The sequence below is a fragment of the Electrophorus electricus genome, chromosome 7 (assembly GCF_041902795.1).
Source record: "Electrophorus electricus isolate QZ-2024a chromosome 7, ASM4190279v1, whole genome shotgun sequence".
Classification (NCBI taxonomy): Eukaryota; Metazoa; Chordata; class Actinopteri; order Gymnotiformes; family Gymnotidae; genus Electrophorus; species Electrophorus electricus.
The window spans coordinates 19,524,597-19,668,775 of record NC_137503.1 but is presented as its reverse complement, the minus strand read 5'-3'; positions in this window follow the sequence as shown (position 1 = coordinate 19,668,775).

The window sequence follows — 144,179 nt, the reverse complement described above, 5'->3', positions numbered from 1 at the left end:
TTACCTTTTTCACACTATGAAACAGCTTCGTATTCACCTTAAACACTGTTTCAGGGCAAGAGATTGTGTTTTAGACTAAAAGGGAATGCATAATAAGAAGAATCTTTACTTTGAAACTCTGTTCTTTACCTTTTTCACACTATGAAACAGCTTCGTATTCACCTTAAACACTGTTTCAGGGCAAGAGATTGTGTTTTAGACTAAAAGGGAATGCATTATAAGAAGAATCTTTACTTTGAAACTATGTTCTTTTCCTTTTTCTCAATATGAAACAGCTTTGTATTCACCTTAAACACTGTTTCTGGGCAAGAGATTGTGTTTTAGACTAAAAGGGAATGCATAATAAGAATAATCTTTACTTTGAAACTATGTTCTTTACCTTTTTCACACTATGAAACAGCTTTGTATTCACCTTAAACACTATTGCAGGGCAAGAGATTGTGTTTTAGACTAAAAGGGAATGCATTATAAGAAGAATCTTTACTTTGAAACTCTGTTCTTTACCTTTTTCACACTATGAATCAGCTTTGTATTCATCTTAAACACTGTTTCAGGGCAAGAGCTTGTGTTTTAGACTAAAAGGGACTGCATTATAAGAAGAATCTTTACTTTGAAACTCTGTTCTTTACCTTTTTAACACTATGAAGCAGCTTTGTATTCACCTTAAACACTGTTTCAGGGCAAGAGATTGTGTTTTAGACTAAAAGGGAATGCATTATAAGAAGAATCTTTACTTTGAAACTCTGTTCTTTACCTTTTTCACACTATGAAACAGCTTTGTATTCACCTTAAACACTATTGCAGGGCAAGAGATTGTGTTTTAGACTAAAAGGGAATGCATAATAAGAAGAATCTTTACTTTGAAACTATGTTCTTTACCTTTTTCACACTTTGAAACAGCTTCGTATTCACCTTAAACACTATTGCAGGGCAAGAGACTGTGTTTTAGACTAAAAGGGAATGCATTATAAGAAGAATCTTTACTTTGAAACTCTGTTCTTTACCTTTTTCACACTATGAAACAGCTTTGTATTCACCTTAAACACTGTTTCAGGGCAAGAGATTGTGTTTTAGACTAAAAGGGAATGCATTATGAGAAGAATCTTTACTTTGAAACTCTGTTCTTTACCTTTTTCACACTATGAAACAGCTTCGTATTCACCTTAAACACTGTTTCAGGGCAAGAGATTGTGTTTTAGACTAAAAGGGAATGCATTATAAGAAGAATCTTTACTTTGAAACTATGTTCTTTTCCTTTTTCTCAATATGAAACAGCTTTGTATTCACCTTAAACACTGTTTCTGGGCAAGAGATTGTGTTTTACACTAAAAGGGAATGCATAATAAGAATAATCTTTACTTTGAAACTATGTTCTTTACCTTTTTCACACTATGAAACAGCTTCGTATTCACTTTAAACACTATTGCAGGGCAAGAGATTGTGTTTTAGACTAAAAGGGAATGCATTATAAGAAGAATCTTTACTTTGAAACTCTGTTCTTTACCTTTTTCACACTATGAATCAGCTTTGTATTCACCTTAAACACTGTTTCAGGGCAAGAGCTTGTGTTTTAGACTAAAAGGGAATGCATTATAAGAAGAATCTTTACTTTGAAACTCTGTTCTTTACCTTTTTAACACTATGAAGCAGCTTTGTATTCACCTTAAACACTGTTTCAGGGCAAGAGATTGTGTTTTAGACTAAAAGGGAATGCATTATAAAAAGAATCTTTACTTTGAAACTCTGTTCTTTACCTTTTTCACACTATGAAACAGCTTTGTATTCACCTTAAACACTATTGCAGGGCAAGAGATTGTGTTTTAGACTAAAAGGGAATGCATAATAAGAAGAATCTTTACTTTGAAACTATGTTCTTTACCTTTTTCACACTATGAAACAGCTTCGTATTCACCTTAAACACTATTGCAGGGCAAGAGATTGTGTTTTAGACTAAAAGGGAATGCATTATAAGAAGAATCTTTACTTTGAAACTATGTTCTTTACCTTTTTCACACTATGAAACAGCTTCGTATTCACCTTAAACACTGTTTCAGGGCAAGAGATTGTGTTTTAGACTAAAAGGGAATGCATAATAAGAAGAATCTTTACTTTGAAACTATGTTCTTTACCTTTTTCACACTATGAAACAGCTTCGTATTCACCTTAAACACTATTGCAGGGCAAGAGATTGTGTTTTAGACTAAAAGGGAATGCATTATAAGAAGAATCTTTACTTTGAAACTCTGTTCTTTACCTTTTTCACACTATGAAACAGCTTTGTATTCACCTTAAACACTATTGCAGGGCAAGAGATTGTGTTTTAGACTAAAAGGGAATGCATAATAAGAAGAATCTTTACTTTGAAACTATTTTCTTTACCTTTTTCACACTATGAAACAGCTTCGTATTCACCTTAAACACTATTGCAGGGCAAGAGATTGTGTTTTAGACTAAAAGGGAATGCATTATAAGAAGAATCTTTACTTTGAAACTCTGTTCTTTACCTTTTTCACACTATGAAACAGCTTTGTATTCAACTTAAACACTGTTTCAGGGCAAGAGATTGTGTTTTAGACTAAAAGAGACTGCATTATAAGAAGAATCTTTACTTTGAAACTCTGTTCTTTACCTTTTTCACACTATGAAACAGCTTTGTATTCACCTTAAACACTATTGCAGGGCAAGAGATTGTGTTTTAGACTAAAAGGGAATGCATTATAAGAAGAATCTTTACTTTGAAACTCTGTTCTTTACCTTTTTCACACTATGAAACAGCTTTGTATTCAACTTAAACACTGTTTCAGGGCAAGAGATTGTGTTTTAGACTAAAAGAGACTGCATTATAAGAAGAATCTTTACTTTGAAACTATGTTCTTTACCTTTTTCACACTATGAATCAGCTTTGTATTCACCTTAAACACTGTTTCAGGGCAAGAGCTTGTGTTTTAGACTAAAAGGGAATGCATTATAAGAAGAATTTTTACTTTGAAACTCTGTTCTTTACCTTTTTAACACTATGAATCAGCTTTGTATTCACCTTAAACACTGTTTCAGGGCAAGAGCTTGTGTTTTAGACTAAAAGGGACTGCATTATAAGAAGAATCTTTACTTTGAAACTCTGTTCTTTACCTTTTTAACACTATGAAGCAGCTTTGTATTCACCTTAAACACTGTTTCAGGGCAAGAGATTGTGTATTAGACTAAAAGGGAATGCATTATAAGAAGAATCTTTACTTTGAAACTCTGTTCTTTACCTTTTTCACACTATGAAAGCTTTGTATTCACCTTAAACACTATTGCAGGGCAAGAGATTGTGTTTTAGACTAAAAGGGAATGCATAATAAGAAGAATCTTTACTTTGAAACTATGTTCTTTACCTTTTTCACACTATGAATCAGCTTTGTATTCACCTTAAACACTGTTTCAGGGCAAGAGCTTGTGTTTTAGACTAAAAGGGACTGCATTATAAGAAGAATCTTTACTTTGAAACTCTGTTCTTTACCTTTTTAACACTATGAAGCAGCTTTGTATTCACCTTAAACACTGTTTCAGGGCAAGAGATTGTGTTTTAGACTAAAAGGGAATGCATTATAAGAAGAATCTTTACTTTGAAACTCTGTTCTTTACCTTTTTCACACTATGAAACAGCTTTGTATTCACCTTAAACACTATTGCAGGGCAAGAGATTGTGTTTTAGACTAAAGGGGAATGCATAATAAGAAGAATCTTTACTTTGAAACTATGTTCTTTACCTTTTTCACACTATGAAACAGCTTCGTATTCACCTTAAACACTATTGCAGGGCAAGAGATTGTGTTTTAGACTAAAAGGGAATGCATTATAAGAAGAATCTTTACTTTGAAACTCTGTTCTTTACCTTTTTCACACTATGAAACAGCTTCGTATTCACCTTAAACACTGTTTCAGGGCAAGAGATTGTGTTTTAGACTAAAAGGGAATGCATAATAAGAAGAATCTTTACTTTGAAACTCTGTTCTTTACCTTTTTCACACTATGAAACAGCTTCGTATTCACCTTAAACACTGTTTCAGGGCAAGAGATTGTGTTTTAGACTAAAAGGGAATGCATTATAAGAAGAATCTTTACTTTGAAACTATGTTCTTTTCCTTTTTCTCAATATGAAACAGCTTTGTATTCACCTTAAACACTGTTTCTGGGCAAGAGATTGTGTTTTAGACTAAAAGGGAATGCATAATAAGAATAATCTTTACTTTGAAACTATGTTCTTTACCTTTTTCACACTATGAAACAGCTTTGTATTCACCTTAAACACTATTGCAGGGCAAGAGATTGTGTTTTAGACTAAAAGGGAATGCATTATAAGAAGAATCTTTACTTTGAAACTCTGTTCTTTACCTTTTTCACACTATGAATCAGCTTTGTATTCATCTTAAACACTGTTTCAGGGCAAGAGCTTGTGTTTTAGACTAAAAGGGACTGCATTATAAGAAGAATCTTTACTTTGAAACTCTGTTCTTTACCTTTTTAACACTATGAAGCAGCTTTGTATTCACCTTAAACACTGTTTCAGGGCAAGAGATTGTGTTTTAGACTAAAAGGGAATGCATTATAAGAAGAATCTTTACTTTGAAACTCTGTTCTTTACCTTTTTCACACTATGAAACAGCTTTGTATTCACCTTAAACACTATTGCAGGGCAAGAGATTGTGTTTTAGACTAAAAGGGAATGCATAATAAGAAGAATCTTTACTTTGAAACTATGTTCTTTACCTTTTTCACACTTTGAAACAGCTTCGTATTCACCTTAAACACTATTGCAGGGCAAGAGACTGTGTTTTAGACTAAAAGGGAATGCATTATAAGAAGAATCTTTACTTTGAAACTCTGTTCTTTACCTTTTTCACACTATGAAACAGCTTTGTATTCACCTTAAACACTGTTTCAGGGCAAGAGATTGTGTTTTAGACTAAAAGGGAATGCATTATGAGAAGAATCTTTACTTTGAAACTCTGTTCTTTACCTTTTTCACACTATGAAACAGCTTCGTATTCACCTTAAACACTGTTTCAGGGCAAGAGATTGTGTTTTAGACTAAAAGGGAATGCATTATAAGAAGAATCTTTACTTTGAAACTATGTTCTTTTCCTTTTTCTCAATATGAAACAGCTTTGTATTCACCTTAAACACTGTTTCTGGGCAAGAGATTGTGTTTTACACTAAAAGGGAATGCATAATAAGAATAATCTTTACTTTGAAACTATGTTCTTTACCTTTTTCACACTATGAAACAGCTTCGTATTCACCTTAAACACTATTGCAGGGCAAGAGATTGTGTTTTAGACTAAAAGGGAATGCATTATAAGAAGAATCTTTACTTTGAAACTCTGTTCTTTACCTTTTTCACACTATGAATCAGCTTTGTATTCACCTTAAACACTGTTTCAGGGCAAGAGCTTGTGTTTTAGACTAAAAGGGAATGCATTATAAGAAGAATCTTTACTTTGAAACTCTGTTCTTTACCTTTTTAACACTATGAAGCAGCTTTGTATTCACCTTAAACACTGTTTCAGGGCAAGAGATTGTGTTTTAGACTAAAAGGGAATGCATTATAAAAAGAATCTTTACTTTGAAACTCTGTTCTTTACCTTTTTCACACTATGAAACAGCTTTGTATTCACCTTAAACACTATTGCAGGGCAAGAGATTGTGTTTTAGACTAAAAGGGAATGCATAATAAGAAGAATCTTTACTTTGAAACTATGTTCTTTACCTTTTTCACACTATGAAACAGCTTCGTATTCACCTTAAACACTATTGCAGGGCAAGAGATTGTGTTTTAGACTAAAAGGGAATGCATTATAAGAAGAATCTTTACTTTGAAACTATGTTCTTTACCTTTTTCACACTATGAAACAGCTTCGTATTCACCTTAAACACTGTTTCAGGGCAAGAGATTGTGTTTTAGACTAAAAGGGAATGCATAATAAGAAGAATCTTTACTTTGATACTATGTTCTTTACCTTTTTCACACTATGAAACAGCTTCGTATTCACCTTAAACACTATTGCAGGGCAAGAGATTGTGTTTTAGACTAAAAGGGAATGCATTATAAGAAGAATCTTTACTTTGAAACTCTGTTCTTTACCTTTTTCACACTATGAAACAGCTTTGTATTCACCTTAAACACTATTGCAGGGCAAGAGATTGTGTTTTAGACTAAAAGGGAATGCATAATAAGAAGAATCTTTACTTTGAAACTATTTTCTTTACCTTTTTCACACTATGAAACAGCTTCGTATTCACCTTAAACACTATTGCAGGGCAAGAGATTGTGTTTTAGACTAAAAGGGAATGCATTATAAGAAGAATCTTTACTTTGAAACTCTGTTCTTTACCTTTTTCACACTATGAAACAGCTTTGTATTCAACTTAAACACTGTTTCAGGGCAAGAGATTGTGTTTTAGACTAAAAGAGACTGCATTATAAGAAGAATCTTTACTTTGAAACTATGTTCTTTACCTTTTTCACACTATGAATCAGCTTTGTATTCACCTTAAACACTGTTTCAGGGCAAGAGCTTGTGTTTTAGACTAAAAGGGACTGCATTATAAGAAGAATCTTTACTTTGAAACTCTGTTCTTTACCTTTTTAACACTATGAAGCAGCTTTGTATTCACCTTAAACACTGTTTCAGGGCAAGAGATTGTGTTTTAGACTAAAAGGGAATGCATTATAAGAAGAATCTTTACTTTGAAACTCTGTTCTTTACCTTTTTCACACTATGAAACAGCTTTGTATTCACCTTAAACACTATTGCAGGGCAAGAGATTGTGTTTTAGACTAAAAGGGAATGCATAATAAGAAGAATCTTTACTTTGAAACTATGTTCTTTACCTTTTTCACACTATGAATCAGCTTTGTATTCACCTTAAACACTGTTTCAGGGCAAGAGCTTGTGTTTTAGACTAAAAGGGAATGCATTATAAGAAGAATCTTTACTTTGAAACTCTGTTCTTTACCTTTTTCACACTATGAAACAGCTTCGTATTCACCTTAAACACTGTTTCAGGGCAAGAGATTGTGTTTTAGACTAAAAGGGAATGCATAATAAGAAGAATCTTTACTTTGAAACTCTGTTCTTTACCTTTTTCACACTATGAAACAGCTTTGTATTCACCTTAAACACTGTTTCTGGGCAAGAGATTGTGTTTTAGACTAAAAGGGAATGCATAATAAGAATAATCTTTACTTTGAAACTATGTTCTTTACCTTTTTCACACTATGAAACAGCTTCGTATTCACCTTAAACACTATTGCAGGGCAAGAGATTGTGTTTTAGACTAAAAGGGAATGCATTATAAGAAGAATCTTTACTTTGAAACTCTGTTCTTTACCTTTTTCACACTATGAATCAGCTTTGTATTCACCTTAAACACTGTTTCAGGGCAAGAGCTTGTGTTTTAGACTAAAAGGGACTGCATTATAAGAAGAATCTTTACTTTGAAACTCTGTTCTTTACCTTTTTAACACTATGAAGCAGCTTTGTATTCACCTTAAACACTGTTTCAGGGCAAGAGATTGTGTTTTAGACTAAAAGGGAATGCATTATAAGAAGAATCTTTACTTTGAAACTCTGTTCTTTACCTTTTTCACACTATGAAACAGCTTCGTATTAACCTTAAACACTATTGCAGGGCAAGAGATTGTGTTTTAGACTAAAAGGGAATGCATTATAAGAAGAATCTTTACTTTGAAACTCTGTTCTTTACCTTTTTCACACTATGAAACAGCTTTGTATTCACCTTAAACACTATTGCAGGGCAAGAGATTGTGTTTTAGACTAAAAGGGAATGCATTATAAGAAGAATCTTTACTTTGAAACTCTGTTCTTTACCTTTTTCACACTATGAATCAGCTTTGTATTCATCTTAAACACTGTTTCAGGGCAAGAGCTTGTGTTTTAGACTAAAAGGGACTGCATTATAAGAAGAATCTTTACTTTGAAACTCTGTTCTTTACCTTTTTAACACTATGAAGCAGCTTTGTATTCACCTTAAACACTGTTTCAGGGCAAGAGATTGTGTTTTAGACTAAAAGGGAATGCATTATAAGAAGAATCTTTACTTTGAAACTCTGTTCTTTACCTTTTTCACACTATGAAACAGCTTTGTATTCACCTTAAACACTATTGCAGGGCAAGAGATTGTGTTTTAGACTAAAAGGGAATGCATAATAAGAAGAATCTTTACTTTGAAACTATGTTCTTTACCTTTTTCACACTTTGAAACAGCTTCGTATTCACCTTAAACACTATTGCAGGGCAAGAGACTGTGTTTTAGACTAAAAGGGAATGCATTATAAGAAGAATCTTTACTTTGAAACTCTGTTCTTTACCTTTTTCACACTATGAAACAGCTTTGTATTCACCTTAAACACTGTTTCAGGGCAAGAGATTGTGTTTTAGACTAAAAGGGAATGCATTATGAGAAGAATCTTTACTTTGAAACTCTGTTCTTTACCTTTTTCACACTATGAAACAGCTTCGTATTCACCTTAAACACTGTTTCAGGGCAAGAGATTGTGTTTTAGACTAAAAGGGAATGCATTATAAGAAGAATCTTTACTTTGAAACTATGTTCTTTTCCTTTTTCTCAATATGAAACAGCTTTGTATTCACCTTAAACACTGTTTCTGGGCAAGAGATTGTGTTTTACACTAAAAGGGAATGCATAATAAGAATAATCTTTACTTTGAAACTATGTTCTTTACCTTTTTCACACTATGAAACAGCTTCGTATTCACTTTAAACACTATTGCAGGGCAAGAGATTGTGTTTTAGACTAAAAGGGAATGCATTATAAGAAGAATCTTTACTTTGAAACTCTGTTCTTTACCTTTTTCACACTATGAATCAGCTTTGTATTCACCTTAAACACTGTTTCAGGGCAAGAGCTTGTGTTTTAGACTAAAAGGGAATGCATTATAAGAAGAATCTTTACTTTGAAACTCTGTTCTTTACCTTTTTAACACTATGAAGCAGCTTTGTATTCACCTTAAACACTGTTTCAGGGCAAGAGATTGTGTTTTAGACTAAAAGGGAATGCATTATAAAAAGAATCTTTACTTTGAAACTCTGTTCTTTACCTTTTTCACACTATGAAACAGCTTTGTATTCACCTTAAACACTATTGCAGGGCAAGAGATTGTGTTTTAGACTAAAAGGGAATGCATAATAAGAAGAATCTTTACTTTGAAACTATGTTCTTTACCTTTTTCACACTATGAAACAGCTTCGTATTCACCTTAAACACTATTGCAGGGCAAGAGATTGTGTTTTAGACTAAAAGGGAATGCATTATAAGAAGAATCTTTACTTTGAAACTATGTTCTTTACCTTTTTCACACTATGAAACAGCTTCGTATTCACCTTAAACACTGTTTCAGGGCAAGAGATTGTGTTTTAGACTAAAAGGGAATGCATAATAAGAAGAATCTTTACTTTGAAACTATGTTCTTTACCTTTTTCACACTATGAAACAGCTTCGTATTCACCTTAAACACTATTGCAGGGCAAGAGATTGTGTTTTAGACTAAAAGGGAATGCATTATAAGAAGAATCTTTACTTTGAAACTCTGTTCTTTACCTTTTTCACACTATGAAACAGCTTTGTATTCACCTTAAACACTATTGCAGGGCAAGAGATTGTGTTTTAGACTAAAAGGGAATGCATAATAAGAAGAATCTTTACTTTGAAACTATTTTCTTTACCTTTTTCACACTATGAAACAGCTTCGTATTCACCTTAAACACTATTGCAGGGCAAGAGATTGTGTTTTAGACTAAAAGGGAATGCATTATAAGAAGAATCTTTACTTTGAAACTCTGTTCTTTACCTTTTTCACACTATGAAACAGCTTTGTATTCAACTTAAACACTGTTTCAGGGCAAGAGATTGTGTTTTAGACTAAAAGAGACTGCATTATAAGAAGAATCTTTACTTTGAAACTCTGTTCTTTACCTTTTTCACACTATGAAACAGCTTTGTATTCACCTTAAACACTATTGCAGGGCAAGAGATTGTGTTTTAGACTAAAAGGGAATGCATTATAAGAAGAATCTTTACTTTGAAACTCTGTTCTTTACCTTTTTCACACTATGAAACAGCTTTGTATTCAACTTAAACACTGTTTCAGGGCAAGAGATTGTGTTTTAGACTAAAAGAGACTGCATTATAAGAAGAATCTTTACTTTGAAACTATGTTCTTTACCTTTTTCACACTATGAATCAGCTTTGTATTCACCTTAAACACTGTTTCAGGGCAAGAGCTTGTGTTTTAGACTAAAAGGGAATGCATTATAAGAAGAATTTTTACTTTGAAACTCTGTTCTTTACCTTTTTAACACTATGAATCAGCTTTGTATTCACCTTAAACACTGTTTCAGGGCAAGAGCTTGTGTTTTAGACTAAAAGGGACTGCATTATAAGAAGAATCTTTACTTTGAAACTCTGTTCTTTACCTTTTTAACACTATGAAGCAGCTTTGTATTCACCTTAAACACTGTTTCAGGGCAAGAGATTGTGTATTAGACTAAAAGGGAATGCATTATAAGAAGAATCTTTACTTTGAAACTCTGTTCTTTACCTTTTTCACACTATGAAAGCTTTGTATTCACCTTAAACACTATTGCAGGGCAAGAGATTGTGTTTTAGACTAAAAGGGAATGCATAATAAGAAGAATCTTTACTTTGAAACTATGTTCTTTACCTTTTTCACACTATGAATCAGCTTTGTATTCACCTTAAACACTGTTTCAGGGCAAGAGCTTGTGTTTTAGACTAAAAGGGACTGCATTATAAGAAGAATCTTTACTTTGAAACTCTGTTCTTTACCTTTTTAACACTATGAAGCAGCTTTGTATTCACCTTAAACACTGTTTCAGGGCAAGAGATTGTGTTTTAGACTAAAAGGGAATGCATTATAAGAAGAATCTTTACTTTGAAACTCTGTTCTTTACCTTTTTCACACTATGAAACAGCTTTGTATTCACCTTAAACACTATTGCAGGGCAAGAGATTGTGTTTTAGACTAAAGGGGAATGCATAATAAGAAGAATCTTTACTTTGAAACTATGTTCTTTACCTTTTTCACACTATGAAACAGCTTCGTATTCACCTTAAACACTATTGCAGGGCAAGAGATTGTGTTTTAGACTAAAAGGGAATGCATTATAAGAAGAATCTTTACTTTGAAACTCTGTTCTTTACCTTTTTCACACTATGAAACAGCTTCGTATTCACCTTAAACACTGTTTCAGGGCAAGAGATTGTGTTTTAGACTAAAAGGGAATGCATAATAAGAAGAATCTTTACTTTGAAACTCTGTTCTTTACCTTTTTCACACTATGAAACAGCTTCGTATTCACCTTAAACACTGTTTCAGGGCAAGAGATTGTGTTTTAGACTAAAAGGGAATGCATTATAAGAAGAATCTTTACTTTGAAACTATGTTCTTTTCCTTTTTCTCAATATGAAACAGCTTTGTATTCACCTTAAACACTGTTTCTGGGCAAGAGATTGTGTTTTAGACTAAAAGGGAATGCATAATAAGAATAATCTTTACTTTGAAACTATGTTCTTTACCTTTTTCACACTATGAAACAGCTTTGTATTCACCTTAAACACTATTGCAGGGCAAGAGATTGTGTTTTAGACTAAAAGGGAATGCATTATAAGAAGAATCTTTACTTTGAAACTCTGTTCTTTACCTTTTTCACACTATGAATCAGCTTTGTATTCATCTTAAACACTGTTTCAGGGCAAGAGCTTGTGTTTTAGACTAAAAGGGACTGCATTATAAGAAGAATCTTTACTTTGAAACTCTGTTCTTTACCTTTTTAACACTATGAAGCAGCTTTGTATTCACCTTAAACACTGTTTCAGGGCAAGAGATTGTGTTTTAGACTAAAAGGGAATGCATTATAAGAAGAATCTTTACTTTGAAACTCTGTTCTTTACCTTTTTCACACTATGAAACAGCTTTGTATTCACCTTAAACACTATTGCAGGGCAAGAGATTGTGTTTTAGACTAAAAGGGAATGCATAATAAGAAGAATCTTTACTTTGAAACTATGTTCTTTACCTTTTTCACACTTTGAAACAGCTTCGTATTCACCTTAAACACTATTGCAGGGCAAGAGACTGTGTTTTAGACTAAAAGGGAATGCATTATAAGAAGAATCTTTACTTTGAAACTCTGTTCTTTACCTTTTTCACACTATGAAACAGCTTTGTATTCACCTTAAACACTGTTTCAGGGCAAGAGATTGTGTTTTAGACTAAAAGGGAATGCATTATGAGAAGAATCTTTACTTTGAAACTCTGTTCTTTACCTTTTTCACACTATGAAACAGCTTCGTATTCACCTTAAACACTGTTTCAGGGCAAGAGATTGTGTTTTAGACTAAAAGGGAATGCATTATAAGAAGAATCTTTACTTTGAAACTATGTTCTTTTCCTTTTTCTCAATATGAAACAGCTTTGTATTCACCTTAAACACTGTTTCTGGGCAAGAGATTGTGTTTTACACTAAAAGGGAATGCATAATAAGAATAATCTTTACTTTGAAACTATGTTCTTTACCTTTTTCACACTATGAAACAGCTTCGTATTCACCTTAAACACTATTGCAGGGCAAGAGATTGTGTTTTAGACTAAAAGGGAATGCATTATAAGAAGAATCTTTACTTTGAAACTCTGTTCTTTACCTTTTTCACACTATGAATCAGCTTTGTATTCACCTTAAACACTGTTTCAGGGCAAGAGCTTGTGTTTTAGACTAAAAGGGAATGCATTATAAGAAGAATCTTTACTTTGAAACTCTGTTCTTTACCTTTTTAACACTATGAAGCAGCTTTGTATTCACCTTAAACACTGTTTCAGGGCAAGAGATTGTGTTTTAGACTAAAAGGGAATGCATTATAAAAAGAATCTTTACTTTGAAACTCTGTTCTTTACCTTTTTCACACTATGAAACAGCTTTGTATTCACCTTAAACACTATTGCAGGGCAAGAGATTGTGTTTTAGACTAAAAGGGAATGCATAATAAGAAGAATCTTTACTTTGAAACTATGTTCTTTACCTTTTTCACACTATGAAACAGCTTCGTATTCACCTTAAACACTATTGCAGGGCAAGAGATTGTGTTTTAGACTAAAAGGGAATGCATTATAAGAAGAATCTTTACTTTGAAACTATGTTCTTTACCTTTTTCACACTATGAAACAGCTTCGTATTCACCTTAAACACTGTTTCAGGGCAAGAGATTGTGTTTTAGACTAAAAGGGAATGCATAATAAGAAGAATCTTTACTTTGATACTATGTTCTTTACCTTTTTCACACTATGAAACAGCTTCGTATTCACCTTAAACACTATTGCAGGGCAAGAGATTGTGTTTTAGACTAAAAGGGAATGCATTATAAGAAGAATCTTTACTTTGAAACTCTGTTCTTTACCTTTTTCACACTATGAAACAGCTTTGTATTCACCTTAAACACTATTGCAGGGCAAGAGATTGTGTTTTAGACTAAAAGGGAATGCATAATAAGAAGAATCTTTACTTTGAAACTATTTTCTTTACCTTTTTCACACTATGAAACAGCTTCGTATTCACCTTAAACACTATTGCAGGGCAAGAGATTGTGTTTTAGACTAAAAGGGAATGCATTATAAGAAGAATCTTTACTTTGAAACTCTGTTCTTTACCTTTTTCACACTATGAAACAGCTTTGTATTCAACTTAAACACTGTTTCAGGGCAAGAGATTGTGTTTTAGACTAAAAGAGACTGCATTATAAGAAGAATCTTTACTTTGAAACTATGTTCTTTACCTTTTTCACACTATGAATCAGCTTTGTATTCACCTTAAACACTGTTTCAGGGCAAGAGCTTGTGTTTTAGACTAAAAGGGACTGCATTATAAGAAGAATCTTTACTTTGAAACTCTGTTCTTTACCTTTTTAACACTATGAAGCAGCTTTGTATTCACCTTAAACACTGTTTCAGGGCAAGAGATTGTGTTTTAGACTAAAAGGGAATGCATTATAAGAAGAATCTTTACTTTGAAACTCTGTTCTTTACCTTTTTCACACTATGAAACAGCTTTGTATTCACCTTAAACACTATTGCAGGGCAAGAGATTGTGTTTTAGACTAAAAGGGAATGCATAATAAGAAGAATCTTTACTTTGAAACTATGTTCTTTACCTTTTTCACACTATGAATCAGCTTTGTATTCACCTTAAACACTGTTTCAGGGCAAGAGCTTGTGTTTTAGACTAAAAGGGAATGCATTATAAGAAGAATCTTTACTTTGAAACTCTGTTCTTTACCTTTTTCACACTATGAAACAGCTTCGTATTCACCTTAAACACTGTTTCAGGGCAAGAGATTGTGTTTTAGACTAAAAGGGAATGCATAATAAGAAGAATCTTTACTTTGAAACTCTGTTCTTTACCTTTTTCACACTATGAAACAGCTTTGTATTCACCTTAAACACTGTTTCTGGGCAAGAGATTGTGTTTTAGACTAAAAGGGAATGCATAATAAGAATAATCTTTACTTTGAAACTATGTTCTTTACCTTTTTCACACTATGAAACAGCTTCGTATTCACCTTAAACACTATTGCAGGGCAAGAGATTGTGTTTTAGACTAAAAGGGAATGCATTATAAGAAGAATCTTTACTTTGAAACTCTGTTCTTTACCTTTTTCACACTATGAATCAGCTTTGTATTCACCTTAAACACTGTTTCAGGGCAAGAGCTTGTGTTTTAGACTAAAAGGGACTGCATTATAAGAAGAATCTTTACTTTGAAACTCTGTTCTTTACCTTTTTAACACTATGAAGCAGCTTTGTATTCACCTTAAACACTGTTTCAGGGCAAGAGATTGTGTTTTAGACTAAAAGGGAATGCATTATAAGAAGAATCTTTACTTTGAAACTCTGTTCTTTACCTTTTTCACACTATGAAACAGCTTCGTATTAACCTTAAACACTATTGCAGGGCAAGAGATTGTGTTTTAGACTAAAAGGGAATGCATTATAAGAAGAATCTTTACTTTGAAACTCTGTTCTTTACCTTTTTCACACTATGAAACAGCTTTGTATTCACCTTAAACACTATTGCAGGGCAAGAGATTGTGTTTTAGACTAAAAGGGAATGCATAATAAGAAGAATCTTTACTTTGAAACTATGTTCTTTACCTTTTTCACACTATGAAACAGCTTCGTATTCACCTTAAACACTATTGCAGGGCAAGAGATTGTGTTTTAGACTAAAAGGGAATGCATTATAAGAAGAATATTTACTTTGAAACTCTGTTCTTTACCTTTTTCACACTATGAAACAGCTTTGTATTCACCTTAAACACTATTGCAGGGCAAGAGATTGTGTTTTAGACTAAAAGGGAATGCATAATAAGAAGAATCTTTACTTTGAAACTATGTTCTTTACCTTTTTCACACTATGAAACAGCTTCGTATTCACCTTAAACACTATTGCAGGGCAAGAGATTGTGTTTTAGACTAAAAGGGAATGCATTATAAGAAGAATCTTTACTTTGAAACTCTGTTCTTTACCTTTTTAACACTATGAATCAGCTTTGTATTCACCTTAAACACTGTTTCAGGGCAAGAGCTTGTGTTTTAGACTAAAAGGGACTGCATTATAAGAAGAATCTTTACTTTGAAACTCTGTTCTTTACCTTTTTAACACTATGAATCAGCTTTGTATTCACCTTAAACACTGTTTCAGGGCAAGAGATTGTGTTTTAGACTAAAAGGGAATGCATTATAAGAAGAATCTTTACTTTGAAACTCTGTTCTTTACCTTTTTCACACTATGAAACAGCTTTGTATTCACCTTAAACACTATTGCAGGGCAAGAGATTGTGTTTTAGACTAAAAGGGAATGCATAATAAGAAGAATCTTTACTTTGAAACTATGTTCTTTACCTTTTTCACACTATGAAACAGCTTCGTATTCACCTTAAACACTATTGCAGGGCAAGAGATTGTGTTTTAGACTAAAAGGGAATGCATTATAAGAAGAATCTTTACTTTGAAACTCTGTTCTTTACCTTTTTCACACTATGAATCAGCTTCGTATTCACCTTAAACACTGTTTCAGGGCAAGAGCTTGTGTTTTAGACTAAAAGGGACTGCATTATAAGAAGAATCTTTACTTTGAAACTCTGTTCTTTACCTTTTTAACACTATGAAGCAGCTTTGTATTCACCTTAAACACTGTTTCAGGGCAAGAGATTGTGTTTTAGACTAAAAGGGAATGCATTATAAGAAGAATCTTTACTTTGAAACTCTGTTCTTTACCTTTTTCACACTATGAAACAGCTTTGTATTCACCTTAAACACTATTGCAGGCAAGAGATTGTGTTTTAGACTAAAAGGGAATGCATAATAAGAAGAATCTTTACTTTGAAACTCTGTTCTTTACCTTTTTCACACTATGAAACAGCTTCGTATTCACCTTAAACACTGTTTCAGGGCAAGAGATTGTGTTTTAGACTAAAAGGGAATGCATAATAAGAAGAATCTTTACTTTGAAACTCTGTTCTTTACCTTTTTCACACTATGAAACAGCTTCGTATTAACCTTAAACACTATTGCAGGGCAAGAGATTGTGTTTTAGACTAAAAGGGAATGCATTATAAGAAGAATCTTTACTTTGAAACTCTGTTCTTTACCTTTTTCACACTATGAAACAGCTTTGTATTCACCTTAAACACTATTGCAGGGCAAGAGATTGTGTTTTAGACTAAAAGGGAATGCATAATAAGAAGAATCTTTACTTTGAAACTATGTTCTTTACCTTTTTCACACTATGAAACAGCTTCGTATTCACCTTAAACACTATTGCAGGGCAAGAGATTGTGTTTTAGACTAAAAGGGAATGCATTATAAGAAGAATATTTACTTTGAAACTCTGTTCTTTACCTTTTTCACACTATGAAACAGCTTTGTATTCACCTTAAACACTATTGCAGGGCAAGAGATTGTGTTTTAGACTAAAAGGGAATGCATAATAAGAAGAATCTTTACTTTGAAACTATGTTCTTTACCTTTTTCACACTATGAAACAGCTTCGTATTCACCTTAAACACTATTGCAGGGCAAGAGATTGTGTTTTAGACTAAAAGGGAATGCATTATAAGAAGAATCTTTACTTTGAAACTCTGTTCTTTACCTTTTTAACACTATGAATCAGCTTTGTATTCACCTTAAACACTGTTTCAGGGCAAGAGCTTGTGTTTTAGACTAAAAGGGACTGCATTATAAGAAGAATCTTTACTTTGAAACTCTGTTCTTTACCTTTTTAACACTATGAATCAGCTTTGTATTCACCTTAAACACTGTTTCAGGGCAAGAGATTGTGTTTTAGACTAAAAGGGAATGCATTATAAGAAGAATCTTTACTTTGAAACTCTGTTCTTTACCTTTTTCACACTATGAAACAGCTTTGTATTCACCTTAAACACTATTGCAGGGCAAGAGATTGTGTTTTAGACTAAAAGGGAATGCATAATAAGAAGAATCTTTACTTTGAAACTATGTTCTTTACCTTTTTCACACTATGAAACAGCTTCGTATTCACCTTAAACACTATTGCAGGGCAAGAGATTGTGTTTTAGACTAAAAGGGAATGCATTATAAGAAGAATCTTTACTTTGAAACTCTGTTCTTTACCTTTTTCACACTATGAATCAGCTTCATATTCACCTTAAACACTGTTTCAGGGCAAGAGCTTGTGTTTTAGACTAAAAGGGACTGCATTATAAGAAGAATCTTTACTTTGAAACTCTGTTCTTTACCTTTTTAACACTATGAAGCAGCTTTGTATTCACCTTAAACACTGTTTCAGGGCAAGAGATTGTGTTTTAGACTAAAAGGGAATGCATTATAAGAAGAATCTTTACTTTGAAACTCTGTTCTTTACCTTTTTCACACTATGAAACAGCTTTGTATTCACCTTAAACACTATTGCAGGCAAGAGATTGTGTTTTAGACTAAAAGGGAATGCATAATAAGAAGAATCTTTACTTTGAAACTCTGTTCTTTACCTTTTTCACACTATGAAACAGCTTCGTATTCACCTTAAACACTGTTTCAGGGCAAGAGATTGTGTTTTAGACTAAAAGGGAATGCATAATAAGAAGAATCTTTACTTTGAAACTCTGTTCTTTACCTTTTTCACACTATGAAACAGCTTCGTATTCACCTTAAACACTGTTTCAGGGCAAGAGATTGTGTTTTAGACTAAAAGGGAATGCATTATAAGAAGAATCTTTACTTTGAAACTATGTTCTTTTCCTTTTTCTCAATATGAAACAGCTTTGTATTCACCTTAAACACTGTTTCTGGGCAAGAGATTGTGTTTTAGACTAAAAGGGAATGCATAATAAGAATAATCTTTACTTTGAAACTATGTTCTTTACCTTTTTCACACTATGAAACAGCTTCGTATTCACCTTAAACACTATTGCAGGGCAAGAGATTGTGTTTTAGACTAAAAGGGAATGCATTATAAGAAGAATCTTTACTTTGAAACTCTGTTCTTTACCTTTTTCACACTATGAAACAGCTTTGTATTCACCTTAAACACTGTTTCAGGGCAAGAGCTTGTGTTTTAGACTAAAAGGGACTGCATTATAAGAAGAATCTTTACTTTGAAACTCTGTTCTTTACCTTTTTAACACTATGAAGCAGCTTTGTATTCACCTTAAACACTGTTTCAGGGCAAGAGATTGTGTTTTAGACTAAAAGGGAATGCATTATAAGAAAAACCTTTACTTTGAAACTCTGTTCTTTACCTTTTTCACACTATGAAACAGCTTTGTATTCACCTTAAACACTATTGCAGGGCAAGAGATTGTGTTTTAGACTAAAAGGGAATGCATAATAAGAAGAATCTTTACTTTGAAACTATGTTCTTTACCTTTTTCACACTATGAAACAGCTTCGTATTCACCTTAAACACTATTGCAGGGCAAGAGATTGTGTTTTAGACTAAAAGGGAATGCATTATAAGAAGAATCTTTACTTTGAAACTCTGTTCTTTACCTTTTTCACACTATGAAACAGCTTTGTATTCACCTTAAACACTATTGCAGGGCAAGAGATTGTGTTTTAGACTAAAAGGGAATGCATAATAAGAAGAATCTTTACTTTGAAACTATGTTCTTTACCTTTTTCACACTATGAAACAGCTTCGTATTCACCTTAAACACTATTGCAGGGCAAGAGATTGTGTTTTAGACTAAAAGGGAATGCATTATAAGAAGAATCTTTACTTTGAAACTCTGTTCTTTACCTTTTTCACACTATGAAACAGCTTTGTATTCACCTTAAACACTATTGCAGGGCAAGAGATTGTGTTTTAGACTAAAAGGGAATGCATAATAAGAAGAATCTTTACTTTGAAACTATGTTCTTTACCTTTTTCACACTATGAAACAGCTTCGTATTCACCTTAAACACTATTGCAGGGCAAGAGATTGTGTTTTAGACTAAAAGGGAATGCATTATAAGAAGAATCTTTACTTTGAAACTCTTTTCTTTACCTTTTTAACACTATGAATCAGCTTTGTATTCACCTTAAACACTGTTTCAGGGCAAGAGATTGTGTTTTAGACTAAAAGGGAATGCATTATAAGAAGAATCTTTACTTTGAAACTCTGTTCTTTACCTTTTTCACACTATGAAACAGCTTTGTATTCACCTTAAACACTATTGCAGGGCAAGAGATTGTGTTTTAGACTAAAAGGGAATGCATAATAAGAAGAATCTTTACTTTGAAACTATGTTCTTTACCTTTTTCACACTATGAAACAGCTTCGTATTCACCTTAAACACTATTGCAGGGCAAGAGATTGTGTTTTAGACTAAAAGGGAATGCATTATAAGAAGAATCTTTACTTTGAAACTCTGTTCTTTACCTTTTTCACACTATGAAACAGCTTCGTATTCACCTTAAACACTGTTTCAGGGCAAGAGATTGTGTTTTAGACTAAAAGGGAATGCATAATAAGAAGGATCTTTACTTTGAAACTCTGTTCTTTACCTTTTTCACACTATGAAACAGCTTCGTATTCACCTTACACACTGTTTCAGGGCAAGAGATTGTGTTTTAGACTAAAAGGGAATGCATTATAAGAAGAATTTTTACTTTGAAATTATGTTCTTTTCCTTTTTCTCAATATGAAACAGCTTTGTATTCACCTTAAACACTGTTTCTGGGCAAGAGATTGTGTTTTAGACTAAAAGGGAATGCATAATAAGAATAATCTTTACTTTGAAACTATGTTCTTTACCTTTTTCACACTATGAAACAGCTTCGTATTCACCTTAAACACTATTGCAGGGCAAGAGATTGTGTTTTAGACTAAAAGGGAATGCATTATAAGAAGAATCTTTACTTTGAAACTATGTTCTTTACCTTTTTCACACTATGAAACAGCTTCGTATTCACCTTAAACACTATTGCAGGGCAAGAGATTGTGTTTTAGACTAAAAGGGAATGCATTATAAGAAGAATCTTTACTTTGAAACTCTGTTCTTTACCTTTTTCACACTATGAATCAGCTTCGTATTCACCTTAAACACTGTTTCAGGGCAAGAGCTTGTGTTTTAGACTAAAAGGGACTGCATTATAAGAAGAATCTTTACTTTGAAACTTTGTTCTTTACCTTTTTCACACTATGAAACAGCTTTGTATTCACCTTAAACACTATTGCAGGGCAAGAGATTGTGTTTTAGACTAAAAGGGAATGCATAATAAGAAGAATCTTTACTTTGAAACTATGTTCTTTACCTTTTTCACACTATGAAACAGCTTCGTATTCACCTTAAACACTATTGCAGGGCAAGAGATTGTGTTTTAGACTAAAAGGGAATGCATTATAAGAAGAATCTTTACTTTGAAACTCTGTTCTTTACCTTTTTCACACTATGAAACAGCTTTGTATTCACCTTAAACACTATTGCAGGGCAAGAGATTGTGTTTTAGACTAAAAGGGAATGCATAATAAGAAGAATCTTTACTTTGAAACTATGTTCTTTACCTTTTTCACACTATGAAACAGCTTCGTATTCACCTTAAACACTATTGCAGGGCATGAGATTGTGTTTTAGACTAAAAGGGAATGCATTATAAGAAGAATCTTTACTTTGAAACTCTGTTCTTTACCTTTTTAACACTATGAATCAGCTTTGTATTCACCTTAAACACTGTTTCAGGGCAAGAGCTTGTGTTTTAGACTAAAAGGGACTGCATTATAAGAAGAATCTTTACTTTGAAACTCTGTTCTTTACCTTTTTAACACTATGAATCAGCTTTGTATTCACCTTAAACACTGTTTCAGGGCAAGAGATTGTGTTTTAGACTAAAAGGGAATGCATTATAAGAAGAATCTTTACTTTGAAACTCTGTTCTTTACCTTTTTCACACTATGAAACAGCTTTGTATTCACCTTAAACACTATTGCAGGGCAAGAGATTGTGTTTTAGACTAAAAGGGAATGCATAATAAGAAGAATCTTTACTTTGAAACTATGTTCTTTACCTTTTTCACACTATGAAACAGCTACGTATTCACCTTAAAAACTGTTTCAGGGCAAGAGCTTGTGTTTTAGACTAAAAGGGACTGCATTATAAGAAGAATCTTTACTTTGAAACTCTGTTCTTTACCTTTTTCACACTATGAAACAGCTTTGTATTCACCTTAAACACTATTGCAGGGCAAGAGATTGTGTTTTAGACTAAAAGGGAATGCATAATAAGAAGAATCTTTACTTTGAAACTATGTTCTTTACCTTTTTCACACTATGAAACAGCTTCGTATTCACCTTAAACACTATTGCAGGGCAAGAGATTGTGTTTTAGACTAAAAGGGAATGCATTATAAGAAGAATCTTTACTTTGAAACTCTGTTCTTTACCTTTTTCACAATATGAAACAGCTTCGTATTCACCTTAAACACTGTTTCAGGGCAAGAGATTGTGTTTTAGACTAAAAGGGAATGCATAATAAGTAGAATCTTTACTTTGAAACTCTGTTCTTTACCTTTTTCACACTATGAAACAGCTTCGTATTCACCTTAAACACTGTTTCAGGGATAAGAGATTGTGTTTTAGACTAAAAGGGAATGCATTATAAGAAGAATCTTTACTTTGAAACTATGTTCTTTTCCTTTTTCTCAATATGAAACAGCTTTGTATTCACCTTAAACACTGTTTCTGGGCAAGAGATTGTGTTTTAGACTAAAAGGGAATGCATAATAAGAATAATCTTTACTTTGAAACTATGTTCTTTACCTTTTTCACACTATGAAACAGCTTCGTATTCACCTTAAACACTATTGCAGGGCAAGAGATTGTGTTTTAGACTAAAAGGGAATGCATTATAAGAAGAATCTTTACTTTGAAACTATGTTCTTTACCTTTTTCACACTATGAAACAGCTTCGTATTCACCTTAAACACTATTGCAGGGCAAGAGATTGTGTTTTAGACTAAAAGGGAATGCATTATAAGAAGAATCTTTACTTTGAAACTCTGTTCTTTACCTTTTTAACACTATGAATCAGCTTTGTATTCACCTTAAACACTGTTTCAGGGCAAGAGCTTGTGTTTTAGATTAAAAGGGACTGCATTATAAGAAGAATCTTTACTTTGAAACTCTGTTCTTTACCTTTTTCACACTATGAATCAGCTTCGTATTCACCTTAAACACTGTTTCAGGGCAACAGCTTGTGTTTTAGACTAAAAGGGACTGCATTATAAGAAGAATCTTTACTTTGAAACTCTGTTCTTTACCTTTTTCACACTATGAAACAGCTTTGTATTCACCTTAAACACTATTGCAGGGCAAGAGATTGTGTTTTAGACTAAAAGGGAATGCATAATAAGAAGAATCTTTACTTTGAAACTATGTTCTTTACCTTTTTCACACTATGAAACAGCTTCGTATTCACCTTAAACACTATTGCAGGGCAAGAGATTGTGTTTTAGACTAAAAGGGAATGCATTATAAGAAGAATCTTTACTTTGAAACTCTGTTCTTTACCTTTTTCACACTATGAAACAGCTTCGTATTCACCTTAAACACTGTTTCAGGGCAAGAGATTGTGTTTTAGACTAAAAGGGAATGCATAATAAGAAGAATCTTTACTTTGAAACTCTGTTCTTTACCTTTTTCACACTATGAAACAGCTTCGTATTCACCTTAAACACTGTTTCAGGGCAAGAGATTGTGTTTTAGACTAAAAGGGAATGCATTATAAGAAGAATCTTTACTTTGAAACTATGTTCTTTTCCTTTTTCTCAATATGAAACAGCTTTGTATTCACCTTAAACACTGTTTCTGGGCAAGAGATTGTGTTTTAGACTAAAAAGGAATGCATAATAAGAATAATCTTTACTTTGAAACTATGTTCTTTACCTTTTTCACACTATGAAACAGCTTCGTATTCACCTTAAACACTATTGCAGGGCAAGAGATTGTGTTTTAGACTAAAAGGGAATGCATTATAAGAAGAATCTTTACTTTGAAACTCTGTTCTTTACCTTTTTCACACTATGAATCAGCTTTGTATTCACCTTAAACACTGTTTCAGGGCAAGAGCTTGTGTTTTAGACTAAAAGGGACTGCATTATAAGAAGAATCTTTACTTTGAAACTCTGTTCTTTACCTTTTTAACACTATGAAGCAGCTTTGTATTCACCTTAAACACTGTTTCAGGGCAAGAGATTGTGTTTTAGACTAAAAGGGAATGCATTATAAGAAGAATCTTTACTTTGAAACTCTGTTCTTTACCTTTTTCACACTATGAAACAGCTTTGTATTCACCTTAAACACTATTGCAGGGCAAGAGATTGTGTTTTAGACTAAAAGGGAATGCATAATAAGAAGAATCTTTACTTTGAAACTATGTTCTTTACCTTTTTCACACTATGAAACAGCTTCGTATTCACCTTAAACACTATTGCAGGGCAAGAGATTGTGTTTTAGACTAAAAGGGAATGCATTATAAGAAGAATCTTTACTTTGAAACTCTGTTCTTTACCTTTTTCACACTATGAAACAGCTTTGTATTCACCTTAAACACTATTGCAGGGCAAGAGATTGTGTTTTAGACTAAAAGGGAATGCATAATAAGAAGAATCTTTACTTTGAAACTATGTTCTTTACCTTTTTCACACTATGAAACAGCTTCGTATTCACCTTAAACACTATTGCAGGGCAAGAGATTGTGTTTTAGACTAAAAGGGAATGCATTATAAGAAGAATCTTTACTTTGAAACTCTGTTCTTTACCTTTTTCACACTATGAAACAGCTTTGTATTCAGCTTAAACACTATTGCAGGGCAAGAGATTGTGTTTTAGACTAAAAGGGAATGCATAATAAGAAGAATCTTTACTTTGAAACTATGTTCTTTACCTTTTTCACACTATGAAACAGCTTCGTATTCACCTTAAACACTATTGCAGGGCAAGAGATTGTGTTTTAGACTAAAAGGGAATGCATTATAAGAAGAATCTTTACTTTGAAACTCTGTTCTTTACCTTTTTAACACTATGAATCAGCTTTGTATTCACCTTAAACACTGTTTCAGGGCAAGAGCTTGTGTTTTAGACTAAAAGGGACTGCATTATAAGAAGAATCTTTACTTTGAAACTATGTTCTTTACCTTTTTCACACTATGAAACAGCTTCGTATTCACCTTAAACACTGTTTCAGGGCAAGAGATTGTGTTTTAGACTAAAAGGGAATGCATTATAAGAAGAATCTTTACTTTGAAACTCTTTTCTTTACCTTTTTAACACTATGAATCAGCTTTGTATTCACCTTAAACACTGTTTCAGGGCAAGAGATTGTGTTTTAGACTAAAAGGGAATGCATTATAAGAAGAATCTTTACTTTGAAACTCTGTTCTTTACCTTTTTCACACTATGAAACAGCTTTGTATTCACCTTAAACACTATTGCAGGGCAAGAGATTGTGTTTTAGACTAAAAGGGAATGCATAATAAGAAGAATCTTTACTTTGAAACTATGTTCTTTACCTTTTTCACACTATGAAACAGCTTCGTATTCACCTTAAACACTGTTTCAGGGCAAGAGCTTGTGTTTTAGACTAAAAGGGACTGCATTATAAGAAGAATCTTTACTTTGAAACTCTGTTCTTTACCTTTTTCACACTATGAAACAGCTTTGTATTCACCTTAAACACTATTGCAGGGCAAGAGATTGTGTTTTAGACTAAAAGGGAATGCATAATAAGAAGAATCTTTACTTTGAAACTATGTTCTTTACCTTTTTCACACTATGAAACAGCTTCGTATTCACCTTAAACACTATTGCAGGGCAAGAGATTGTGTTTTAGACTAAAAGGGAATGCATTATAAGAAGAATCTTTACTTTGAAACTCTGTTCTTTACCTTTTTCACACTATGAATCAGCTTCGTATTCACCTTAAACACTGTTTCAGGGCAAGAGCTTGTGTTTTAGACTAAAAGGGACTGCATTATAAGAAGAATCTTTACTTTGAAACTTTGTTCTTTACCTTTTTCACACTATGAAACAGCTTTGTATTCACCTTAAACACTATTGCAGGGCAAGAGATTGTGTTTTAGACTAAAAGGGAATGCATAATAAGAAGAATCTTTACTTTGAAACTATGTTCTTTACCTTTTTCACACTATGAAACAGCTTCGTATTCACCTTAAACACTATTGCAGGGCATGAGATTGTGTTTTAGACTAAAAGGGAATGCATTATAAGAAGAATCTTTACTTTGAAACTCTGTTCTTTACCTTTTTAACACTATGAATCAGCTTTGTATTCACCTTAAACACTGTTTCAGGGCAAGAGCTTGTGTTTTAGACTAAAAGGGACTGCATTATAAGAAGAATCTTTACTTTGAAACTCTGTTCTTTACCTTTTTAACACTATGAATCAGCTTTGTATTCACCTTAAACACTGTTTCAGGGCAAGAGATTGTGTTTTAGACTAAAAGGGAATGCATTATAAGAAGAATCTTTACTTTGAAACTCTGTTCTTTACCTTTTTCACACTATGAAACAGCTTTGTATTCACCTTAAACACTATTGCAGGGCAAGAGATTGTGTTTTAGACTAAAAGGGAATGCATAATAAGAAGAATCTTTACTTTGAAACTATGTTCTTTACCTTTTTCACACTATGAAACAGCTACGTATTCACCTTAAACACTATTGCAGGGCAAGAGATTGTGTTTTAGACTAAAAGAGAATGCATTATAAGAAGAATCTTTACTTTGAAACTCTGTTCTTTACCTTTTTCACACTATGAAACAGCTTTGTATTCACCTTAAACACTATTGCAGGGCAAGAGATTGTGTTTTAGACTAAAAGGGAATGCATAATAAGAAGAATCTTTACTTTGAAACTATGTTCTTTACCTTTTTCACACTATGAAACAGCTTCGTATTCACCTTAAACACTATTGCAGGGCAAGAGATTGTGTTTTAGACTAAAAGGGAATGCATTATAAGAAGAATCTTTACTTTGAAACTCTGTTCTTTACCTTTTTCACACTATGAAACAGCTTCGTATTCACCTTAAACACTGTTTCAGGGCAAGAGATTGTGTTTTAGACTAAAAGGGAATGCATAATAAGAAGAATCTTTACTTTGAAACTCTGTTCTTTACCTTTTTCACACTATGAAACAGCTTCGTATTCACCTTAAACACTGTTTCAGGGCAAGAGATTGTGTTTTAGACTAAAAGGGAATGCATTATAAGAAGAATCTTTACTTTGAAACTATGTTCTTTTCCTTTTTCTCAATATGAAACAGCTTTGTATTCACCTTAAACACTGTTTCTGGGCAAGAGATTGTGTTTTAGACTAAAAGGGAATGCATAATAAGAATAATCTTTACTTTGAAACTATGTTCTTTACCTTTTTCACACTATGAAACAGCTTCGTATTCACCTTAAACACTATTGCAGGGCAAGAGATTGTGTTTTAGACTAAAAGGGAATGCATTATAAGAAGAATCTTTACTTTGAAACTCTGTTCTTTACCTTTTTCACACTATGAATCAGCTTTGTATTCACCTTAAACACTGTTTCAGGGCAAGAGCTTGTGTTTTAGACTAAAAGGGACTGCATTATAAGAAGAATCTTTACTTTGAAACTCTGTTCTTTACCTTTTTAACACTATGAAGCAGCTTTGTATTCACCTTAAACACTGTTTCAGGGCAAGAGATTGTGTTTTAGACTAAAAGGGAATGCATTATAAGAAGAATCTTTACTTTGAAACTCTGTTCTTTACCTTTTTCACACTATGAAACAGCTTTGTATTCACCTTAAACACTATTGCAGGGCAAGAGATTGTGTTTTAGACTAAAAGGGAATGCATAATAAGAAGAATCTTTACTTTGAAACTATGTTCTTTACCTTTTTCACACTATGAAACAGCTTCGTATTCACCTTAAACACTATTGCAGGGCAAGAGATTGTGTTTTAGACTAAAAGGGAATGCATTATAAGAAGAATCTTTACTTTGAAACTCTGTTCTTTACCTTTTTCACACTATGAAACAGCTTTGTATTCACCTTAAACACTATTGCAGGGCAAGAGATTGTGTTTTAGACTAAAAGGGAATGCATAATAAGAAGAATCTTTACTTTGAAACTATGTTCTTTACCTTTTTCACACTATGAAACAGCTTCGTATTCACCTTAAACACTATTGCAGGGCAAGAGATTGTGTTTTAGACTAAAAGGGAATGCATTATAAGAAGAATCTTTACTTTGAAACTCTGTTCTTTACCTTTTTCACACTATGAAACAGCTTTGTATTCAGCTTAAACACTATTGCAGGGCAAGAGATTGTGTTTTAGACTAAAAGGGAATGCATAATAAGAAGAATCTTTACTTTGAAACTATGTTCTTTACCTTTTTCACACTATGAAACAGCTTCGTATTCACCTTAAACACTATTGCAGGGCAAGAGATTGTGTTTTAGACTAAAAGGGAATGCATTATAAGAAGAATCTTTACTTTGAAACTCTGTTCTTTACCTTTTTAACACTATGAATCAGCTTTGTATTCACCTTAAACACTGTTTCAGGGCAAGAGCTTGTGTTTTAGACTAAAAGGGACTGCATTATAAGAAGAATCTTTACTTTGAAACTATGTTCTTTACCTTTTTCACACTATGAAACAGCTTCGTATTCACCTTAAACACTGTTTCAGGGCAAGAGATTGTGTTTTAGACTAAAAGGGAATGCATTATAAGAAGAATCTTTACTTTGAAACTCTTTTCTTTACCTTTTTAACACTATGAATCAGCTTTGTATTCACCTTAAACACTGTTTCAGGGCAAGAGATTGTGTTTTAGACTAAAAGGGAATGCATTATAAGAAGAATCTTTACTTTGAAACTCTGTTCTTTACCTTTTTCACACTATGAAACAGCTTTGTATTCACCTTAAACACTATTGCAGGGCAAGAGATTGTGTTTTAGACTAAAAGGGAATGCATAATAAGAAGAATCTTTACTTTGAAACTATGTTCTTTACCTTTTTCACACTATGAAACAGCTTCGTATTCACCTTAAACACTATTGCAGGGCAAGAGATTGTGTTTTAGACTAAAAGGGAATGCATTATAAGAAGAATCTTTACTTTGAAACTCTGTTCTTTACCTTTTTCACACTATGAAACAGCTTTGTATTCACCTTAAACACTATTGCAGGGCAAGAGATTGTGTTTTAGACTAAAAGGGAATGCATAATAAGAAGAATCTTTACTTTGAAACTATGTTCTTTACCTTTTTCACACTATGAAACAGCTTCGTATTCACCTTAAACACTATTGCAGGGCAAGAGATTGTGTTTTAGACTAAAAGGGAATGCATTATAAGAAGAATCTTTACTTTGAAACTCTGTTCTTTACCTTTTTCACACTATGAAACAGCTTTGTATTCAGCTTAAACACTATTGCAGGGCAAGAGATTGTGTTTTAGACTAAAAGGGAATGCATAATAAGAAGAATCTTTACTTTGAAACTATGTTCTTTACCTTTTTCACACTATGAAACAGCTTCGTATTCACCTTAAACACTATTGCAGGGCAAGAGATTGTGTTTTAGACTAAAAGGGAATGCATTATAAGAAGAATCTTTACTTTGAAACTCTGTTCTTTACCTTTTTAACACTATGAATCAGCTTTGTATTCACCTTAAACACTGTTTCAGGGCAAGAGCTTGTGTTTTAGACTAAAAGGGACTGCATTATAAGAAGAATCTTTACTTTGAAACTATGTTCTTTACCTTTTTCACACTATGAAACAGCTTCGTATTCACCTTAAACACTGTTTCAGGGCAAGAGATTGTGTTTTAGACTAAAAGGGAATGCATTATAAGAAGAATCTTTACTTTGAAACTCTTTTCTTTACCTTTTTAACACTATGAATCAGCTTTGTATTCACCTTAAACACTGTTTCAGGGCAAGAGATTGTGTTTTAGACTAAAAGGGAATGCATTATAAGAAGAATCTTTACTTTGAAACTCTGTTCTTTACCTTTTTCACACTATGAAACAGCTTTGTATTCACCTTAAACACTATTGCAGGGCAAGAGATTGTGTTTTAGACTAAAAGGGAATGCATAATAAGAAGAATCTTTACTTTGAAACTATGTTCTTTACCTTTTTCACACTATGAAACAGCTTCGTATTCACCTTAAACACTGTTTCAGGGCAAGAGCTTGTGTTTTAGACTAAAAGGGACTGCATTATAAGAAGAATCTTTACTTTGAAACTCTGTTCTTTACCTTTTTCACACTATGAAACAGCTTTGTATTCACCTTAAACACTATTGCAGGGCAAGAGATTGTGTTTTAGACTAAAAGGGAATGCATAATAAGAAGAATCTTTACTTTGAAACTATGTTCTTTACCTTTTTCACACTATGAAACAGCTTCGTATTCACCTTAAACACTATTGCAGGGCAAGAGATTGTGTTTTAGACTAAAAGGGAATGCATTATAAGAAGAATCTTTACTTTGAAACTCTGTTCTTTACCTTTTTCACACTATGAAACAGCTTCATATTCACCTTAAACACTGTTTCAGGGCAAGAGATTGTGTTTTAGACTAAAAGGGAATGCATAATAAGAAGGATCTTTACTTTGAAACTCTGTTCTTTACCTTTTTCACACTATGAAACAGCTTCGTATTCACCTTAAACACTGTTTCAGGGCAAGAGATTGTGTTTTAGACTAAAAGGGAATGCATTATAAGAAGAATCTTTACTTTGAAAGTATGTTCTTTTCCTTTTTCTCAATATGAAACAGCTTTGTATTCACCTTAAACACTGTTTCTGGGCAAGAGATTGTGTTTTAGACTAAAAGGGAATGCATAATAAGAATAATCTTTACTTTGAAACTATGTTCTTTACCTTTTTCACACTATGAAACAGCTTCGTATTCACCTTAAACACTATTGCAGGGCAAGAGATTGTGTTTTAGACTAAAAGGGAATGCATTATAAGAAGAATCTTTACTTTGAAACTATGTTCTTTACCTTTTTCACACTATGAAACAGCTTCGTATTCACCTTAAACACTATTGCAGGGCAAGAGATTGTGTTTTAGACTAAAAGGGAATGCATTATAAGAAGAATCTTTACTTTGAAACTCTGTTCTTTACCTTTTTCACACTATGAATCAGCTTCGTATTCACCTTAAACACTGTTTCAGGGCAAGAGCTTGTGTTTTAGACTAAAAGGGACTGCATTATAAGAAGAATCTTTACTTTGAAACTTTGTTCTTTACCTTTTTCACACTATGAAACAGCTTTGTATTCACCTTAAACACTATTGCAGGGCAAGAGATTGTGTTTTAGACTAAAAGGGAATGCATAATAAGAAGAATCTTTACTTTGAAACTATGTTCTTTACCTTTTTCACACTATGAAACAGCTTCGTATTCACCTTAAACACTATTGCAGGGCAAGAGATTGTGTTTTAGACTAAAAGGGAATGCATAATAAGAAGAATCTTTACTTTGAAACTATGTTCTTTACCTTTTTCACACTATGAAACAGCTTCGTATTCACCTTAAACACTATTGCAGGGCATGAGATTGTGTTTTAGACTAAAAGGGAATGCATTATAAGAAGAATCTTTACTTTGAAACTCTGTTCTTTACCTTTTTAACACTATGAATCAGCTTTGTATTCACCTTAAACACTGTTTCAGGGCAAGAGCTTGTGTTTTAGACTAAAAGGGACTGCATTATAAGAAGAATCTTTACTTTGAAACTCTGTTCTTTACCTTTTTAACACTATGAATCAGCTTTGTATTCACCTTAAACACTGTTTCAGGGCAAGAGATTGTGTTTTAGACTAAAAGGGAATGCATTATAAGAAGAATCTTTACTTTGAAACTCTGTTCTTTACCTTTTTCACACTATGAAACAGCTTTGTATTCACCTTAAACACTATTGCAGGGCAAGAGATTGTGTTTTAGACTAAAAGGGAATGCATAATAAGAAGAATCTTTACTTTGAAACTATGTTCTTTACCTTTTTCACACTATGAAACAGCTACGTATTCACCTTAAACACTATTGCAGGGCAAGAGATTGTGTTTTAGACTAAAAGAGAATGCATTATAAGAAGAATCTTTACTTTGAAACTCTGTTCTTTACCTTTTTCACACTATGAAACAGCTTTGTATTCACCTTAAACACTATTGCAGGGCAAGAGATTGTGTTTTAGACTAAAAGGGAATGCATAATAAGAAGAATCTTTACTTTGAAACTATGTTCTTTACCTTTTTCACACTATGAAACAGCTTCGTATTCACCTTAAACACTATTGCAGGGCAAGAGATTGTGTTTTAGACTAAAAGGGAATGCATTATAAGAAGAATCTTTACTTTGAAACTCTGTTCTTTACCTTTTTCACACTATGAAACAGCTTCGTATTCACCTTAAACACTGTTTCAGGGCAAGAGATTGTGTTTTAGACTAAAAGGGAATGCATAATAAGAAGAATCTTTACTTTGAAACTCTGTTCTTTACCTTTTTCACACTATGAAACAGCTTCGTATTCACCTTAAACACTGTTTCAGGGCAAGAGATTGTGTTTTAGACTAAAAGGGAATGCATTATAAGAAGAATCTTTACTTTGAAACTATGTTCTTTTCCTTTTTCTCAATATGAAACAGCTTTGTATTCACCTTAAACACTGTTTCTGGGCAAGAGATTGTGTTTTAGACTAAAAGGGAATGCATAATAAGAATAATCTTTACTTTGAAACTATGTTCTTTACCTTTTTCACACTATGAAACAGCTTCGTATTCACCTTAAACACTATTGCAGGGCAAGAGATTGTGTTTTAGACTAAAAGGGAATGCATTATAAGAAGAATCTTTACTTTGAAACTCTGTTCTTTACCTTTTTCACACTATGAATCAGCTTTGTATTCACCTTAAACACTGTTTCAGGGCAAGAGCTTGTGTTTTAGACTAAAAGGGACTGCATTATAAGAAGAATCTTTACTTTGAAACTCTGTTCTTTACCTTTTTAACACTATGAAGCAGCTTTGTATTCACCTTAAACACTGTTTCAGGGCAAGAGATTGTGTTTTAGACTAAAAGGGAATGCATTATAAGAAGAATCTTTACTTTGAAACTCTGTTCTTTACCTTTTTCACACTATGAAACAGCTTTGTATTCACCTTAAACACTATTGCAGGGCAAGAGATTGTGTTTTAGACTAAAAGGGAATGCATAATAAGAAGAATCTTTACTTTGAAACTATGTTCTTTACCTTTTTCACACTATGAAACAGCTTCGTATTCACCTTAAACACTATTGCAGGGCAAGAGATTGTGTTTTAGACTAAAAGGGAATGCATTATAAGAAGAATCTTTACTTTGAAACTCTGTTCTTTACCTTTTTCACACTATGAAACAGCTTTGTATTCACCTTAAACACTATTGCAGGGCAAGAGATTGTGTTTTAGACTAAAAGGGAATGCATAATAAGAAGAATCTTTACTTTGAAACTATGTTCTTTACCTTTTTCACACTATGAAACAGCTTCGTATTCACCTTAAACACTATTGCAGGGCAAGAGATTGTGTTTTAGACTAAAAGGGAATGCATTATAAGAAGAATCTTTACTTTGAAACTCTGTTCTTTACCTTTTTCACACTATGAAACAGCTTTGTATTCAGCTTAAACACTATTGCAGGGCAAGAGATTGTGTTTTAGACTAAAAGGGAATGCATAATAAGAAGAATCTTTACTTTGAAACTATGTTCTTTACCTTTTTCACACTATGAAACAGCTTCGTATTCACCTTAAACACTATTGCAGGGCAAGAGATTGTGTTTTAGACTAAAAGGGAATGCATTATAAGAAGAATCTTTACTTTGAAACTCTGTTCTTTACCTTTTTAACACTATGAATCAGCTTTGTATTCACCTTAAACACTGTTTCAGGGCAAGAGCTTGTGTTTTAGACTAAAAGGGACTGCATTATAAGAAGAATCTTTACTTTGAAACTATGTTCTTTACCTTTTTCACACTATGAAACAGCTTCGTATTCACCTTAAACACTGTTTCAGGGCAAGAGATTGTGTTTTAGACTAAAAGGGAATGCATTATAAGAAGAATCTTTACTTTGAAACTCTTTTCTTTACCTTTTTAACACTATGAATCAGCTTTGTATTCACCTTAAACACTGTTTCAGGGCAAGAGATTGTGTTTTAGACTAAAAGGGAATGCATTATAAGAAGAATCTTTACTTTGAAACTCTGTTCTTTACCTTTTTCACACTATGAAACAGCTTTGTATTCACCTTAAACACTATTGCAGGGCAAGAGATTGTGTTTTAGACTAAAAGGGAATGCATAATAAGAAGAATCTTTACTTTGAAACTATGTTCTTTACCTTTTTCACACTATGAAACAGCTTCGTATTCACCTTAAACACTGTTTCAGGGCAAGAGCTTGTGTTTTAGACTAAAAGGGACTGCATTATAAGAAGAATCTTTACTTTGAAACTCTGTTCTTTACCTTTTTCACACTATGAAACAGCTTTGTATTCACCTTAAACACTATTGCAGGGCAAGAGATTGTGTTTTAGACTAAAAGGGAATGCATAATAAGAAGAATCTTTACTTTGAAACTATGTTCTTTACCTTTTTCACACTATGAAACAGCTTCGTATTCACCTTAAACACTATTGCAGGGCAAGAGATTGTGTTTTAGACTAAAAGGGAATGCATTATAAGAAGAATCTTTACTTTGAAACTCTGTTCTTTACCTTTTTCACACTATGAAACAGCTTCGTATTCACCTTAAACACTGTTTCAGGGCAAGAGATTGTGTTTTAGACTAAAAGGGAATGCATAATAAGAAGGATCTTTACTTTGAAACTCTGTTCTTTACCTTTTTCACACTATGAAACAGCTTCGTATTCACCTTAAACACTGTTTCAGGGCAAGAGATTGTGTTTTAGACTAAAAGGGAATGCATTATAAGAAGAATCTTTACTTTGAAAGTATGTTCTTTTCCTTTTTCTCAATATGAAACAGCTTTGTATTCACCTTAAACACTGTTTCTGGGCAAGAGATTGTGTTTTAGACTAAAAGGGAATGCATAATAAGAATAATCTTTACTTTGAAACTATGTTCTTTACCTTTTTCACACTATGAAACAGCTTCGTATTCACCTTAAACACTATTGCAGGGCAAGAGATTGTGTTTTAGACTAAAAGGGAATGCATTATAAGAAGAATCTTTACTTTGAAACTATGTTCTTTACCTTTTTCACACTATGAAACAGCTTCGTATTCACCTTAAACACTATTGCAGGGCAAGAGATTGTGTTTTAGACTAAAAGGGAAAGCATTATAAGAAGAATCTTTACTTTGAAACTCTGTTCTTTACCTTTTTCACACTATGAATCAGCTTCGTATTCACCTTAAACACTGTTTCAGGGCAAGAGCTTGTGTTTTAGACTAAAAGGGACTGCATTATAAGAAGAATCTTTACTTTGAAACTTTGTTCTTTACCTTTTTCACACTATGAAACAGCTTTGTATTCACCTTAAACACTATTGCAGGGCAAGAGATTGTGTTTTAGACTAAAAGGGAATGCATAATAAGAAGAATCTTTACTTTGAAACTATGTTCTTTACCTTTTTCACACTATGAAACAGCTTCGTATTCACCTTAAACACTATTGCAGGGCAAGAGATTGTGTTTTAGACTAAAAGGGAATGCATAATAAGAAGAATCTTTACTTTGAAACTATGTTCTTTACCTTTTTCACACTATGAAACAGCTTCGTATTCACCTTAAACACTATTGCAGGGCATGAGATTGTGTTTTAGACTAAAAGGGAATGCATTATAAGAAGAATCTTTACTTTGAAACTCTGTTCTTTACCTTTTTAACACTATGAATCAGCTTTGTATTCACCTTAAACACTGTTTCAGGGCAAGAGCTTGTGTTTTAGACTAAAAGGGACTGCATTATAAGAAGAATCTTTACTTTGAAACTCTGTTCTTTACCTTTTTAACACTATGAATCAGCTTTGTATTCACCTTAAACACTGTTTCAGGGCAAGAGATTGTGTTTTAGACTAAAAGGGAATGCATTATAAGAAGAATCTTTACTTTGAAACTCTGTTCTTTACCTTTTTCACACTATGAAACAGCTTTGTATTCACCTTAAACACTATTGCAGGGCAAGAGATTGTGTTTTAGACTAAAAGGGAATGCATAATAAGAAGAATCTTTACTTTGAAACTATGTTCTTTACCTTTTTCACACTATGAAACAGCTACGTATTCACCTTAAACACTATTGCAGGGCAAGAGATTGTGTTTTAGACTAAAAGAGAATGCATTATAAGAAGAATCTTTACTTTGAAACTCTGTTCTTTACCTTTTTCACACTATGAATCAGCTTCGTATTCACCTTAAAAACTGTTTCAGGGCAAGAGCTTGTGTTTTAGACTAAAAGGGACTGCATTATAAGAAGAATCTTTACTTTGAAACTCTGTTCTTTACCTTTTTCACACTATGAAACAGCTTTGTATTCACCTTAAACACTATTGCAGGGCAAGAGATTGTGTTTTAGACTAAAAGGGAATGCATAATAAGAAGAATCTTTACTTTGAAACTATGTTCTTTACCTTTTTCACACTATGAAACAGCTTCGTATTCACCTTAAACACTATTGCAGGGCAAGAGATTGTGTTTTAGACTAAAAGGGAATGCATTATAAGAAGAATCTTTACTTTGAAACTCTGTTCTTTACCTTTTTCACACTATGAAACAGCTTTGTATTCACCTTAAACACTGTTTCAGGGCAAGAGATTGTGTTTTAGACTAAAAGGGAATGCATAATAAGTAGAATCTTTACTTTGAAACTCTGTTCTTTACCTTTTTCACACTATGAAACAGCTTCGTATTCACCTTAAACACTGTTTCAGGGCAAGAGATTGTGTTTTAGACTAAAAGGGAATGCATTATAAGAAGAATCTTTACTTTGAAACTATGTTCTTTTCCTTTTTCTCAATATGAAACAGCTTTGTATTCACCTTAAACACTGTTTCTGGGCAAGAGATTGTGTTTTAGACTAAAAGGGAATGCATAATAAGAATAATCTTTACTTTGAAACTATGTTCTTTACCTTTTTCATACTATGAAACAGCTTCGTATTCACCTTAAACACTATTGCAGGGCAAGAGATTGTGTTTTAGACTAAAAGGGAATGCATTATAAGAAGAATCTTTACTTTGAAACTATGTTCTTTACCTTTTTCACACTATGAAACAGCTTCGTATTCACCTTAAACACTATTGCAGGGCAAGAGATTGTGTTTTAGACTAAAAGGGAATGCATTATAAGAAGAATCTTTACTTTGAAACTCTGTTCTTTACCTTTTTAACACTATGAATCAGCTTTGTATTCACCTTAAACACTGTTTCAGGGCAAGAGCTTGTGTTTTAGATTAAAAGGGACTGCATTATAAGAAGAATCTTTACTTTGAAACTCTGTTCTTTACCTTTTTCACACTATGAATCAGCTTCGTATTCACCTTAAACACTGTTTCAGGGCAACAGCTTGTGTTTTAGACTAAAAGGGACTGCATTATAAGAAGAATCTTTACTTTGAAACTCTGTTCTTTACCTTTTTCACACTATGAAACAGCTTTGTATTCACCTTAAACACTATTGCAGGGCAAGAGATTGTGTTTTAGACTAAAAGGGAATGCATAATAAGAAGAATCTTTACTTTGAAACTATGTTCTTTACCTTTTTCACACTATGAAACAGCTTCGTATTCACCTTAAACACTATTGCAGGGCAAGAGATTGTGTTTTAGACTAAAAGGGAATGCATTATAAGAAGAATCTTTACTTTGAAACTCTGTTCTTTACCTTTTTCACACTATGAAACAGCTTCGTATTCACCTTAAACACTGTTTCAGGGCAAGAGATTGTGTTTTAGACTAAAAGGGAATGCATAATAAGAAGAATCTTTACTTTGAAACTCTGTTCTTTACCTTTTTCACACTATGAAACAGCTTCGTATTCACCTTAAACACTGTTTCAGGGCAAGAGATTGTGTTTTAGACTAAAAGGGAATGCATTATAAGAAGAATCTTTACTTTGAAACTATGTTCTTTTCCTTTTTCTCAATATGAAACAGCTTTGTATTCACCTTAAACACTGTTTCTGGGCAAGAGATTGTGTTTTAGACTAAAAGGGAATGCATAATAAGAATAATCTTTACTTTGAAACTATGTTCTTTACCTTTTTCACACTATGAAACAGCTTCGTATTCACCTTAAACACTATTGCAGGGCAAGAGATTGTGTTTTAGACTAAAAGGGAATGCATTATAAGAAGAATCTTTACTTTGAAACTCTGTTCTTTACCTTTTTCACACTATGAATCAGCTTTGTATTCACCTTAAACACTGTTTCAGGGCAAGAGCTTGTGTTTTAGACTAAAAGGGACTGCATTATAAGAAGAATCTTTACTTTGAAACTCTGTTCTTTACCTTTTTAACACTATGAAGCAGCTTTGTAGTCACCTTAAACACTGTTTCAGGGCAAGAGATTGTGTTTTAGACTAAAAGGGAATGCATTATAAGAAGAATCTTTACTTTGAAACTCTGTTCTTTACCTTTTTCACACTATGAAACAGCTTTGTATTCACCTTAAACACTATTGCAGGGCAAGAGATTGTGTTTTAGACTAAAAGGGAATGCATAATAAGAAGAATCTTTACTTTGAAACTATGTTCTTTACCTTTTTCACACTATGAAACAGCTTCGTATTCACCTTAAACACTATTGCAGGGCAAGAGATTGTGTTTTAGACTAAAAGGGAATGCATTATAAGAAGAATCTTTACTTTGAAACTCTGTTCTTTACCTTTTTCACACTATGAAACAGCTTTGTATTCACCTTAAACACTATTGCAGGGCAAGAGATTGTGTTTTAGACTAAAAGGGAATGCATAATAAGAAGAATCTTTACTTTGAAACTATGTTCTTTACCTTTTTCACACTATGAAACAGCTTCGTATTCACCTTAAACACTATTGCAGGGCAAGAGATTGTGTTTTAGACTAAAAGGGAATGCATTATAAGAAGAATCTTTACTTTGAAACTCTGTTCTTTACCTTTTTCACACTATGAAACAGCTTTGTATTCAGCTTAAACACTATTGCAGGGCAAGAGATTGTGTTTTAGACTAAAAGGGAATGCATAATAAGAAGAATCTTTACTTTGAAACTATGTTCTTTACCTTTTTCACACTATGAAACAGCTTCGTATTCACCTTAAACACTATTGCAGGGCAAGAGATTGTGTTTTAGACTAAAAGGGAATGCATTATAAGAAGAATCTTTACTTTGAAACTCTGTTCTTTACCTTTTTAACACTATGAATCAGCTTTGTATTCACCTTAAACACTGTTTCAGGGCAAGAGATTGTGTTTTAGACTAAAAGGGAATGCATTATAAGAAGAATCTTTACTTTGAAACTATGTTCTTTTCCTTTTTCTCAATATGAAACAGCTTTGTATTCACCTTAAACACTGTTTCTGGGCAAGAGATTGTGTTTTAGACTAAAAGGGAATGCATAATAAGAATAATCTTTACTTTGAAACTATGTTCTTTACCTTTTTCACACTATGAAACAGCTTCGTATTCACCTTAAACACTATTGCAGGGCAAGAGATTGTGTTTTAGACTAAAAGGGAATGCATTATAAGAAGAATCTTTACTTTGAAACTCTGTTCTTTACCTTTTTCACACTATGAATCAGCTTTGTATTCACCTTAAACACTGTTTCAGGGCAAGAGCTTGTGTTTTAGACTAAAAGGGACTGCATTATAAGAAGAATCTTTACTTTGAAACTCTGTTCTTTACCTTTTTAACACTATGAAGCAGCTTTGTAGTCACCTTAAACACTGTTTCAGGGCAAGAGATTGTGTTTTAGACTAAAAGGGAATGCATTATAAGAAGAATCTTTACTTTGAAACTCTGTTCTTTACCTTTTTCACACTATGAAACAGCTTTGTATTCACCTTAAACACTATTGCAGGGCAAGAGATTGTGTTTTAGACTAAAAGGGAATGCATAATAAGAAGAATCTTTACTTTGAAACTATGTTCTTTACCTTTTTCACACTATGAAACAGCTTCGTATTCACCTTAAACACTATTGCAGGGCAAGAGATTGTGTTTTAGACTAAAAGGGAATGCATTATAAGAAGAATCTTTACTTTGAAACTCTGTTCTTTACCTTTTTCACACTATGAAACAGCTTTGTATTCACCTTAAACACTATTGCAGGGCAAGAGATTGTGTTTTAGACTAAAAGGGAATGCATAATAAGAAGAATCTTTACTTTGAAACTATGTTCTTTACCTTTTTCACACTATGAAACAGCTTCGTATTCACCTTAAACACTATTGCAGGGCAAGAGATTGTGTTTTAGACTAAAAGGGAATGCATTATAAGAAGAATCTTTACTTTGAAACTCTGTTCTTTACCTTTTTCACACTATGAAACAGCTTTGTATTCAGCTTAAACACTATTGCAGGGCAAGAGATTGTGTTTTAGACTAAAAGGGAATGCATAATAAGAAGAATCTTTACTTTGAAACTATGTTCTTTACCTTTTTCACACTATGAAACAGCTTCGTATTCACCTTAAACACTATTGCAGGGCAAGAGATTGTGTTTTAGACTAAAAGGGAATGCATTATAAGAAGAATCTTTACTTTGAAACTCTGTTCTTTACCTTTTTAACACTATGAATCAGCTTTGTATTCACCTTAAACACTGTTTCAGGGCAAGAGCTTGTGTTTTAGACTAAAAGGGACTGCATTATAAGAAGAATCTTTACTTTGAAACTCTGTTCTTTACCTTTTTAACACTATGAATCAGCTTTGTATTCACCTTAAACACTGTTTCAGTGCAAGAGCTTGTGTTTTAGACTAAAAGGGACTGCATTATAAGAAGAATCTTTACTTTGAAACTCTGTTCTTTACCTTTTTAACACTATGAAGCAGCTTTGTATTCACCTTAAACACTGTTTCAGGGCAAGAGATTGTGTTTTAGACTAAAAGGGAATGCATTATAAGAAGAATCTTTACTTTGAAACTCTGTTCTTTACCTTTTTCACACTATGAAACAGCTTTGTATTCACCTTACACACTATTGCAGGGCAAGAGATTGTGTTTTAGACTAAAAGGGAATGCATAATAAGAAGAATCTTTACTTTGAAACTATGTTCTTTACCTTTTTCACACTATGAATCAGCTTTGTATTCACCTTAAACACTGTTTCAGGGCAAGAGCTTGTGTTTTAGACTAAAAGGGACTGCATTATAAGAAGAATCTTTACTTTGAAACTCTGTTCTTTACCTTTTTAACACTATGAAACAGCTTTGTATTCACCTTAAACACTATTGCAGGGCAAGAGATTGTGTTTTAGACTAAAAGGGAATGCATAATAAGAAGAATCTTTACTTTGAAACTATGTTCTTTACCTTTTTCACACTATGAAACAGCTTCGTATTCACCTTAAACACTATTGCAGGGCATGAGATTGTGTTTTAGACTAAAAGGGAATGCATTATAAGAAGAATCTTTACTTTGAAACTCTGTTCTTTACCTTTTTAACACTATGAATCAGCTTTGTATTCACCTTAAACACTGTTTCAGGGCAAGAGCTTGTGTTTTAGACTAAAAGGGACTGCATTATAAGAAGAATCTTTACTTTGAAACTCTGTTCTTTACCTTTTTAACACTATGAATCAGCTTTGTATTCACCTTAAACACTGTTTCAGGGCAAGAGATTGTGTTTTAGACTAAAAGGGAATGCATTATAAGAAGAATCTTTACTTTGAAACTCTGTTCTTTACCTTTTTCACACTATGAAACAGCTTTGTATTCACCTTAAACACTATTGCAGGGCAAGAGATTGTGTTTTAGACTAAAAGGGAATGCATAATAAGAAGAATCTTTACTTTGAAACTATGTTCTTTACCTTTTTCACACTATGAAACAGCTACGTATTCACCTTAAACACTATTGCAGGGCAAGAGATTGTGTTTTAGACTAAAAGAGAATGCATTATAAGAAGAATCTTTACTTTGAAACTCTGTTCTTTACCTTTTTCACACTATGAATCAGCTTCGTATTCACCTTAAAAACTGTTTCAGGGCAAGAGCTTGTGTTTTAGACTAAAAGGGACTGCATTATAAGAAGAATCTTTACTTTGAAACTCTGTTCTTTACCTTTTTCACACTATGAAACAGCTTTGTATTCACCTTAAACACTATTGCAGGGCAAGAGATTGTGTTTTAGACTAAAAGGGAATGCATAATAAGAAGAATCTTTACTTTGAAACTATGTTCTTTACCTTTTTCACACTATGAAACAGCTTCGTATTCACCTTAAACACTATTGCAGGGCAAGAGATTGTGTTTTAGACTAAAAGGGAATGCATTATAAGAAGAATCTTTACTTTGAAACTCTGTTCTTTACCTTTTTCACACTATGAAACAGCTTCGTATTCACCTTAAACACTGTTTCAGGGCAAGAGATTGTGTTTTAGACTAAAAGGGAATGCATAATAAGTAGAATCTTTACTTTGAAACTCTGTTCTTTACCTTTTTCACACTATGAAACAGGTTCGTATTCACCTTAAACACTGTTTCAGGGCAAGAGATTGTGTTTTAGACTAAAAGGGAATGCATAATAAGAAGAATCTTTACTTTGAAACTCTGTTCTTTACCTTTTTCACACTATGAAACAGCTTCGTATTCACCTTAAACACTATTGCAGGGCAAGAGATTGTGTTTTAGACTAAAAGGGAATGCATTATAAGAAGAATCTTTACTTTGAAACTCTGTTCTTTACCTTTTTCACACTATGAAACAGCTTTGTATTCACCTTAAACACTGTTTCAGGGCAAGAGATTGTGTTTTAGACTAAAAGGGAATGCATAATAAGAAGAATCTTTACTTTGAAACTCTGTTCTTTACCTTTTTCACACTATGAAACAGCTTCGTATTCACCTTAAACACTGTTTCAGGGCAAGAGATTGTGTTTTAGACTAAAAGGGAATGCATTATAAGAAGAATCTTTACTTTGAAACTATGTTCTTTTCCTTTTTCTCAATATGAAACAGCTTTGTATTCACCTTAAACACTGTTTCTGGGCAAGAGATTGTGTTTTACACTAAAAGGGAATGCATAATAAGAATAATCTTTACTTTGAAACTATGTTCTTTACCTTTTTCACACTATGAAACAGCTTCGTATTCACCTTAAACACTATTGCAGGGCAAGAGATTGTGTTTTAGACTAAAAGGGAATGCATTATAAGAAGAATCTTTACTTTGAAACTCTGTTCTTTACCTTTTTCACACTATGAAACAGCTTTGTATTCAACTTAAACACTGTTTCAGGGCAAGAGATTGTGTTTTAGACTAAAAGAGACTGCATTATAAGAAGAATCTTTACTTTGAAACTATGTTCTTTACCTTTTTCACACTATGAATCAGCTTTGTATTCACCTTAAACACTGTTTCAGGGCAAGAGCTTGTGTTTTAGACTAAAAGGGAATGCATTATAAGAAGAATCTTTACTTTGAAACTCTGTTCTTTACCTTTTTAACACTATGAATCAGCTTTGTATTCACCTTAAACATTGTTTCAGGGCAAGAGCTTGTGTTTTAGACTAAAAGGGACTGCATTATAAGAAGAATCTTTACTTTGAAACTCTGTTCTTTACCTTTTTAACACTATGAAGCAGCTTTGTATTCACCTTAAACACTGTTTCAGGGCAAGAGATTGTGTTTTAGACTAAAAGGGAATGCATTATAAGAAGAATCTTTACTTTGAAACTCTGTTCTTTACCTTTTTCACACTATGAAACAGCTTTGTATTCACCTTAAACACTATTGCAGGGCAAGAGATTGTGTTTTAGACTAAAAGGGAATGCATAATAAGAAGAATCTTTACTTTGAAACTATGTTCTTTACCTTTTTCACACTATGAATCAGCTTTGTATTCACCTTAAACACTGTTTCAGGGCAAGAGCTTGTGTTTTAGACTAAAAGGGAATGCATTATAAGAAGAATCTTTACTTTGAAACTCTGTTCTTTACCTTTTTAACACTATGAAGCAGCTTTGTATTCACCTTAAACACTGTTTCAGGGCAAGAGATTGTGTTTTAGACTAAAAGGGAATGCATTATAAGAAGAATCTTTACTTTGAAACTCTGTTCTTTACCTTTTTCACACTATGAAACAGCTTTGTATTCACCTTAAACACTATTGCAGGGCAAGAGATTGTGTTTTAGACTAAAAGGGAATGCATAATAAGAAGAATCTTTACTTTGAAACTATGTTCTTTACCTTTTTCACACTTTGAAACAGCTTCGTATTCACCTTAAACACTATTGCAGGGCAAGAGATTGTGTTTTAGACTAAAAGGGAATGCATTATAAGAAGAATCTTTACTTTGAAACTCTGTTCTTTACCTTTTTCACACTATGAAACAGGTTCGTATTCACCTTAAACACTGTTTCAGGGCAAGAGATTGTGTTTTAGACTAAAAGGGAATGCATAATAAGAAGAATCTTTACTTTGAAACTCTGTTCTTTACCTTTTTCACACTATGAAACAGCTTCGTATTCACCTTAAACACTATTGCAGGGCAAGAGACTGTGTTTTAGACTAAAAGGGAATGCATTATAAGAAGAATCTTTACTTTGAAACTCTGTTCTTTACCTTTTTCACACTATGAAACAGCTTTGTATTCACCTTAAACACTGTTTCAGGGCAAGAGATTGTGTTTTAGACTAAAAGGGAATGCATTATAAGAAGAATCTTTACTTTGAAACTCTGTTCTTTACCTTTTTCACACTATGAAACAGCTTCGTATTCACCTTAAACACTTTTTCAGGGCAAGAGATTGTGTTTTAGACTAAAAGGGAATGCATTATAAGAAGAATCTTTACTTTGAAACTATGTTCTTTTCCTTTTTCTCAATATGAAACAGCTTTGTATTCACCTTAAACACTGTTTCTGGGCAAGAGATTGTGTTTTACACTAAAAGGGAATGCATAATAAGAATAATCTTTACTTTGAAACTATGTTCTTTACCTTTTTCACACTATGAAACAGCTTCGTATTCACCTTAAACACTATTGCAGGGCAAGAGATTGTGTTTTAGACTAAAAGGGAATGCATTATAAGAAGAATCTTTACTTTGAAACTATGTTCTTTACCTTTTTCACACTATGAATCAGCTTTGTATTCACCTTAAACACTGTTTCAGGGCAAGAGCTTGTGTTTTAGACTAAAAGGGACTGCATTATAAGAAGAATCTTTACTTTGAAACTCTGTTCTTTACCTTTTTAACACTATGAAGCAGCTTTGTATTCACCTTAAACACTGTTTCAGGGCAAGAGATTGTGTTTTAGACTAAAAGGGAATGCATTATAAGAAGAATCTTTACTTTGAAACTCTGTTCTTTACCTTTTTCACACTATGAAACAGCTTTGTATTCACCTTAAACACTATTGCAGGGCAAGAGATTGTGTTTTAGACTAAAAGGGAATGCATAATAAGAAGAATCTTTACTTTGAAACTATGTTCTTTACCTTTTTCACACTATGAAACAGCTTCGTATTCACCTTAAACACTATTGCAGGGCAAGAGATTGTGTTTTAGACTAAAAGGGAATGCATTATAAGAAGAATCTTTACTTTGAAACTCTGTTCTTTACCTTTTTCACACTATGAAACAGCTTCGTATTCACCTTAAACACTGTTTCAGGGCAAGAGATTGTGTTTTAGACTAAAAGGGAATGCATAATAAGAAGAATCTTTACTTTGAAACTATGTTCTTTACCTTTTTCACACTATGAAACAGCTTCGTATTCACCTTAAACACTGTTTCAGGGCAAGAGATTGTGTTTTAGACTAAAAGGGAATGCATAATAAGAAGAATCTTTACTTTGAAACTATGTTCTTTACCTTTTTCACACTATGAAACAGCTTCGTATTCACCTTAAACACTATTGCAGGGCAAGAGATTGTGTTTTAGACTAAAAGGGAATGCATTATAAGAAGAATCTTTACTTTGAAACTCTGTTCTTTACCTTTTTCACACTATGAAACAGCTTTGTATTCACCTTAAACACTATTGCAGGGCAAGAGATTGTGTTTTAGACTAAAAGGGAATGCATAATAAGAAGAATCTTTACTTTGAAACTATTTTCTTTACCTTTTTCACACTATGAAACAGCTTCGTATTCACCTTAAACACTATTGCAGGGCAAGAGATTGTGTTTTAGACTAAAAGGGAATGCATTATAAGAAGAATCTTTACTTTGAAACTCTGTTCTTTACCTTTTTCACACTATGAAACAGCTTTGTATTCAACTTAAACACTGTTTCAGGGCAAGAGATTGTGTTTTAGACTAAAAGAGACTGCATTATAAGAAGAATCTTTACTTTGAAACTATGTTCTTTACCTTTTTCACACTATGAATCAGCTTTGTATTCACCTTAAACACTGTTTCAGGGCAAGAGCTTGTGTTTTAGACTAAAAGGGAATGCATTATAAGAAGAATCTTTACTTTGAAACTCTGTTCTTTACCTTTTTAACACTATGAATCAGCTTTGTATTCACCTTAAACACTGTTTCAGGGCAAGAGCTTGTGTTTTAGACTAAAAGGGACTGCATTATAAGAAGAATCTTTACTTTGAAACTCTGTTCTTTACCTTTTTAACACTATGAAGCAGCTTTGTATTCACCTTAAACACTGTTTCAGGGCAAGAGATTGTGTATTAGACTAAAAGGGAATGCATTATAAGAAGAATCTTTACTTTGAAACTCTGTTCTTTACCTTTTTCACACTATGAAAGCTTTGTATTCACCTTAAACACTATTGCAGGGCAAGAGATTGTGTTTTAGACTAAAAGGGAATGCATAATAAGAAGAATCTTTACTTTGAAACTATGTTCTTTACCTTTTTCACACTATGAATCAGCTTTGTATTCACCTTAAACACTGTTTCAGGGCAAGAGCTTGTGTTTTAGACTAAAAGGGACTGCATTATAAGAAGAATCTTTACTTTGAAACTCTGTTCTTTACCTTTTTAACACTATGAAGCAGCTTTGTATTCACCTTAAACACTGTTTCAGGGCAAGAGATTGTGTTTTAGACTAAAAGGGAATGCATTATAAGAAGAATCTTTACTTTGAAACTCTGTTCTTTACCTTTTTCACACTATGAAACAGCTTTGTATTCACCTTAAACACTATTGCAGGGCAAGAGATTGTGTTTTAGACTAAAGGGGAATGCATAATAAGAAGAATCTTTACTTTGAAACTATGTTCTTTACCTTTTTCACACTATGAAACAGCTTCGTATTCACCTTAAACACTGTTTCAGGGCAAGAGATTGTGTTTTAGACTAAAAGGGAATGCATTATAAGAAGAATCTTTACTTTGAAACTATGTTCTTTTCCTTTTTCTCAATATGAAACAGCTTTGTATTCACCTTAAACACTGTTTCTGGGCAAGAGATTGTGTTTTAGACTAAAAGGGAATGCATAATAAGAATAATCTTTACTTTGAAACTATGTTCTTTACCTTTTTCACACTATGAAACAGCTTCGTATTCACCTTAAACACTATTGCAGGGCAAGAGATTGTGTTTTAGACTAAAAGGGAATGCATTATAAGAAGAATCTTTACTTTGAAACTCTGTTCTTTACCTTTTTCACACTATGAATCAGCTTTGTATTCATCTTAAACACTGTTTCAGGGCAAGAGCTTGTGTTTTAGACTAAAAGGGACTGCATTATAAGAAGAATCTTTACTTTGAAACTCTGTTCTTTACCTTTTTAACACTATGAAGCAGCTTTGTATTCACCTTAAACACTGTTTCAGGGCAAGAGATTGTGTTTTAGACTAAAAGGGAATGCATTATAAGAAGAATCTTTACTTTGAAACTCTGTTCTTTACCTTTTTCACACTATGAAACAGCTTTGTATTCACCTTAAACACTATTGCAGGGCAAGAGACTGTGTTTTAGACTAAAAGGGAATGCATTATAAGAAGAATCTTTACTTTGAAACTCTGTTCTTTACCTTTTTCACACTATGAAACAGCTTTGTATTCACCTTAAACACTGTTTCAGGGCAAGAGATTGTGTTTTAGACTAAAAGGGAATGCATTATAAGAAGAATCTTTACTTTGAAACTCTGTTCTTTACCTTTTTCACACTATGAAACAGCTTCGTATTCACCTTAAACACTGTTTCAGGGCAAGAGATTGTGTTTTAGACTAAAAGGGAATGCATTATAAGAAGAATCTTTACTTTGAAACTATGTTCTTTTCCTTTTTCTCAATATGAAACAGCTTTGTATTCACCTTAAACACTGTTTCTGGGCAAGAGATTGTGTTTTACACTAAAAGGGAATGCATAATAAGAATAATCTTTACTTTGAAACTATGTTCTTTACCTTTTTCACACTATGAAACAGCTTCGTATTCACCTTAAACACTATTGCAGGGCAAGAGATTGTGTTTTAGACTAAAAGGGAATGCATTATAAGAAGAATCTTTACTTTGAAACTCTGTTCTTTACCTTTTTCACACTATGAATCAGCTTTGTATTCACCTTAAACACTGTTTCAGGGCAAGAGCTTGTGTTTTAGACTAAAAGGGAATGCATTATAAGAAGAATCTTTACTTTGAAACTCTGTTCTTTACCTTTTTAACACTATGAAGCAGCTTTGTATTCACCTTAAACACTGTTTCAGGGCAAGAGATTGTGTTTTAGACTAAAAGGGAATGCATTATAAAAAGAATCTTTACTTTGAAACTCTGTTCTTTACCTTTTTCACACTATGAAACAGCTTTGTATTCACCTTAAACACTATTGCAGGGCAAGAGATTGTGTTTTAGACTAAAAGGGAATGCATAATAAGAAGAATCTTTACTTTGAAACTATGTTCTTTACCTTTTTCACACTATGAAACAGCTTCGTATTCACCTTAAACACTATTGCAGGGCAAGAGATTGTGTTTTAGACTAAAAGGGAATGCATTATAAGAAGAATCTTTACTTTGAAACTCTGTTCTTTACCTTTTTCACACTATGAAACAGCTTCGTATTCACTTTAAACACTGTTTCAGGGCAAGAGATTGTGTTTTAGACTAAAAGGGAATGCATAATAAGAAGAATCTTTACTTTGAAACTATGTTCTTTACCTTTTTCACACTATGAAACAGCTTCGTATTCACCTTAAACACTGTTTCAGGGCAAGAGATTGTGTTTTAGACTAAAAGGGAATGCATAATAAGAAGAATCTTTACTTTGAAACTATGTTCTTTACCTTTTTCACACTATGAAACAGCTTCGTATTCACCTTAAACACTATTGCAGGGCAAGAGATTGTGTTTTAGACTAAAAGGGAATGCATTATAAGAAGAATCTTTACTTTGAAACTCTGTTCTTTACCTTTTTCACACTATGAAACAGCTTTGTATTCACCTTAAACACTATTGCAGGGCAAGAGATTGTGTTTTAGACTAAAAGGGAATGCATAATAAGAAGAATCTTTACTTTGAAACTATTTTCTTTACCTTTTTCACACTATGAAACAGCTTCGTATTCACCTTAAACACTATTGCAGGGCAAGAGATTGTGTTTTAGACTAAAAGGGAATGCATTATAAGAAGAATCTTTACTTTGAAACTCTGTTCTTTACCTTTTTCACACTATGAAACAGCTTTGTATTCAACTTAAACACTGTTTCAGGGCAAGAGATTGTGTTTTAGACTAAAAGAGACTGCATTATAAGAAGAATCTTTACTTTGAAACTATGTTCTTTACCTTTTTCACACTATGAATCAGCTTTGTATTCACCTTAAACACTGTTTCAGGGCAAGAGCTTGTGTTTTAGACTAAAAGGGAATGCATTATAAGAAGAATCTTTACTTTGAAACTCTGTTCTTTACCTTTTTAACACTATGAAGCAGCTTTGTATTCACCTTAAACACTGTTTCAGGGCAAGAGATTGTGTTTTAGACTAAAAGGGAATGCATTATAAGAAGAATCTTTACTTTGAAACTCTGTTCTTTACCTTTTTCACACTATGAAACAGCTTTGTATTCACCTTAAACACTATTGCAGGGCATGAGACTGTGTTTTAGACTAAAAGGGAATGCATTATAAGAAGAATCTTTACTTTGAAACTCTGTTCTTTACCTTTTTCACACTATGAAACAGCTTTGTATTCACCTTAAACACTGTTTCAGGGCAAGAGATTGTGTTTTAGACTAAAAGGGAATGCATTATAAGAAGAATCTTTACTTTGAAACTCTGTTCTTTACCTTTTTCACACTATGAAACAGCTTCGTATTCACCTTAAACACTGTTTCAGGGCAAGAGATTGTGTTTTAGACTAAAAGGGAATGCATTATAAGAAGAATCTTTACTTTGAAACTATGTTCTTTTCCTTTTTCTCAATATGAAACAGCTTTGTATTCACCTTAAACACTGTTTCTGGGCAAGAGATTGTGTTTTACACTAAAAGGGAATGCATAATAAGAAGAATCTTTACTTTGAAACTATGTTCTTTACCTTTTTCACACTATGAAACAGCTTCGTATTCACCTTAAACACTATTGCAGGGCAAGAGATTGTGTTTTAGACTAAAAGGGAATGCATTATAAGAAGAATCTTTACTTTGAAACTCTGTTCTTTACCTTTTTCACACTATGAAACAGCTTTGTATTCACCTTAAACACTATTGCAGGGCAAGAGATTGTGTTTTAGACTAAAAGGGAATGCATAATAAGAAGAATCTTTACTTTGAAACTATTTTCTTTACCTTTTTCACACTATGAAACAGCTTCGTATTCACCTTAAACACTATTGCAGGGCAAGAGATTGTGTTTTAGACTAAAAGGGAATGCATTATAAGAAGAATCTTTACTTTGAAACTCTGTTCTTTACCTTTTTCACACTATGAAACAGCTTTGTATTCAACTTAAACACTGTTTCAGGGCAAGAGATTGTGTTTTAGACTAAAAGAGACTGCATTATAAGAAGAATCTTTACTTTGAAACTATGTTCTTTACCTTTTTCACACTATGAATCAGCTTTGTATTCACCTTAAACACTGTTTCAGGGCAAGAGCTTGTGTTTTAGACTAAAAGGGAATGCATTATAAGAAGAATCTTTACTTTGAAACTCTGTTCTTTACCTTTTTAACACTATGAAGCAGCTTTGTATTCACCTTAAACACTGTTTCAGGGCAAGAGATTGTGTTTTAGACTAAAAGGGAATGCATTATAAGAAGAATCTTTACTTTGAAACTCTGTTCTTTACCTTTTTCACACTATGAAACAGCTTTGTATTCACCTTAAACACTATTGCAGGGCATGAGACTGTGTTTTAGACTAAAAGGGAATGCATTATAAGAAGAATCTTTACTTTGAAACTCTGTTCTTTACCTTTTTCACACTATGAAACAGCTTTGTATTCACCTTAAACACTGTTTCAGGGCAAGAGATTGTGTTTTAGACTAAAAGGGAATGCATTATAAGAAGAATCTTTACTTTGAAACTCTGTTCTTTACCTTTTTCACACTATGAAACAGCTTCGTATTCACCTTAAACACTGTTTCAGGGCAAGAGATTGTGTTTTAGACTAAAAGGGAATGCATTATAAGAAGAATCTTTACTTTGAAACTATGTTCTTTTCCTTTTTCTCAATATGAAACAGCTTTGTATTCACCTTAAACACTGTTTCTGGGCAAGAGATTGTGTTTTACACTAAAAGGGAATGCATAATAAGAATAATCTTTACTTTGAAACTATGTTCTTTACCTTTTTCACACTATGAAACAGCTTCGTATTCACCTTAAACACTATTGCAGGGCAAGAGATTGTGTTTTAGACTAAAAGGGAATGCATTATAAGAAGAATCTTTACTTTGAAACTCTGTTCTTTACCTTTTTCACACTATGAATCAGCTTTGTATTCACCTTAAACACTGTTTCAGGGCAAGAGCTTGTGTTTTAGACTAAAAGGGAATGCATTATAAGAAGAATCTTTACTTTGAAACTCTGTTCTTTACCTTTTTAACACTATGAAGCAGCTTTGTATTCACCTTAAACACTGTTTCAGGGCAAGAGATTGTGTTTTAGACTAAAAGGGAATGCATTATAAAAAGAATCTTTACTTTGAAACTCTGTTCTTTACCTTTTTCACACTATGAAACAGCTTTGTATTCACCTTAAACACTATTGCAGGGCAAGAGATTGTGTTTTAGACTAAAAGGGAATGCATAATAAGAAGAATCTTTACTTTGAAACTATGTTCTTTACCTTTTTCACACTATGAAACAGCTTCGTATTCACCTTAAACACTATTGCAGGGCAAGAGATTGTGTTTTAGACTAAAAGGGAATGCATTATAAGAAGAATCTTTACTTTGAAACTCTGTTCTTTACCTTTTTCACACTATGAAACAGCTTCGTATTCACTTTAAACACTGTTTCAGGGCAAGAGATTGTGTTTTAGACTAAAAGGGAATGCATAATAAGAAGAATCTTTACTTTGAAACTATGTTCTTTACCTTTTTCACACTATGAAACAGCTTCGTATTCACCTTAAACACTGTTTCAGGGCAAGAGATTGTGTTTTAGACTAAAAGGGAATGCATAATAAGAAGAATCTTTACTTTGAAACTATGTTCTTTACCTTTTTCACACTATGAAACAGCTTCGTATTCACCTTAAACACTATTGCAGGGCAAGAGATTGTGTTTTAGACTAAAAGGGAATGCATTATAAGAAGAATCTTTACTTTGAAACTCTGTTCTTTACCTTTTTCACACTATGAAACAGCTTTGTATTCACCTTAAACACTATTGCAGGGCAAGAGATTGTGTTTTAGACTAAAAGGGAATGCATAATAAGAAGAATCTTTACTTTGAAACTATTTTCTTTACCTTTTTCACACTATGAAACAGCTTCGTATTCACCTTAAACACTATTGCAGGGCAAGAGATTGTGTTTTAGACTAAAAGGGAATGCATTATAAGAAGAATCTTTACTTTGAAACTCTGTTCTTTACCTTTTTCACACTATGAAACAGCTTTGTATTCAACTTAAACACTGTTTCAGGGCAAGAGATTGTGTTTTAGACTAAAAGAGACTGCATTATAAGAAGAATCTTTACTTTGAAACTATGTTCTTTACCTTTTTCACACTATGAATCAGCTTTGTATTCACCTTAAACACTGTTTCAGGGCAAGAGCTTGTGTTTTAGACTAAAAGGGAATGCATTATAAGAAGAATCTTTACTTTGAAACTCTGTTCTTTACCTTTTTAACACTATGAATCAGCTTTGTATTCACCTTAAACACTGTTTCAGGGCAAGAGCTTGTGTTTTAGACTAAAAGGGACTGCATTATAAGAAGAATCTTTACTTTGAAACTCTGTTCTTTACCTTTTTAACACTATGAAGCAGCTTTGTATTCACCTTAAACACTGTTTCAGGGCAAGAGATTGTGTTTTAGACTAAAAGGGAATGCATTATAAGAAGAATCTTTACTTTGAAACTCTGTTCTTTACCTTTTTCACACTATGAAACAGCTTTGTATTCACCTTAAACACTATTGCAGGGCAAGAGATTGTGTTTTAGACTAAAAGGGAATGCATAATAAGAAGAATCTTTACTTTGAAACTATGTTCTTTACCTTTTTCACACTATGAATCAGCTTTGTATTCACCTTAAACACTGTTTCAGGGCAAGAGCTTGTGTTTTAGACTAAAAGGGAATGCATTATAAGAAGAATCTTTACTTTGAAACTCTGTTCTTTACCTTTTTCACACTATGAAACAGCTTCGTATTCACCTTAAACACTGTTTCAGGGCAAGAGATTGTGTTTTAGACTAAAAGGGAATGCATAATAAGAAGAATCTTTACTTTGAAACTCTGTTCTTTACCTTTTTCACACTATGAAACAGCTTTGTATTCACCTTAAACACTGTTTCTGGGCAAGAGATTGTGTTTTAGACTAAAAGGGAATGCATAATAAGAATAATCTTTACTTTGAAACTATGTTCTTTACCTTTTTCACACTATGAAACAGCTTCGTATTCACCTTAAACACTATTGCAGGGCAAGAGATTGTGTTTTAGACTAAAAGGGAATGCATTATAAGAAGAATCTTTACTTTGAAACTCTGTTCTTTACCTTTTTCACACTATGAATCAGCTTTGTATTCACCTTAAACACTGTTTCAGGGCAAGAGCTTGTGTTTTAGACTAAAAGGGACTGCATTATAAGAAGAATCTTTACTTTGAAACTCTGTTCTTTACCTTTTTAACACTATGAAGCAGCTTTGTATTCACCTTAAACACTGTTTCAGGGCAAGAGATTGTGTTTTAGACTAAAAGGGAATGCATTATAAGAAGAATCTTTACTTTGAAACTCTGTTCTTTACCTTTTTCACACTATGAAACAGCTTTGTATTCACCTTAAACACTATTGCAGGGCAAGAGATTGTGTTTTAGACTAAAAGGGAATGCATAATAAGAAGAATCTTTACTTTGAAACTATGTTCTTTACCTTTTTCACACTATGAAACAGCTTCGTATTCACCTTAAACACTATTGCAGGGCAAGAGATTGTGTTTTAGACTAAAAGGGAATGCATTATAAGAAGAATCTTTACTTTGAAACTCTGTTCTTTACCTTTTTCACACTATGAAACAGCTTCGTATTCACCTTAAACACTATTGCAGGGCAAGAGACTGTGTTTTAGACTAAAAGGGAATGCATTATAAGAAGAATCTTTACTTTGAAACTCTGTTCTTTACCTTTTTCACACTATGAAACAGCTTTGTATTCACCTTAAACACTGTTTCAGGGCAAGAGATTGTGTTTTAGACTAAAAGGGAATGCATTATAAGAAGAATCTTTACTTTGAAACTCTGTTCTTTACCTTTTTCACACTATGAAACAGCTTCGTATTCACCTTAAACACTTTTTCAGGGCAAGAGATTGTGTTTTAGACTAAAAGGGAATGCATTATAAGAAGAATCTTTACTTTGAAACTATGTTCTTTTCCTTTTTCTCAATATGAAACAGCTTTGTATTCACCTTAAACACTGTTTCTGGGCAAGAGATTGTGTTTTACACTAAAAGGGAATGCATAATAAGAATAATCTTTACTTTGAAACTATGTTCTTTACCTTTTTCACACTATGAAACAGCTTCGTATTCACCTTAAACACTATTGCAGGGCAAGAGATTGTGTTTTAGACTAAAAGGGAATGCATTATAAGAAGAATCTTTACTTTGAAACTATGTTCTTTACCTTTTTCACACTATGAATCAGCTTTGTATTCACCTTAAACACTGTTTCAGGGCAAGAGCTTGTGTTTTAGACTAAAAGGGACTGCATTATAAGAAGAATCTTTACTTTGAAACTCTGTTCTTTACCTTTTTAACACTATGAAGCAGCTTTGTATTCACCTTAAACACTGTTTCAGGGCAAGAGATTGTGTTTTAGACTAAAAGGGAATGCATTATAAGAAGAATCTTTACTTTGAAACTCTGTTCTTTACCTTTTTCACACTATGAAACAGCTTTGTATTCACCTTAAACACTATTGCAGGGCAAGAGATTGTGTTTTAGACTAAAAGGGAATGCATAATAAGAAGAATCTTTACTTTGAAACTATGTTCTTTACCTTTTTCACACTATGAAACAGCTTCGTATTCACCTTAAACACTATTGCAGGGCAAGAGATTGTGTTTTAGACTAAAAGGGAATGCATTATAAGAAGAATCTTTACTTTGAAACTCTGTTCTTTACCTTTTTCACACTATGAAACAGCTTCGTATTCACCTTAAACACTGTTTCAGGGCAAGAGATTGTGTTTTAGACTAAAAGGGAATGCATAATAAGAAGAATCTTTACTTTGAAACTATGTTCTTTACCTTTTTCACACTATGAAACAGCTTCGTATTCACCTTAAACACTGTTTCAGGGCAAGAGATTGTGTTTTAGACTAAAAGGGAATGCATAATAAGAAGAATCTTTACTTTGAAACTATGTTCTTTACCTTTTTCACACTATGAAACAGCTTCGTATTCACCTTAAACACTATTGCAGGGCAAGAGATTGTGTTTTAGACTAAAAGGGAATGCATAATAAGAAGAATCTTTACTTTGAAACTCTGTTCTTTACCTTTTTCACACTATGAAACAGCTTTGTATTCACCTTAAACACTATTGCAGGGCAAGAGATTGTGTTTTAGACTAAAAGGGAATGCATAATAAGAAGAATCTTTACTTTGAAACTATTTTCTTTACCTTTTTCACACTATGAAACAGCTTCGTATTCACCTTAAACACTATTGCAGGGCAAGAGATTGTGTTTTAGACTAAAAGGGAATGCATTATAAGAAGAATCTTTACTTTGAAACTCTGTTCTTTACCTTTTTCACACTATGAAACAGCTTTGTATTCAACTTAAACACTGTTTCAGGGCAAGAGATTGTGTTTTAGACTAAAAGAGACTGCATTATAAGAAGAATCTTTACTTTGAAACTATGTTCTTTACCTTTTTCACACTATGAATCAGCTTTGTATTCACCTTAAACACTGTTTCAGGGCAAGAGCTTGTGTTTTAGACTAAAAGGGAATGCATTATAAGAAGAATCTTTACTTTGAAACTCTGTTCTTTACCTTTTTCACACTATGAAACAGCTTCGTATTCACCTTAAACACTATTGCAGGGCAAGAGACTGTGTTTTAGACTAAAAGGGAATGCATTATAAGAAGAATCTTTACTTTGAAACTCTGTTCTTTACCTTTTTCACACTATGAAACAGCTTTGTATTCACCTTAAACACTGTTTCAGGGCAAGAGATTGTGTTTTAGACTAAAAGGGAATGCATTATAAGAAGAATCTTTACTTTGAAACTCTGTTCTTTACCTTTTTCACACTATGAAACAGCTTCGTATTCACCTTAAACACTTTTTCAGGGCAAGAGATTGTGTTTTAGACTAAAAGGGAATGCATTATAAGAAGAATCTTTACTTTGAAACTATGTTCTTTTCCTTTTTCTCAATATGAAACAGCTTTGTATTCACCTTAAACACTGTTTCTGGGCAAGAGATTGTGTTTTACACTAAAAGGGAATGCATAATAAGAATAATCTTTACTTTGAAACTATGTTCTTTACCTTTTTCACACTATGAAACAGCTTCGTATTCACCTTAAACACTATTGCAGGGCAAGAGATTGTGTTTTAGACTAAAAGGGAATGCATTATAAGAAGAATCTTTACTTTGAAACTATGTTCTTTACCTTTTTCACACTATGAATCAGCTTTGTATTCACCTTAAACACTGTTTCAGGGCAAGAGCTTGTGTTTTAGACTAAAAGGGACTGCATTATAAGAAGAATCTTTACTTTGAAACTCTGTTCTTTACCTTTTTAACACTATGAAGCAGCTTTGTATTCACCTTAAACACTGTTTCAGGGCAAGAGATTGTGTTTTAGACTAAAAGGGAATGCATTATAAGAAGAATCTTTACTTTGAAACTCTGTTCTTTACCTTTTTCACACTATGAAACAGCTTTGTATTCACCTTAAACACTATTGCAGGGCAAGAGATTGTGTTTTAGACTAAAAGGGAATGCATAATAAGAAGAATCTTTACTTTGAAACTATGTTCTTTACCTTTTTCACACTATGAAACAGCTTCGTATTCACCTTAAACACTATTGCAGGGCAAGAGATTGTGTTTTAGACTAAAAGGGAATGCATTATAAGAAGAATCTTTACTTTGAAACTCTGTTCTTTACCTTTTTCACACTATGAAACAGCTTCGTATTCACCTTAAACACTGTTTCAGGGCAAGAGATTGTGTTTTAGACTAAAAGGGAATGCATAATAAGAAGAATCTTTACTTTGAAACTATGTTCTTTACCTTTTTCACACTATGAAACAGCTTCGTATTCACCTTAAACACTGTTTCAGGGCAAGAGATTGTGTTTTAGACTAAAAGGGAATGCATAATAAGAAGAATCTTTACTTTGAAACTATGTTCTTTACCTTTTTCACACTATGAAACAGCTTCGTATTCACCTTAAACACTATTGCAGGGCAAGAGATTGTGTTTTAGACTAAAAGGGAATGCATAATAAGAAGAATCTTTACTTTGAAACTCTGTTCTTTACCTTTTTCACACTATGAAACAGCTTTGTATTCACCTTAAACACTATTGCAGGGCAAGAGATTGTGTTTTAGACTAAAAGGGAATGCATAATAAGAAGAATCTTTACTTTGAAACTATTTTCTTTACCTTTTTCACACTATGAAACAGCTTCGTATTCACCTTAAACACTATTGCAGGGCAAGAGATTGTGTTTTAGACTAAAAGGGAATGCATTATAAGAAGAATCTTTACTTTGAAACTCTGTTCTTTACCTTTTTCACACTATGAAACAGCTTTGTATTCAACTTAAACACTGTTTCAGGGCAAGAGATTGTGTTTTAGACTAAAAGAGACTGCATTATAAGAAGAATCTTTACTTTGAAACTATGTTCTTTACCTTTTTCACACTATGAATCAGCTTTGTATTCACCTTAAACACTGTTTCAGGGCAAGAGCTTGTGTTTTAGACTAAAAGGGAATGCATTATAAGAAGAATCTTTACTTTGAAACTCTGTTCTTTACCTTTTTAACACTATGAATCAGCTTTGTATTCACCTTAAACACTGTTTCAGGGCAAGAGCTTGTGTTTTAGACTAAAAGGGACTGCATTATAAGAAGAATCTTTACTTTGAAACTCTGTTCTTTACCTTTTTAACACTATGAAGCAGCTTTGTAGTCACCTTAAACACTGTTTCAGGGCAAGAGATTGTGTATTAGACTAAAAGGGAATGCATTATAAGAAGAATCTTTACTTTGAAACTCTGTTCTTTACCTTTTTCACACTATGAAAGCTTTGTATTCACCTTAAACACTATTGCAGGGCAAGAGATTGTGTTTTAGACTAAAAGGGAATGCATAATAAGAAGAATCTTTACTTTGAAACTATGTTCTTTACCTTTTTCACACTATGAATCAGCTTTGTATTCACCTTAAACACTGTTTCAGGGCAAGAGATTGTGTTTTAGACTAAAAGGGACTGCATTATAAGAAGAATCTTTACTTTGAAACTCTGTTCTTTACCTTTTTAACACTATGAAGCAGCTTTGTATTCACCTTAAACACTGTTTCAGGGCAAGAGATTGTGTTTTAGACTAAAAGGGAATGCATTATAAGAAGAATCTTTACTTTGAAACTCTGTTCTTTACCTTTTTCACACTATGAAACAGCTTTGTATTCACCTTAAACACTATTGCAGGGCAAGAGATTGTGTTTTAGACTAAAGGGGAATGCATAATAAGAAGAATCTTTACTTTGAAACTATGTTCTTTACCTTTTTCACACTATGAAACAGCTTCGTATTCACCTTAAACACTATTGCAGGGCAAGAGATTGTGTTTTAGACTAAAAGGGAATGCATTATAAGAAGAATCTTTACTTTGAAACTCTGTTCTTTACCTTTTTCACACTATGAAACAGCTTCGTATTCACCTTAAACACTGTTTCAGGGCAAGAGATTGTGTTTTAGACTAAAAGGGAATGCATAATAAGAAGAATCTTTACTTTGAAACTCTGTTCTTTACCTTTTTCACACTATGAAACAGCTTCGTATTCACCTTAAACACTGTTTCAGGGCAAGAGATTGTGTTTTAGACTAAAAGGGAATGCATTATAAGAAGAATCTTTACTTTGAAACTATGTTCTTTTCCTTTTTCTCAATATGAAACAGCTTTGTATTCACCTTAAACACTGTTTCTGGGCAAGAGATTGTGTTTTAGACTAAAAGGGAATGCATAATAAGAATAATCTTTACTTTGAAACTATGTTCTTTACCTTTTTCACACTATGAAACAGCTTCGTATTCACCTTAAACACTATTGCAGGGCAAGAGATTGTGTTTTAGACTAAAAGGGAATGCATTATAAGAAGAATCTTTACTTTGAAACTCTGTTCTTTACCTTTTTCACACTATGAATCAGCTTTGTATTCATCTTAAACACTGTTTCAGGGCAAGAGCTTGTGTTTTAGACTAAAAGGGACTGCATTATAAGAAGAATCTTTACTTTGAAACTCTGTTCTTTACCTTTTTAACACTATGAAGCAGCTTTGTATTCACCTTAAACACTGTTTCAGGGCAAGAGATTGTGTTTTAGACTAAAAGGGAATGCATTATAAGAAGAATCTTTACTTTGAAACTCTGTTCTTTACCTTTTTCACACTATGAAACAGCTTTGTATTCACCTTAAACACTATTGCAGGGCAAGAGATTGTGTTTTAGACTAAAAGGGAATGCATAATAAGAAGAATCTTTACTTTGAAACTATGTTCTTTACCTTTTTCACACTTTGAAACAGCTTCGTATTCACCTTAAACACTATTGCAGGGCAAGAGACTGTGTTTTAGACTAAAAGGGAATGCATTATAAGAAGAATCTTTACTTTGAAACTCTGTTCTTTACCTTTTTCACACTATGAAACAGCTTTGTATTCACCTTAAACACTGTTTCAGGGCAAGAGATTGTGTTTTAGACTAAAAGGGAATGCATTATAAGAAGAATCTTTACTTTGAAACTCTGTTCTTTACCTTTTTCACACTATAAAACTGCTTCGTATTCACCTTAAACACTGTTTCAGGGCAAGAGATTGTGTTTTAGACTAAAAGGGAATGCATTATAAGAAGAATCTTTACTTTGAAACTATGTTCTTTTCCTTTTTCTCAATATGAAACAGCTTTGTATTCACCTTAAACACTGTTTCTGGGCAAGAGATTGTGTTTTACACTAAAAGGGAATGCATAATAAGAATAATCTTTACTTTGAAACTATGTTCTTTACCTTTTTCACACTATGAAACAGCTTCGTATTCACCTTAAACACTATTGCAGGGCAAGAGATTGTGTTTTAGACTAAAAGGGAATGCATTATAAGAAGAATCTTTACTTTGAAACTCTGTTCTTTACCTTTTTCACACTATGAATCAGCTTTGTATTCACCTTAAACACTGTTTCAGGGCAAGAGCTTGTGTTTTAGACTAAAAGGGAATGCATTATAAGAAGAATCTTTACTTTGAAACTCTGTTCTTTACCTTTTTAACACTATGAAGCAGCTTTGTATTCACCTTAAACACTGTTTCAGGGCAAGAGATTGTGTTTTAGACTAAAAGGGAATGCATTATAAAAAGAATCTTTACTTTGAAACTCTGTTCTTTACCTTTTTCACACTATGAAACAGCTTTGTATTCACCTTAAACACTATTGCAGGGCAAGAGATTGTGTTTTAGACTAAAAGGGAATGCATAATAAGAAGAATCTTTACTTTGAAACTATGTTCTTTACCTTTTTCACACTATGAAACAGCTTCGTATTCACCTTAAACACTATTGCAGGGCAAGAGATTGTGTTTTAGACTAAAAGGGAATGCATTATAAGAAGAATCTTTACTTTGAAACTCTGTTCTTTACCTTTTTCACACTATGAAACAGCTTCGTATTCACTTTAAACACTGTTTCAGGGCAAGAGATTGTGTTTTAGACTAAAAGGGAATGCATAATAAGAAGAATCTTTACTTTGAAACTATGTTCTTTACCTTTTTCACACTATGAAACAGCTTCGTATTCACCTTAAACACTGTTTCAGGGCAAGAGATTGTGTTTTAGACTAAAAGGGAATGCATAATAAGAAGAATCTTTACTTTGAAACTATGTTCTTTACCTTTTTCACACTATGAAACAGCTTCGTATTCACCTTAAACACTATTGCAGGGCAAGAGATTGTGTTTTAGACTAAAAGGGAATGCATTATAAGAAGAATCTTTACTTTGAAACTCTGTTCTTTACCTTTTTCACACTATGAAACAGCTTTGTATTCACCTTAAACACTATTGCAGGGCAAGAGATTGTGTTTTAGACTAAAAGGGAATGCATAATAAGAAGAATCTTTACTTTGAAACTATTTTCTTTACCTTTTTCACACTATGAAACAGCTTCGTATTCACCTTAAACACTATTGCAGGGCAAGAGATTGTGTTTTAGACTAAAAGGGAATGCATTATAAGAAGAATCTTTACTTTGAAACTCTGTTCTTTACCTTTTTCACACTATGAAACAGCTTTGTATTCAACTTAAACACTGTTTCAGGGCAAGAGATTGTGTTTTAGACTAAAAGAGACTGCATTATAAGAAGAATCTTTACTTTGAAACTATGTTCTTTACCTTTTTCACACTATGAATCAGCTTTGTATTCACCTTAAACACTGTTTCAGGGCAAGAGCTTGTGTTTTAGACTAAAAGGGAATGCATTATAAGAAGAATCTTTACTTTGAAACTCTGTTCTTTACCTTTTTAACACTATGAATCAGCTTTGTATTCACCTTAAACACTGTTTCAGGGCAAGAGCTTTTGTTTTAGACTAAAAGGGACTGCATTATAAGAAGAATCTTTACTTTGAAACTCTGTTCTTTACCTTTTTAACACTATGAAGCAGCTTTGTATTCACCTTAAACACTGTTTCAGGGCAAGAGATTGTGTTTTAGACTAAAAGGGAATGCATTATAAGAAGAATCTTTACTTTGAAACTCTGTTCTTTACCTTTTTCACACTATGAAACAGCTTTGTATTCACCTTAAACACTATTGCAGGGCAAGAGATTGTGTTTTAGACTAAAAGGGAATGCATAATAAGAAGAATCTTTACTTTGAAACTATGTTCTTTACCTTTTTCACACTATGAATCAGCTTTGTATTCACCTTAAACACTGTTTCAGGGCAAGAGCTTGTGTTTTAGACTAAAAGGGAATGCATTATAAGAAGAATCTTTACTTTGAAACTCTGTTCTTTACCTTTTTCACACTATGAAACAGCTTCGTATTCACCTTAAACACTGTTTCAGGGCAAGAGATTGTGTTTTAGACTAAAAGGGAATGCATAATAAGAAGAATCTTTACTTTGAAACTCTGTTCTTTACCTTTTTCACACTATGAAACAGCTTTGTATTCACCTTAAACACTGTTTCTGGGCAAGAGATTGTGTTTTAGACTAAAAGGGAATGCATAATAAGAATAATCTTTACTTTGAAACTATGTTCTTTACCTTTTTCACACTATGAAACAGCTTCGTATTCACCTTAAACACTATTGCAGGGCAAGAGATTGTGTTTTAGACTAAAAGGGAATGCATTATAAGAAGAATCTTTACTTTGAAACTCTGTTCTTTACCTTTTTCACACTATGAATCAGCTTTGTATTCACCTTAAACACTGTTTCAGGGCAAGAGCTTGTGTTTTAGACTAAAAGGGACTGCATTATAAGAAGAATCTTTACTTTGAAACTCTGTTCTTTACCTTTTTAACACTATGAAGCAGCTTTGTATTCACCTTAAACACTGTTTCAGGGCAAGAGATTGTGTTTTAGACTAAAAGGGAATGCATTATAAGAAGAATCTTTACTTTGAAACTCTGTTCTTTACCTTTTTCACACTATGAAACAGCTTCGTATTAACCTTAAACACTATTGCAGGGCAAGAGATTGTGTTTTAGACTAAAAGGGAATGCATTATAAGAAGAATCTTTACTTTGAAACTCTGTTCTTTACCTTTTTCACACTATGAAACAGCTTTGTATTCACCTTAAACACTATTGCAGGGCAAGAGATTGTGTTTTAGACTAAAAGGGAATGCATAATAAGAAGAATCTTTACTTTGAAACTATGTTCTTTACCTTTTTCACACTATGAAACAGCTTCGTATTCACCTTAAACACTATTGCAGGGCAAGAGATTGTGTTTTAGACTAAAAGGGAATGCATTATAAGAAGAATATTTACTTTGAAACTCTGTTCTTTACCTTTTTCACACTATGAAACAGCTTTGTATTCACCTTAAACACTATTGCAGGGCAAGAGATTGTGTTTTAGACTAAAAGGGAATGCATAATAAGAAGAATCTTTACTTTGAAACTATGTTCTTTACCTTTTTCACACTATGAAACAGCTTCGTATTCACCTTAAACACTATTGCAGGGCAAGAGATTGTGTTTTAGACTAAAAGGGAATGCATTATAAGAAGAATCTTTACTTTGAAACTCTGTTCTTTACCTTTTTAACACTATGAATCAGCTTTGTATTCACCTTAAACACTGTTTCAGGGCAAGAGCTTGTGTTTTAGACTAAAAGGGACTGCATTATAAGAAGAATCTTTACTTTGAAACTCTGTTCTTTACCTTTTTAACACTATGAATCAGCTTTGTATTCACCTTAAACACTGTTTCAGGGCAAGAGATTGTGTTTTAGACTAAAAGGGAATGCATTATAAGAAGAATCTTTACTTTGAAACTCTGTTCTTTACCTTTTTCACACTATGAAACAGCTTTGTATTCACCTTAAACACTATTGCAGGGCAAGAGATTGTGTTTTAGACTAAAAGGGAATGCATAATAAGAAGAATCTTTACTTTGAAACTATGTTCTTTACCTTTTTCACACTATGAAACAGCTTCGTATTCACCTTAAACACTATTGCAGGGCAAGAGATTGTGTTTTAGACTAAAAGGGAATGCATTATAAGAAGAATCTTTACTTTGAAACTCTGTTCTTTACCTTTTTCACACTATGAATCAGCTTCGTATTCACCTTAAACACTGTTTCAGGGCAAGAGCTTGTGTTTTAGACTAAAAGGGACTGCATTATAAGAAGAATCTTTACTTTGAAACTCTGTTCTTTACCTTTTTAACACTATGAAGCAGCTTTGTATTCACCTTAAACACTGTTTCAGGGCAAGAGATTGTGTTTTAGACTAAAAGGGAATGCATTATAAGAAGAATCTTTACTTTGAAACTCTGTTCTTTACCTTTTTCACACTATGAAACAGCTTTGTATTCACGTTAAACACTATTGCAGGCAAGAGATTGTGTTTTAGACTAAAAGGGAATGCATAATAAGAAGAATCTTTACTTTGAAACTCTGTTCTTTACCTTTTTCACACTATGAAACAGCTTCGTATTCACCTTAAACACTGTTTCAGGGCAAGAGATTGTGTTTTAGACTAAAAGGGAATGCATAATAAGAAGAATCTTTACTTTGAAACTCTGTTCTTTACCTTTTTCACACTATGAAACAGCTTCGTATTAACCTTAAACACTATTGCAGGGCAAGAGATTGTGTTTTAGACTAAAAGGGAATGCATTATAAGAAGAATCTTTACTTTGAAACTCTGTTCTTTACCTTTTTCACACTATGAAACAGCTTTGTATTCACCTTAAACACTATTGCAGGGCAAGAGATTGTGTTTTAGACTAAAAGGGAATGCATAATAAGAAGAATCTTTACTTTGAAACTATGTTCTTTACCTTTTTCACACTATGAAACAGCTTCGTATTCACCTTAAACACTATTGCAGGGCAAGAGATTGTGTTTTAGACTAAAAGGGAATGCATTATAAGAAGAATATTTACTTTGAAACTCTGTTCTTTACCTTTTTCACACTATGAAACAGCTTTGTATTCACCTTAAACACTATTGCAGGGCAAGAGATTGTGTTTTAGACTAAAAGGGAATGCATAATAAGAAGAATCTTTACTTTGAAACTATGTTCTTTACCTTTTTCACACTATGAAACAGCTTCGTATTCACCTTAAACACTATTGCAGGGCAAGAGATTGTGTTTTAGACTAAAAGGGAATGCATTATAAGAAGAATCTTTACTTTGAAACTCTGTTCTTTACCTTTTTAACACTATGAATCAGCTTTGTATTCACCTTAAACACTGTTTCAGGGCAAGAGCTTGTGTTTTAGACTAAAAGGGACTGCATTATAAGAAGAATCTTTACTTTGAAACTCTGTTCTTTACCTTTTTAACACTATGAATCAGCTTTGTATTCACCTTAAACACTGTTTCAGGGCAAGAGATTGTGTTTTAGACTAAAAGGGAATGCATTATAAGAAGAATCTTTACTTTGAAACTCTGTTCTTTACCTTTTTCACACTATGAAACAGCTTTGTATTCACCTTAAACACTATTGCAGGGCAAGAGATTGTGTTTTAGACTAAAAGGGAATGCATAATAAGAAGAATCTTTACTTTGAAACTATGTTCTTTACCTTTTTCACACTATGAAACAGCTTCGTATTCACCTTAAACACTATTGCAGGGCAAGAGATTGTGTTTTAGACTAAAAGGGAATGCATTATAAGAAGAATCTTTACTTTGAAACTCTGTTCTTTACCTTTTTCACACTATGAATCAGCTTCGTATTCACCTTAAACACTGTTTCAGGGCAAGAGCTTGTGTTTTAGACTAAAAGGGACTGCATTATAAGAAGAATCTTTACTTTGAAACTCTGTTCTTTACCTTTTTAACACTATGAAGCAGCTTTGTATTCACCTTAAACACTGTTTCAGGGCAAGAGATTGTGTTTTAGACTAAAAGGGAATGCATTATAAGAAGAATCTTTACTTTGAAACTCTGTTCTTTACCTTTTTCACACTATGAAACAGCTTTGTATTCACGTTAAACACTATTGCAGGCAAGAGATTGTGTTTTAGACTAAAAGGGAATGCATAATAAGAAGAATCTTTACTTTGAAACTCTGTTCTTTACCTTTTTCACACTATGAAACAGCTTCGTATTCACCTTAAACACTGTTTCAGGGCAAGAGATTGTGTTTTAGACTAAAAGGGAATGCATAATAAGAAGAATCTTTACTTTGAAACTCTGTTCTTTACCTTTTTCACACTATGAAACAGCTTCGTATTAACCTTAAACACTATTGCAGGGCAAGAGATTGTGTTTTAGACTAAAAGGGAATGCATTATAAGAAGAATCTTTACTTTGAAACTCTGTTCTTTACCTTTTTCACACTATGAAACAGCTTTGTATTCACCTTAAACACTATTGCAGGGCAAGAGATTGTGTTTTAGACTAAAAGGGAATGCATAATAAGAAGAATCTTTACTTTGAAACTATGTTCTTTACCTTTTTCACACTATGAAACAGCTTCGTATTCACCTTAAACACTATTGCAGGGCAAGAGATTGTGTTTTAGACTAAAAGGGAATGCATTATAAGAAGAATATTTACTTTGAAACTCTGTTCTTTACCTTTTTCACACTATGAAACAGCTTTGTATTCACCTTAAACACTATTGCAGGGCAAGAGATTGTGTTTTAGACTAAAAGGGAATGCATAATAAGAAGAATCTTTACTTTGAAACTATGTTCTTTACCTTTTTCACACTATGAAACAGCTTCGTATTCACCTTAAACACTATTGCAGGGCAAGAGATTGTGTTTTAGACTAAAAGGGAATGCATTATAAGAAGAATCTTTACTTTGAAACTCTGTTCTTTACCTTTTTAACACTATGAATCAGCTTTGTATTCACCTTAAACACTGTTTCAGGGCAAGAGCTTGTGTTTTAGACTAAAAGGGACTGCATTATAAGAAGAATCTTTACTTTGAAACTCTGTTCTTTACCTTTTTAACACTATGAATCAGCTTTGTATTCACCTTAAACACTGTTTCAGGGCAAGAGATTGTGTTTTAGACTAAAAGGGAATGCATTATAAGAAGAATCTTTACTTTGAAACTCTGTTCTTTACCTTTTTCACACTATGAAACAGCTTTGTATTCACCTTAAACACTATTGCAGGGCAAGAGATTGTGTTTTAGACTAAAAGGGAATGCATAATAAGAAGAATCTTTACTTTGAAACTATGTTCTTTACCTTTTTCACACTATGAAACAGCTTCGTATTCACCTTAAACACTATTGCAGGGCAAGAGATTGTGTTTTAGACTAAAAGGGAATGCATTATAAGAAGAATCTTTACTTTGAAACTCTGTTCTTTACCTTTTTCACACTATGAATCAGCTTCGTATTCACCTTAAACACTGTTTCAGGGCAAGAGCTTGTGTTTTAGACTAAAAGGGACTGCATTATAAGAAGAATCTTTACTTTGAAACTCTGTTCTTTACCTTTTTAACACTATGAAGCAGCTTTGTATTCACCTTAAACACTGTTTCAGGGCAAGAGATTGTGTTTTAGACTAAAAGGGAATGCATTATAAGAAGAATCTTTACTTTGAAACTCTGTTCTTTACCTTTTTCACACTATGAAACAGCTTTGTATTCACCTTAAACACTATTGCAGGCAAGAGATTGTGTTTTAGACTAAAAGGGAATGCATAATAAGAAGAATCTTTACTTTGAAACTCTGTTCTTTACCTTTTTCACACTATGAAACAGCTTCGTATTCACCTTAAACACTGTTTCAGGGCAAGAGATTGTGTTTTAGACTAAAAGGGAATGCATAATAAGAAGAATCTTTACTTTGAAACTCTGTTCTTTACCTTTTTCACACTATGAAACAGCTTCGTATTCACCTTAAACACTGTTTCAGGGCAAGAGATTGTGTTTTAGACTAAAAGGGAATGCATTATAAGAAGAATCTTTACTTTGAAACTATGTTCTTTTCCTTTTTCTCAATATGAAACAGCTTTGTATTCACCTTAAACACTGTTTCTGGGCAAGAGATTGTGTTTTAGACTAAAAGGGAATGCATAATAAGAATAATCTTTACTTTGAAACTATGTTCTTTACCTTTTTCACACTATGAAACAGCTTCGTATTCACCTTAAACACTATTGCAGGGCAAGAGATTGTGTTTTAGACTAAAAGGGAATGCATTATAAGAAGAATCTTTACTTTGAAACTCTGTTCTTTACCTTTTTCACACTATGAAACAGCTTTGTATTCACCTTAAACACTGTTTCAGGGCAAGAGCTTGTGTTTTAGACTAAAAGGGACTGCATTATAAGAAGAATCTTTACTTTGAAACTCTGTTCTTTACCTTTTTAACACTATGAAGCAGCTTTGTATTCACCTTAAACACTGTTTCAGGGCAAGAGATTGTGTTTTAGACTAAAAGGGAATGCATTATAAGAAAAACCTTTACTTTGAAACTCTGTTCTTTACCTTTTTCACACTATGAAACAGCTTTGTATTCACCTTAAACACTATTGCAGGGCAAGAGATTGTGTTTTAGACTAAAAGGGAATGCATAATAAGAAGAATCTTTACTTTGAAACTATGTTCTTTACCTTTTTCACACTATGAAACAGCTTCGTATTCACCTTAAACACTATTGCAGGGCAAGAGATTGTGTTTTAGACTAAAAGGGAATGCATTATAAGAAGAATCTTTACTTTGAAACTCTGTTCTTTACCTTTTTCACACTATGAAACAGCTTTGTATTCACCTTAAACACTATTGCAGGGCAAGAGATTGTGTTTTAGACTAAAAGGGAATGCATAATAAGAAGAATCTTTACTTTGAAACTATGTTCTTTACCTTTTTCACACTATGAAACAGCTTCGTATTCACCTTAAACACTATTGCAGGGCAAGAGATTGTGTTTTAGACTAAAAGGGAATGCATTATAAGAAGAATCTTTACTTTGAAACTCTGTTCTTTACCTTTTTCACACTATGAAACAGCTTTGTATTCACCTTAAACACTATTGCAGGGCAAGAGATTGTGTTTTAGACTAAAAGGGAATGCATAATAAGAAGAATCTTTACTTTGAAACTATGTTCTTTACCTTTTTCACACTATGAAACAGCTTCGTATTCACCTTAAACACTATTGCAGGGCAAGAGATTGTGTTTTAGACTAAAAGGGAATGCATTATAAGAAGAATCTTTACTTTGAAACTCTTTTCTTTACCTTTTTAACACTATGAATCAGCTTTGTATTCACCTTAAACACTGTTTCAGGGCAAGAGATTGTGTTTTAGACTAAAAGGGAATGCATTATAAGAAGAATCTTTACTTTGAAACTCTGTTCTTTACCTTTTTCACACTATGAAACAGCTTTGTATTCACCTTAAACACTATTGCAGGGCAAGAGATTGTGTTTTAGACTAAAAGGGAATGCATAATAAGAAGAATCTTTACTTTGAAACTATGTTCTTTACCTTTTTCACACTATGAAACAGCTTCGTATTCACCTTAAACACTGTTTCAGGGCAAGAGCTTGTGTTTTAGACTAAAAGGGACTGCATTATAAGAAGAATCTTTACTTTGAAACTCTGTTCTTTACCTTTTTCACACTATGAAACAGCTTTGTATTCACCTTAAACACTGTTTCAGGGCAAGAGATTGTGTTTTAGACTAAAAGGGAATGCATAATAAGAAGGATCTTTACTTTGAAACTCTGTTCTTTACCTTTTTCACACTATGAAACAGCTTCGTATTCACCTTAAACACTGTTTCAGGGCAAGAGATTGTGTTTTAGACTAAAAGGGAATGCATTATAAGAAGAATCTTTACTTTGAAAGTATGTTCTTTTCCTTTTTCTCAATATGAAACAGCTTTGTATTCACCTTAAACACTGTTTCTGGGCAAGAGATTGTGTTTTAGACTAAAAGGGAATGCATAATAAGAATAATCTTTACTTTGAAACTATGTTCTTTACCTTTTTCACACTATGAAACAGCTTCGTATTCACCTTAAACACTATTGCAGGGCAAGAGATTGTGTTTTAGACTAAAAGGGAATGCATTATAAGAAGAATCTTTACTTTGAAACTATGTTCTTTACCTTTTTCACACTATGAAACAGCTTCGTATTCACCTTAAACACTATTGCAGGGCAAGAGATTGTGTTTTAGACTAAAAGGGAATGCATTATAAGAAGAATCTTTACTTTGAAACTCTGTTCTTTACCTTTTTCACACTATGAATCAGCTTCGTATTCACCTTAAACACTGTTTCAGGGCAAGAGCTTGTGTTTTAGACTAAAAGGGACTGCATTATAAGAAGAATCTTTACTTTGAAACTTTGTTCTTTACCTTTTTCACACTATGAAACAGCTTTGTATTCACCTTAAACACTATTGCAGGGCAAGAGATTGTGTTTTAGACTAAAAGGGAATGCATAATAAGAAGAATCTTTACTTTGAAACTATGTTCTTTACCTTTTTCACACTATGAAACAGCTTCGTATTCACCTTAAACACTATTGCAGGGCAAGAGATTGTGTTTTAGACTAAAAGGGAATGCATTATAAGAAGAATCTTTACTTTGAAACTCTGTTCTTTACCTTTTTCACACTATGAAACAGCTTTGTATTCACCTTAAACACTATTGCAGGGCAAGAGATTGTGTTTTAGACTAAAAGGGAATGCATAATAAGAAGAATCTTTACTTTGAAACTATGTTCTTTACCTTTTTCACACTATGAAACAGCTTCGTATTCACCTTAAACACTATTGCAGGGCATGAGATTGTGTTTTAGACTAAAAGGGAATGCATTATAAGAAGAATCTTTACTTTGAAACTCTGTTCTTTACCTTTTTAACACTATGAATCAGCTTTGTATTCACCTTAAACACTGTTTCAGGGCAAGAGCTTGTGTTTTAGACTAAAAGGGACTGCATTATAAGAAGAATCTTTACTTTGAAACTCTGTTCTTTACCTTTTTAACACTATGAATCAGCTTTGTATTCACCTTAAACACTGTTTCAGGGCAAGAGATTGTGTTTTAGACTAAAAGGGAATGCATTATAAGAAGAATCTTTACTTTGAAACTCTGTTCTTTACCTTTTTCACACTATGAAACAGCTTTGTATTCACCTTAAACACTATTGCAGGGCAAGAGATTGTGTTTTAGACTAAAAGGGAATGCATAATAAGAAGAATCTTTACTTTGAAACTATGTTCTTTACCTTTTTCACACTATGAAACAGCTACGTATTCACCTTAAACACTATTGCAGGGCAAGAGATTGTGTTTTAGACTAAAAGAGAATGCATTATAAGAAGAATCTTTACTTTGAAACTCTGTTCTTTACCTTTTTCACACTATGAATCAGCTTCGTATTCACCTTAAAAACTGTTTCAGGGCAAGAGCTTGTGTTTTAGACTAAAAGGGACTGCATTATAAGAAGAATCTTTACTTTGAAACTCTGTTCTTTACCTTTTTCACACTATGAAACAGCTTTGTATTCACCTTAAACACTATTGCAGGGCAAGAGATTGTGTTTTAGACTAAAAGGGAATGCATAATAAGAAGAATCTTTACTTTGAAACTATGTTCTTTACCTTTTTCACACTATGAAACAGCTTCGTATTCACCTTAAACACTATTGCAGGGCAAGAGATTGTGTTTTAGACTAAAAGGGAATGCATTATAAGAAGAATCTTTACTTTGAAACTCTGTTCTTTACCTTTTTCACACTATGAAACAGCTTCGTATTCACCTTAAACACTGTTTCAGGGCAAGAGATTGTGTTTTAGACTAAAAGGGAATGCATAATAAGTAGAATCTTTACTTTGAAACTCTGTTCTTTACCTTTTTCACACTATGAAACAGCTTCGTATTCACCTTAAACACTGTTTCAGGGCAAGAGATTGTGTTTTAGACTAAAAGGGAATGCATTATAAGAAGAATCTTTACTTTGAAACTATGTTCTTTTCCTTTTTCTCAATATGAAACAGCTTTGTATTCACCTTAAACACTGTTTCTGGGCAAGAGATTGTGTTTTAGACTAAAAGGGAATGCATAATAAGAATAATCTTTACTTTGAAACTATGTTCTTTACCTTTTTCACACTATGAAACAGCTTCGTATTCACCTTAAACACTATTGCAGGGCAAGAGATTGTGTTTTAGACTAAAAGGGAATGCATTATAAGAAGAATCTTTACTTTGAAACTATGTTCTTTACCTTTTTCACACTATGAAACAGCTTCGTATTCACCTTAAACACTATTGCAGGGCAAGAGATTGTGTTTTAGACTAAAAGGGAATGCATTATAAGAAGAATCTTTACTTTGAAACTCTGTTCTTTACCTTTTTAACACTATGAATCAGCTTTGTATTCACCTTAAACACTGTTTCAGGGCAAGAGCTTGTGTTTTAGATTAAAAGGGACTGCATTATAAGAAGAATCTTTACTTTGAAACTCTGTTCTTTACCTTTTTCACACTATGAATCAGCTTCGTATTCACCTTAAACACTGTTTCAGGGCAACAGCTTGTGTTTTAGACTAAAAGGGACTGCATTATAAGAAGAATCTTTACTTTGAAACTCTGTTCTTTACCTTTTTCACACTATGAAACAGCTTTGTATTCACCTTAAACACTATTGCAGGGCAAGAGATTGTGTTTTAGACTAAAAGGGAATGCATAATAAGAAGAATCTTTACTTTGAAACTATGTTCTTTACCTTTTTCACACTATGAAACAGCTTCGTATTCACCTTAAACACTATTGCAGGGCAAGAGATTGTGTTTTAGACTAAAAGGGAATGCATTATAAGAAGAATCTTTACTTTGAAACTCTGTTCTTTACCTTTTTCACACTATGAAACAGCTTCGTATTCACCTTAAACACTGTTTCAGGGCAAGAGATTGTGTTTTAGACTAAAAGGGAATGCATAATAAGAAGAATCTTTACTTTGAAACTCTGTTCTTTACCTTTTTCACACTATGAAACAGCTTCGTATTCACCTTAAACACTGTTTCAGGGCAAGAGATTGTGTTTTAGACTAAAAGGGAATGCATTATAAGAAGAATCTTTACTTTGAAACTATGTTCTTTTCCTTTTTCTCAATATGAAACAGCTTTGTATTCACCTTAAACACTGTTTCTGGGCAAGAGATTGTGTTTTAGACTAAAAGGGAATGCATAATAAGAATAATCTTTACTTTGAAACTATGTTCTTTACCTTTTTCACACTATGAAACAGCTTCGTATTCACCTTAAACACTATTGCAGGGCAAGAGATTGTGTTTTAGACTAAAAGGGAATGCATTATAAGAAGAATCTTTACTTTGAAACTCTGTTCTTTACCTTTTTCACACTATGAATCAGCTTTGTATTCACCTTAAACACTGTTTCAGGGCAAGAGCTTGTGTTTTAGACTAAAAGGGACTGCATTATAAGAAGAATCTTTACTTTGAAACTCTGTTCTTTACCTTTTTAACACTATGAAGCAGCTTTGTATTCACCTTAAACACTATTGCAGGGCAAGAGATTGTGTTTTAGACTAAAAGGGAATGCATAATAAGAAGAATCTTTACTTTGAAACTATGTTCTTTACCTTTTTCACACTATGAAACAGCTTCGTATTCACCTTAAACACTATTGCAGGGCAAGAGATTGTGTTTTAGACTAAAAGGGAATGCATTATAAGAAGAATCTTTACTTTGAAACTCTGTTCTTTACCTTTTTCACACTATGAAACAGCTTTGTATTCACCTTAAACACTATTGCAGGGCAAGAGATTGTGTTTTAGACTAAAAGGGAATGCATAATAAGAAGAATCTTTACTTTGAAACTATGTTCTTTACCTTTTTCACACTATGAAACAGCTTCGTATTCACCTTAAACACTATTGCAGGGCAAGAGATTGTGTTTTAGACTAAAAGGGAATGCATTATAAGAAGAATCTTTACTTTGAAACTCTGTTCTTTACCTTTTTCACACTATGAAACAGCTTTGTATTCAGCTTAAACACTATTGCAGGGCAAGAGATTGTGTTTTAGACTAAAAGGGAATGCATAATAAGAAGAATCTTTACTTTGAAACTATGTTCTTTACCTTTTTCACACTATGAAACAGCTTCGTATTCACCTTAAACACTATTGCAGGGCAAGAGATTGTGTTTTAGACTAAAAGGGAATGCATTATAAGAAGAATCTTTACTTTGAAACTCTGTTCTTTACCTTTTTAACACTATGAATCAGCTTTGTATTCACCTTAAACACTGTTTCAGGGCAAGAGCTTGTGTTTTAGACTAAAAGGGACTGCATTATAAGAAGAATCTTTACTTTGAAACTCTGTTCTTTACCTTTTTAACACTATGAATCAGCTTTGTATTCACCTTAAACACTGTTTCAGGGCAAGAGCTTGTGTTTTAGACTAAAAGGGACTGCATTATAAGAAGAATCTTTACTTTGAAACTCTGTTCTTTACCTTTTTAACACTATGAAGCAGCTTTGTATTCACCTTAAACACTGTTTCAGGGCAAGAGATTGTGTTTTAGACTAAAAGGGAATGCATTATAAGAAGAATCTTTACTTTGAAACTCTGTTCTTTACCTTTTTCACACTATGAAACAGCTTTGTATTCACCTTACACACTATTGCAGGGCAAGAGATTGTGTTTTAGACTAAAAGGGAATGCATAATAAGAAGAATCTTTACTTTGAAACTATGTTCTTTACCTTTTTCACACTATGAATCAGCTTTGTATTCACCTTAAACACTGTTTCAGGGCAAGAGCTTGTGTTTTAGACTAAAAGGGACTGCATTATAAGAAGAATCTTTACTTTGAAACTCTGTTCTTTACCTTTTTAACACTATGAAACAGCTTTGTATTCACCTTAAACACTATTGCAGGGCAAGAGATTGTGTTTTAGACTAAAAGGGAATGCATAATAAGAAGAATCTTTACTTTGAAACTATGTTCTTTACCTTTTTCACACTATGAAACAGCTTCGTATTCACCTTAAACACTATTGCAGGGCATGAGATTGTGTTTTAGACTAAAAGGGAATGCATTATAAGAAGAATCTTTACTTTGAAACTCTGTTCTTTACCTTTTTAACACTATGAATCAGCTTTGTATTCACCTTAAACACTGTTTCAGGGCAAGAGCTTGTGTTTTAGACTAAAAGGGACTGCATTATAAGAAGAATCTTTACTTTGAAACTCTGTTCTTTACCTTTTTAACACTATGAATCAGCTTTGTATTCACCTTAAACACTGTTTCAGGGCAAGAGATTGTGTTTTAGACTAAAAGGGAATGCATTATAAGAAGAATCTTTACTTTGAAACTCTGTTCTTTACCTTTTTCACACTATGAAACAGCTTTGTATTCACCTTAAACACTATTGCAGGGCAAGAGATTGTGTTTTAGACTAAAAGGGAATGCATAATAAGAAGAATCTTTACTTTGAAACTATGTTCTTTACCTTTTTCACACTATGAAACAGCTACGTATTCACCTTAAACACTATTGCAGGGCAAGAGATTGTGTTTTAGACTAAAAGAGAATGCATTATAAGAAGAATCTTTACTTTGAAACTCTGTTCTTTACCTTTTTCACACTATGAATCAGCTTCGTATTCACCTTAAAAACTGTTTCAGGGCAAGAGCTTGTGTTTTATACTAAAAGGGACTGCATTATAAGAAGAATCTTTACTTTGAAACTCTGTTCTTTACCTTTTTCACACTATGAAACAGCTTTGTATTCACCTTAAACACTATTGCAGGGCAAGAGATTGTGTTTTAGACTAAAAGGGAATGCATAATAAGAAGAATCTTTACTTTGAAACTATGTTCTTTACCTTTTTCACACTATGAAACAGCTTCGTATTCACCTTAAACACTATTGCAGGGCAAAAGATTGTGTTTTAGACTAAAAGGGAATGCATTATAAGAAGAATCTTTACTTTGAAACTCTGTTCTTTACCTTTTTCACACTATGAAACAGCTTCGTATTCACCTTAAACACTGTTTCAGGGCAAGAGATTGTGTTTTAGACTAAAAGGGAATGCATAATAAGTAGAATCTTTACTTTGAAACTCTGTTCTTTACCTTTTTCACACTATGAAACAGCTTCGTATTCACCTTAAACACTGTTTCAGGGCAAGAGATTGTGTTTTAGACTAAAAGGGAATGCATTATAAGAAGAATCTTTACTTTGAAACTATGTTCTTTTCCTTTTTCTCAATATGAAACAGCTTTGTATTCACCTTAAACACTGTTTCTGGGCAAGAGATTGTGTTTTAGACTAAAAGGGAATGCATAATAAGAATAATCTTTACTTTGAAACTATGTTCTTTACCTTTTTCACACTATGAAACAGCTTCGTATTCACCTTAAACACTATTGCAGGGCAAGAGATTGTGTTTTAGACTAAAAGGGAATGCATTATAAGAAGAATCTTTACTTTGAAACTATGTTCTTTACCTTTTTCACACTATGAAACAGCTTCGTATTCACCTTAAACACTATTGCAGGGCAAGAGATTGTGTTTTAGACTAAAAGGGAATGCATTATAAGAAGAATCTTTACTTTGAAACTCTGTTCTTTACCTTTTTAACACTATGAATCAGCTTTGTATTCACCTTAAACACTGTTTCAGGGCAAGAGCTTGTGTTTTAGATTAAAAGGGACTGCATTATAAGAAGAATCTTTACTTTGAAACTCTGTTCTTTACCTTTTTCACACTATGAATCAGCTTCGTATTCACCTTAAACACTGTTTCAGGGCAACAGCTTGTGTTTTAGACTAAAAGGGACTGCATTATAAGAAGAATCTTTACTTTGAAACTCTGTTCTTTACCTTTTTCACACTATGAAACAGCTTTGTATTCACCTTAAACACTATTGCAGGGCAAGAGATTGTGTTTTAGACTAAAAGGGAATGCATAATAAGAAGAATCTTTACTTTGAAACTATGTTCTTTACCTTTTTCACACTATGAAACAGCTTCGTATTCACCTTAAACACTATTGCAGGGCAAGAGATTGTGTTTTAGACTAAAAGGGAATGCATTATAAGAAGAATCTTTACTTTGAAACTCTGTTCTTTACCTTTCTCACTCTATGAATCAGCTTTGTATTCACCTTAAACACTGTTTCAGGGCAAGAGATTGTGTTTTAGACTAAAAGGGAATGCATAATAAGAAGAATCTTTACTTTGAAACTATGTTCTTTACCTTTTTCACACTTTGAAACAGCTTCGTATTCACCTTAAACACTATTGCAGGGCAAGAGATTGTGTTTTAGACTAAAAGGGAATGCATTATAAGAAGAATCTTTACTTTGAAACTCTGTTCTTTACCTTTTTCACACTATGAAACAGGTTCGTATTCACCTTAAACACTGTTTCAGGGCAAGAGATTGTGTTTTAGACTAAAAGGGAATGCATTATAAGAAGAATCTTTACTTTGAAACTATGTTCTTTTCCTTTTTCTCAATATGAAACAGCTTTGTATTCACCTTAAACACTGTTTCTGGGCAAGAGATTGTGTTTTAGACTAAAAGGGAATGCATAATAAGAATAATCTTTACTTTGAAACTATGTTCTTTACCTTTTTCACACTATGAAACAGCTTCGTATTCACCTTAAACACTATTGCAGGGCAAGAGATTGTGTTTTAGACTAAAAGGGAATGCATTATAAGAAGAATCTTTACTTTGAAACTCTGTTCTTTACCTTTTTCACACTATGAATCAGCTTTGTATTCACCTTAAACACTGTTTCAGGGCAAGAGCTTGTGTTTTAGACTAAAAGGGACTGCATTATAAGAAGAATCTTTACTTTGAAACTCTGTTCTTTACCTTTTTAACACTATGAAGCAGCTTTGTATTCACCTTAAACACTGTTTCAGGGCAAGAGATTGTGTTTTAGACTAAAAGGGAATGCATTATAAGAAGAATCTTTACTTTGAAACTCTGTTCTTTACCTTTTTCACACTATGAAACAGCTTTGTATTCACCTTAAACACTATTGCAGGGCAAGAGATTGTGTTTTAGACTAAAAGGGAATGCATAATAAGAAGAATCTTTACTTTGAAACTATGTTCTTTACCTTTTTCACACTATGAAACAGCTTCGTATTCACCTTAAACACTATTGCAGGGCAAGAGATTGTGTTTTAGACTAAAAGGGAATGCATTATAAGAAGAATCTTTACTTTGAAACTCTGTTCTTTACCTTTTTCACACTATGAAACAGCTTTGTATTCACCTTAAACACTATTGCAGGGCAAGAGATTGTGTTTTAGACTAAAAGGGAATGCATAATAAGAAGAATCTTTACTTTGAAACTATGTTCTTTACCTTTTTCACACTATGAAACAGCTTCGTATTCACCTTAAACACTATTGCAGGGCAAGAGATTGTGTTTTAGACTAAAAGGGAATGCATTATAAGAAGAATCTTTACTTTGAAACTCTGTTCTTTACCTTTTTCACACTATGAAACAGCTTTGTATTCAGCTTAAACACTATTGCAGGGCAAGAGATTGTGTTTTAGACTAAAAGGGAATGCATAATAAGAAGAATCTTTACTTTGAAACTATGTTCTTTACCTTTTTCACACTATGAAACAGCTTCGTATTCACCTTAAACACTATTGCAGGGCAAGAGATTGTGTTTTAGACTAAAAGGGAATGCATTATAAGAAGAATCTTTACTTTGAAACTCTGTTCTTTACCTTTTTAACACTATGAATCAGCTTTGTATTCACCTTAAACACTGTTTCAGGGCAAGAGCTTGTGTTTTAGACTAAAAGGGACTGCATTATAAGAAGAATCTTTACTTTGAAACTCTGTTCTTTACCTTTTTAACACTATGAATCAGCTTTGTATTCACCTTAAACACTGTTTCAGGGCAAGAGCTTGTGTTTTAGACTAAAAGGGACTGCATTATAAGAAGAATCTTTACTTTGAAACTCTGTTCTTTACCTTTTTAACACTATGAAGCAGCTTTGTATTCACCTTAAACACTGTTTCAGGGCAAGAGATTGTGTTTTAGACTAAAAGGGAATGCATTATAAGAAGAATCTTTACTTTGAAACTCTGTTCTTTACCTTTTTCACACTATGAAACAGCTTTGTATTCACCTTACACACTATTGCAGGGCAAGAGATTGTGTTTTAGACTAAAAGGGAATGCATAATAAGAAGAATCTTTACTTTGAAACTATGTTCTTTACCTTTTTCACACTATGAATCAGCTTTGTATTCACCTTAAACACTGTTTCAGGGCAAGAGCTTGTGTTTTAGACTAAAAGGGACTGCATTATAAGAAGAATCTTTACTTTGAAACTCTGTTCTTTACCTTTTTAACACTATGAAGCAGCTTTGTATTCACCTTAAACACTGTTTCAGGGCAAGAGATTGTGTTTTAGACTAAAAGGGAATGCATTATAAGAAGAATCTTTACTTTGAAACTCTGTTCTTTACCTTTTTCACACTATGAAACAGCTTTGTATTCACCTTAAAAACTATTGCAGGGCAAGAGATTGTGTTTTAGACTAAAGGGGAATGCATAATAAGAAGAATCTTTACTTTGAAACTATGTTCTTTACCTTTTTCACACTATGAAACAGCTTCGTATTCACCTTAAACACTATTGCAGGGCAAGAGATTGTGTTTTAGACTAAAAGGGAATGCATTATAAGAAGAATCTTTACTTTGAAACTCTGTTCTTTACCTTTTTCACACTATGAAACAGCTTCGTATTCACCTTAAACACTGTTTCAGGGCAAGAGATTGTGTTTTAGACTAAAAGGGAATGCATAATAAGAAGAATCTTTACTTTGAAACTCTGTTTTTTACCTTTTTCACACTATGAAACAGCTTCGTATTCACCTTAAACACTATTGCAGGGCAAGAGATTGTGTTTTAGACTAAAAGGGAATGCATTATAAGAAGAATCTTTACTTTGAAACTCTGTTCTTTACCTTTTTAACACTATGAATCAGCTTTGTATTCACCTTAAACACTGTTTCAGGGCAAGAGCTTGTGTTTTAGACTAAAAGGGACTGCATTATAAGAAGAATCTTTACTTTGAAACTCTGTTCTTTACCTTTTTAACACTATGAATCAGCTTTGTATTCACCTTAAACACTGTTTCAGGGCAAGAGCTTGTGTTTTAGACTAAAAGGGACTGCATTATAAGAAGAATCTTTACTTTGAAACTCTGTTCTTTACCTTTTTAACACTATGAAGCAGCTTTGTATTCACCTTAAACACTGTTTCAGGGCAAGAGATTGTGTTTTAGACTAAAAGGGAATGCATTATAAGAAGAATCTTTACTTTGAAACTCTGTTCTTTACCTTTTTCACACTATGAAACAGCTTTGTATTCACCTTAAACACTATTGCAGGGCAAGAGATTGTGTTTTAGACTAAAAGGGAATGCATAATAAGAAGAATCTTTACTTTGAAACTATGTTCTTTACCTTTTTCACACTATGAATCAGCTTTGTATTCACCTTAAACACTGTTTCAGGGCAAGAGCTTGTGTTTTAGACTAAAAGGGACTGCATTATAAGAAGAATCTTTACTTTGAAACTCTGTTCTTTACCTTTTTAACACTATGAAGCAGCTTTGTATTCACCTTAAACACTGTTTCAGGGCAAGAGATTGTGTTTTAGACTAAAAGGGAATGCATTATAAGAAGAATCTTTACTTTGAAACTCTGTTCTTTACCTTTTTCACACTATGAAACAGCTTTGTATTCACCTTAAACACTATTGCAGGGCAAGAGATTGTGTTTTAGACTAAAGGGGAATGCATAATAAGAAGAATCTTTACTTTGAAACTATGTTCTTTACCTTTTTCACACTATGAAACAGCTTCGTATTCACCTTAAACACTATTGCAGGGCAAGAGATTGTGTTTTAGACTAAAAGGGAATGCATTATAAGAAGAATCTTTACTTTGAAACTCTGTTCTTTACCTTTTTCACACTATGAAACAGCTTCGTATTCACCTTAAACACTGTTTCAGGGCAAGAGATGGTGTTTTAGACTAAAAGGGAATGCATTATAAGAAGAATCTTTACTTTGAAACTATGTTCTTTTCCTTTTTCTCAATATGAAACAGCTTTGTATTCACCTTAAACACTGTTTCTGGGCAAGAGATTGTGTTTTAGACTAAAAGGGAATGCATAATAAGAATAATCTTTACTTTGAAACTATGTTCTTTACCTTTTTCACACTATGAAACAGCTTCGTATTCACCTTAAACACTGTTTCAGGGCAAGAGATTGTGTTTTAGACTAAAAGGGGATGCATAATAAGAAGAATCTTTACTTTGAAACTCTGTTCTTTACCTTTTTCACACTATGAAACAGCTTCGTATTCACCTTAAACACTGTTTCAGGGCAAGAGATGGTGTTTTAGACTAAAAGGGAATGCATTATAAGAAGAATCTTTACTTTGAAACTATGTTATTTTCCTTTTTCTCAATATGAAACAGCTTTGTATTCACCTTAAACACTGTTTCTGGGCAAGAGATTGTGTTTTAGACTAAAAGGGAATGCATAATAAGAATAATCTTTACTTTTAAACTATGTTCTTTACCTTTTTCACACTATGAAACAGCTTCGTATTCACATTAAACACTATTGCAGGGCAAGAGATTGTGTTTTAGACTAAAAGGGAATGCATTATAAGAAGAATCTTTACTTTGAAACTCTGTTCTTTACCTTTTTCACACTATGAATCAGCTTTGTATTCACCTTAAACACTGTTTCAGGGCAAGAGCTTGTGTTTTAGACTAAAAGGGACTGCATTATAAGAAGAATCTTTACTTTGAAACTCTGTTCTTTACCTTTTTAACACTATGAAGCAGCTTTGTATTCACCTTAAACACTATTGCAGGGCAAGAGATTGTGTTTTAGACTAAAAGGGAATGCATAATAAGAAGAATCTTTACTTTGAAACTATGTTCTTTACCTTTTTCACACTATGAAACAGCTTCGTATTCACCTTAAACACTATTGCAGGGCAAGAGATTGTGTTTTAGACTAAAAGGGAATGCATTATAAGAAGAATCTTTACTTTGAAACTCTGTTCTTTACCTTTTTCACACTATGAAACAGCTTTGTATTCACCTTAAACACTATTGCAGGGCAAGAGATTGTGTTTTAGACTAAAAGGGAATGCATAATAAGAAGAATCTTTACTTTGAAACTATGTTCTTTACCTTTTTCACACTATGAAACAGCTTCGTATTCACCTTAAACACTATTGCTGGGCAAGAGATTGTGTTTTAGACTAAAAGGGAATGCATTATAAGAAGAATCTTTACTTTGAAACTCTGTTCTTTACCTTTTTCACACTATGAATCAGCTTTGTATTCACCTTAAACACTGTTTCAGGGCAAGAGCTTGTGTTTTAGACTAAAAGGGACTGCATTATAAGAAGAATCTTTACTTTGAAACTCTGTTCTTTACCTTTTTAACACTATGAATCAGCTTTGTATTCACCTTAAACACTGTTTCAGGGCAAGAGATTGTGTTTTAGACTAAAAGGGAATGCATTATAAGAAGAATCTTTACTTTGAAACTATGTTCTTTTCCTTTTTCTCAATATGAAACAGCTTTGTATTCACCTTAAAAACTGTTTCTGGGCAAGAGATTGTGTTTTAGACTAAAAGGGAATGCATAATAAAAATAATCTTTACTTTGAAACTATGTTCTTTACCTTTTTCACACTATGAAACAGCTTCGTATTCACCTTAAACACTATTGCAGGGCAAGAGATTGTGTTTTAGACTAAAAGGGAATGCATTATAAGAAGAATCTTTACTTTGAAACTATGTTCTTTACCTTTTTCACACTATGAAACAGCTTTGTATTCACCTTAAACACTATTGCAGGGCAAGAGATTGTGTTTTAGACTAAAAGGGAATGCATAATAAGAAGAATCTTTACTTTGAAACTATGTTCTTTACCTTTTTCACACTATGAAACAGTTTCGTATTCACCTTAAACACTATTGCAGGGCAAGAGATTGTGTTTTAGACTAAAAGGGAATGCATTATAAGAAGAATCTTTACTTTGAAACTCTGTTCTTTACCTTTTTCACACTATGAAACAGCTTTGTATTCACCTTAAACACTATTGCAGGGCAAGAGATTGTGTTTTAGACTAAAAGGGAATGCATAATAAGAAGAATCTTTACTTTGAAACTATGTTCTTTACCTTTTTCACACTATGAAACAGCTTCGTATTCACCTTAAACACTATTGCAGGGCAAGAGATTGTGTTTTAGACTAAAAGGGAATGCATAATAAGAAGAATCTTTACTTTGAAACTATGTTCTTTACCTTTTTCACACTATGAATCAGCTTTGTATTCACCTTAAACACTGTTTCAGGGCAAGAGCTTGTGTTTTAGACTAAAAGGGACTGCATTATAAGAAGAATCTTTACTTTGAAACTCTGTTCTTTACCTTTTTCACACTATGAATCAGCTTTGTATTCACCTTAAACACTGTTTCAGGGCAAGAGCTTGTGTTTTAGACTAAAAGGGACTGCATTATAAGAAGAATCTTTACTTTGAAACTCTGTTCTTTACCTTTTTAACACTATGAATCAGCTTTGTATTCACCTTAAACACTGTTTCAGGGCAAGAGATTGTGTTTTAGACTAAAAGGGAATGCATTATAAGAAGAATCTTTACTTTGAAACTATGTTCTTTTCCTTTTTCTCAATATGAAACAGCTTTGTATTCACCTTAAAAACTGTTTCTGGGCAAGAGATTGTGTTTTAGACTAAAAGGGAATGCATAATAAAAATAATCTTTACTTTGAAACTATGTTCTTTACCTTTTTCACACTATGAAACAGCTTCGTATTCACCTTAAACACTATTGCAGGGCAAGAGATTGTGTTTTAGACTAAAAGGGAATGCATTATAAGAAGAATCTTTACTTTGAAACTATGTTCTTTACCTTTTTCACACTATGAAACAGCTTTTTATTCACCTTAAACACTATTGCAGGGCAAGAGATTGTGTTTTAGACTAAAAGGGAATGCATAATAAGAAGAATCTTTACTTTGAAACTATGTTCTTTACCTTTTTCACACTATGAAACAGTTTCGTATTCACCTTAAACACTATTGCAGGGCAAGAGATTGTGTTTTAGACTAAAAGGGAATGCATTATAAGAAGAATCTTTACTTTGAAACTCTGTTCTTTACCTTTTTCACACTATGAAACAGCTTTGTATTCACCTTAAACACTATTGCAGGGCAAGAGATTGTGTTTTAGACTAAAAGGGAATGCATAATAAGAAGAATCTTTACTTTGAAACTATGTTCTTTACCTTTTTCACACTATGAAACAGCTTCGTATTCACCTTAAACACTATTGCAGGGCAAGAGATTGTGTTTTAGACTAAAAGGGAATGCATAATAAGAAGAATCTTTACTTTGAAACTATGTTCTTTACCTTTTTCACACTATGAATCAGCTTTGTATTCACCTTAAACACTGTTTCAGGGCAAGAGCTTGTGTTTTAGACTAAAAGGGACTGCATTATAAGAAGAATCTTTACTTTGAAACTCTGTTCTTTACCTTTTTAACACTATGAAGCAGCTTTGTATTCACCTTAAACACTGTTTCAGGGCAAGAGATTGTGTTTTAGACTAAAAGGGAATGCATTATAAGAAGAATCTTTACTTTGAAACTCTGTTCTTTACCTTTTTCACACTATGAAACAGCTTTGTATTCACCTTAAAAACTATTGCAGGGCAAGAGATTGTGTTTTAGACTAAAGGGGAATGCATAATAAGAAGAATCTTTACTTTGAAACTATGTTCTTTACCTTTTTCACACTATGAAACAGCTTCGTATTCACCTTAAACACTATTGCAGGGCAAGAGATTGTGTTTTAGACTAAAAGGGAATGCATTATAAGAAGAATCTTTACTTTGAAACTCTGTTCTTTACCTTTTTCACACTATGAAACAGCTTCGTATTCACCTTAAACACTGTTTCAGGGCAAGAGATTGTGTTTTAGACTAAAAGGGAATGCATAATAAGAAGAATCTTTACTTTGAAACTCTGTTCTTTACCTTTTTCACACTATGAAACAGCTTCGTATTCACCTTAAACACTATTGCAGGGCAAGAGATTGTGTTTTAGACTAAAAGGGAATGCATTATAAGAAGAATCTTTACTTTGAAACTCTGTTCTTTACCTTTTTAACACTATGAATCAGCTTTGTATTCACCTTAAACACTGTTTCAGGGCAAGAGCTTGTGTTTTAGACTAAAAGGGACTGCATTATAAGAAGAATCTTTACTTTGAAACTCTGTTCTTTACCTTTTTAACACTATGAATCAGCTTTGTATTCACCTTAAACACTGTTTCAGGGCAAGAGCTTGTGTTTTAGACTAAAAGGGACTGCATTATAAGAAGAATCTTTACTTTGAAACTCTGTTCTTTACCTTTTTAACACTATGAAGCAGCTTTGTATTCACCTTAAACACTGTTTCAGGGCAAGAGATTGTGTTTTAGACTAAAAGGGAATGCATTATAAGAAGAATCTTTACTTTGAAACTCTGTTCTTTACCTTTTTCACACTATGAAACAGCTTTGTATTCACCTTAAACACTATTGCAGGGCAAGAGATTGTGTTTTAGACTAAAAGGGAATGCATTATAAGAAGAATCTTTACTTTGAAACTATGTTCTTTACCTTTTTCACACTATGAAACAGCTTCGTATTCACCTTAAACACTATTGCAGGGCAAGAGATTGTGTTTTAGACTAAAAGGGAATGCATTATAAGAAGAATCTTTACTTTGAAACTCTGTTCTTTACCTTTTTCACACTATGAAACAGCTTTGTATTCACCTTAAACACTATTGCAGGGCAAGAGATTGTGTTTTAGACTAAAAGGGAATGCATAATAAGAAGAATCTTTACTTTGAAACTATGTTCTTTACCTTTTTCACACTATGAAACAGTTTCGTATTCACCTTAAACACTATTGCAGGGCAAGAGATTGTGTTTTAGACTAAAAGGGAATGCATTATAAGAAGAATCTTTACTTTGAAACTCTGTTCTTTACCTTTTTCACACTATGAAACAGCTTTGTATTCACCTTAAACACTATTGCAGGGCAAGAGATTGTGTTTTAGACTAAAAGGGAATGCATAATAAGAAGAATCTTTACTTTGAAACTATGTTCTTTACCTTTTTCACACTATGAAACAGCTTCGTATTCACCTTAAACACTATTGCAGGGCAAGAGATTGTGTTTTAGACTAAAAGGGAATGCATAATAAGAAGAATCTTTACTTTGAAACTATGTTCTTTACCTTTTTCACACTATGAATCAGCTTTGTATTCACCTTAAACACTGTTTCAGGGCAAGAGCTTGTGTTTTAGACTAAAAGGGACTGCATTATAAGAAGAATCTTTACTTTGAAACTCTGTTCTTTACCTTTTTCACACTATGAATCAGCTTTGTATTCACCTTAAACACTGTTTCAGGGCAAGAGCTTGTGTTTTAGACTAAAAGGGACTGCATTATAAGAAGAATCTTTACTTTGAAACTCTGTTCTTTACCTTTTTAACACTATGAATCAGCTTTGTATTCACCTTAAACACTGTTTCAGGGCAAGAGATTGTGTTTTAGACTAAAAGGGAATGCATTATAAGAAGAATCTTTACTTTGAAACTATGTTCTTTTCCTTTTTCTCAATATGAAACAGCTTTGTATTCACCTTAAAAACTGTTTCTGGGCAAGAGATTGTGTTTTAGACTAAAAGGGAATGCATAATAAAAATAATCTTTACTTTGAAACTATGTTCTTTACCTTTTTCACACTATGAAACAGCTTCGTATTCACCTTAAACACTATTGCAGGGCAAGAGATTGTGTTTTAGACTAAAAGGGAATGCATTATAAGAAGAATCTTTACTTTGAAACTATGTTCTTTACCTTTTTCACACTATGAAACAGCTTTTTATTCACCTTAAACACTATTGCAGGGCAAGAGATTGTGTTTTAGACTAAAAGGGAATGCATAATAAGAAGAATCTTTACTTTGAAACTATGTTCTTTACCTTTTTCACACTATGAAACAGTTTCGTATTCACCTTAAACACTATTGCAGGGCAAGAGATTGTGTTTTAGACTAAAAGGGAATGCATTATAAGAAGAATCTTTACTTTGAAACTCTGTTCTTTACCTTTTTCACACTATGAAACAGCTTTGTATTCACCTTAAACACTATTGCAGGGCAAGAGATTGTGTTTTAGACTAAAAGGGAATGCATAATAAGAAGAATCTTTACTTTGAAACTATGTTCTTTACCTTTTTCACACTATGAAACAGCTTCGTATTCACCTTAAACACTATTGCAGGGCAAGAGATTGTGTTTTAGACTAAAAGGGAATGCATAATAAGAAGAATCTTTACTTTGAAACTATGTTCTTTACCTTTTTCACACTATGAATCAGCTTTGTATTCACCTTAAACACTGTTTCAGGGCAAGAGCTTGTGTTTTAGACTAAAAGGGACTGCATTATAAGAAGAATCTTTACTTTGAAACTCTGTTCTTTACCTTTTTAACACTATGAAGCAGCTTTGTATTCACCTTAAACACTGTTTCAGGGCAAGAGATTGTGTTTTAGACTAAAAGGGAATGCATTATAAGAAGAATCTTTACTTTGAAACTCTGTTCTTTACCTTTTTCACACTATGAAACAGCTTTGTATTCACCTTAAAAACTATTGCAGGGCAAGAGATTGTGTTTTAGACTAAAGGGGAATGCATAATAAGAAGAATCTTTACTTTGAAACTATGTTCTTTACCTTTTTCACACTATGAAACAGCTTCGTATTCACCTTAAACACTATTGCAGGGCAAGAGATTGTGTTTTAGACTAAAAGGGAATGCATTATAAGAAGAATCTTTACTTTGAAACTCTGTTCTTTACCTTTTTCACACTATGAAACAGCTTCGTATTCACCTTAAACACTGTTTCAGGGCAAGAGATTGTGTTTTAGACTAAAAGGGAATGCATAATAAGAAGAATCTTTACTTTGAAACTCTGTTCTTTACCTTTTTCACACTATGAAACAGCTTCGTATTCACCTTAAACACTATTGCAGGGCAAGAGATTGTGTTTTAGACTAAAAGGGAATGCATTATAAGAAGAATCTTTACTTTGAAACTCTGTTCTTTACCTTTTTAACACTATGAATCAGCTTTGTATTCACCTTAAACACTGTTTCAGGGCAAGAGCTTGTGTTTTAGACTAAAAGGGACTGCATTATAAGAAGAATCTTTACTTTGAAACTCTGTTCTTTACCTTTTTAACACTATGAATCAGCTTTGTATTCACCTTAAACACTGTTTCAGGGCAAGAGCTTGTGTTTTAGACTAAAAGGGACTGCATTATAAGAAGAATCTTTACTTTGAAACTCTGTTCTTTACCTTTTTAACACTATGAAGCAGCTTTGTATTCACCTTAAACACTGTTTCAGGGCAAGAGATTGTGTTTTAGACTAAAAGGGAATGCATTATAAGAAGAATCTTTACTTTGAAACTCTGTTCTTTACCTTTTTCACACTATGAAACAGCTTTGTATTCACCTTAAACACTATTGCAGGGCAAGAGATTGTGTTTTAGACTAAAAGGGAATGCATTATAAGAAGAATCTTTACTTTGAAACTATGTTCTTTACCTTTTTCACACTATGAAACAGCTTCGTATTCACCTTAAACACTATTGCAGGGCAAGAGATTGTGTTTTAGACTAAAAGGGAATGCATTATAAGAAGAATCTTTACTTTGAAACTCTGTTCTTTACCTTTTTCACACTATGAAACAGCTTTGTATTCACCTTAAACACTATTGCAGGGCAAGAGATTGTGTTTTAGACTAAAAGGGAATGCATAATAAGAAGAATATTTACTTTGAAACTATGTTCTTTACCTTTTTCACACTATGAAACAGCTTTGTATTCACCTTAAACACTATTGCAGGGCAAGAGATTGTGTTTTAGACTAAAAGGGAATGCATAATAAGAAGAATCTTTACTTTGAAACTATGTTCTTTACCTTTTTCACACTATGAAACAGCTTCGTATTCACCTTAAACACTATTGCAGGGCAAGAGATTGTGTTTTAGACTAAAAGGGAATGCATTATAAGAAGAATCTTTACTTTGAAACTCTGTTCTTTACCTTTTTAACACTATGAATCAGCTTTGTATTCACCTTAAACACTGTTTCAGGGCAAGAGCTTGTGTTTTAGACTAAAAGGGAATGCATTATAAGAAGAATCTTTACTTTGAAACTCTGTTCTTTACCTTTTTAACACAATGAAGCAGCTTTGTATTCACCTTAAACACTGTTTCAGGGCAAGAGATTGTGTTTTAGACTAAAAGGGAATGCATAATAAGAAGAATCTTTACTTTGAAACTATGTTCTTTACCTTTTTCACACTATGAAACAGCTTCGTATTCACCTTAAACACTATTGCAGGGCAAGAGATTGTGTTTTAGACTAAAAGGGAATGCATTATAAGAAGAATCTTTACTTTGAAACTCTGTTCTTTACCTTTTTCACACTATGAAACAGCTTTGTATTCAACTTAAACACTGTTTCAGGGCAAGAGATTGTGTTTTAGACTAAAAGAGACTGCATTATAAGAAGAATCTTTACTTTGAAACTATGTTCTTTACCTTTTTCACACTATGAATCAGCTTTGTATTCACCTTAAACACTGTTTCAGGGCAAGAGCTTGTGTTTTAGACTAAAAGGGACTGCATTATAAGAAGAATCTTTACTTTGAAACTCTGTTCTTTACCTTTTTAACACTATGAATCAGCTTTGTATTCACCTTAAACACTGTTTCAGGGCAAGAGCTTGTGTTTTAGACTAAAAGGGACTGCATTATAAGAAGAATCTTTACTTTGAAACTCTGTTCTTTACCTTTTTCACACTATGAAACAGCTTTGTATTCACCTTAAACACTATTGCAGGGCAAGAGATTGTGTTTTAGACTAAAAGGGAATGCATAATAAGAAGAATCTTTACTTTGAAACTATGTTCTTTACCTTTTTCACACTATGAAACAGCTTTGTATTCACCTTAAACACTATTGCAGGGCAAGAGATTGTGTTTTAGACTAAAAGGGAATGCATAATAAGAAGAATCTTTACTTTGAAACTATGTTCTTTACCTTTTTCACACTATGAAACAGCTTCATATTCACCTTAAACACTATTGCAGGGCAAGAGATTGTGTTTTAGACTAAAAGGGAATGCATTATAAGAAGAATCTTTACTTTGAAACTATGTTCTTTACCTTTTTCACACTATGAAACAGCTTTGTATTCACCTTAAACACTGTTTCAGGGCAAGAGATTGTGTTTTAGACTAAAAGGGAATGCATAATAAGAAGAATCTTTACTTTGAAACTCTGTTCTTTACCTTTTTCACACTATGAAACAGCTTCGTATTCACCTTAAACACTGTTTCAGGGCAAGAGATTGTGTTTTAGACTAAAAGGGAATGCATTATAAGAAGAATCTTTACTTTGAAACTATGTTCTTTTCCTTTTTCTCAATATGAAACAGCTTTGTATTCACCTTAAACACTGTTTCTGGGCAAGAGATTGTGTTTTAGACTAAAAGGGAATGCATAATAAGAAGAATCTTTACTTTGAAACTATGTTCTTTAGCTTTTTCACACTATGAAACAGCTTCGTATTCACCTTAAATACTATTGCAGGGCAAGCGATTGTGTTTTAGAGTAAAAGGGAATGCATTATAAGAAGAATCTTTACTTTGAAACTATGTTCTTTTCCTTTTTCTCAATATGAAACAGCTTTGTATTCACCTTAAACACTGTTGCAGGGCAAGAGATTGTGTTTTAGACTAAAAGGGAATGCATTATAAGAAGAATCTTTACTTTGAAACTCTGTTCTTTACCTTTTTCACACTATGAAACAGCTTCGTATTCACCTTAAACACTGTTTCAGGGCAAGAGATTGTGTTTTAGACTAAAAGGGAATGCATAATAAGAAGAATCTTTACTTTGAAACTCTGTTCTTTACCTTTTTCACACTATGAAACAGCTTCGTATTCACCTTAAACACTGTTGCAGGGCAAGAGATTGTGTTTTAGACTAAAAGGGAATGCATAATAAGAAGAATCTTTACTTTGAAACTATGTTCTTTACCTTTTTCACACTATGAAACAGCTTCGTATTCACCTTAAACACTATTGCAGGGCAAGATATTGTGTTTTAGACTAAAAGGGAATTCAATATAAGAAGAATCTTTACTTTGAAACTCTGTTCTTTACCTTTTTCACACAAAAAAACAGCTTTGTATTCAACTTAAACACTGTTTCAGGGCAAGAGATTGTGTTTTAGACTAAAAGAGACTGCATTATAAGAAGAATCTTTACTTTGAAACTATGTTCTTTACCTTTTTCACACTATGAAACAGCTTCGTATTCACCTTAAACACTGTTTCAGGGCAAGAGCTTGTGTTTTAGACTAAAAGGGAATGCATTATAAGAAGAATCTTTACTTTGAAACTCTGTTCTTTACCTTTTTAACACTATGAAGCAGCTTTGTATTCACGTTAAACACTGTTTCAGGGCAAGAGATTGTGTTTTAGACTAAAAGGGAATGCATTATAAGAAGAATCTTTACTTTGAAACTCTGTTCTTTACCTTTTTCACACTATGAAACAGCTTTGTATTCACCTTAAACACTATTGCAGGGCAAGAGATTGTGTTTTAGACTAAAAGGGAATGCATAATAAGAAGAATCTTTACTTTGAAACTATGTTCTTTACCTTTTTCACACTATGAAACAGCTTCGTATTCACCTTAAACACTATTGCAGGGCAAGAGATTGTGTTTTAGACTAAAAGGGAATGCATTATAAGAAGAATCTTTACTTTGAAACTCTGTTCTTTACCTTTTTCACACTATGAAACAGCTTTGTATTCAACTTAAACACTGTTTCAGGGCAAGAGATTGTGTTTTAGACTAAAAGAGACTGCATTAGAAGAAGAATCTTTACTTTGAAACTATGTTCTTTACCTTTTTCACACTATGAATCAGCTTTGTATTCACCTTAAACACTGTTTCAGGGCAAGAGCTTGTGTTTTAGACTAAAAGGGACTGCATTATAAGAAGAATCTTTACTTTGAAACTCTGTTCTTTACCTTTTTAACACTATGAAGCAGCTTTGTATTCACCTTAAACACTGTTTCAGGGCAAGAGATTGTGTTTTAGACTAAAAGGGAATGCATTATAAGAAGAATCTTTACTTTGAAACTCTGTTCTTTACCTTTTTCACACTATGAAACAGCTTTGTATTCACCTTAAACACTATTGCAGGGCAATAGATTGTGTTTTAGACTAAAAGGGAATGCATAATAAGAAGAATCTTTACTTTGAAACTATGTTCTTTACCTTTTTCACACTATGAAACAGCTTCGTATTCACCTTAAACACTGTTTCAGGGCAAGAGATTGTGTTTTAGACTAAAAGGGAATGCATAATAAGAAGAATCTTTACTTTGAAACTATGTTCTTTACCTTTTTCACACTATGAAACAGCTTCGTATTCACCTTAAACACTGTTTCAGGGCAAGAGATTGTGTTTTAGACTAAAAGGGAATGCATTATAAGAAGAATCTTTACTTTCAAACTATGTTCTTTTCCTTTTTCTCAATATGAAACAGCTTTGTATTCACCTTAAACACTGTTTCTGGGCAAGAGATTGTGTTTTAGACTAAAAGGGAATGCATAATAAGAAGAATCTTTACTTTGAAACTATGTTCTTTAGCTTTTTCACACTATGAAACAGCTTCGTATTCACCTTAAACACTGTTTCAGGGCAAGAGCTTGTGTTTTAGACTAAAAGGGAATGCATTATAAGAAGAATCTTTACTTTGAAACTCTGTTCTTTACCTTTTTAACACTATGAAGCAGCTTTGTATTCACGTTAAACACTGTTTCAGGGCAAGAGATTGTGTTTTAGACTAAAAGGGAATGCATTATAAGAAGAATCTTTACTTTGAAACTCTGTTCTTTACCTTTTTAACACTATGAAGCAGCTTTGTATTCACGTTAAACACTGTTTCAGGGCAAGAGATTGTGTTTTAGACTAAAAGGGAATGCATTATAAGAAGAATCTTTACTTTGAAACTCTGTTCTTTACCTTTTTAACACTATGAAGCAGCTTTGTATTCACGTTAAACACTGTTTCAGGGCAAGAGATTGTGTTTTAGACTAAAAGGGAATGCATTATAAGAAGAATCTTTACTTTGAAACTCTGTTCTTTACCTTTTTCACACTATGAAACAGCTTTGTATTCACCTTAAACACTATTGCAGGGCAAGAGATTGTGTTTTAGACTAAAAGGGAATGCATAATAAGAAGAATCTTTACTTTGAAACTATGTTCTTTACCTTTTTCACACTATGAAACAGCTTCGTATTCACCTTAAACACTATTGCAGGGCAAGAGATTGTGTTTTAGACTAAAAGGGAATGCATTATAAGAAGAATCTTTACTTTGAAACTCTGTTCTTTACCTTTTTCACACTATGAAACAGCTTCGTATTCACCTTAAACACTGTTTCAGGGCAAGAGATTGTGTTTTAGACTAAAAGGGAATGCATAATAAGAAGAATCTTTACTTTGAAACTCTGTTCTTTACCTTTTTCACACTATGAAACAGCTTCGTATTCACCTTAAACACTGTTGCAGGGCAAGAGATTGTGTTTTAGACTAAAAGGGAATGCATAATAAGAAGAATCTTTACTTTGAAACTATGTTCTTTACCTTTTTCACACTATGAAACAGCTTCGTATTCACCTTAAACACTATTGCAGGGCAAGATATTGTGTTTTAGACTAAAAGGGAATGCAATATAAGAAGAATCTTTACTTTGAAACTCTGTTCTTTACCTTTTTCACACTATAAAACAGCTTTGTATTCAACTTAAACACTGTTTCAGGGCAAGAGATTGTGTTTTAGACTAAAAGAGACTGCATTATAAGAAGAATCTTTACTTTGAAACTATGTTCTTTACCTTTTTCACACTATGAAACAGCTTCGTATTCACCTTAAACACTGTTTCAGGGCAAGAGCTTGTGTTTTAGACTAAAAGGGAATGCATTATAAGAAGAATCTTTACTTTGAAACTCTGTTCTTTACCTTTTTAACACTATGAAGCAGCTTTGTATTCACGTTAAACACTGTTTCAGGGCAAGAGATTGTGTTTTAGACTAAAAGGGAATGCATTATAAGAAGAATCTTTACTTTGAAACTCTGTTCTTTACCTTTTTAACACTATGAAGCAGCTTTGTATTCACCTTAAACACTGTTTCAGGGCAAGAGATTGTGTTTTAGACTAAAAGGGAATGCATTATAAGAAGAATCTTTACTTTGAAACTCTGTTCTTTACCTTTTTCACACTATGAAACAGCTTTGTATTCACCTTAAACACTATTGCAGGGCAAGAGATTGTGTTTTAGACTAAAAGGGAATGCATAATAAGAAGAATCTTTACTTTGAAACTATGTTCTTTACCTTTTTCACACTATGAAACAGCTTCGTATTCACCTTAAACACTATTGCAGGGCAAGAGATTGTGTTTTAGACTAAAAGGGAATGCATTATAAGAAGAATCTTTACTTTGAAACTATGTTCTTTACCTTTTTCACACTATGAAACAGCTTTGTATTCACCTTAAACACTGTTTCAGGGCAAGAGATTGTGTTTTAGACTAAAAGGGAATGCATAATAAGAAGAATCTTTACTTTGAAACTCTGTTCTTTACCTTTTTCACACTATGAAACAGCTTCGTATTCACCTTAAACACTGTTTCAGGGCAAGAGATTGTGTTTTAGACTAAAAGGGAATGCATTATAAGAAGAATCTTTACTTTGAAACTATGTTCTTTTCCTTTTTCTCAATATGAAACAGCTTTGTATTCACCTTAAACACTGTTTCTGGGCAAGAGATTGTGTTTTAGACTAAAAGGGAATGCATAATAAGAAGAATCTTTACTTTGAAACTATGTTCTTTAGCTTTTTCACACTATGAAACAGCTTCGTATTCACCTTAAATACTATTGCAGGGCAAGCGATTGTGTTTTAGACTAAAAGGGAATGCATTATAAGAAGAATCTTTACTTTGAAACTCTGTTCTTTACCTTTTTCACACTATGAAACAGCTTCGTATTCACCTTAAACACTGTTTCAGGGCAAGAGATTGTGTTTTAGACTAAAAGGGAATGCATAATAAGAAGAATCTTTACTTTGAAACTCTGTTCTTTACCTTTTTCACACTATGAAACAGCTTCGTATTCACCTTAAACACTGTTGCAGGGCAAGAGATTGTGTTTTAGACTAAAAGGGAATGCATAATAAGAAGAATCTTTACTTTGAAACTATGTTCTTTACCTTTTTCACACTATGAAACAGCTTCGTATTCACCTTAAACACTATTGCAGGGCAAGATATTGTGTTTTAGACTAAAAGGGAATGCAATATAAGAAGAATCTTTACTTTGAAACTCTGTTCTTTACCTTTTTCACACTATAAAACAGCTTTGTATTCAACTTAAACACTGTTTCAGGGCAAGAGATTGTGTTTTAGACTAAAAGAGACTGCATTATAAGAAGAATCTTTACTTTGAAACTATGTTCTTTACCTTTTTCACACTATGAAACAGCTTCGTATTCACCTTAAACACTGTTTCAGGGCAAGAGCTTGTGTTTTAGACTAAAAGGGAATGCATTATAAGAAGAATCTTTACTTTGAAACTCTGTTCTTTACCTTTTTAACACTATGAAGCAGCTTTGTATTCACGTTAAACACTGTTTCAGGGCAAGAGATTGTGTTTTAGACTAAAAGGGAATGCATTATAAGAAGAATCTTTACTTTGAAACTCTGTTCTTTACCTTTTTCACACTATGAAACAGCTTTGTATTCACGTTAAACACTGTTTCAGGGCAAGAGATTGTGTTTTAGACTAAAAGGGAATGCATTATAAGAAGAATCTTTACTTTGAAACTCTGTTCTTTACCTTTTTCACACTATGAAACAGCTTTGTATTCACCTTAAACACTATTGCAGGGCAAGAGATTGTGTTTTAGACTAAAAGGGAATGCATAATAAGAAGAATCTTTACTTTGAAACTATGTTCTTTACCTTTTTCACACTATGAAACAGCTTCGTATTCACCTTAAACACTATTGCAGGGCAAGAGATTGTGTTTTAGACTAAAAGGGAATGCATTATAAGAAGAATCTTTACTTTGAAACTCTGTTCTTTACCTTTTTCACACTATGAAACAGCTTCGTATTCACCTTAAACACTGTTTCAGGGCAAGAGATTGTGTTTTAGACTAAAAGGGAATGCATAATAAGAAGAATCTTTACTTTGAAACTCTGTTCTTTACCTTTTTCACACTATGAAACAGCTTCGTATTCACCTTAAACACTGTTGCAGGGCAAGAGATTGTGTTTTAGACTAAAAGGGAATGCATAATAAGAAGAATCTTTACTTTGAAACTATGTTCTTTACCTTTTTCACACTATGAAACAGCTTCGTATTCACCTTAAACACTATTGCAGGGCAAGATATTGTGTTTTAGACTAAAAGGGAATGCAATATAAGAAGAATCTTTACTTTGAAACTCTGTTCTTTACCTTTTTCACACTATAAAACAGCTTTGTATTCAACTTAAACACTGTTTCAGGGCAAGAGATTGTGTTTTAGACTAAAAGAGACTGCATTATAAGAAGAATCTTTACTTTGAAACTATGTTCTTTACCTTTTTCACACTATGAAACAGCTTCGTATTCACCTTAAACACTGTTTCAGGGCAAGAGCTTGTGTTTTAGACTAAAAGGGAATGCATTATAAGAAGAATCTTTACTTTGAAACTCTGTTCTTTACCTTTTTAACACTATGAAGCAGCTTTGTATTCACGTTAAACACTGTTTCAGGGCAAGAGATTGTGTTTTAGACTAAAAGGGAATGCATTATAAGAAGAATCTTTACTTTGAAACTCTGTTCTTTACCTTTTTCACACTATGAAACAGCTTTGTATTCACCTTAAACACTATTGCAGGGCAAGAGATTGTGTTTTAGACTAAAAGGGAATGCATAATAAGAAGAATCTTTACTTTGAAACTATGTTCTTTACCTTTTTCACACTATGAAACAGCTTCGTATTCACCTTAAACACTATTGCAGGGCAAGAGATTGTGTTTTAGACTAAAAGGGAATGCATTATAAGAAGAATCTTTACTTTGAAACTCTGTTCTTTACCTTTTTCACACTATGAAACAGCTTTGTATTCACCTTAAACACTGTTTCAGGGCAAGAGATTGTGTTTTAGACTAAAAGGGAATGCATTATAAGAAGAATCTTTACTTTCAAACTATGTTCTTTTCCTTTTTCTCAATATGAAACAGCTTTGTATTCACCTTAAACACTGTTTCTGGGCAAGAGATTGTGTTTTAGACTAAAAGGGAATGCATAATAAGAAGAATCTTTACTTTGAAACTATGTTCTTTAGCTTTTTCACACTATGAAACAGCTTCGTATTCACCTTAAACACTGTTTCAGGGCAAGAGCTTGTGTTTTAGACTAAAAGGGAATGCATTATAAGAAGAATCTTTACTTTGAAACTCTGTTCTTTACCTTTTTAACACTATGAAGCAGCTTTGTATTCACGTTAAACACTGTTTCAGGGCAAGAGATTGTGTTTTAGACTAAAAGGGAATGCATTATAAGAAGAATCTTTACTTTGAAACTCTGTTCTTTACCTTTTTAACACTATGAAGCAGCTTTGTATTCACGTTAAACACTGTTTCAGGGCAAGAGATTGTGTTTTAGACTAAAAGGGAATGCATTATAAGAAGAATCTTTACTTTGAAACTCTGTTCTTTACCTTTTTCACACTATGAAACAGCTTTGTATTCACCTTAAACACTATTGCAGGGCAAGAGATTGTGTTTTAGACTAAAAGGGAATGCATTATAAGAAGAATCTTTACTTTGAAACTCTGTTCTTTACCTTTTTCACACTATGAATCAGCTTTGTATTCACCTTAAACACTGTTTCAGGGCAAGAGCTTGTGTTTTAGACTAAAAGGGACTGCATTATAAGAAGAATCTTTACTTTGAAACTCTGTTCTTTACCTTTTTAACACTATGAAGCAGCTTTGTATTCACCTTAAACACTGTTTCAGGGCAAGAGATTGTGTTTTAGACTAAAAGGGAATGCATTATAAGAAGAATCTTTACTTTGAAACTCTGTTCTTTACCTTTTTCACACTATGAAACAGCTTTGTATTCACCTTAAACACTATTGCAGGGCAAGAGATTGTGTTTTAGACTAAAAGGGAATGCATAATAAGAAGAATCTTTACTTTGAAACTATGTTCTTTACCTTTTTCACACTATGAAACAGCTTCGTATTCACCTTAAACACTATTGCAGGGCAAGAGATTGTGTTTTAGACTAAAAGGGAATGCATTATAAGAAGAATCTTTACTTTGAAACTCTGTTCTTTACCTTTTTCACACTATGAAACAGCTTCGTATTCACCTTAAACACTGTTTCAGGGCAAGAGATTGTGTTTTAGACTAAAAGGGAATGCATAATAAGAAGAATCTTTACTTTGAAACTATGTTCTTTACCTTTTTCACACTATGAAACAGCTTCGTATTCACCTTAAACACTGTTTCAGGGCAAGAGATTGTGTTTTAGACTAAAAGGGAATGCATTATAAGAAGAATCTTTACTTTCAAACTATGTTCTTTTCCTTTTTCTCAATATGAAACAGCTTTGTATTCACCTTAAACACTGTTTCTGGGCAAGAGATTGTGTTTTAGACTAAAAGGGAATGCATAATAAGAAGAATCTTTACTTTGAAACTATGTTCTTTAGCTTTTTCACACTATGAAACAGCTTCGTATTCACCTTAAACACTGTTTCAGGGCAAGAGCTTGTGTTTTAGACTAAAAGGGAATGCATTATAAGAAGAATCTTTACTTTGAAACTCTGTTCTTTAGCTTTTTAACACTATGAAGCAGCTTTGTATTCACGTTAAACACTGTTTCAGGGCAAGAGATTGTGTTTTAGACTAAAAGGGACTGCATTATAAGAAGAATCTTTACTTTGAAACTCTGTTCTTTACCTTTTTAACACTATGAAGCAGCTTTGTATTCACCTTAAACACTGTTTCAGGGCAAGAGATTGTGTTTTAGACTAAAAGGGAATGCATTATAAGAAGAATCTTTACTTTGAAACTCTGTTCTTTACCTTTTTCACACTATGAAACAGCTTTGTATTCACCTTAAACACTATTGCAGGGCAAGAGATTGTGTTTTAGACTAAAAGGGAATGCATAATAAGAAGAATCTTTACTTTGAAACTATGTTCTTTACCTTTTTCACACTATGAAACAGCTTCGTATTCACCTTAAACACTATTGCAGGGCAAGAGATTGTGTTTTAGACTAAAAGGGAATGCATTATAAGAAGAATCTTTACTTTGAAACTCTGTTCTTTACCTTTTTCACACTATGAAACAGCTTCGTATTCACCTTAAACACTGTTTCAGGGCAAGAGATTGTGTTTTAGACTAAAAGGGAATGCATAATAAGAAGAATCTTTACTTTGAAACTGTTCTTTACCTTTTTCACACTATGAAACAGCTTCGTATTCACCTTAAACACTGTTTCTGGGCAAGAGATTGTGTTTTAGACTAAAAGGGAATGCATTATAAGAAGAATCTTTACTTTGAAACTATGTTCTTTTCCTTTTTCTCAATATGAAACAGCTTTGTATTCACCTTAAACACTGTTTCAGGGCAAGAGATTGTGTTTTAGACTAAAAGGGAATGCATAATAAGAAGAATCTTTACTTTGAAACTCTGTTCTTTACCTTTTTAACACTATGAAACAGCTTTGTATTCACCTTAAACACTATTGCAGGGCAAGAGATTGTGTTTTAGACTAAAAGAGACTGCATTATAAGAAGAATCTTTACTTTGAAACTCTGTTCTTTACCTTTTTCACACTATGAAACAGCTTTGTATTCAACTTAAATACTGTTTCAGGGCAAGAGATTGTGTTTTAGACTAAAAGAGACTGCATTAGAAGAAGAATCTTTACTTTGAAACTATGTTCTTTACCTTTTTCACACTATGAATCAGCTTTGTATTCACCTTAAACACTGTTTCAGGGCAAGAGCTTGTGTTTTAGACTAAAAGGGACTGCATTATAAGAAGAATCTTTACTTTGAAACTCTGTTCTTTACCTTTTTAACACTATGAAGCAGCTTTGTATTCACCTTAAACACTGTTTCAGGGCAAGAGATTGTGTTTTAGACTAAAAGGGAATGCATTATAAGAAGAATCTTTACTTTGAAACTCTGTTCTTTACCTTTTTCACACTATGAAACAGCTTTGTATTCACCTTAAACACTATTGCAGGGCAAGAGATTGTGTTTTAGACTAAAAGGGAATGCATAATAAGAAGAATCTTTACTTTGAAACTATGTTCTTTACCTTTTTCACACTATGAAACAGCTTCGTATTCACCTTAAACACTGTTTCTGGGCAAGAGATTGTGTTTTAGACTAAAAGGGAATGCATAATAAGAAGAATCTTTACTTTGAAACTATGTTCTTTAGCTTTTTCACACTATGAAACAGCTTCGTATTCACCTTAAACACTGTTTCAGGGCAAGAGCTTGTGTTTTAGACTAAAAGGGAATGCATTATAAGAAGAATCTTTACTTTGAAACTCTGTTCTTTACCTTTTTCACACTATGAAACAGCTTTGTATTCACCTTAAACACTATTGCAGGGCAAGAGATTGTGTTTTAGACTAAAAGGGAATGCATAATAAGAAGAATCTTTACTTTGAAACTATGTTCTTTACCTTTTTCACACTATGAAACAGCTTCGTATTCACCTTAAACACTATTGCAGGGCAAGAGATTGTGTTTTAGACTAAAAGGGAATGCATTATAAGAAGAATCTTTACTTTGAAACTCTGTTCTTTACCTTTTTCACACTATGAAACAGCTTCGTATTCACCTTAAACACTGTTTCAGGGCAAGAGATTGTGTTTTAGACTAAAAGGGAATGCATAATAAGAAGAATCTTTACTTTGAAACTATGTTCTTTAAATTTTTCACACTATGAAACAGCTTCGTATTCACCTTAAACACTGTTTCAGGGCAAGAGATTGTGTTTTAGACTAAAAGGGAATGCATTATAAGAAGAATCTTTACTTTCAAACTATGTTCTTTTCCTTTTTCTCAATATGAAACAGCTTTGTATTCACCTTAAACACTGTTTCTGGGCAAGAGATTGTGTTTTAGACTAAAAGGGAATGCATAATAAGAAGAATCTTTACTTTGAAACTATGTTCTTTAGCTTTTTCACACTATGAAACAGCTTCGTATTCACCTTAAACACTGTTTCAGGGCAAGAGCTTGTGTTTTAGACTAAAAGGGAATGCATTATAAGAAGAATCTTTACTTTGAAACTCTGTTCTTTACCTTTTTAACACTATGAAGCAGCTTTGTATTCACGTTAAACACTGTTTCAGGGCAAGAGATTGTGTTTTAGACTAAAAGGGAATGCATTATAAGAAGAATCTTTACTTTGAAACTCTGTTCTTTACCTTTTTCACACTATGAAACAGCTTTGTATTCACCTTAAACACTATTGCAGGGCAAGAGATTGTGTTTTAGACTAAAAGGGAATGCATAATAAGAAGAATCTTTACTTTGAAACTATGTTCTTTACCTTTTTCACACTATGAAACAGCTTCGTATTCACCTTAAACACTATTGCAGGGCAAGAGATTGTGTTTTAGACTAAAAGGGAATGCATTATAAGAAGAATCTTTACTTTGAAACTCTGTTCTTTACCTTTTTCACACTATGAAACAGCTTTGTATTCAACTTAAACACTGTTTCAGGGCAAGAGATTGTGTTTTAGACTAAAAGAGACTGCATTAGAAGAAGAATCTTTACTTTGAAACTATGTTCTTTACCTTTTTCACACTATGAATCAGCTTTGTATTCACCTTAAACACTGTTTCAGGGCAAGAGCTTGTGTTTTAGACTAAAAGGGACTGCATTATAAGAAGAATCTTTACTTTGAAACTCTGTTCTTTACCTTTTTAACACTATGAAGCAGCTTTGTATTCACCTTAAACACTGTTTCAGGGCAAGAGATTGTGTTTTAGACTAAAAGGGAATGCATTATAAGAAGAATCTTTACTTTGAAACTCTGTTCTTTACCTTTTTCACACTATGAAACAGCTTTGTATTCACCTTAAACACTATTGCAGGGCAAGAGATTGTGTTTTAGACTAAAAGGGAATGCATAATAAGAAGAATCTTTACTTTGAAACTATGTTCTTTACCTTTTTCACACTATGAAACAGCTTCGTATTCACCTTAAACACTATTGCAGGGCAAGAGATTGTGTTTTAGACTAAAAGGGAATGCATTATAAGAAGAATCTTTACTTTGAAACTCTGTTCTTTACCTTTTTCACACTATGAAACAGCTTCGTATTCACCTTAAACACTGTTTCAGGGCAAGAGATTGTGTTTTAGACTAAAAGGGAATGCATAATAAGAAGAATCTTTACTTTGAAACTGTTCTTTACCTTTTTCACACTATGAAACAGCTTCGTATTCACCTTAAACACTGTTTCAGGGCAAGAGATTGTGTTTTAGACTAAAAGGGAATGCATTATAAGAAGAATCTTTACTTTGAAACTATGTTCTTTTCCTTTTTCTCAATATGAAACAGCTTTGTATTCACCTTAAACACTGTTTCAGGGCAAGAGATTGTGTTTTAGACTAAAAGGGAATGCATTATAAGAAGAATCTTTACTTTGAAACTCTGTTCTTTACCTTTTTCACACTATGAAACAGCTTTGTATTCACCTTAAACACTATTGCAGGGCAAGAGATTGTGTTTTAGACTAAAAGGGAATGCATAATAAGAAGAATCTTTACTTTGAAACTATGTTCTTTACCTTTTTCACACTATGAAACAGCTTCGTATTCACCTTAAACACTATTGCAGGGCAAGAGATTGTGTTTTAGACTAAAAGGGAATGCATTATAAGAAGAATCTTTACTTTGAAACTCTGTTCTTTACCTTTTTCACACTATGAAACAGCTTCGTATTCACCTTAAACACTGTTTCAGGGCAAGAGATTGTGTTTTAGACTAAAAGGGAATGCATAATAAGAAGAATCTTTACTTTGAAACTGTTCTTTACCTTTTTCACACTATGAAACAGCTTCGTATTCACCTTAAACACTGTTTCAGGGCAAGAGATTGTGTTTTAGACTAAAAGGGAATGCATTATAAGAAGAATCTTTACTTTGAAACTATGTTCTTTTCCTTTTTCTCAATATGAAACAGCTTTGTATTCACCTTAAACACTGTTTCAGGGCAAGAGATTGTGTTTTAGACTAAAAGGGAATGCATAATAAGAAGAATCTTTACTTTGAAACTCTGTTCTTTACCTTTTTAACACTATGAAACAGCTTTGTATTCACCTTAAACACTGTTTCAGGACAAGAGATTGTGTTTTAGACTAAAAGAGACTGCATTATAAGAAGAATCTTTACTTTGAAACTCTGTTCTTTACCTTTTTCACACTATGAAACAGCTTTGTATTCACCTTAAACACTATTGCAGGGCAAGAGATTGTGTTTTAGACTAAAAGGGAATGCATAATAAGAAGAATCTTTACTTTGAAACTATGTTCTTTACCTTTTTCACACTATGAAACAGCTTCGTATTCACCTTAAACACTATTGCAGGGCAAGAGATTGTGTTTTAGACTAAAAGGGAATGCATTATAAGAAGAATCTTTACTTTGAAACTCTGTTCTTTACCTTTTTCACACTAGGAAACAGCTTCGTATTCACCTTAAACACTGTTTCAGGGCAAGAGATTGTGTTTTAGACTAAAAGGGAATGCATAATAAGAAGAATCTTTACTTTGAAACTGTTCTTTACCTTTTTCACACTATGAAACAGCTTCGTATTCACCTTAAACACTGTTTCAGGGCAAGAGATTGTGTTTTAGACTAAAAGGGAATGCATTATAAGAAGAATCTTTACTTTGAAACTATGTTCTTTTCCTTTTTCTCAATATGAAACAGCTTTGTATTCACCTTAAACACTGTTTCTGGGCAAGAGATTGTGTTTTAGACTAAAAGGGAATGCATAATAAGAAGAATCTTTACTTTGAAACTATGTTCTTTAGCTTTTTCACACTATGAAACAGCTTCGTATTCACCTTAAATACTATTGCAGGGCAAGAGATTGTGTTTTAGACTAAAAGGGAATGCATTATAAGAAGAATCTTTACTTTGAAACTCTGTTCTTTACCTTTTTCACACTATGAAACAGCTTTGTATTCAACTTAAACACTGTTTCAGGGCAAGAGATTGTGTTTTAGACTAAAAGAGACTGCATTAGAAGAAGAATCTTTACTTTGAAACTATGTTCTTTACCTTTTTCACACTATGAATCAGCTTTGTATTCACCTTAAACACTGTTTCAGGGCAAGAGCTTGTGTTTTAGACTAAAAGGGACTGCATTATAAGAAGAATCTTTACTTTGAAACTCTGTTCTTTACCTTTTTAACACTATGAAGCAGCTTTGTATTCACCTTAAACACTGTTTCAGGGCAAGAGATTGTGTTTTAGACTAAAAGGGAATGCATTATAAGAAGAATCTTTACTTTGAAACTCTGTTCTTTACCTTTTTCACACTATGAAACAGCTTTGTATTCACCTTAAACACTATTGCAGGGCAAGAGATTGTGTTTTAGACTAAAAGGGAATGCATAATAAGAAGAATCTTTACTTTGAAACTATGTTCTTTACCTTTTTCACACTATGAAACAGCTTCGTATTCACCTTAAACACTATTGCAGGGCAAGAGATTGTGTTTTAGACTAAAAGGGAATGCATTATAAGAAGAATCTTTACTTTGAAACTCTGTTCTTTACCTTTTTCACACTATGAAACAGCTTCGTATTCACCTTAAACACTGTTTCAGGGCAAGAGATTGTGTTTTAGACTAAAAGGGAATGCATAATAAGAAGAATCTTTACTTTGAAACTGTTCTTTACCTTTTTCACACTATGAAACAGCTTCGTATTCACCTTAAACACTGTTTCAGGGCAAAAGATTGTATTTTAGACTAAAAGGGAATGCATTATAAGAAGAATCTTTACTTTCAAACTATGTTCTTTTCCTTTTTCTCAATATGAAACAGCTTTGTATTCACCTTAAACACTTTTTCTGGGCAAGAGATTGTGTTTTAGACTAAAAGGGAATGCATAATAAGAAGAATCTTTACTTTGAAACTCTGTTCTTTACCTTTTTAACACTATGAAGCAGCTTTGTATTCACCTTAAACACTGTTTCAGGGCAAGAGATTGTGTTTTAGACTAAAAGGGAATGCATTATAAGAAGAATCTTTACTTTGAAACTCTGTTCTTTACCTTTTTCACACTATGAAACAGCTTTGTATTCACCTTAAACACTATTGCAGGGCAAGAGATTGTGTTTTAGACTAAAAGGGAATGCATAATAAGAAGAATCTTTACTTTGAAACTATGTTCTTTACCTTTTTCACACTATGAAACAGCTTCGTATTCACCTTAAACACTATTGCAGGGCAAGAGATTGTGTTTTAGACTAAAAGGGAATGCATTATAAGAAGAATCTTTACTTTGAAACTCTGTTCTTTACCTTTTTCACACTATGAAACAGCTTTGTATTCAACTTAAACACTGTTTCAGGGCAAGAGATTGTGTTTTAGACTAAAAGAGACTGCATTAGAAGAAGAATCTTTACTTTGAAACTATGTTCTTTACCTTTTTCACACTATGAATCAGCTTTGTATTCACCTTAAACACTGTTTCAGGGCAAGAGCTTGTGTTTTAGACTAAAAGGGACTGCATTATAAGAAGAATCTTTACTTTGAAACTCTGTTCTTTACCTTTTTAACACTATGAAGCAGCTTTGTATTCACCTTAAACACTGTTTCAGGGCAAGAGATTGTGTTTTAGACTAAAAAGGAATGCATTATAAGAAGAATCTTTACTTTGAAACTCTGTTCTTTACCTTTTTCACACTATGAAACAGCTTTGTATTCACCTTAAACACTATTGCAGGGCAAGAGATTGTGTTTTAGACTAAAAGGGAATGCATAATAAGAAGAATCTTTACTTTGAAACTATGTTCTTTACCTTTTTCACACTATGAAACAGCTTCGTATTCACCTTAAACACTATTGCAGGGCAAGAGATTGTGTTTTAGACTAAAAGGGAATGCATTATAAGAAGAATCTTTACTTTGAAACTCTGTTCTTTACCTTTTTCACACTATGAAACAGCTTCGTATTCACCTTAAACACTGTTTCAGGGCAAGAGATTGTGTTTTAGACTAAAAGGGAATGCATAATAAGAAGAATCTTTACTTTGAAACTGTTCTTTACCTTTTTCACACTATGAAACAGCTTCGTATTCACCTTAAACACTGTTTCAGGGCAAGAGATTGTGTTTTAGACTAAAAGGGAATGCATTATAAGAAGAATCTTTACTTTGAAACTATGTTCTTTTCCTTTTTCTCAATATGAAACAGCTTTGTATTCACCTTAAACACTGTTTCTGGGCAAGAGATTGTGTTTTAGACTAAAAGGGAATGCATAATAAGAAGAATCTTTACTTTGAAACTATGTTCTTTAGCTTTTTCACACTATGAAACAGCTTCGTATTCACCTTAAATACTATTGCAGGGCAAGAGATTGTGTTTTAGACTAAAAGGGAATGCATTATAAGAAGAATCTTTACTTTGAAACTCTGTTCTTTACCTTTTTCACACTATGAAACAGCTTCGTATTCACCTTAAACACTGTTTCAGGGCAAGAGATTGTGTTATAGACTAAAAGGGAATGCATAATAAGAAGAATCTTTACTTTGAAACTCTGTTCTTTACCTTTTTCACACTATGAAACAGCTTCGTATTCACCTTAAACACTGCTGCAGGGCAAGAGATTGTGTTTTAGACTAAAAGGGAATGCATAATAAGAAGAATCTTTACTTTGAAACTATGTTCTTTACCTTTTTCACACTATGAAACAGCTTCGTATTCACCTTAAACACTATTGCAGGGCAAGAGATTGTGTTTTAGACTAAAAGGGAATGCATTATAAGAAGAATCTTTACTTTGAAACTCTGTTCTTTACCTTTTTCACACTATGAAACAGCTTTGTATTCAACTTAAACACTGTTTCAGGGCAAGAGATTGTGTTTTAGACTAAAAGGGACTGCATTATAAGAAGAATCTTTACTTTGAAACTCTGTTCTTTACCTTTTTAACACTATGAAGCAGCTTTGTATTCACCTTAAACACTGTTTCAGGGCAAGAGATTGTGTTTTAGACTAAAAGGGAATGCATAATAAGAAGAATCTTTACTTTGAAACTATGTTCTTTAGCTTTTTCACACTATGAAACAGCTTCGTATTCACCTTAAATACTATTGCAGGGCAAGAGATTGTGTTTTAGACTAAAAGGGAATGCATTATAAGAAGAATCTTTACTTTGAAACTCTGTTCTTTACCTTTTTCACACTATGAAACAGCTTCGTATTCACCTTAAACACTGTTTCAGGGCAAGAGATTGTGTTTTAGACTAAAAGGGAATGCATAATAAGAAGAATCTTTACTTTGAAACTCTGTTCTTTACCTTTTTCACACTATGAAACAGCTTCGTATTCACCTTAAACACTGTTGCAGGGCAAGAGATTGTGTTTTAGACTAAAAGGGAATGCATAATAAGAAGAATCTTTACTTTGAAACTATGTTCTTTACCTTTTTCACACTATGAAACAGCTTCGTATTCACCTTAAACACTATTGCAGGGCAAGAGATTGTGTTTTAGACTAAAAGGGAATGCAATATAAGAAGAATCTTTACTTTGAAACTCTGTTCTTTACCTTTTTCACACTATAAAACAGCTTTGTATTCAACTTAAACACTGTTTCAGGGCAAGAGATTGTGTTTTAGACTAAAAGAGATGGCATTATAAGAAGAATCTTTACTTTGAAACTATGTTCTTTACCTTTTTCACACTATGAAACAGCTTCGTATTCACCTTAAACACTGTTTCAGGGCAAGAGCTTGTGTTTTAGACTAAAAGGGAATGCATTATAAGAAGAATCTTTACTTTGAAACTCTGTTCTTTACCTTTTTAACACTATGAAGCAGCTTTGTATTCACGTTAAACACTGTTTCAGGGCAAGAGATTGTGTTTTAGACTAAAAGGGAATGCATTATAAGAAGAATCTTTACTTTGAAACTCTGTTCTTTACCTTTTTCACACTATGAAACAGCTTTGTATTCACCTTAAACACTATTGCAGGGCAAGAGATTGTGTTTTAGACTAAAAGGGAATGCATAATAAGAAGAATCTTTACTTTGAAACTATGTTCTTTACCTTTTTCACACTATGAAACAGCTTCGTATTCACCTTAAACACTATTGCAGGGCAAAAGATTGTGTTTTAGACTAAAAGGGAATGCATTATAAGAAGAATCTTTACTTTGAAACTATGTTCTTTACCTTTTTCCTACTATGAAACAGCTTTGTATTCAACTTAAACACTGTTTCAGGGCAAGAGATTGTGTTTTAGACTAAAAGAGACTTCATTATAAGAAGAATCTTTACTTTGAAACTCTGTTCTTTACCTTTTTAACACTATGAAGCAGCTTTGTATTCACCTTAAACACTGTTTCAGGGCAAGAGATTGTGTTTTAGACTAAAAGGGAATGCATTATAAGAAGAATCTTTACTTTGAAACTCTGTTCTTTACCTTTTTCACACTATGAAACAGCTTTGTATTCACCTTAAACACTATTGCAGGGCAAGAGATTGTGTTTTAGACTAAAAGGGAATGCATAATAAGAAGAATCTTTACTTTGAAACTATGTTCTTTACCTTTTTCACACTATGAAACAGCTTCGTATTCACCTTAAACACTATTGCAGGGCAAGCGATTGTGTTTTAGACTAAAAGGGAATGCATTATAAGAAGAATCTTTACTTTGAAACTCTGTTCTTTACCTTTTTAAGACTATGAATCAGCTTTGTATTCACCTTAAACACTGTTTCAGGGCAAGAGCTTGTGTTTTAGACTAAAAGGGACTGCATTATAAGAAGAATCTTTACTTTGAAACTCTGTTCTTTACCTTTTTAAGGTGAATACGAAGCTGTTTCATAGTGTGAAAAAGGTAAAGAACAGAGTTTCAAAGTAAAGATTCTTCTTATAATGCATTCACTTTTAGTCTAACACACAATCTCTTGCCCTGCAATAGTGTTTAAGGTGAATACGAAGCTGTTTCATAGTGTGAAAAAGGTAAAGAACATAGTTTCAAAGTAAAGATTCTTCTTATTATGCATTCCCTTTTAGTCTAAAACACAATCTCTTGCCCTGCAATAGTGTTTAAGGTGAATACAAAGCTGTTTCATAGTGTGAAAAAGGTAAAGAACAGAGTTTCAAAGATTCTTCTTATAATGCATTCCCTTTTAGTTTAAAACACAATCTCTTGCCCTGCAATAGTGTTTAAGGTGAATACGAAGCTGTTTCATAGTGTGAAAAAGGTAAAGAACATAGTTTCAAAGTAAAGATTCTTCTTATTATGCATTCCCTTTTAGTCTAAAACACAATCTCTTGCCCTGCAATAGTGTTTAAGGTGAATACAAAGCTGCTTCATAGTGTTAAACACTGTTTCAGGGCAAGAGATTGTGTTTTAGACTAAAAGGGAATGCATAATAAGAAGAATCTTTACTTTGAAACTCTGTTCTTTACCTTTTTCACACTATGAAACAGCTTCGTATTCACCTTAAACACTGTTTCAGGGCAAGAGATTGTGTTTTATACTAAAAGGGAATGCATTATAAGAAGAATCTTTACTTTGAAACTATGTTCTTTTCCTTTTTCTCAATATGAAACAGCTTTGTATTCACCTTAAACACTGTTGCAGGGCAAGAGATTGTGTTTTAGACTAAAAGGGAATGCATTATAAGAAGAATCTTTACTTTGAAACTGTTCTTTACCTTTTTAACACTATGAAACAGCTTTGTATTCACCTTAAACACTGTTTCAGGGCAAGAGATTGTGTTTTAGACTAAAAGGGAATGCATTATAAGAAGAATCTTTACTTTGAAACTCTGTTCTTTACCTTTTTCACACTATGAAACAGCTTTGTATTCACCTTAAACACTATTGCAGGGCAAGAGATTGTGTTTTAGACTAAAAGGGAATGCATAATAAGAAGAATCTTTACTTTGAAACTATGTTCTTTACCTTTTTCACACTATGAAACAGCTTTGTATTCACCTTAAACACTATTGCAGGGCAAGAGATTGTGTTTTAGACTAAAAGGGAATGCATAATAAGAAGAATCTTTACTTTGAAACTATGTTCTTTACCTTTTTCACACTATGAAACAGCTTCGTATTCACCTTAAACACTATTGCAGGGCAAGAGATTGTGTTTTAGACTAAAAGGGAATGCATTATAAGAAGAATCTTTACTTTGAAACTCTGTTCTTTACCTTTTTCACACTATGAATCAGCTTTGTATTCACCTTAAACACTGTTTCAGGGCAAGAGCTTGTGTTTTAGACTAAAAGGGACTGCATTATAAGAAGAATCTTTACTTTGAAACTCTGTTCTTTACCTTTTTAACACTATGAAGCAGCTTTGTATTCACCTTAAACACTGTTTCAGGGCAAGAGATTGTGTTTTAGACTAAAAGGGAATGCATTATAAGAAGAATCTTTACTTTGAAACTCTGTTCTTTACCTTTTTCACACTATGAAACAGCTTTGTATTCACCTTAAACACTATTGCAGGGCAAGAGATTGTGTTTTAGACCAAAAGGGAATGCATAATAAGAAGAATCTTTACTTTGAAACTATGTTCTTTACCTTTTTCACACTATGAAACAGCTTCGTATTCACCTTAAACACTATTGCAGGGCAAGAGATTGTGTTTTAGACTAAAATGGAATGCATAATAAGAAGAATCTTTACTTTGAAACTATGTTCTTTACCTTTTTCACACTATGAAACAGCTTCGTATTCACCTTAAACACTAATGCAGGGCAATTGGTTGTGTTTTAGACTAAAAGGGAATGCATTATAAGAAGAATCTTTACTTTGAAACTCTGTTCTTTACCTTTTTCACACTATGAAACAGCTTTGTATTCACCTTAAACACAATTGCAGGGCAAGAGATTGTGTTTTAGACTAAAAGGGAATGCATTATAAGAAGAATCTTTACTTTGAAACTCTGTTCTTTACCTTTTTAACACTATGAATCAGCTTTGTATTCACCTTAAACACTGTTTCAGGGCAAGAGCTTGTGTTTTAGATTAAAAGGGACTGCATTATAAGAAGAATCTTTACTTTGAAACTCTGTTCTTTACCTTTTTAACACTATGAAGCAGCTTTGTATTCACCTTAAACACTGTTTCAGGGCAAGAGATTGTGTTTTAGACTAAAAGGGAATGCATTATAAGAAGAATCTTTGAAACTCTGTTCTTTACCTTTTTCACACTATGAAACAGCTTTGTATTCACCTTAAACACTATTGCAGGGCAAGAGATTGTGTTTTAGACTAAAAGGGAATGCATAATAAGAAGAATCTTTACTTTGAAACTATGTTCTTTACCTTTTTCACACTATGAAACAGCTTCGTATTCACCTTAAACACTATTGCAGGGCAAGAGATTGTGTTTTAGACTAAAAGGGAATGCATAATAAGAAGAATCTTTACTTTGAAACTATGTTCTTTACCTTTTTCACACTATGAAACAGCTTTGTATTCACCTTAAACACTATTGCAGGGCAAGAGATTGTGTTTTAGACTAAAAGGGAATGCATAATAAGAAGAATCTTTACTTTGAAACTATGTTCTTTACCTTTTTCACACTATGAAACAGCTTCGTATTCACCTTAAACACTGTTTCAGGGCAAGAGATTGTGTTTTAGACTAAAAGGGAATGCATAATAAGAAGAATCTTTACTTTGAAACTCTGTTCTTTACCTTTTTCACACTATGAAACAGCTTCGTATTCACCTTAAACACTGTTTCAGGGCAAGAGATTGTGTTTTAGACTAAAAGGGAATGCATTATAAGAAGAATCTTTACTTTGAAACTATGTTATTTTCCTTTTTCTCAATATGAAACAGCTTTGTATTCACCTTAAACACTGTTTCTGGGCAAGAGATTGTGTTTTAGACTAAAAGGGAATGCATAATAAGAATAATCTTTACTTTGAAACTATGTTCTTTACCTTTTTCACACTATGAAACAGCTTCGTATTCACCTTAAACACTATTGCAGGGCAAGAGATTGTGTTTTAGACTAAAAGGGAATGCATTATAAGAAGAATCTTTACTTTGAAACTCTGTTCTTTACCTTTTTCACACTATGAATCAGCTTTGTATTCACCTTAAACACTGTTTCAGGGTAAGAGCTTGTGTTTTAGACTAAAAGGGACTGCATTATAAGAAGAATCTTTACTTTGAAACTCTGTTCTTTACCTTTTTAACACTATGAAGCAGCTTTGTATTCACCTTAAACACTGTTTCAGGGCAAGAGATTGTGTTTTAGACTAAAAGGGAATGCATTATAAGAAGAATCTTTGAAACTCTGTTCTTTACCTTTTTCACACTATGAAACAGCTTTGTATTCACCTTAAACACTATTGCAGGGCAAGAGATTGTGTTTTAGACTAAAAGGGAATGCATAATAAGAAGAATCTTTACTTTGAAACTATGTTCTTTACCTTTTTCACACTATGAAACAGCTTCGTATTCACCTTAAACACTATTGCAGGGCAAGAGATTGTGTTTTAGACTAAAAGGGAATGCATAATAAGAAGAATCTTTACTTTGAAACTATGTTCTTTACCTTTTTCACACTATGAAACAGCTTTGTATTCACCTTAAACACTATTGCAGGGCAAGAGATTGTGTTTTAGACTAAAAGGGAATGCATAATAAGAAGAATCTTTACTTTAAAACTATGTTCTTTACCTTTTTCACACTATGAAACAGCTTCGTATTCACCTTAAACACTGTTTCAGGGCAAGAGATTGTGTTTTAGACTAAAAGGGAATGCATAATAAGAAGAATCTTTACTTTGAAACTCTGTTCTTTACCTTTTTCACACTATGAAACAGCTTCGTATTCACCTTAAACACTGTTTCAGGGCAAGAGATTGTGTTTTAGACTAAAAGGGAATGCATTATAAGAAGAATCTTTACTTTGAAACTATGTTATTTTCCTTTTTCTCAATATGAAACAGCTTTGTATTCACCTTAAACACTGTTTCTGGGCAAGAGATTGTGTTTTAGACTAAAAGGGAATGCATAATAAGAATAATCTTTACTTTGAAACTATGTTCTTTACCTTTTTCACACTATGAAACAGCTTCGTATTCACCTTAAACACTATTGCAGGGCAAGAGATTGTGTTTTAGACTAAAAGGGAATGCATTATAAGAAGAATCTTTACTTTGAAACTCTGTTCTTTACCTTTTTCACACTATGAATCAGCTTTGTATTCACCTTAAACACTGTTTCAGGGTAAGAGCTTGTGTTTTAGACTAAAAGGGACTGCATTATAAGAAGAATCTTTACTTTGAAACTCTGTTCTTTACCTTTTTAACACTATGAAGCAGCTTTGTATTCACCTTAAACACTGTTTCAGGGCAAGAGATTGTGTTTTAGACTAAAAGGGAATGCATTATAAGAAGAATCTTTACTTTGAAATATGTTCTTTACCTTTTTCACACTATGAAACAGCTTTGTATTCACCTTAAACACTATTGCAGGGCAAGAGATTGTGTTTTAGACTAAAAGGGAATGCATTATAAGAAGAATCTTTACTTTGAAACTCTGTTCTTTACCTTTTTCACACTATGAAACAGCTTTGTATTCACCTTAAACACTATTGCAGGGCAAGAGATTGTGTTTTAGACTAAAAGGGAATGCATAATAAGAAGAATCTTTACTTTGAAACTCTGTTCTTTACCTTTTTAACACTATGAAACAGCTTTGTATTCACCTTAAACACTGTTTCAGGGCAAGAGATTGTGTTTTAGACTAAAAGGGAATGCATTATAAGAAGAATCTTTACTTTGAAACTCTGTTCTTTACCTTTTTCACACTATGAAACAGCTTTGTATTCACCTTAAACACTGTTTCAGGGCAAGACATCTTGTTTTTAACCAAACTGAATAACTTACAATATCCTAAGAAAACACATATTTCAAGTGAAAAGAGTTTATCCAGGGGAGAACAAGTTGTTTTAACATGGTTCTAATGTGACCCTTGAAAGTAATTGCAACTCTGTTTTTACACCTCTAACCACAAGGAGGCAGCGTTTCCATGCATTATAATTGGCTTATACATAGTTTCAGAGCAAGAAATATTGTTTTTAACCAAACTGAACAACTTACAATATCCTAAGAAAACACATATTTCAAGTGAAAAGAGTTTATACAGGGGAGAAACAAGGTGTTTGTTATATGACAATTTAAAGTAATTGCAACTCTGTTTGTACACCTCTAACCACAAAGAAACAGGGCTTCTATGCATTGTAATCAGCTTATACACTGTTTCAGAGCAAGACATCTTGTTTTTAACCAAATTGAATAGCTTAAACACTGTTTCAGGGCAAGAGATTGTGTTTTAGACTAAAAGGGAATGCATTATAAGAAGAATCTTTACTTTGAAACTATGTTCTTTACCTTTTTCACACTATGAAACAGCTTCGTATTCACCTTAAACACTGTTTCAGGGCAAGAGCTTGTGTTTTAGACTAAAATGGAATGCATTATAAGAAGAATCTTTACTTTGAAACTCTGTTCTTTACCTTTTTAACACTATGAAGCAGCTTTGTATTCACCTTAAACACTATTGCAGGGCAAGAGATTGTGTTTTAGACTAAAAGGGAATGCATTATAAGAAGAATCTTTACTTTGAAACTATGTTCTTTACCTTTTTCACACTATGAAACAGCTTCGTATTCACCTTAAACACTATTGCAGGGCAAGAGATTGTGTTTTAGACTAAAAGGGAATGCATTATAAGAAGAATCTTTACTTTGAAACTCTGTTCTTTACCTTTTTCACACTATGAAACAGCTTTGTATTCACCTTAAACACTGTTTCAGGGCAAGACATCTTGTTTTTAACCAAACTGAATAACTTACAATATCCTAAGAAAACACATATTTCAAGTGAAAAGAGTTTATCCAGGGGAGAACAAGTTGTTTTAACATGGTTCTAATGTGACCCTTGAAAGTAATTGCAACTCTGTTTTTACACCTCTAACCACAAGGAGGCAGCGTTTCCATGCATTATAATTGGCTTATACATAGTTTCAGAGCAAGAAATATTGTTTTTAACCAAACTGAACAACTTACAATATCCTAAGAAAACACATATTTCAAGTGAAAAGAGTTTATACAGGGGAGAAACAAGGTGTTTGTTATATGACAATTTAAAGTAATTGCAACTCTGTTTGTACACCTCTAACCACAAAGAAACAGGGCTTCTATGCATTGTAATCAGCTTATACACTGTTTCAGAGCAAGACATCTTGTTTTTAACCAAATTGAATAGCTTAAACACTGTTTCAGGGCAAGAGATTGTGTTTTAGACTAAAAGGGAATGCATTATAAGAAGAATCTTTACTTTGAAACTATGTTCTTTACCTTTTTCACACTATGAAACAGCTTCAATTTTCACCTTAAACACTGTTTCAGGGCAAGAGCTTGTGTTTTAGACTAAAATGGAATGCATTATAAGAAGAATCTTTACTTTGAAACTCTGTTCTTTACCTTTTTAACACTATGAAGCAGCTTTGTATTCACCTTAAACACTATTGCAGGGCAAGAGATTGTGTTTTAGACTAAAAGGGAATGCATTATAAGAAGAATCTTTACTTTGAAACTATGTTCTTTACCTTTTTCACACTATGAAACAGCTTCGTATTCACCTTAAACACTGTTTCAGGGCAAGAGCTTGTGTTTTAGACTAAAAGGGACTGCATTATAAGAAGAATCTTTACTTTGAAACTCTGTTCTTTACCTTTTTAACACTATGAAGCAGCTTTGTATTCACCTTAAACACTGTTTCAGGGCAAGAGATTGTGTTTTAGACTAAAAGGGAATGCATTATAAGAAGAATCTTTACTTTGAAACTCTGTTCTTTACCTTTATAACACTATGAAGCAGCTTTGTATTCACCTTAAACACTGTTTCAGGGCAAGAGATTGTGTTTTAGACTAAAAGGGAATGCATTATAAGAAGAATCTTTACTTTGAAACTCTGTTCTTTACCTTTTTCACACTATGAAACAGCTTTGTATTCACCTTAAACACTATTGCAGGGCAAGAGATTGTGTTTTAGACCAAAAGGGAATGCATAATAAGAAGAATCTTTACTTTGAAACTATGTTCTTTACCTTTTTCACACTATGAAACAGCTTCGTATTCACCTTAAACACTATTGCAGGGCAAGAGATTGTGTTTTAGACTAAAATGGAATGCATAATAAGAAGAATCTTTACTTTGAAACTATGTTCTTTACCTTTTTCACACTATGAAACAGCTTCGTATTCACCTTAAACACTAATGCAGGGCAATTGGTTGTGTTTTAGACTAAAAGGGAATGCATTATAAGAAGAATCTTTACTTTGAAACTCTGTTCTTTACCTTTTTCACACTATGAAACAGCTTTGTATTCACCTTAAACACAATTGCAGGGCAAGAGATTGTGTTTTAGACTAAAAGGGAATGCATTATAAGAAGAATCTTTACTTTGAAACTCTGTTCTTTACCTTTTTAACACTATGAATCAGCTTTGTATTCACCTTAAACACTGTTTCAGGGCAAGAGCTTGTGTTTTAGATTAAAAGGGACTGCATTATAAGAAGAATCTTTACTTTGAAACTCTGTTCTTTACCTTTTTAACACTATGAAGCAGCTTTGTATTCACCTTAAACACTGTTTCAGGGCAAGAGATTGTGTTTTAGACTAAAAGGGAATGCATTATAAGAAGAATCTTTGAAACTCTGTTCTTTACCTTTTTCACACTATGAAACAGCTTTGTATTCACCTTAAACACTATTGCAGGGCAAGAGATTGTGTTTTAGACTAAAAGGGAATGCATAATAAGAAGAATCTTTACTTTGAAACTATGTTCTTTACCTTTTTCACACTATGAAACAGCTTCGTATTCACCTTAAACACTATTGCAGGGCAAGAGATTGTGTTTTAGACTAAAAGGGAATGCATAATAAGAAGAATCTTTACTTTGAAACTATGTTCTTTACCTTTTTCACACTATGAAACAGCTTTGTATTCACCTTAAACACTATTGCAGGGCAAGAGATTGTGTTTTAGACTAAAAGGGAATGCATAATAAGAAGAATCTTTACTTTGAAACTATGTTCTTTACCTTTTTCACACTATGAAACAGCTTCGTATTCACCTTAAACACTGTTTCAGGGCAAGAGATTGTGTTTTAGACTAAAAGGGAATGCATAATAAGAAGAATCTTTACTTTGAAACTCTGTTCTTTACCTTTTTCACACTATGAAACAGCTTCGTATTCACCTTAAACACTGTTTCAGGGCAAGAGATTGTGTTTTAGACTAAAAGGGAATGCATTATAAGAAGAATCTTTACTTTGAAACTATGTTATTTTCCTTTTTCTCAATATGAAACAGCTTTGTATTCACCTTAAACACTGTTTCTGGGCAAGAGATTGTGTTTTAGACTAAAAGGGAATGCATAATAAGAATAATCTTTACTTTGAAACTATGTTCTTTACCTTTTTCACACTATGAAACAGCTTCGTATTCACCTTAAACACTATTGCAGGGCAAGAGATTGTGTTTTAGACTAAAAGGGAATGCATTATAAGAAGAATCTTTACTTTGAAACTCTGTTCTTTACCTTTTTCACACTATGAATCAGCTTTGTATTCACCTTAAACACTGTTTCAGGGCAAGAGCTTGTGTTTTAGACTAAAAGGGACTGCATTATAAGAAGAATCTTTACTTTGAAACTCTGTTCTTTACCTTTTTAACACTATGAAGCAGCTTTGTATTCACCTTAAACACTGTTTCAGGGCAAGAGATTGTGTTTTAGACTAAAAGGGAATGCATTATAAGAAGAATCTTTACTTTGAAACTATGTTCTTAACCTTTTTCACACTATGAAACAGCTTTGTATTCACCTTAAACACTATTGCAGGGCAAGAGATTGTGTTTTAGACTAAAAGGGAATGCATTATAAGAAGAATCTTTACTTTGAAACTCTGTTCTTTACCTTTTTCACACTATGAAACAGCTTTGTATTCACCTTAAACACTATTGCAGGGCAAGAGATTGTGTTTTAGACTAAAAGGGAATGCATAATAAGAAGAATCTTTACTTTGAAACTCTGTTCTTTACCTTTTTAACACTATGAAACAGCTTTGTATTCACCTTAAACACTGTTTCAGGGCAAGAGATTGTGTTTTAGACTAAAAGGGAATGCATTATAAGAAGAATCTTTACTTTGAAACTCTGTTCTTTACCTTTTTAACACTATGAAGCAGCTTTGTTTTCACCTTAAACACTGTTTCAGGGCAAGAGATTGTGTTTTAGACTAAAAGGGAATGCATTATAAGAAGAATCTTTACTTTGAAACTCTGTTCTTTACCTTTTTCACACTATGAAACAGCTTTGTATTCACCTTAAACACTGTTTCAGGGCAAGACATCTTGTTTTTAACCAAACTGAATAACTTACAATATCCTAAGAAAACACATATTTCAAGTGAAAAGAGTTTATCCAGGGGAGAACAAGTTGTTTTAACATGGTTCTAATGTGACCCTTGAAAGTAATTGCAACTCTGTTTTTACACCTCTAACCACAAGGAGGCAGCGTTTCCATGCATTATAATTGGCTTATACATAGTTTCAGAGCAAGAAATATTGTTTTTAACCAAACTGAACAACTTACAATATCCTAAGAAAACACATATTTCAAGTGAAAAGAGTTTATACAGGGGAGAAACAAGGTGTTTGTTATATGACAATTTAAAGTAATTGCAACTCTGTTTGTACACCTCTAACCACAAAGAAACAGGGCTTCTATGCATTGTAATCAGCTTATACACTGTTTCAGAGCAAGACATCTTGTTTTTAACCAAATTGAATAGCTTAAACACTGTTTCAGGGCAAGAGATTGTGTTTTAGACTAAAAGGGAATGCATTATAAGAAGAATCTTTACTTTGAAACTATGTTCTTTACCTTTTTCACACTATGAAACAGCTTCGTATTCACCTTAAACACTGTTTCAGGGCAAGAGCTTGTGTTTTAGACTAAAATGGAATGCATTATAAGAAGAATCTTTACTTTGAAACTCTGTTCTTTACCTTTTTAACACTATGAAGCAGCTTTGTATTCACCTTAAACACTATTGCAGGGCAAGAGATTGTGTTTTAGACTAAAAGGGAATGCATTATAAGAAGAATCTTTACTTTGAAACTATGTTCTTTACCTTTTTCACACTATGAAACAGCTTCGTATTCACCTTAAACACTATTGCAGGGCAAGAGATTGTGTTTTAGACTAAAAGGGAATGCATTATAAGAAGAATCTTTACTTTGAAACTCTGTTCTTTACCTTTTTCACACTATGAAACAGCTTTGTATTCACCTTAAACACTGTTTCAGGGCAAGACATCTTGTTTTTAACCAAACTGAATAACTTACAATATCCTAAGAAAACACATATTTCAAGTGAAAAGAGTTTATCCAGGGGAGAACAAGTTGTTTTAACATGGTTCTAATGTGACCCTTGAAAGTAATTGCAACTCTGTTTTTACACCTCTAACCACAAGGAGGCAGCGTTTCCATGCATTATAATTGGCTTATACATAGTTTCAGAGCAAGAAATATTGTTTTTAACCAAACTGAACAACTTACAATATCCTAAGAAAACACATATTTCAAGTGAAAAGAGTTTATACAGGGGAGAAACAAGGTGTTTGTTATATGACAATTTAAAGTAATTGCAACTCTGTTTGTACACCTCTAACCACAAAAAAACAGGGCTTCTATGCATTGTAATCAGCTTATACACTGTTTCAGAGCAAGACATCTTGTTTTTAACCAAATTGAATAGCTTAAACACTGTTTCAGGGCAAGAGATTGTGTTTTAGACTAAAAGGGAATGCATTATAAGAAGAATCTTTACTTTGAAACTATGTTCTTTACCTTTTTCACACTATGAAACAGCTTCAATTTTCACCTTAAACACTGTTTCAGGGCAAGAGCTTGTGTTTTAGACTAAAATGGAATGCATTATAAGAAGAATCTTTACTTTGAAACTCTGTTCTTTACCTTTTTAACACTATGAAGCAGCTTTGTATTCACCTTAAACACTATTGCAGGGCAAGAGATTGTGTTTTAGACTAAAAGGGAATGCATTATAAGAAGAATCTTTACTTTGAAACTATGTTCTTTACCTTTTTCACACTATGAAACAGCTTCGTATTCACCTTAAACACTGTTTCAGGGCAAGAGCTTGTGTTTTAGACTAAAAGGGACTGCATTATAAGAAGAATCTTTACTTTGAAACTCTGTTCTTTACCTTTTTAACACTATGAAGCAGCTTTGTATTCACCTTAAACACTGTTTCAGGGCAAGAGATTGTGTTTTAGACTAAAAGGGAATGCATTATAAGAAGAATCTTTACTTTGAAACTCTGTTCTTTACCTTTTTCACACTATGAAACAGCTTTGTATTCACCTTAAACACTATTGCAGGGCAAGAGATTGTGTTTTAGACTAAAAGGGAATGCATAATAAGAAGAATCTTTACTTTGAAACTATGTTCTTTACCTTTTTCACACTATGAAACAGCTTCGTATTCACCTTAAACACTATTGCAGCGCAAGAGATTGTGTTTTAGACTAAAAGGGAATGCATTATAAGAAGTATCTTTGAAACTCTGTTCTTTACCTTTCTCACACTATGAAACAGCTTTGTATTCACCTTAAACACTATTGCAGGGCAAGAGATTGTGTTTTAGACTAAAAGGGAATGCATTATAAGAAGAATCTTTACTTTGAAACTATGTTCTTTACCTTTTTCACACTATGAAACAGCTTCGTATTCACCTTAAACACTATTGCAGGGCAAGAGATTGTGTTTTAGACTAAAAGGGAATGCATTATAAGAAGAATCTTTACTTTGAAACTGTTCTTTACCTTTTTAACACTATGAAACAGCTTTGTATTCACCTTAAACACTGTTGCAGGGCAAGACATCTTGTTTTTAACCAAACTGAATAACTTACAATATCCTAAGAAAACACATATTTCAAGTGAAAAGAGTTTATCCAGGGGAGAACAAGTTGTTTTAACATGGTTCTAATGTGACCCTTGAAAGTAATTGCAACTCTGTTTTTACACCTCTAACCACAAGGAGGCAGCGTTTCCATGCATTATAATTGGCTTATACATAGTTTCAGAGCAAGAAATATTGTTTTTAACCAAACTGAACAACTTACAATATCCTAAGAAAACACATATTTCAAGTGAAAAGAGTTTATACAGGGGAGAAACAAGGTGTTTGTTATATGACAATTTAAAGTAATTGCAACTCTGTTTGTACACCTCTAACCACAAAGAAACAGGGCTTCTATGCATTGTAATCAGCTTATACACTGTTTCAGAGCAAGACATCTTGTTTTTAACCAAATTGAATAGCTTAAACACTGTTTCAGGGCAAGAGATTGTGTTTTAGACTAAAAGGGAATGCATTATAAGAAGAATCTTTACTTTGAAACTCTGTTCTTTACCTTTTTCACACTATGAAACAGCTTTGTATTCATCTTAAACACTATTGCAGGGCAAGAGATTGTGTTTTAGACTAAAAGGGAATGCATAATAAGAAGAATCTTTACTTTGAAACTATGTTCTTTACCTTTTTCACACTATGAAACAGCTTCGTATTCACCTTAAACACTATTGCAGGGCAAGAGATTGTGTTTTAGACTAAAAGGGAATGCATTATAAGAAGAATCTTTGAAACTCCGTTCTTTACCTTTTTCAAACTATGAAACAGCTTTGTATTCACCTTAAACACTATTGCAGGGCAAGAGATTGTGTTTTAGACTAAAAGGGAATGCATAATAAGAAGAATCTTTACTTTGAAACTCTGTTCTTTACCTTTTTCACACTATGAAACAGCTTCGTATTCACCTTAAACACTATTGCAGGGCAAGAGATTGTGTTTTAGACTAAAAGGGAATGCATTATAAGAAGAATCTTTACTTTGAAACTCTGTTCTTTACCTTTTTCACACTATGAAACAGCTTCGTATTCACCTTAAACACTGTTTCAGGGCAAGAGATTGTGTTTTAGACTAAAAGGGAATGCATAATAAGAAGAATCTTTACTTTGAAACTCTGTTCTTTACCTTTTTCACACTATGAAACAGCTTCGTATTCACCTTAAACACTGTTTCAGGGCAAGGGATTGTGTTTTATACTAAAAGGGAATGCATTATAAGAAGAATCTTTACTTTGAAACTATGTTCTTTTCCTTTTTCTCAATATGAAACAGCTTTGTATTCACCTTAAACACTGTTGCAGGGCAAGAGATTGTGTTTTAGACTAAAAGGGAATGCATTATAAGAAGAATCTTTACTTTGAAACTGTTCTTTACCTTTTTAACACTATGAAACAGCTTTGTATTCACCTTAAACACTGTTTCAGGGCAAGAGATTGTGTTTTAGACTAAAAGGGAATGCATTATAAGAAGAATCTTTACTTTGAAACTCTGTTCTTTACCTTTTTCACACTATGAAACAGCTTTGTATTCACCTTAAACACTATTGCAGGGCAAGAGATTGTGTTTTAGACTAAAAGGGAATGCATAATAAGAAGAATCTTTACTTTGAAACTATGTTCTTTACCTTTTTCACACTATGAAACAGCTTTGTATTCACCTTAAACACTATTGCAGGGCAAGAGATTGTGTTTTAGACTAAAAGGGAATGCATAATAAGAAGAATCTTTACTTTGAAACTATGTTCTTTACCTTTTTCACAGTATGAAACAGCTTCGTATTCACCTTAAACACTATTGCAGGGCAAGAGATTGTGTTTTAGACTAAAAGGGAATGCATTATAAGAAGAATCTTTACTTTGAAACTCTGTTCTTTACCTTTTTCACACTATGAAACAGCTTTGTATTCACCTTAAACACTATTGCAGGGCAAGAGATTGTGTTTTAGACTAAAAGGGAATGCATAATAAGAAGAATCTTTACTTTGAAACTCTGTTCTTTACCTTTTTAACACTATGAAACAGCTTTGTATTCACCTTAAACACTGTTTCAGGGCAAGAGATTGTGTTTTAGACTAAAAGGGAATGCATTATAAGAAGAATCTTTACTTTGAAACTCTGTTCTTTACCTTTTTCACACTATGAAACAGCTTTGTATTCACCTTAAACACTGTTTCAGGGCAAGACATCTTGTTTTTAACCAAACTGAATAACTTACAATATCCTAAGAAAACACATATTTCAAGTGAAAAGAGTTTATCCAGGGGAGAACAAGTTGTTTTAACATGGTTCTAATGTGACCCTTGAAAGTAATTGCAACTCTGTTTTTACACCTCTAACCACAAGGAGGCAGCGTTTCCATGCATTATAATTGGCTTATACATAGTTTCAGAGCAAGAAATATTGTTTTTAACCAAACTGAACAACTTACAATATCCTAAGAAAACACATATTTCAAGTGAAAAGAGTTTATACAGGGGAGAAACAAGGTGTTTGTTATATGACAATTTAAAGTAATTGCAACTCTGTTTGTACACCTCTAACCACAAAGAAACAGGGCTTCTATGCATTGTAATCAGCTTATACACTGTTTCAGAGCAAGACATCTTGTTTTTAACCAAATTGAATAGCTTAAACACTGTTTCAGGGCAAGAGATTGTGTTTTAGACTAAAAGGGAATGCATTATAAGAAGAATCTTTACTTTGAAACTCTGTTCTTTACCTTTTTCACACTATGAAACAGCTTTGTATTCACCTTAAACACTATTGCAGGGCAAGAGATTGTGTTTTAGACTAAAAGGGAATGCATAATAAGAAGAATCTTTACTTTGAAACTATGTTCTTTACCTTTTTCACACTATGAAACAGCTTCGTATTCACCTTAAACACTATTGCAGGGCAAGAGATTGTGTTTTAGACTAAAATGGAATGCATTATAAGAAGAATCTTTACTTTGAAACTCTGTTCTTTACCTTTTTAACACTATGAAGCAGCTTTGTATTCACCTTAAACACTATTGCAGGGCAAGAGATTGTGTTTTAGACTAAAAGGGAATGCATTATAAGAAGAATCTTTACTTTGAAACTATGTTCTTTACCTTTTTCACACTATGAAACAGCTTCGTATTCACCTTAAACACTGTTTCAGGGCAAGAGCTTGTGTTTTAGACTAAAAGGGACTGCATTATAAGAAGAATCTTTACTTTGAAACTCTGTTCTTTACCTTTTTAACACTATGAAGCAGCTTTGTATTCACCTTAAACACTGTTTCAGGGCAAGAGATTGTGTTTTAGACTAAAAGGGAATGCATTATAAGAAGAATCTTTACTTTGAAACTCTGTTCTTTACCTTTTTCACACTATGAAACAGCTTTGTATTCACCTTAAACACTATTGCAGGGCAAGAGATTGTGTTTTAGACTAAAAGGGAATGCATAATAAGAAGAATCTTTACTTTGAAACTATGTTCTTTACCTTTTTCACACTATGAAACAGCTTCGTATTCACCTTAAACACTATTGCAGCGCAAGAGATTGTGTTTTAGACTAAAAGGGAATGCATTATAAGAAGAATCTTTGAAACTCTGTTCTTTACCTTTCTCACACTATGAAACAGCTTTGTATTCACCTTAAACACTATTGCAGGGCAAGAGATTGTGTTTTAGACTAAAAGGGAATGCATTATAAGAAGAATCTTTACTTTGAAACTATGTTCTTTACCTTTTTCACACTATGAAACAGCTTCGTATTCACCTTAAACACTATTGCAGGGCAAGAGATTGTGTTTTAGACTAAAAGGGAATGCATTATAAGAAGAATCTTTACTTTGAAACTGTTCTTTACCTTTTTAACACTATGAAACAGCTTTGTATTCACCTTAAACACTGTTGCAGGGCAAGACATCTTGTTTTTAACCAAACTGAATAACTTACAATATCCTAAGAAAACACATATTTCAAGTGAAAAGAGTTTATCCAGGGGAGAACAAGTTGTTTTAACATGGTTCTAATGTGACCCTTGAAAGTAATTGCAACTCTGTTTTTACACCTCTAACCACAAGGAGGCAGCGTTTCCATGCATTATAATTGGCTTATACATAGTTTCAGAGCAAGAAATATTGTTTTTAACCAAACTGAACAACTTACAATATCCTAAGAAAACACATATTTCAAGTGAAAAGAGTTTATACAGGGGAGAAACAAGGTGTTTGTTATATGACAATTTAAAGTAATTGCAACTCTGTTTGTACACCTCTAACCACAAAGAAACAGGGCTTCTATGCATTGTAATCAGCTTATACACTGTTTCAGAGCAAGACATCTTGTTTTTAACCAAATTGAATAGCTTAAACACTGTTTCAGGGCAAGAGATTGTGTTTTAGACTAAAAGGGAATGCATTATAAGAAGAATCTTTACTTTGAAACTCTGTTCTTTACCTTTTTCACACTATGAAACAGCTTTGTATTCATCTTAAACACTATTGCAGGGCAAGAGATTGTGTTTTAGACTAAAAGGGAATGCATAATAAGAAGAATCTTTACTTTGAAACTATGTTCTTTACCTTTTTCACACTATGAAACAGCTTCGTATTCACCTTAAACACTATTGCAGGGCAAGAGATTGTGTTTTAGACTAAAAGGGAATGCATTATAAGAAGAATCTTTGAAACTCCGTTCTTTACCTTTTTCAAACTATGAAACAGCTTTGTATTCACCTTAAACACTATTGCAGGGCAAGAGATTGTGTTTTAGACTAAAAGGGAATGCATAATAAGAAGAATCTTTACTTTGAAACTCTGTTCTTTACCTTTTTCACACTATGAAACAGCTTCGTATTCACCTTAAACACTATTGCAGGGCAAGAGATTGTGTTTTAGACTAAAAGGGAATGCATTATAAGAAGAATCTTTACTTTGAAACTCTGTTCTTTACCTTTTTCACACTATGAAACAGCTTCGTATTCACCTTAAACACTGTTTCAGGGCAAGAGATTGTGTTTTAGACTAAAAGGGAATGCATAATAAGAAGAATCTTTACTTTGAAACTCTGTTCTTTACCTTTTTCACACTATGAAACAGCTTCGTATTCACCTTAAACACTGTTTCAGGGCAAGGGATTGTGTTTTATACTAAAAGGGAATGCATTATAAGAAGAATCTTTACTTTGAAACTATGTTCTTTTCCTTTTTCTCAATATGAAACAGCTTTGTATTCACCTTAAACACTGTTGCAGGGCAAGAGATTGTGTTTTAGACTAAAAGGGAATGCATTATAAGAAGAATCTTTACTTTGAAACTGTTCTTTACCTTTTTAACACTATGAAACAGCTTTGTATTCACCTTAAACACTGTTTCAGGGCAAGAGATTGTGTTTTAGACTAAAAGGGAATGCATTATAAGAAGAATCTTTACTTTGAAACTCTGTTCTTTACCTTTTTCACACTATGAAACAGCTTTGTATTCACCTTAAACACTATTGCAGGGCAAGAGATTGTGTTTTAGACTAAAAGGGAATGCATAATAAGAAGAATCTTTACTTTGAAACTATGTTCTTTACCTTTTTCACACTATGAAACAGCTTTGTATTCACCTTAAACACTATTGCAGGGCAAGAGATTGTGTTTTAGACTAAAAGGGAATGCATAATAAGAAGAATCTTTACTTTGAAACTATGTTCTTTACCTTTTTCACAGTATGAAACAGCTTCGTATTCACCTTAAACACTATTGCAGGGCAAGAGATTGTGTTTTAGACTAAAAGGGAATGCATTATAAGAAGAATCTTTACTTTGAAACTCTGTTCTTTACCTTTTTCACACTATGAAACAGCTTTGTATTCACCTTAAACACTATTGCAGGGCAAGAGATTGTGTTTTAGACTAAAAGGGAATGCATAATAAGAAGAATCTTTACTTTGAAACTCTGTTCTTTACCTTTTTAACACTATGAAACAGCTTTGTATTCACCTTAAACACTGTTTCAGGGCAAGAGATTGTGTTTTAGACTAAAAGGGAATGCATTATAAGAAGAATCTTTACTTTGAAACTCTGTTCTTTACCTTTTTCACACTATGAAACAGCTTTGTATTCACCTTAAACACTGTTTCAGGGCAAGACATCTTGTTTTTAACCAAACTGAATAACTTACAATATCCTAAGAAAACACATATTTCAAGTGAAAAGAGTTTATCCAGGGGAGAACAAGTTGTTTTAACATGGTTCTAATGTGACCCTTGAAAGTAATTGCAACTCTGTTTTTACACCTCTAACCACAAGGAGGCAGCGTTTCCATGCATTATAATTGGCTTATACATAGTTTCAGAGCAAGAAATATTGTTTTTAACCAAACTGAACAACTTACAATATCCTAAGAAAACACATATTTCAAGTGAAAAGAGTTTATACAGGGGAGAAACAAGGTGTTTGTTATATGACAATTTAAAGTAATTGCAACTCTGTTTGTACACCTCTAACCACAAAGAAACAGGGCTTCTATGCATTGTAATCAGCTTATACACTGTTTCAGAGCAAGACATCTTGTTTTTAACCAAATTGAATAGCTTAAACACTGTTTCAGGGCAAGAGATTGTGTTTTAGACTAAAAGGGAATGCATTATAAGAAGAATCTTTACTTTGAAACTCTGTTCTTTACCTTTTTCACACTATGAAACAGCTTTGTATTCACCTTAAACACTATTGCAGGGCAAGAGATTGTGTTTTAGACTAAAAGGGAATGCATAATAAGAAGAATCTTTACTTTGAAACTATGTTCTTTACCTTTTTCACACTATGAAACAGCTTCGTATTCACCTTAAACACTATTGCAGGGCAAGAGATTGTGTTTTAGACTAAAATGGAATGCATTATAAGAAGAATCTTTACTTTGAAACTCTGTTCTTTACCTTTTTAACACTATGAAGCAGCTTTGTATTCACCTTAAACACTATTGCAGGGCAAGAGATTGTGTTTTAGACTAAAAGGGAATGCATTATAAGAAGAATCTTTACTTTGAAACTATGTTCTTTACCTTTTTCACACTATGAAACAGCTTCGTATTCACCTTAAACACTGTTTCAGGGCAAGAGCTTGTGTTTTAGACTAAAAGGGACTGCATTATAAGAAGAATCTTTACTTTGAAACTCTGTTCTTTACCTTTTTAACACTATGAAGCAGCTTTGTATTCACCTTAAACACTGTTTCAGGGCAAGAGATTGTGTTTTAGACTAAAAGGGAATGCATTATAAGAAGAATCTTTACTTTGAAACTCTGTTCTTTACCTTTTTCACACTATGAAACAGCTTTGTATTCACCTTAAACACTATTGCAGGGCAAGAGATTGTGTTTTAGACTAAAAGGGAATGCATAATAAGAAGAATCTTTACTTTGAAACTATGTTCTTTACCTTTTTCACACTATGAAACAGCTTCGTATTCACCTTAAACACTATTGCAGCGCAAGAGATTGTGTTTTAGACTAAAAGGGAATGCATTATAAGAAGAATCTTTGAAACTCTGTTCTTTACCTTTTTCACACTATGAAACAGCTTTGTATTCACCTTAAACACTATTGCAGGGCAAGAGATTGTGTTTTAGACTAAAAGGGAATGCATTATAAGAAGAATCTTTACTTTGAAACTCTGTTCTTTACCTTTTTCACACTATGAAACAGCTTCGTATTCACCTTAAACACTATTGCAGGGCAAGAGATTGTGTTTTAGACTAAAAGGGAATGCATTATAAGAAGAATCTTTACTTTGAAACTGTTCTTTACCTTTTTAACACTATGAAACAGCTTTGTATTCACCTTAAACACTGTTGCAGGGCAAGACATCTTGTTTTTAACCAAACTGAATAACTTACAATATCCTAAGAAAACACATATTTCAAGTGAAAAGAGTTTATCCAGGGGAGAAACAAGGTGTTTGTTATATGACAATTTAAAGTAATTGCAACTCTGTTTGTACACCTCTAACCACAAAGAAACAGGGCTTCTATGCATTGTAATCAGCTTATACACTGTTTCAGAGCAAGACATCTTGTTTTTAACCAAATTGAATAGCTTAAACACTGTTTCAGGGCAAGAGATTGTGTTTTAGACTAAAAGGGAATGCATTATAAGAAGAATCTTTACTTTGAAACTCTGTTCTTTACCTTTTTCACACTATGAAACAGCTTTGTATTCATCTTAAACACTATTGCAGGGCAAGAGATTGTGTTTTAGACTAAAAGGGAATGCATAATAAGAAGAATCTTTACTTTGAAACTATGTTCTTTACCTTTTTCACACTATGAAACAGCTTCGTATTCACCTTAAACACTATTGCAGGGCAAGAGATTGTGTTTTAGACTAAAAGGGAATGCATTATAAGAAGAATCTTTGAAACTCTGTTCTTTACCTTTTTCAAACTATGAAACAGCTTTGTATTCACCTTAAACACTATTGCAGGGCAAGAGATTGTGTTTTAGACTAAAAGGGAATGCATAATAAGAAGAATCTTTACTTTGAAACTCTGTTCTTTACCTTTTTCACACTATGAAACAGCTTCGTATTCACCTTAAACACTATTGCAGGGCAAGAGATTGTGTTTTAGACTAAAAGGGAATGCATTATAAGAAGAATCTTTACTTTGAAACTCTGTTCTTTACCTTTTTCACACTATGAAACAGCTTCGTATTCACCTTAAACACTGTTTCAGGGCAAGAGATTGTGTTTTAGACTAAAAGGGAATGCATAATAAGAAGAATCTTTACTTTGAAACTCTGTTCTTTACCTTTTTCACACTATGAAACAGCTTCGTATTCACCTTAAACACTGTTTCAGGGCAAGGGATTGTGTTTTATACTAAAAGGGAATGCATTATAAGAAGAATCTTTACTTTGAAACTATGTTCTTTTCCTTTTTCTCAATATGAAACAGCTTTGTATTCACCTTAAACACTGTTGCAGGGCAAGAGATTGTGTTTTAGACTAAAAGGGAATGTATTATAAGAAGAATCTTTACTTTGAAACTGTTCTTTACCTTTTTAACACTATGAAACAGCTTTGTATTCACCTTAAACACTGTTTCAGGGCAAGAGATTGTGTTTTAGACTAAAAGGGAATGCATTATAAGAAGAATCTTTACTTTGAAACTCTGTTCTTTACCTTTTTCACACTATGAAACAGCTTTGTATTCACCTTAAACACTATTGCAGGGCAAGAGATTGTGTTTTAGACTAAAAGGGAATGCATAATAAGAAGAATCTTTACTTTGAAACTATGTTCTTTACCTTTTTCACACTATGAAACAGCTTTGTATTCACCTTAAACACTATTGCAGGGCAAGAGATTGTGTTTTAGACTAAAAGGGAATGCATAATAAGAAGAATCTTTACTTTGAAACTATGTTCTTTACCTTTTTCACAGTATGAAACAGCTTCGTATTCACCTTAAACACTATTGCAGGGCAAGAGATTGTGTTTTAGACTAAAAGGGAATGCATTATAAGAAGAATCTTTACTTTGAAACTCTGTTCTTTACCTTTTTCACACTATGAAACAGCTTTGTATTCACCTTAAACACTATTGCAGGGCAAGAGATTGTGTTTTAGACTAAAAGGGAATGCATAATAAGAAGAATCTTTACTTTGAAACTCTGTTCTTTACCTTTTTAACACTATGAAACAGCTTTGTATTCACCTTAAACACTGTTTCAGGGCAAGAGATTGTGTTTTAGACTAAAAGGGAATGCATTATAAGAAGAATCTTTACTTTGAAACTCTGTTCTTTACCTTTTTCACACTATGAAACAGCTTTGTATTCACCTTAAACACTGTTTCAGGGCAAGACATCTTGTTTTTAACCAAACTGAATAACTTACAATATCCTAAGAAAACACATATTTCAAGTGAAAAGAGTTTATCCAGGGGAGAACAAGTTGTTTTAACATGGTTCTAATGTGACCCTTGAAAGTAATTGCAACTCTGTTTTTACACCTCTAACCACAAGGAGGCAGCGTTTCCATGCATTATAATTGGCTTATACATAGTTTCAGAGCAAGAAATATTGTTTTTAACCAAACTGAACAACTTACAATATCCTAAGAAAACACATATTTCAAGTGAAAAGAGTTTATACAGGGGAGAAACAAGGTGTTTGTTATATGACAATTTAAAGTAATTGCAACTCTGTTTGTACACCTCTAACCACAAAGAAACAGGGCTTCTATGCATTGTAATCAGCTTATACACTGTTTCAGAGCAAGACATCTTGTTTTTAACCAAATTGAATAGCTTAAACACTGTTTCAGGGCAAGAGATTGTGTTTTAGACTAAAAGGGAATGCATTATAAGAAGAATCTTTACTTTGAAACTCTGTTCTTTACCTTTTTCACACTATGAAACAGCTTTGTATTCACCTTAAACACTATTGCAGGGCAAGAGATTGTGTTTTAGACTAAAAGGGAATGCATAATAAGAAGAATCTTTACTTTGAAACTATGTTCTTTACCTTTTTCACACTATGAAACAGCTTTGTATTCACCTTAAACACTATTGCAGGGCAAGAGATTGTGTTTTAGACTAAAAGGGAATGCATAATAAGAAGAATCTTTACTTTGAAACTATGTTCTTTACCTTTTTCACAGTATGAAACAGCTTCGTATTCACCTTAAACACTATTGCAGGGCAAGAGATTGTGTTTTAGACTAAAAGGGAATGCATTATAAGAAGAATCTTTACTTTGAAACTCTGTTCTTTACCTTTTTCACACTATGAAACAGCTTTGTATTCACCTTAAACACTATTGCAGGGCAAGAGATTGTGTTTTAGACTAAAAGGGAATGCATAATAAGAAGAATCTTTACTTTGAAACTCTGTTCTTTACCTTTTTAACACTATGAAACAGCTTTGTATTCACCTTAAACACTGTTTCAGGGCAAGAGATTGTGTTTTAGACTAAAAGGGAATGCATTATAAGAAGAATCTTTACTTTGAAACTCTGTTCTTTACCTTTTTCACACTATGAAACAGCTTTGTATTCACCTTAAACACTATTGCAGGGCAAGAGATTGTGTTTTAGACTAAAAGGGAATGCATAATAAGAAGAATCTTTACTTTGAAACTATGTTCTTTACCTTTTTCACAGTATGAAACAGCTTCGTATTCACCTTAAACACTATTGCAGGGCAAGAGATTGTGTTTTAGACTAAAAGGGAATGCATTATAAGAAGAATCTTTACTTTGAAACTCTGTTCTTTACCTTTTTCACACTATGAAACAGCTTTGTATTCACCTTAAACACTATTGCAGGGCAAGAGATTGTGTTTTAGACTAAAAGGGAATGCATAATAAGAAGAATCTTTACTTTGAAACTCTGTTCTTTACCTTTTTAACACTATGAAACAGCTTTGTATTCACCTTAAACACTGTTTCAGGGCAAGAGATTGTGTTTTAGACTAAAAGGGAATGCATTATAAGAAGAATCTTTACTTTGAAACTCTGTTCTTTACCTTTTTCACACTATGAAACAGCTTTGTATTCACCTTAAACACTGTTTCAGGGCAAGACATCTTGTTTTTAACCAAACTGAATAACTTACAATATCCTAAGAAAACACATATTTCAAGTGAAAAGAGTTTATCCAGGGGAGAACAAGTTGTTTTAACATGGTTCTAATGTGACCCTTGAAAGTAATTGCAACTCTGTTTTTACACCTCTAACCACAAGGAGGCAGCGTTTCCATGCATTATAATTGGCTTATACATAGTTTCAGAGCAAGAAATATTGTTTTTAACCAAACTGAACAACTTACAATATCCTAAGAAAACACATATTTCAAGTGAAAAGAGTTTATACAGGGGAGAAACAAGGTGTTTGTTATATGACAATTTAAAGTAATTGCAACTCTGTTTGTACACCTCTAACCACAAAGAAACAGGGCTTCTATGCATTGTAATCAGCTTATACACTGTTTCAGAGCAAGACATCTTGTTTTTAACCAAATTGAATAGCTTAAACACTGTTTCAGGGCAAGAGATTGTGTTTTAGACTAAAAGGGAATGCATTATAAGAAGAATCTTTACTTTGAAACTATGTTCTTTACCTTTTTCACACTATGAAACAGCTTCGTATTCACCTTAAACACTGTTTCAGGGCAAGAGCTTGTGTTTTAGACTAAAATGGAATGCATTATAAGAAGAATCTTTACTTTGAAACTCTGTTCTTTACCTTTTTAACACTATGAAGCAGCTTTGTATTCACCTTAAACACTATTGCAGGGCAAGAGATTGTGTTTTAGACTAAAAGGGAATGCATTATAAGAAGAATATTTACTTTGAAACTATGTTCTTTACCTTTTTCACACTATGAAACAGCTTCGTATTCACCTTAAACACTATTGCAGGGCAAGAGATTGTGTTTTAGACTAAAAGGGAATGCATTATAAGAAGAATCTTTACTTTGAAACTCTGTTCTTTACCTTTTTAACACTATGAATCAGCTTTGTATTCACCTTAAACACTGTTTCAGGGCAAGAGCTTGTGTTTTAGACTAAAAGGGACTGCATTATAAGAAGAATCTTTACTTTGAAACTCTGTTCTTTACCTTTTTAACACTATGAAGCAGCTTTGTATTCACCTTAAACACTGTTTCAGGGCAAGAGATTGTGTTTTAGACTAAAAGGGAATGCATTATAAGAAGAATCTTTACTTTGAAACTCTGTTCTTTACCTTTTTCACACTATGAAACAGCTTTGTATTCACCTTAAACACTATTGCAGGGCAAGAGATTGTGTTTTAGACTAAAAGGGAATGCATAATAAGAAGAATCTTTACTTTGAAACTATGTTCTTTACCTTTTTCACACTATGAAACAGCTTCGTATTCACCTTAAACACTATTGCAGCGCAAGAGATTGTGTTTTAGACTAAAAGGGAATGCATTATAAGAAGAATCTTTGAAACTCTGTTCTTTACCTTTTTCACACTATGAAACAGCTTTGTATTCACCTTAAACACTATTGCAGGGCAAGAGATTGTGTTTTAGACTAAAAGGGAATGCATTATAAGAAGAATCTTTACTTTGAAACTATGTTCTTTACCTTTTTCACACTATGAAACAGCTTCGTATTCACCTTAAACACTATTGCAGGGCAAGAGATTGTGTTTTAGACTAAAAGGGAATGCATTATAAGAAGAATCTTTACTTTGAAACTGTTCTTTACCTTTTTAACACTATGAAACAGCTTTGTATTCACCTTAAACACTGTTGCAGGGCAAGACATCTTGTTTTTAACCAAACTGAATAACTTACAATATCCTAAGAAAACACATATTTCAAGTGAAAAGAGTTTATCCAGGGGAGAACAAGTTGTTTTAACATGGTTCTAATGTGACCCTTGAAAGTAATTGCAACTCTGTTTTTACACCTCTAACCACAAGGAGGCAGCGTTTCCATGCATTATAATTGGCTTATACATAGTTTCAGAGCAAGAAATATTGTTTTTAACCAAACTGAACAACTTACAATATCCTAAGAAAACACATATTTCAAATGAAAAGAGTTTATACAGGGGAGAAACAAGGTGTTTGTTATATGACAATTTAAAGTGATTGCAACTCTTTGTACACCTCTAACCACAAAGAAACAGGGCTTCTATGCATTGTAATCAGCTTATACACTGTTTCAGAGCAAGACATCTTGTTTTTAACCAAATTGAATAGCTTAAACACTGTTTCAGGGCAAGAGATTGTGTTTTAGACTAAAAGGGAATGCATTATAAGAAGAATCTTTACTTTGAAACTCTGTTCTTTACCTTTTTAACACTATGAAGCAGCTTTGTATTCACCTTAAACACTGTTTCAGGGCAAGAGATTGTGTTTTAGACTAAAAGGGAATGCATTATAAGAAGAATCTTTACTTTGAAACTCTGTTCTTTACCTTTTTCACACTATGAAACAGCTTTGTATTCACCTTAAACACTATTGCAGGGCAAGAGATTGTGTTTTAGACTAAAAGGGAATGCATAATAAGAAGAATCTTTACTTTGAAACTCTGTTCTTTACCTTTTTCACACTATGAAACAGCTTTGTATTCAACTTAAACACTGTTGCAGGGCAAGAGATTGTGTTTTAGACTAAAAGAGACTGCATTATAAGAAGAATCTTTACTTTGAAACTATGTTCTTTACCTTTTTCACACTATGAAACAGCTTTGTATTCACCTTAAACACTATTGCAGGGCAAGAGATTGTGTTTTAGACTTAAAGGGAATGCATAATAAGAAGAATCTTTACTTTGAAACTATGTTCTTTACCTTTTTCACACTATGAAACAGCTTCGTATTCACCTTAAACACTATTGCAGGGCAAGAGATTGTGTTTTAGACTAAAAGGGAATGCATTATAAGAAGAATCTTTACTTTGAAACTCTGTTCTTTACCTTTTTAACACTATGAATCAGCTTTGTATTCACCTTAAACACTGTTTCAGGGCAAGAGCTTGTGTTTTAGACTAAAAGGGACTGCATTATAAGAAGAATCTTTACTTTGAAACTCTGTTCTTTACCTTTTTAACACTATGAAGCAGCTTTGTATTCACCTTAAACACTGTTTCAGGGCAAGAGATTGTGTTTTAGACTAAAAGGGAATGCATTATAAGAAGAATCTTTACTTTGAAACTCTGTTCTTTACCTTTTTCACACTATGAAACAGCTTTGTATTCACCTTAAACACTATTGCAGGGCAAGAGATTGTGTTTTAGACTAAAAGGGAATGCATAATAAGAAGAATCTTTACTTTGAAACTATGTTCTTTACCTTTTTCACACAATGAAACAGCTTCGTATTCACCTTAAACACTATTGCAGGGCAAGAGATTGTGTTTTAGACTAAAAGGGAATGCATTATAAGAAGAATCTTTACTTTGAAACTATGTTCTTTTCCTTTTTCTCAATATGAAACAGCTTTGTATTCACCTTAAACACTGTTGCAGGGCAAGAGATTGTGTTTTAGACTAAAAGGGACTGCATTATAAGAAGAATCTTTACTTTGAAACTCTGTTCTTTACCTTTTTAACACTATGAAGCAGCTTTGTATTCACCTTAAACACTGTTTCAGGGCAAGAGATTGTATTTTAGAATAAAAGGGAATGCATTATAAGAAGAATCTTTACTTTGAAATTCTGTTCTTTACCTTTTTCACACTATGAAACAGCTTTGTATTCACCTTAAACACTATTGCAGGGCAAGAGATTGTGTTTTAGACTAAAAGGGAATGCATTATAAGAAGAATCTTTACTTTGAAACTATGTTCTTTACCTTTTTCACACTATGAAACAGCTTCGTATTCACCTTAAACACTGTTTCAGGGCAAGAGCTTGTGTTTTAGACTAAAATGGAATGCATTATAAGAAGAATCTTTACGTTGAAACTCTGTTCTTTACCTTTTTAACACTATGAAGCAGCTTTGTATTCACCTTAAACACTGTTTCAGGGCAAGAGATTGTGTTTTAGACTAAAAGGGAATGCATTATAAGAAGAATCTTTACTTTGAAACTCTGTTCTTTACCTTTTTCACACTATGAAACAGCTTTGTATTCACCTTAAACACTATTGCAGGGCAAGAGATTGTGTTTTAAACTAAAAGGGAATGCATAATAAGAGGAATCTTTCCTTTGAAACTCTGTTCTTTACCTTTTTCACACTATGAAACAGCTTTGTATTCAACTTAAACACTGTTGCAGGGCAAGAGATTGTGTTTTAGACTAAAAGAGACTGCATTATAAGAAGAATCTTTACTTTGAAACTATGTTCTTTACCTTTTTCACACTATGAAACAGCTTTGTATTCACCTTAAACACTATTGCAGGGCAAGAGATTGTGTTTTAGACTTAAAGGGAATGCATAATAAGAAGAATCTTTACTTTGAAACTATGTTCTTTACCTTTTTCACACTATGAAACAGCTTCGTATTCACCTTAAACACTATTGCAGGGCAAGAGATTGTGTTTTAGACTAAAAGGGAATGCATTATAAGAAGAATCTTTACTTTGAAACTCTGTTCTTTACCTTTTTAACACTATGAATCAGCTTTGTATTCACCTTAAACACTGTTTCAGGGCAAGAGCTTGTGTTTTAGACTAAAAGGGACTGCATTATAAGAAGAATCTTTACTTTGAAACTCTGTTCTTTACCTTTTTAACACTATGAAGCAGCTTTCTATTCACCTTAAACACTGTTTCAGGGCAAGAGATTGTGTTTTAGACTAAAAGGGAATGCATTATAAGAAGAATCTTTACTTTGAAACTCTGTTCTTTACCTTTTTCACACTATGAAACAGCTTTGTATTCACCTTAAACACTATTGCAGGGCAAGAGATTGTGTTTTAGACTAAAAGGGAATGCATAATAAGAAGAATCTTGACTTTGAAACTATGTTCTTTACCTTTTTCACACTATGAAACAGCTTCGTATTCACCTTAAACACTATTGCAGCGCAAGAGATTGTGTTTTAGACTAAAAGGGAATGCATTATAAGAAGAATCTTTGAAACTCTGTTCTTTACCTTTTTCACACTATGAAACAGCTTTGTATTCACCTTAAACACTATTGCAGGGCAAGAGATTGTGTTTTAGACTAAAAGGGAATGCATTATAAGAAGAATCTTTACTTTGAAACTATGTTCTTTACCTTTTTCACACTATGAAACAGCTTCGTATTCACCTTAAACACTATTGCAGGGCAAGAGATTGTGTTTTAGACTAAAAGGGAATGCATTATAAGAAGAATCTTTACTTTGAAACTGTTCTTTACCTTTTTAACACTATGAAACAGCTTTGTATTCACCTTAAACACTGTTGCAGGGCAAGACATCTTGTTTTTAACCAAACTGAATAACTTACAATATCCTAAGAAAACACATATTTCAAGTGAAAAGAGTTTATCCAGGGGAGAACAAGTTGTTTTAACATGGTTCTAATGTGACCCTTGAAAGTAATTGCAACTCTGTTTTTACACCTCTAACCACAAGGAGGCAGCGTTTCCATGCATTATAATTGGCTTATACATAGTTTCAGAGCAAGAAATATTGTTTTTAACCAAACTGAACAACTTACAATATCCTAAGAAAACACATATTTCAAGTGAAAAGAGTTTATACAGGGGAGAAACAAGGTGTTTGTTATATGACAATTTAAAGTAATTGCAACTCTGTTTGTACACCTCTAACCACAAAGAAACAGGGCTTCTATGCATTGTAATCAGCTTATACACTGTTTCAGAGCAAGACAACTTGTTTTTAACCAAATTGAATAGCTTAAACACTGTTTCAGGGCAAGAGATTGTGTTTTAGACTAAAAGGGAATGCATTATAAGAAGAATCTTTACTTTGAAACTATGTTCTTTACCTTTTTCACACTATGAAACAGCTTTGTATTCACCTTAAACACTATTGCAGGGCAAGAGATTGTGTTTTAGACTAAAAGGGAATGCATAATAAGAAGAATCTTTACTTTGAAACTATGTTCTTTACCTTTTTCACACAATGAAACAGCTTCGTATTCACCTTAAACACTATTGCAGGGCAAGAGATTGTGTTTTAGACTAAAAGGGAATGCATTATAAGAAGAATCTTTACTTTGAAACTATGTTCTTTTCCTTTTTCTCAATATGAAACAGCTTTGTATTCACCTTAAACACTGTTGCAGGGCAAGAGATTGTGTTTTAGACTAAAAGGGACTGCATTATAAGAAGAATCTTTACTTTGAAACTCTGTTCTTTACCTTTTTAACACTATGAAGCAGCTTTGTATTCACCTTAAACACTGTTTCAGGGCAAGAGATTGTATTTTAGAATAAAAGGGAATGCATTATAAGAAGAATCTTTACTTTGAAATTCTGTTCTTTACCTTTTTCACACTATGAAACAGCTTTGTATTCACCTTAAACACTATTGCAGGGCAAGAGATTGTGTTTTAGACTAAAAGGGAATGCATTATAAGAAGAATCTTTACTTTGAAACTATGTTCTTTACCTTTTTCACACTATGAAACAGCTTCGTATTCACCTTAAACACTGTTTCAGGGCAAGAGCTTGTGTTTTAGACTAAAATGGAATGCATTATAAGAAGAATCTTTACGTTGAAACTCTGTTCTTTACCTTTTTAACACTATGAAGCAGCTTTGTATTCACCTTAAACACTGTTTCAGGGCAAGAGATTGTGTTTTAGACTAAAAGGGAATGCATTATAAGAAGAATCTTTACTTTGAAACTCTGTTCTTTACCTTTTTCACACTATGAAACAGCTTTGTATTCACCTTAAACACTATTGCAGGGCAAGAGATTGTGTTTTAAACTAAAAGGGAATGCATAATAAGAAGAATCTTTCCTTTGAAACTCTGTTCTTTACCTTTTTCACACTATGAAACAGCTTTGTATTCAACTTAAACACTGTTGCAGGGCAAGAGATTGTGTTTTAGACTAAAAGAGACTGCATTATAAGAAGAATCTTTACTTTGAAACTATGTTCTTTACCTTTTTCACACTATGAAACAGCTTTGTATTCACCTTAAACACTATTGCAGGGCAAGAGATTGTGTTTTAGACTTAAAGGGAATGCATAATAAGAAGAATCTTTACTTTGAAACTATGTTCTTTACCTTTTTCACACTATGAAACAGCTTCGTATTCACCTTAAACACTATTGCAGGGCAAGAGATTGTGTTTTAGACTAAAAGGGAATGCATTATAAGAAGAATCTTTACTTTGAAACTCTGTTCTTTACCTTTTTAACACTATGAATCAGCTTTGTATTCACCTTAAACACTGTTTCAGGGCAAGAGCTTGTGTTTTAGACTAAAAGGGACTGCATTATAAGAAGAATCTTTACTTTGAAACTCTGTTCTTTACCTTTTTAACACTATGAAGCAGCTTTCTATTCACCTTAAACACTGTTTCAGGGCAAGAGATTGTGTTTTAGACTAAAAGGGAATGCATTATAAGAAGAATCTTTACTTTGAAACTCTGTTCTTTACCTTTTTCACACTATGAAACAGCTTTGTATTCACCTTAAACACTATTGCAGGGCAAGAGATTGTGTTTTAGACTAAAAGGGAATGCATAATAAGAAGAATCTTGACTTTGAAACTATGTTCTTTACCTTTTTCACACTATGAAACAGCTTCGTATTCACCTTAAACACTATTGCAGCGCAAGAGATTGTGTTTTAGACTAAAAGGGAATGCATTATAAGAAGAATCTTTGAAACTCTGTTCTTTACCTTTTTCACACTATGAAACAGCTTTGTATTCACCTTAAACACTATTGCAGGGCAAGAGATTGTGTTTTAGACTAAAAGGGAATGCATTATAAGAAGAATCTTTACTTTGAAACTATGTTCTTTACCTTTTTCACACTATGAAACAGCTTCGTATTCACCTTAAACACTATTGCAGGGCAAGAGATTGTGTTTTAGACTAAAAGGGAATGCATTATAAGAAGAATCTTTACTTTGAAACTGTTCTTTACCTTTTTAACACTATGAAACAGCTTTGTATTCACCTTAAACACTGTTGCAGGGCAAGACATCTTGTTTTTAACCAAACTGAATAACTTACAATATCCTAAGAAAACACATATTTCAAGTGAAAAGAGTTTATCCAGGGGAGAACAAGTTGTTTTAACATGGTTCTAATGTGACCCTTGAAAGTAATTGCAACTCTGTTTTTACACCTCTAACCACAAGGAGGCAGCGTTTCCATGCATTATAATTGGCTTATACATAGTTTCAGAGCAAGAAATATTGTTTTTAACCAAACTGAACAACTTACAATATCCTAAGAAAACACATATTTCAAGTGAAAAGAGTTTATACAGGGGAGAAACAAGGTGTTTGTTATATGACAATTTAAAGTAATTGCAACTCTGTTTGTACACCTCTAACCACAAAGAAACAGGGCTTCTATGCATTGTAATCAGCTTATACACTGTTTCAGAGCAAGACATCTTGTTTTTAACCAAATTGAATAGCTTAAACACTGTTTCAGGGCAAGAGATTGTGTTTTAGACTAAAAGGGAATGCATTATAAGAAGAATCTTTACTTTGAAACTATGTTCTTTACCTTTTTCACACTATGAAACAGCTTTGTATTCACCTTAAACACTGTTTCAGGGCAAGAGCTTGTGTTTTAGACTAAAATGGAATGCATTATAAGAAGAATCTTTACTTTGAAACTCTGTTCTTTACCTTTTTAACACTATGAAGCAGCTTTGTATTCACCTTAAACACTGTTTCAGGGCAAGAGATTGTGTTTTAGACTAAAAGGGAATGCATTATAAGAAGAATCTTTACTTTGAAACTCTGTTCTTTACCTTTTTCACACTATGAAACAGCTTTGTATTCACCTTAAACACTATTGCAGGGCAAGAGATTGTGTTTTAGACTAAAAGGGAATGCATAATAAGAAGAATCTTTCCTTTGAAACTCTGTTCTTTACCTTTTTCACACTATGAAACAGCTTTGTATTCAACTTAAACACTGTTGCAGGGCAAGAGATTGTGTTTTAGACTAAAAGAGACTGCATTATAAGAAGAATCTTTACTTTGAAACTATGTTCTTTACCTTTTTCACACTATGAAACAGCTTTGTATTCACCTTAAACACTATTGCAGGGCAAGAGATTGTGTTTTAGACTTAAAGGGAATGCATAATAAGAAGAATCTTTACTTTGAAACTATGTTCTTTACCTTTTTCACACTATGAAACAGCTTCGTATTCACCTTAAACACTATTGCAGGGCAAGAGATTGTGTTTTAGACTAAAAGGGAATGCATTATAAGAAGAATCTTTACTTTGAAACTCTGTTCTTTACCTTTTTAACACTATGAATCAGCTTTGTATTCACCTTAAACACTGTTTCAGGGCAAGAGCTTGTGTTTTAGACTAAAAGGGACTGCATTATAAGAAGAATCTTTACTTTGAAACTCTGTTCTTTACCTTTTTAACACTATGAAGCAGCTTTGTTTTCACCTTAAACACTGTTTCAGGGCAAGAGATTGTGTTTTAGACTAAAAGGGAATGCATTATAAGAAGAATCTTTACTTTGAAACTCTGTTCTTTACCTTTTTCACACTATGAAACAGCTTTGTATTCACCTTAAACACTATTGCAGGGCAAGAGATTGTGTTTTAGACTAAAAGGGAATGCATAATAAGAAGAATCTTTACTTTGAAACTATGTTCTTTACCTTTTTCACACAATGAAACAGCTTCGTATTTACCTTAAACACTATTGCAGGGCAAGAGATTGTGTTTTAGACTAAAAGGGAATGCATTATAAGAAGAATCTTTGAAACTCTGTTCTTTACCTTTTTCACACTATGAAACAGCTTTGTATTCACCTTAAACACTATTGCAGGGCAAGAGATTGTGTTTTAGACTAAAAGGGAATGCATAATATGAAGAATCTTTACTTTGAAACTATGTTCTTTACCTTTTTCACACTATGAAACAGCTTCGTATTCACCTTAAACACTATTGCAGGGCAAGAGATTGTGTTTTAGACTAAAAGGGAATGCATTATAAGAAGAATCTTTACTTTGAAACTATGTTCTTTTCCTTTTTCTCAATATGAAACAGCTTTGTATTCACCTTAAACACTGTTGCAGGGCAAGAGATTGTGTTTTAGACTAAAAGGGAATGCATTATAAGAAGAATCTTTACTTTGAAACTATGTTCTTTTCCTTTTTCTCAATATGAAACAGCTTTGTATTCACCTTAAACACTGTTGCAGGGCAAGAGATTGTGTTTTAGACTAAAAGGGAATGCATTATAAGAAGAATCTTTACTTTGAAACTGTTCTTTACCTTTTTCACACTATGAACTAGCGTTGTATTCACCTTAAACACTATTGCAGGGCAAGAGATTGTGTTTTAGACTAAAAGGGAATGCATAATAAGAAGAATCTTTACTTTGAAACTATGTTCTTTACCTTTTTCACACTATGAAACAGCTTTGTATTCACCTTAAACACTATTGCAGGGCAAGAGATTGTGTTTTAGACTAAAAGGGAATGCATAATAAGAAGAATCTTTACTTTGAAACTCTGTTCTTTACCTTTTTCACACTATGAATCAGCTTTGTATTCACCTTAAACACTGTTTCAGGGCAAGAGCTTGTGTTTTAGACTAAAAGGGACTGCATTATAAGAAGAATCTTTACTTTGAAACTCTGTTCTTTACCTTTTTCACACTATGAAACAGCTTTGTATTCACCTTAAACACTATTGCAGGGCAAGAGATTGTGTTTTAGACTAAAAGGGAATGCATAATAAGAAGAATCTTTCCTTTGAAACTCTGTTCTTTACCTTTTTCACACTATGAAACAGCTTTGTATTCACCTTAAACACTATTGCAGGGCAAGAGATTGTGTTTTAGACTAAAAG